Source organism: Aplidium turbinatum, chromosome 7 (assembly GCF_918807975.1).
Source record: "Aplidium turbinatum chromosome 7, kaAplTurb1.1, whole genome shotgun sequence".
In the NCBI taxonomy this organism is placed as follows: Eukaryota; Metazoa; Chordata; class Ascidiacea; order Aplousobranchia; family Polyclinidae; genus Aplidium; species Aplidium turbinatum.
This window is the reverse complement of record NC_137478.1, coordinates 21,928,799-22,048,212: the sequence shown is the minus strand read 5'-3', so window position 1 is coordinate 22,048,212 and position 119,414 is coordinate 21,928,799. Positions and strand designations below refer to the sequence as shown.

Here is a 119,414-nt window from a genome sequence, read left to right as displayed (position 1 = left end):
AGTTATTTAAAAAAATTCAACTCAAACGTTTTCGACATGTACGTGTGTCCTCATCAGGAACCTAGCAGTAAAGTGAGGACACAATAAAGTGAGTTCCTGATGAGGACACACGCCTTGTCGATGTGTTGGTATAATATTTGCTGTGAAAAACTTTCCATAATCTTCATTCTGTTTCGGAATTTTTTTTTCTTTAGCATTTACTATTTTTTACTTCACACCTTTGCTCAGTTCACACGTTTAATAATAATCTTTAACGTAGTAGTGACGAAGAATTTCCTCCGTCGGAGAAACTTTCTGGTTCTGAAGGATTGGAGTTTATCTGACTGCTTACAACAAACTACGATTTATGCATTTGCAGCCGGTCTAGCAATGATGCTTTGAATATTGGTTAGCCTACAGACATTCTACGATCCTGAAACTTGAATATCTTGCCGTCTTTTGGCGACACTGGGCGAGCCAGTTCCAAACAGTGACTCATGGAAACAGATGACCCATGTTGATGAGCAGTCTACTTCAGGCGGAGATGGCGACTGAGTTTATATGGTCCAAATAATTTTTTTGAACTATAACAACGTATTACACATCATACATTTTGCTTATTAAAGTTGTTCTTTTCAAATCTACAGTAGCCTACAATGGCTACCTATTGTCAGAAATGTTGTCTTCTAAACCCGACCAAGCTACCAGGTTTGCCGACATTGTTGCACCATCCAACGACCGTCTTGTCATCTTGCATGAAGCAAAAAACAATACTAAGCACTTAGTGGATAGAATAATTCTCTGGCAACAACACGTCACGAATCGGAAACTTTATTCTGCCAATCTCAGTAGGTAACCAGCCCTACGTCAAAAGCCTCTACAAGTATGAAAAACTACCAGAAATATCCTATAAGAGGCTTTGTCAGTCCAAGAATGAAGATTCAAAACCAACCAACCATTCACTGTTACCTAACATATCTGACTTTAGAAACTCTACCGATTTTTCTATTATAAAGCCTCTGCAATTTTTCCATAAGCAATAAAAAATGGCAAAATTAATCGCTTTAACAATGCTAGTCTTGAATCACAGAGAACGTAGCTTGATTTTCGAAGAGATGTAGGAAAGCAGTAACAACTCATGTTGTTAGGGAATTACATGAGCGCTATAAGCCATAAACTATGATTTTACGTTCAACTGGTGTGTATACGCATGACCAACAACATATTGCAGTATTTTGAGGAAAATTTCGTCCAAATATTGTGGTAAAAATAAAGATTGAGTCTTTTTTAAAGATCAATAAAATACTGTGGCAGCTTGTCCATTTTATCAGTGGATAATTGAAAATTGACAATCATTATTGTTCAAGAATTTAACATATAACCTACCCAAACATAACGTAACACCTTTGGGAATGGTGACACTTTTGGAGATTTGTCTAAACGAGCAGAGTGACTGTAGGCTACAGTATGGGAATTGGAAGCACGATAAAGTTAGCCGTTGATAGTGAAAGCAAAAAGATCAGCAACTTTTAGAACACGTGTATCTCCAGATTTTGCTGTTAAGACAATGATTGTTTTTTTTACAAATCAATAAAACACGATGGCAGTTTATCCATTTTATCAGTCAATAATTGAAAACTAACAATCAATATGGTTTAGGAATTTAATAAATAACCGACTCAGATATTACATGACACCTTTGCGGATGAAAATTTGTCAAAATGAGCAGAGGACCAGAACATTTTAAACTCATTTCGTTGTAAAAGTAGTCTATGACAAGGCTACATCAAAAGGCCATTAGAGAGCAGCCAAAGGTTGTAGCCTAAACCAAATATATTTGGGCTCTACAACTGCAGTGTATAGGCCTACTGTGGTTACAAAAAGCATGATAAAGTTATAATAAGGAAAAACAGAACACGCAGCAACCTCTTAAGCACATGTAGCTCCACACAAAGTAGCCTACAAATTATGTGACTTTAAACCTTTCTTGAAGTCCACTTTTCATCAGTGGATTACTATGGTTTATATACAACGGTTTTCAAACTATACAATAGGTCGTGTAGGCACTGTTCAAACAGTTTTTAGAAGTCTGTACAAATGAATGACTGAAACAGCTGCTGTAGAATGTGCCTCTGTTATGAAGAGTAATAATGTTGTTTCACAAAGTTTCCTAAGCAGCCATTCAGCATGGTCGGCTGTTGGAGCATTTTGGCAAGTAGGTTGTTTATACATAACGCAATCCTGCGTAGACCTGCTGGGTGTGGAAAATTTTCTATGTACATTCGTTTCCAGCATGGTTGTCCGGGAAGAACATATGTCCGTTTAAAATTTTTAGAATAGAGGTCTACAGTAGACTACTTAAGACTATGTATCTTTCAAATTGTTATTTCGAACATCAACGCGTCTTTTCATGAGTTGCTTAAGCTATGAAACTTTTTTGCCATATGGATTGTTACAAGGCTAAAATATTTTCCCTCATCAACTTTATAGACTACTATGGGCCTGTAACTTAAAGCAAAATATTTTGAATGCGCACTTAATAAATTCTGTTTTCCAAAATGTTTTTGCAGTAGAATCATATTTTATTGGTGTTTGTAATAAGACTAGTCTGTCAGATTCGAACTTTCCAAATCGAAAAGTGGTTTTAATTTTGGCAGCAATATCACCAACATCAACACTTGCACTAAATGGATAACACATAGTTCTGCTTGCATGTGATAGAAGTTGCGTAGCAGCCTGCTTGATATCAGCGCAGCATACTTTTCATCATGTTTACGGAACTCATCATGATGGCTTCACCTACCTACTCCTTTATCCTTGCCCTGTAACCATACCTTCAATACACTGAGCTCACCGGTTTATTTAATACGCGACACAACTAATTGGAAGCTAGTGTAGGAAAAAACTTCTTGATTTTTAAGTTTTCCACACTTCACGCGATCGGCGACATCGGTTCGCGATCTACCAGTCGACCGCGGTTGGCTCTCATGATCTGAACGTTTGAAAGATTTAAACAATCATAAGTATAGAAAAGTGACCACTTTCTTGCACTCATATCAGTGTTAGCTGTCCACAATAACAAAACAATTTGTGGCTATCACGAATGAAATTGTTTATTTGAAAGATCTTGTTGATTTATGAGAAATGTTTTTGCTTTCAAAACAATTTTTTGTACTCTTTTCAAATAAACACATGTTAATTAGTTTACTTTGCAAAATTAAAAAATAAAACATTTTTTCGTATAATATAGGATAACATTGATGGATAAAGGCATGCTCTTTTAATGGCAACGAATTTTCACAGGGCTAAGGTTAGGGCTATGCTTAGCGTTAAAGTTTGCCATACTAACGTTTAAAATTACTTTAGTTCTTGCATACTGTTCAAAGAGAACTGCTTTTAGATTTTCTACAGTTTTCTTATCAGTAGCCTAAGTCAAGTGCCACGCCAATGAATGAAACTGATACATTGACTGCATAGGGTCAGCAAAAGATGTAAGAAGTGCAGTATGAAGTATATACTATGATAATAGAGCATTGACTACAATAAAGTGAGCTACCTATAAAGATATCAGTTAAAGTTGTTCTCTTAATTAAAGGGAGTAGAATCGAACCAGTGAACAAATAAGTTTTTTATCATTAATAAAAAAACAGCTTATTTTCTTTCCGTTTAAACTTACATTATTAAAGATTAACCTATTAAACAAAGCCTTTCCTGATTATCACGAACACAATTAAACATGTGACACCACATAAACTGATATAAATAATGTTCGTTTCCAGCGTGGTTGTCTGAGCAAGAGCGTATGGTTTGCTCAAAAACCTTGCGCTGAAGGCCTACAGTAGCCTAGAGTCCTAGACTATGTTTATATTTCAAAGCTTATGGCGGAAATCAACACGTCTTTTCGTGGCTTGCTTGAGCTATGGAACTTTTTGTGCCATATGGATCATATAGGGCAAAAATTTTCACTCATCAAATGGAGGCTATACTTTGGCTTGTAACTCAAAGTAAAGTACTTTGAACCCGCCCATAGTGAAATATGTTTTTCGGAACATTTTTGCAATGGAATAACATTTTATTGAAAGTAAGTTAACTTTTGCAAGGTAGTGGTCATAATATTAGTGTAGTATTTTAGACTGACTTTATCTATAAGTTTGATGAGACCACGGGCGTAGCCAACACACAATTTCGGGAGACGTCAAATCAATATTATTGCACATGTCAGTGAGCGCGACAACAAATCGACGAAGGCGAAGCACCCGAACGAGGGTCTGGGCCCCAGAAAAATTTGAAAAAAATACCTCAAAATTGCGCGCTGTGAGAATGCTTTCAGCCTAAATCAATAGTAAAACTCTGTCAAAAGATGCTGTAACACAGGTTGAAACGTTTTGTTTAAAATATTTTGGGGGCAGAGGCAATTTCCCCCTTTGCCGCCCCTGACTACGTCTCTGGATGAGACTAAAACTACCGCATACATAAACAAATGACCACCTTGCATGCAATCCAGGGATATCTTGACACTACGGGATGCGAAACTCGAAATCTGCCCGTCCATTGGTGTCCAACTGAAGGGCGAACTATGCTGTTTACATCGTATTGCACAATGCCGTGTTACTGCATGAGAATGTGTTTTGCACTGGTTGTTTTCACTTGATCGTTTCATTAAAGTGGTATTTGTTATGTTTTTTACAAAAGTAGTAATATTTTATAAGTTTATTGGTTATTACATAATAAGGTTACATGGGGAACGGACAAAATAAGAAAAAAAACGACTATTGCCATATTGTGCATTACCTTGGCTAACATATGCACAAAACAAAAATAATGCACATCAATATTATTGGACAATTAGATGTTATAACTACAAACTGTAACCACAATCAAGGAATGAGATAAATTCAAATATTCGCAGTCTTGCATGAACTACTACTACTCATAAGCTTGCGAACTGTTCGAGCCATCTTCGCGTGTTCCTCGCACCTGGGAGCGTTCAAACATTTACTCTATGAAAATGTTCACCTTACCAAACCCACACTCTGCGTTTGTTCGAGCTGTTAAAAATGCTGCAGAGACATCATTTGGCTTGCAGGCTGATAAAGCTTGTCTCATAGGCCACTATAACTTTGAATTGATTGTAAAAGCTTCGTATTGTTTCGCCTAAAATGAACTAAAACGTTTGAACGCTCCCTGGCGCGAGAAACCCGCGAAGATGGCTCGAACAGTTTGCAAGCTTACGAGTGGTAGTTCACAAAAGACTGCAAATATTTGAATTTATGTCATCACTTGATTGTGGTTACAGTTTGTGGTTATATTATCTAATTGTCCAATAATATTGATGTGCATTATGTTTGTTTTGTGTACATGCTCGCCAAGTTAATGCACAATATGGCAATAGTCGTTGTTTTTTTGTCCGTTCTTCGTGTAAATTTTTTGTGTAATAGGCAATAAACTTATGAAATATTAATACTTTTGTCAAAAACACAACAAATACCACTTTAATGAAACGATCAAGTGAAAACAGCCAGTGCAAAACAAACATTTTCATGCAGTAACACGGCATTGTTCAATACAATGTAGACAGCATAGTTAGCCCTTCAGTTGGACACCAATGGACGGGCAGATTTCGAGTTTCGCATCCCGCATAGTGTCAAGATATCCCTGATGCAATCATATCAAGATTAGCTGTTCATAGTAGCCAAATCATTTGTGGCTATCAGGAATGAAATTGTTTATTTAAAAGATCTTATTGATTCAGCAGAAATGTTCTTGCTCCCAAAATACTTTTCGTACAACTTTCAAATAAACGCTGGTTAATTACAGTATATACGTCGCAAAAGTATAGATGAAAACAATTTTTCATATAATGTAGGAACAGTCAATGATAATGAATATAGACAGCAGAGATGTTCACAGGATCAGGATCCAGATCTTGTAGGATCATTGAAAATTGGTAGGATCAGGACAGGATTTTGATTTTTTCCAAAAAGCAGGATCAGAATTCAAAAGTTTTTGCAGCAGATCAAAGTTTGAAAAGAACATATAAAAATATTGACAAACTTACCAAATTTTACAATTTGGGTAGAGAGGTAACTTTTTTAAACCATAGACAGACAAAAAATAAAAACAAATCAACTTGAGCAAATAGGATAGAGTAACAGTAGTGTGTAACAGTGAACAGTGAACGCTGTGTACTTGCACTGATAATGAAGACAGTTTAATTTTCGAAGCGTTTGCTTTCATACGAGTATGATTTCTTTTTAATTTGTTCTATATTTTTGCTCAAGTTGACTAAATGTTTCAACCATTATGCTCCGAAACAACAAATCAGTTAATGAAATTTCTTTTTCAAACAAGAAACAAAAGCCCATGCGAATCATACAGCTGAAGCTATCGTATGCAGCATTGAGGCATAAAATATTAAAAAATAACATTGATACATTGAATTTTTTTGCTTAGTGGGATTTTTGAACAGTTTTTGACAAGGTGAAGTTGGTGAATAGTGTTTTCACAACCTTATCTTATAGCTTTCCTATTTTCTAACTTTAATCCCTGAAAGTTAGTGTTTAGGGCAACAAAATAGCAAAGGAAAGGTGTACCAGTGAAGGCATAAAACAGCATTGAGATGTCTTTTGTCTTTAATGCATGAGCGATTGTCAAATTGTATTGCGGGCCGCACAAAATTCTTTAAAGGGCCACAGGTTCGTTACCCCTGATCTAGATCCTGCAGGATTATTGAAACTTGGCAGGATCAGGACAGGATCTTATTTTCAAAAACCATCAGATCAGGACTTGTAGCCTACTCGTCGGATCAGGATTTTTTAGAAAAGGTAGATCCGAACATCTCTGAGGCAGGCTATGCTCTTTTAATTACAACAAATTTTCACAAAATTGAAATGAATAAAAATTGATAAAGTCATACTAAGTAATAAAGACATGCCATAATAACATTTAAAATTATTATTTTAACTTTTGCACACTGTGTTAAAAGAACTGCCTGTAAATACTCTTCAAAGCTGTTATCTAGTAATGGTATCAATAACTCCATTGCTGTACAAGTAAAAGAGGCTTATAGCCTACATTGATAGGGTCAGCATTGAAATAAAGGTGCAGAAAGGCACATCCCTGATATAATGAAATGAGCTATCTTTTGTGACTTCACTTAACTTTGTCCTTTTACTTGCAGGAAGTTGAGTCTAACCAGATGACAACTAAGTATTTACTTTATAAAAATCTTACTTTTTTCTATGGTAGCTTAAAATGTTAGTAATTAATTTATAAAGCAAAGACTTTTCTGGTTACCAAGCACACAATTATTATTTAAAACCTTTCAAACCAACTAAGTTTATTATGTATTTAAAACCACGAAAAATGACCACTTAAACTACTGTATAAAAAAACAGCTAAAGCAAAGCACATTCCTAAATAACAAAACAACCAATAAACATAATATGAAGACTAGTGATGTCAGATAATATTTACATAAGAAAGGTTGGAATGAATCAAAGGCTTTTAAAATTGCTCAAACATTGCTCTGCTAACAAAGATATGATTTAAAAACATCTAATATCACTTTGGCACAAAAATAAAGTGTTGAAATTGTTCTTGCTTAATATAATTTGATCACATGCTACAAAACGAACGCTGTGTACTGTACGACAAGTAGCCTACTACAAAGAAACACATCAGTTTTTTTTTACACAATGACGTGCAAAAACATGAAACAAATGCACAGCTTGCTCGCAAAGTTTACAACTAACTTGTGATTTGCATTCTTGCTTTTGTTGCAGCACATTCAGCTTTAACGTACAAACAGATTGGATGAATAAAAGTACATAATGTCAAACAAAATAATATAAGATTTATAACGAAAAAATTACCTTCAAAATTGTGATCAACAACATAAAACAAAGGAAACTGAAGAACAGCAATGATAGCTGCGACGCAAGCAGTTAAGCCATAGAGAACACCAAAGTGTTCACTGGGAAAACAAATAACCACAAAGGCTGAGTAACTTCCATAAAGAAAAGAGCGGAAAAAAATTTGCATGACAAATGAGAGATATTGGAACTTTAACACTGGAATTAAGACGAAACCAGAAAATAACGCAGCGAAAAATGAAGTTAAACCAAGACTGAGAGAGACAGCCTTCTGATTTGTGATTTGTTCTGGAATGGAAACCTCACGAAGTCTGTGTTTTGCAATGTCAATTATAGCTCCACTGAGTGGCGTTACCAGTATCCCACCTAACTGCATTAACCCAAATACGTTGATGTAATGACTCTGAGTTGATGATATATTTTTATGAATAAGATTTAAAAGCCAAGGATTTACTGATCCGTAAAAAAATCTGGACCTCAGTTGTAAGATTCCTACAAAGAGCAAATTCAAGAAAAACTTCAATGAAACAATTGATGACTTCAAAGAAGGCGTGTCAATCTTTCCATAGGGAGTCAACGGAAGTGTTTCCGAAAATTGATTGTTTTTATTCTTACAAGAGCTTACTTCGCTGATACCATATTTAAAATCTTCTTTGATCTGATATGGTGCTTTGTACCTTGGTACAAGAAAAAACGTTCGAATAAACATAAACATTGAACAAAATGAAAAGAAATATAAAATAGCTTTAAATGAAATACCCCCATCATAAGCCAGTTTTGCAAACACAAATATAACTGAAGAGGCTTCAGATGAACCATTAATGATAGTTGTAGCACATCCTCTACATTTTGGAAAAAAATTACCTGCAGGAATGTTAGTTAGCAGAAGCGCATATCCAGAGCATGATATCAAAGTCATTGTCAAGTAAAGTATGTATGATTCTTTAGAAGTCGTCAAAGCGGTGATGAGAAATCCCAGGCAAAACAAAATGATCCAAATTGTACGGATTATCCAGCCACCAAACCTATCAAATATCCATCCAGAAACTAATGCGCTCATGCTTCCAACAAAAGCTGCTATTGTGAAAACCAAGTTCAAATTTTGCTCTTGCGATGGGCATGCCCACGAATGATTCGCGACCGGCAAACGACAAGATGAATTGAAGTAATTTTCACGTTTCAAAATATAACTGAAAGGACTCCAACCAAATACTATCCCGCTGAAACACAATGTTTCGACGGCTGCAGTTATACCTGATAACCAAAACTGAATTCTCATTATGTGACTCTTCTAAAAGTTTGCTGCAGTTAGTATAAACTTTCTTAAAGTTTTCTTTTGGCCAAATTATTGAAGAAACAATGAAACTTAATTTTTTGTCCAGATTCTGTATGTAGATCATCAAATATCAGAATTAAAGTCTACTTTGATATTATTGGCAATACGTGGTGTCTGTTTAAAATCAACATCTGAAAAAAGCAAAATGAAATGAACATATCGATAGTATTTGAAATGATACAAAAAACGGTTTTCACACGAACGGTTATGTTGACAAATAATGTTAAATGAATAAAACTTGAACTGTTGTTTTTATTACATTTTTATGGCTAGTCATTGAACTTAGCAACACGAATTGCTGCAGAAGAATTATGTAAATCAACATTGTAAATATGTGAAGAAGGGGTGTTCTTCCCGGCCATCAGCACAAGGCTGATCACTCGCTAGTACAGCGAGCAGCAGTAACGCTTCGCTAACCAGAACGGTGTAGCTTCCACGCTAGCCATAAAGACCTCCAATAAACGGTTAAGTTTCTGCGCAATTGTAAATATGTTTAAAATAGTACTAAATGATCATTTTAAAGTAATTACACAACAAGTACGTTTTAATAACGCAATATCTGTTCACATTCGTTACAAATACATTTTAAAATATGCAGTTGTGCGTTTATTTTACACTATTTCAGTGCCATTGTAAGTTCACATCCTCTCTGAGCAATAAACTGTTATTTGAAATATATCAAGTAAAAGCAAATTGAAATGCAACCACAAAAGATACTAACTATTACGACATCATATGATTTGATAGGAAAGCGTTTGACCGTCTGAGACTCTAAATAAGACAAGGCTGAATTTTCAAACAGATTAAAGCAATAAAAAACAAATTTTCATTCAATTACAAAGATTACAAAGAAATTTAATATTTTTTAATATTGCATATACAGTAATTTGAATGTAAAATGATTAAATCCTTTTCTTCAAAACATCACTCTGTTTCACTCTGAGTATTGCTTACTAAGACAAATATGTAGACAAGATTTTGTTGAGTTTTATTGATAATAATTTTCATTACAAATTAAAAGATAAATAATGTGCGTTTGCAGCATGGTTGTCAGAGCAAAAGCTTATGGTTTGCTCAAAAACTTGCGCTAAAGGCCCACAGTGGCCTGCACCATGTTTATATTTAAAAAGTTATGGCGGAAATCAACACGTCTTTTCGCGGATTGCTTGAGCTATGGAACTTTTTTTTGACATATGGATCACAGGGAATTTTTTTTCACTCAAATGTATACTTTGGTCTGTAACTCAAAGTTAAATGCTTTGAACACAAGCATAGTGAAATATGTTTTTCGAAACATTTTTGCAATGGAATAACATTTTATTGAATGTAAGTTAACTTTTGCAAGATAGTGCTCATAACAAGCTAGTATTTCAGGCTGACTTTATCTATAAGTTTGATGAGACCAGGGGCGTAGCAAGCACAAAATTTTAGGAGAGGTCAAATCAATATTATTGCACATGTCAGTGAGCGCGACAACAAATCGACGAAGGCTAAGAACCCCAAGGAGGGTCTGGGCCCCAGAAAATTAAACAAAAAACTCAAAATTGCGCGCTCTGAAAATGCTTTCAGCCAAAATCAATAATAAAACTCTGTCAAAAGATGCTGTAACACAAGTTGAAATGTTTCATTTAAAATATTTTGGGGGCGGAGGCAATTTCCACCTTTTCTCTCCCTGACTACGTCTTTGGATGAGACTAAAACTACCGCATGCATAAACAGATGACCACATTGCATGCAATCATATCAATGTTAGCTGTCCATAGCGGCCAAATCATTTGTGGCTATCACGAATTAAATTGTTTATTTAAAAGATCTTATTGATTCAGCAGAAATGTTTTTGCTCCCAAAAACTTTTCGTACAAGTTTCAAATAAAAGCTGGTTAATTACGTTGCAAAAATATATACTGTGTATGAAAACAAATTTTTCATATAATGTAGGCTAACAGTCAATGATAATGGATATAGTCAGCAGAAATGTTCACAGGATCGGGATCTTCAGGGGTGACGATCCTTTTTGCAGTCGCGGGCCACTTTGTCAATTACACATGAGTTATCGGGCCACACAACTTTTTAATCGTGACCTACTATGAAATCTTTTAGAAGCGACTCAAGATATTATTCATGAAAAGTAACAAACGGCAGATGAAAGTAATAAAACCCACACAGTTGAAATTATCATACGCAGAATCGAAACATACAACAGTAAAAAATAAAAACAAATCAACTTGAGCAAATAGGATAGAGTAACAGTAGTGTGTAACAGTGAACAGTGAACGCTGTGTACTTGCACTGATAATGAAGACAGTTTAATTTTCGAAGCGTTTGCTTTCATACGAGTATGATTTCTTTTTAATTTGTTCTATATTTTTGCTCAAGTTGACTAAATGTTTCAACCATTATGCTCCGAAACAACAAATCAGTTAATGAAATTTCTTTTTCAAACAAGAAACAAAAGCCCATGCGAATCATACAGCTGAAGCTATCGTATGCAGCATTGAGGCATAAAATATTAAAAAATAACATTGATACATTGAATTTTTTTGCTTAGTGGGATTTTTGAACAGTTTTTGACAAGGTGAAGTTGGTGAATAGTGTTTTCACAACCTTATCTTATAGCTTTCCTATTTTCTAACTTTAATCCCTGAAAGTTAGTGTTTAGGGCAACAAAATAGCAAAGGAAAGGCGTACCAGTGAAGGCATAAAACAGCATTAAGATGTCTTTTGTCTTTAATGCATGAGCGATTGTCAAATTGTATTGCGGGCCGCACAAAATTCTTTAAAGGGCCACAGGTTCGTTACCCCTGATCTAGATCCTGCAGGATTATTGAAACTTGGCAGGATCAGGACAGGACCTTATTTTCAAAAACCATCAGATCAGGACTTGTAGCCTACTCGTCGGATCAGGATTTTTTAGAAAAGGTAGATCCGAACATCTCTGAGGCAGGCTATGCTCTTTTAATTACAACAAATTTTCACAAAATTGAAATGAATAAAAATTGATAAAGTCATACTAAGTAATAAAGACATGCCATAATAACATTTAAAATTATTATTTTAACTTTTGCACACTGTGTTAAAAGAACTGCCTGTAAATACTCTTCAAAGCTGTTATCTAGTAATGGTATCAATAACTCCATTGCTGTACAAGTAAAAGAGGCTTATAGCCTACATTGATAGGGTCAGCATTGAAATAAAGGTGCAAAAAGGCACATCCCTGATATAATGAAATGAGCTATCTTTTGTGACTTCACTTAACTTTGTCCTTTTACTTGCAGGAAGTTGAGTCTAACCAGATGACAACTAAGTATTTACTTTATAAAAATCTTACTTTTTTCTATGGTAGCTTAAAATGTTAGTAATTAATTTATAAAGCAAAGACTTTTCTGGTTACCAAGCACACAATTATTATTTAAAACCTTTCAAACCAACTAAGTTTATTATGTATTTAAAACCACGAAAAATGACCACTTAAACTACTGTATAAAAAAACAGCTAAAGCAAAGCACATTCCTAAATAACAAAACAACCAATAAACATAATATGAAGACTAGTGATGTCAGATAATATTTACATAAGAAAGGTTGGAATGAATCAAAGGCTTTTAAAATTGCTCAAACATTGCTCTGCTAACAAAGATATGATTTAAAAACATCTAATATCACTTTGGCACAAAAATAAAGTGTTGAAATTGTTCTTGCTTAATATAATTTGATCACATGCTACAAAACGAACGCTGTGTACTGTACGACAAGTAGCCTACTACAAAGAAACACATCAGTTTTTTTTTACACAATGACGTGCAAAAACATGAAACAAATGCACAGCTTGCTCGCAAAGTTTACAACTAACTTGTGATTTGCATTCTTGCTTTTGTTGCAGCACATGCAGCTTTAACGTACAAACAGATTGGATGAATAAAAGTACATAATGTCAAACAAAATAATATAAGATTTATAACGAAAAAATTACCTTCAAAATTGTGATCAACAACATAAAACAAAGGAAACTGAAGAACAGCAATGATAGCTGCGACGCAAGCAGTTAAGCCATAGAGAACACCAAAGTGTTCACTGGGAAAACAAATAACCACAAAGGCTGAGTAACTTCCATAAAGAAAAGAGCGGAAACATACTTGCATGACAAATGAGAGATATTGGAACTTTAACACTGGAATTAAGACGAAACCAGAAAATAACGCAGCGAAAAATGAAGTTAAACCAAGACTGAGAGAAACGGCTTTCTGATTTGTGATTTGTTCTGGAATGGAAACCTCACGAAGTCTGTGTTTTGCAATGTCAATTATAGCTCCACTGAGTGGCGTTACCAGTATCCCACCTAACTGCATTAACCCAAATACGTTGATGTAATGACTCTGAGTTGATGATATATTTTTATGAATAAGATTTAAAAGCCAAGGATTTACTGATCCGTAAAAAAATCTGGACCTCAGTTGTAAGATTCCTACAAAGAGCAAATTCAAGAAAAACTTCAATGAAACAATTGATGACTTCAAAGAAGGCGTGTCAATCTTTCCATAGGGAGTCAACGGAAGTGTTTCCGAAAATTGATTGTTTTTATTCTTACAAGAGCTTACTTCGCTGATACCATATTTAAAATCTTCTTTGATCTGATATGGTGCTTTGTACCTTGGTACAAGAAAAAACGTTCGAATAAACATAAACATTGAACAAAATGAAAAGAAATATAAAATAGCTTTAAATGAAATACCCCCATCATAAGCCAGTTTTGCAAACACAAATATAACTGAAGAGGCTTCAGATGAACCATTAATGATAGTTGTAGCACATCCTTTACATTTTGGAAAAAAATTACCTGCAGGAATGTTAGTTAGCAGAAGCGCATATCCAGAGCATGATATCAAAGTCATTGTCAAGTAAAGTATGTATGATTCTTTAGAAGTCGTCAAAGCGGTGATGAGAAATCCCAGGCAAAACAAAATGATCCAAATTGTACGGATTATCCAACCACCAAACCTATCAAATATCCATCCAGAAACTAATGCGCTCATGCTTCCAACAAAAGCTGCTATTGTGAAAACCAAGTTCAAATTTTGCTCTTGCGATGGGCATGCCCACGAATGATTCGCGACCGGCAAACGACAAGATGAATTGAAGTAATTTTCACGTTTCAAAATATAACTGAAAGGACTCCAACCAAATACTATCCCGCTGAAACACAATGTTTCGACGGCTGCAGTTATACCTGATAACCAAAACTGAATTCTCATTATGTGACTCTTCTAAAAGTTTGCTGCAGTTAGTATAAACTTTCTTAAAGTTTTCTTTTGGCCAAATTATTGAAGAAACAATGAAACTTAATTTTTTGTCCAGATTCTGTATGTGGATCATCAAATATCAGAATTAAAGTCTACTTTGATATTATTGGCAATACGTGGTGTCTGTTTTAAATCAACATCTGAAAAAAGCAAAATGAAGTGAACATATCGATAGTATTTGAAATGATACAAAAAACGGTTTTCACACGAACGGTTATGTTGACGAATAATGTTAAATGAATAAAACTTGAACTGTTGTTTTTATTACATTTTTATGGCTAGTCATTGAACTTAGCAACACGAATTGCTGCAGAAGAATTATGTAAATCAACATTGTAAATATGTGAAGAAGGGGTGTTCTTCCCGGCCATCAGCACAAGGCTGATCACTCGCTAGTACAGCGAGCAGCAGTAACGCTTCGCTAACCAGAACGGTGTAGCTTCCACGCTAGCCATAAAGACCTCCAATAAACGGTTAAGTTTCTGGGCAATTGTAAATATGTTTAAAATAGTACTAAATGATCATTTTAAAGTAATTACACAACAAGCACGTTTTAATAACGCATTATCTGTTCATATTCGTTACAAATACATTTCGAAATATGCAGTTGTGCATTTATTTTATACTCTTTCATTGTCAATGTAATTTCACATAGTCTCCGATCAAAAACTGTTTATTGAAATATATCAAGTAAAAACCAATTGATATACAATCACAAAAGATATTAATTGTTACGACAGCATATGATTTGATAGGAAATTGTTGGACCGTCTGAAACTCTAGGACAAGGCTGAATTTTCAGATAAATTAATTAAAGCAATAAAACACAAATTTTCATTCAATTACAGAGATTACAAAGAAATTTAATATTTCTTATTACTGCATTTAATTGTAAAATCATTAAATCCTTTTCTTCAAAACATCTTATCACTCTGAGTATTGCGTAACAAGACAAGTAGCTAACTGCTCTTGGCTGATGCTGAGCTGCGTCGGAGTCTGCCTCGCTTTCTGACCTAGTCTTACTCTGAAACGATCCCTGTTCCATATCTAGAAAGCTAAAACCTCAATTGCTAAGGTAACAGGGATCAGTTGTCAGTAGATGTTACAGAAAATATATTTCGCACTTATTCAGTGCATCGTCAGTTCTGATCAAAGTTCAGATGAGAACTGACGATGCACTGAATAAGTGCGAAATATATTTTCTGTAACATCTACTGACAACTGATCCCTGTTACCTTAGCAATTGAGGTTTTAGCTAACAAGACAAGTATGTAGACAAATTTTTGTTGAGTTTTATTGCATCACAATAACAATTTTCATTTCAAATTGAATGAATGTTGTTGACTGAATCTTTGATAAAACATGTGCACATCAACTGATATAAATAATCTTCGTTTCCAGCATGATTGTCACAGTAAGAGCGTATGGTTTGCTCAAAAACTTGCGCTAAAGGCCTATACAGTAGCCAAGACTGTGTTTACATTAAAAAAGTTATGGCGGAAATCAACACGTCTTTTCGTGGTTTGCTTGAGCTATGGAACTTTTTTTGCCATATGGATCATAGGGAAATTTTTTTTTTTACTTATCAATTATATAGTTTGGTCTGCAAGTCAAAGTATAATACTTTTAACACGCGCATAGTGAAATATGCTATTTTACAGAAGGATGCTCAGGATTTCATATACTGATCATATCACAAATGCAGAAGTTTTAAACCAGGTACATCAAGATAAGGAACTATTGAACAACATAACTCAAAGGCAACTCAAATTTCTCGGTCACATTATCAAAAAAGAAGAAATCGAAAATCTTTGTCTAAGCGGTCGCCTTCTCGGGAGACGTGCTCGTGGCAGGCAACGAACAACATTTATATCTAATTTTCAACGAAATATATCAATCAGCCAACCAAGAACACTTTGGGACACTGCACGACAAAGAGAACATTGGAAGAATTTACGAACTGAGCATCTAGTTCATCAAAGGCCGCATCGGCTATGATGCTGTAGTAGTAATACAGTAGTAGTGAAATATGTTTTTCGAAACATTTTTGCAATGGAATAACATTGCATTGAAAGAAAGTTAACTTTTGTAAAGTAGTGCTCATAACAAGAGTAGTATTTCAGGCTGACTTTATCTATACGTTTGATGAGACCAGGGGCGTAGCAAGCACACAATTTCGGGAGAGGTCAAATCAATATTATTGCACATGTCAGTGAGCGCGACAACAAATCGACAAAGGCGAAGCACCCGAAGGAAGGTCTGGGCCCCAGAAAAATTTGAAAAAAATACCTCAAAACTGCCCGCTCTGAGAATACTTTCAGCCAAAATCAATAATAAAACTCTGTCAAAAGATGCTGTAACACATATTGAACTGTTTTGTTTAAAATATTTTTGGGGCGGACGCAATTTCCACCTTTTCTCTGCCTGACTACGTCTTTGAATGAGACTAAAACTACCGCATGCATAAACAAATGACCACATTGCATGCAATCATATCAATGTTAGCTGTCCATAGCGGCCAAATCATTTGTGGCTATCAGGAATGAAATTAATTATTTAAAAGATCTTATTGATTCAGCAGAAACGTTCTTGCTCACAAAACACTTTTCGTAGGCTACAACTTTCAAATAAACGCTGGTTAATTACATTGCAAAAAAATAGATGAAAACAATTTTTCATATAATGTAGGCTAACAGGCAATGATAGTGATTATAGACAGCAAAGATGTTTACAGGATCCAGATCTTGTAGGATCATTGAAAATTGGAAGGATAAGAACAGGATCGTGATTTTTGCCAAAAAGCAGGATCAGAATTCAAAAGTTTTGCAGCAGATCGAAGTTTGAAAAAAGCGTATAAAAATATTGACAAACTTACCAAATTTTATTCTTTATATGTAGCCCACGCATGGCATGAATTGAGCTATAGTTTTGGTGTGCACTACACAGTGTTCAAAATGACATTGCTATGGATTCCAAATCACATTGACATGTCATTTAGAGTTCATTTTTTAAAAGATTAAGAACTGTGTAGTAGGTTTGCCAGGAGGCAGAAATGTTCACAAAATCATTGAAAATTGGCAGGATCAGGACAGGATCTTTTAAATTTCCATAACAATCAGATCAGGATTTGTATTCGTCCGATCAGGATCTTTTAAATTGTTCAAAATGATCACATCAAGACTTGTAGTCGAATCAGGATCTTTTGGAAAAGATAGATCCGAACATCTTTCAAACGGCAGACTATATGCTCTTTTAATGACAAGTATTCACAGGGATGAAGTTGAAATGAATAAAAATTGATGAAGTCATACTAAATAATAAAGACATGCCATAATAACATTTAAAATTATTACTTTAACTCTTGCACATTGTGTTAAGAGAACTGCTTGTAAATACTCTTCAAAGCTGTTATCTAGTAATGGTATCAATAACTCCAGTACTATACAAATGAAAGAGGCTTATAGCCTACATTGATAGGGTCAGCAGTGAAATAAAGATGAAAAAAGACAATATAATGGAATGAACTATCTTTAGTGATTTCACTCAACTTTGTCCTCTTACTTGCAGGAAGTTGAGTCTAACCAGATGACAACTAAGTTTTTACTTTATAAAATCTTACTTTTTTCTATGGCAGCTTAATATGTTGGTAATTAATTTATAAAGCAAAGCCTTTTCTGGTTAAGACGCTCACAATTATTATTTAAAGTGTTTTACACGAACTAAGCCTATTATATATTTAAAACCACATACAGTGACTAAAGCAAAACCCATTTCTAAATAACAAAACAACCAATAAACATAAATAATATAAAGACTAGTGATGTCAGATAATATTTACATAAGAAAGGTTGGAATGAACAACAGTTGTTTAAAATTACTCAAACTTTGCTCTACTACCAAATACATGGTTTAAAAAATCTAATGTTACTTTTACACTACAATAAAGTATTGGAAACGTTCCACACAACACAATTTGATCACATGCTACAAAATTAACGCTGTGTACCGTGCAACGAGTAGCCTACTAGAAAGAAACACATCAATTTTTTTACAAAATGACGTGCAAAAATATGAAACAAATGCACAGCTTGCTCGCAAAGTTCACAACTAACTTTTAATTTGCATTCTTGCTTTTGTTGCAGCACATGCAGCTTTAACGTACAAACAGATTGGATGAATGAACGTACATATTGTCAAACAAAATAATAAAAGATTTATAACGAAAAAATTACCTTTAAAATTGCGATCAACAACATAAAACAAAGGAAATTGAAGGACAGAAATGATAGCTCCAACGCAAGCAGTTAAGCCAAACAGAACACCAAAGTGTTCACTGGGAAAACAGATAACCACAAAGGCTGAATAACTCCCATAAAGAAAAGAGCGGAAACATACTTGCATGACAAATGAGAGATATTGAAACTTTAACACTGGAATTAAGATAAAACCAGAAAATAATGAAGCGAAAACTGAAGTTAAACCAAGACTAAGAGAGACGGCCTTCTCATTTGTGATTTGTTCTGGAATGGAAATCTCACGAAATCTGTGTTTTGCAATGTCAATTATAGCTCCACTGAGTGGCGTTACCAGAATCCCACCTAACTGCATTAACCCAAATACGTTGATGTAATGACTTTGAGTTGATGATATATTTTTATGAATAAGATTTAAAAGCCAAGGATTTACTGATCCGTAAAAAAATCTGGACCTCAGTTGTAAGATTCCTACAAAGAGCAAATTAAAAAAAAAGTTCAATGAAACAATTGATGACTTCAAAGAACGTGTTTTAACCTCCCCATTGGGAGTCAACGGAAGTGTTTCCGAAAATTGATTGTTTTTATTCGAACAAGAGCTTATCTCGCTGATACCATATTTAAAATCTTCGTTAATCTGATATGGTGCTTTGTACCTTGGAACAAGAAAAAACGTTCGAATAAACATAAATGTTGAACAAAATGAAAAGAAATATAAAATAGCTTTAAATGAAATACCCCCATCATAAGCCAGTTTTGCAAACACAAATATGACTGAAGAGGCTTCAGCCGAACCATTAATGATAGTTGTAGCACATCCTCTACATTTTGGAAAAAAATTTCCTGACGGAATGTTAGTTATCAAAAGTGCATATCCAGAGCATATTATTAAAGTTATTGTCAAGTAAAGTATGTATGATTCTTTAGGAGTCGTCAAAGCGGTGATGAGAAATCCAAGGCAAAATAAAATGATCCAAATTGTACGGATTATCCAGCCACCAAACCTATCAAATATCCATCCAGAAACTAATGCGCTCATGCTTCCAACAAAAGCTGCTATTGTGAAAACCAAGTTCAAATTTTGCTCTTGCGATGGGCATGCCCACAAATGATTCGCGACCGGCAGATGACAAGATGAATTAAAGTAATTTTCACGTTTCAAAATATAACTGAAAGGACTCCAACCAAATACTATCCCGCTGAAACATAATGTTTCGACGGTTGCAGTTATACCGGATAACCAAAACTGAATTCTCATTATGTGACTTTATGAATAGTTTGCTGCAGCATGGCCACCTAAAGATACGGCCTGATTTGTCACATTTTGTAGAAATTTCCAGGTTTTTCTAACTTTGGGCGAACGTTTAAATAAATTTTTCTAAAAATTAGATTTTTACGCTTTCTTTATTCTTTTCCCCAGATGACACAATAGGTTTTAACATCCTCACATGTTGAAAAACTAAGAAAATTTGATTTTGTAAATTTTAGTCAGACTGTTAATTTTCAATAACAGTCTGATTTTGCGTTTTTCAACTTACATTTTCTCATTTGCTACTGCTTCCCCAAGGCAACAAAAAAGTTTTTTGTCATTAGGAAACCGCAAAAAGTAAAAACATCTCAAAAAATGTCAGTCAAGCCCTAGCAGTAGCTGCAATCAAAATCTGCAAAATGTGACAAATCAGGCCACATCTCCAGGTGGCCATGGCTGCAGTTAGTATAAACTTTCTTAAAATTTTCTTTGAGCCAAATTATTGAAGAAAACAATGAAACTTTTTGTCCAGGTTCTCGATGTAGATCATCAAATATCAGAATTAAAGTCTACTTTGATATTATTGGCAATACGTGGTGTCTGTTTTAAATCAACATCTGAAAAACGAAACATGAAGTGAACATAATTATTGTTTTTAAAATAATACAAAAAACTGCTTGCACACGAATGGTTATGTTGATGAATAATTTTGAATGAATAAAACTTGAACTATTGCTTTTGTTACATTTTATGGCTAGTCATTGAACTTAGCAACATAAATTACTACAGAAACTTAAATCAACATTGTAGATATTTCTTAAAAGAATACTAAATATTTATTTTAAAGTAATTACACAACAAGTACGCTCATAATAGCGCAATATCTGTTCACATTCGTTACACATACATTTTAAACTATGCAGTTGTGCATTTATTTTACACTATTTCAGTGTCAGTGTAATTTCACATATTTTCCGAACAATAAACTGTTCTCTGAAATACATCAATTAAAAACCAATTGAAATACAATCACAAAAGATACTAATTATTACGACAACATATGATTTGACAAAAAATGATTAGACGGTCTGAGACTTTCATAGGACAAGGCTGAATTTAAAAAAAAGGTACAAATAGGATAGCTAAATACTAAATGCTTCTAGTCTGTTAGCTATTCACAAATCTTGTTAATTCTCCACGTCAAGCTAAACATGCTGACGTTTCAATACACATCAATTAGCTTTGTTTTTATTGATAAATGCTGCTCGGACGTACAAACAATTTGGGTGAAATAACCTACACAACGTCGAAAACAACAACTTTATTTTGGTTACAAAAAATCACCATAAGAATAACGATCAGTATGGCATAATGAAGTTTGCACAGCACAGTAATAGATGCAATACAGATTATTGTTAAACGATAAAGAACGCTTAGTTTTTCCCTTGTGCAAAAATGACAATAAAATTGCAAAGCAAATGAAAAAATATTGTAAATCTAACACTGGAGACGCATGCAGAAAATAACTTGGCAAATAAAGACCAAGAGAAACGGTGTTCTGCCTTTAGGTATATTTTTGTGATTTTTGCAGGTGCATATATACACTTGGCACCGTGAATTGAATCTCTAGTCAGATTGTGAGTATCATTTTCATGTGATGCCGCTATAGAAATGTTCATTTGAAGCACGTTTAAGACCTTGTTTATACAACGAAAAACATTAAAGCAATTCTACTCATATTAAACGCAATACTAAATTCTTTGATAAAAAAATAATATTTGGGTGTTAGGAAAGTATTTACAATTACCTCAGATGTTTACTACCCCAACGTGCACTTCCTTTTCAGACGTGTAACCACGGGAGAATTGGAGAGCAATCGCCCCCCACCCTTCTTTAAATTTTATCTTGCTCCCCGAAAAAAGGTTTTTAATGCTATGAAGTACTAAGTATCGGTTCCGATTTACATTTAAAACAAAATACCTTCTACGAGTATAGAAATAATTTTAAAGTACTCATGCCCACCTAAGGCTAATTGCAGTAAGATAAAATATCATCAGTCAAGTGTTATAGAATAAAAATCAGTTTTTATTCAATGGTGTCTAGAGTAAGAAAAAAAAACAATTGCAAAACAAATCGTTGGTTTTAGTTATGGTCTCCAATTAATGTTTAATTTTCATTCTTTTATTTTTTGTAGCGCATACAGCTTTAACGTACAAATAGGCAGGATGAACAAACGTACATAATGTCAAACAAAATAGTACAACATTTACGACAAAAAAGTCTCCCTTGAAATCGCGATCAACAACATTATAAAAAAGGAACTGCATAGCAGCAATGATGGCTGCAACGCTGGAAGTTATGCCATAGAGAACACCAAAGTGTTCACTGGGAAAACAAATGACCACAAAGGCTGAATAACTCCCATAAAGAAAAGAGCGGAAACATACTTGCATAGCAAATGAGAGATATTGAAGTTTTAACACTGGAATTAAGATAAAACCAGAAAACAATGAAGCAAACAAGGAAGTTAAACCAAGACTAAGAGAAACGGCTTTCTGATTTGTGATTTGTTCTGGAATGGAAATCTCACGAAATCTGTGTTTTGCAATGTCAATTATAGCTCCACTGAGTGGCGTTACCAGTATGCCACCCAACTGCATTAACCCAAATACGTTGATGTAATGACTTTGAGTTAATAATACGTTGTTGGGAATAAGATTTAAAAGCCAAGAATTTACTGATCCATAAAAGAATCTGGTCCTTAGTTGTAAGATGCCTACAAAGAGCAAATTCAGACAAAACTTTAATGAAAGGATTGACGACTTCAAAGAAGGCGTTTTAACTTTTTCTTTGGGAGTCAGTAGCACTGTTTCCGAAGACTGGCTGTTGCTATTCTTACAAGAGCTTACTTCGCTGATACCATATTTAAAATCTTCTTTGATTGGATACGGTACATTGTATCTTGGTACAAGAAAAAACGTTCGAATAAACATAAAAATCGAACAAAATGAAAAGAAATATAAAATAGCTTTAAATGGAATGCCCCTATCATAAGCCAGTTTGGCAAACACAAATATAACCGAAGAGGCTTCAAATGAACCATTAATGAGGGTGAGAGCACATCCTCTACATTTTGGAAAAAAATTTCCTGCAGGTATGTTAGTCAACAAAAGTGCATATCCAGAACATGCTATTAACGTCATTGTCAAGTAAAGTAGATATGATTCTATATAAGTTGTGATAGCGGTGATGATAAATCCAAGACCAAAGAAAATGATCCCAATTGTACGGATTATCCAACTACCAAAGTTGTCAAGTATGTACCCTGACATCAATGTACTGATGCTCCCAACAAAAGCTGCTATTGTGAAAACAAGATTCAAGTTTTCCTGCTGGGAAGGACACGGCCATGAGTGATTTGCAACTTTCTCGTTACAGGATGAATTGAAGTAATTTTCTCGTTCTAAGATGTAACTGAAAGAGCTCCAACCAAATATCAATCCACTGAAACATAATGTTTCGACGGCCGCAGTTATACCTGATAACCAAAACTGAATTCTCATTATGTGACTTTTCTAAGAGTTTCCTGGAGTTAGCATAAACTTTCTTATTCTACTTTGATCCAAATTATTGAAGAAACCTTTGAAACTTAATCTTTGTCCAGATTTCCGATGTAGATCATCAAATTTCAGGATTAATGTCTCTTTTATATTATTGGCAATACTCACTTTCTGTTTTAAATCAACATCTAAATAAAAACAAAAAAATATTAAGTCCATTGTTTATGTTCATGATACAGATTGATACATTGTTCTTTCCCAAAATTGTGTTTATCCATAATTTTAAATAATTAAAACTTAAATGACTAGTTTTATCACATTTTTATGGCGGATTATAACTTAAATACACAATCTACAGTGCTCTTTTTTGAAAGAGGCTGAATAAGTTTTATAAATTGACACAGAGAAATACATTTATAGTATAATGACGCAATGCGCATTTACAGTGGTTACAAATGCATACAGATCACCATTAACCACAAATGTACGAATAACGTAATTGAAGTTTTAGCAATGAAAACGACGTATTACTCAATTACAAAGAAATTTTAGCTTTTATGCTATGGTGTATAACTTGATTGTAAAATTTTGGCCACATTATAAGGCAAAAGATTTTTCAAACATGCACATATAGTTGCTTTTCTCCAAAAATTCTTATCACTCTGCTTCACTCCGAGCATTGTGTAACAAGACAATTATGTAGACAAACATAAGCAAATCATGAATAAGAGTATGGTTCTTTTTGAGTTTTATTGTTCCACCATGCCAACTGTCTTTTCAAATTAAATGAATGCTGTTGACTAAATCTTTGATAAAACATGTGACAAAAAAACTGATACAAACAAACGTAAAATAAAGACGATGGATCTATAATACTTTGCCATTTCTCATTATCTAAGGCGATGACTTTTCAAAGCTTATTTTCTATTATATCCTACAACTGTTCAATTCTTAGAATTACTAAAAGCTTTTCATCTGTTAGCTATTCACTAATTTAAAAGTTAACCCCGTAAAGCTAAGAGTCTTGAAGTTTCGAACCACTTCTGTTAGTTTTGTTTTTAGTAATGTGCACAGCTTGGACGTACAGATAAATTGGATGAATAAACGTACACAAAGTGGTGACGAACAATATTGTGTTAATAACAAAAAAATTACCATTGAAATAGGAATCAACCGCATAAAACAGGGGAATCTGAAGAGCAGCAATAATAGCTGCAATGCAAGTAGTTAAGCCATATAGAACACCAAAGTGTTCACTTGGGAAGCAGATGACGATAAAAGCAGAGTAACTTCCGTAAAGGAAGGAGCGGAAGCAGATTTGCAAAAAAAATGAAAGATATTGCAACTCTAATACCGGAATCAAGATACATGCAGAAAATAATGATGCAAACAGACTTGCTAAACCGAGACTAAGAGAGACGGCTTTTTGGTTTGTACTTTGCTCTGTGATTGCTTCATGTCGCAATCTGCGCTTGGCGAAGTCAATTAAAGCTCCACTCAATGGTGCAACCACAACTCCGCCTAATTGCATTAACCCAAACACGTTAATGTAGTGACTTTGAGTTGCCAATACGTTATTATGAATGAGATTGGTAAGCCAGGGATTGACTGATCCGTAAAAGAACCTGGTCCGTAACTGCAAAATCCCAACAAAAAGAAAATTCAAGAAAAACTTCAATGAAAGAATTGAGGTCTTCAGTGAAGGCGCTTCAGTCTTTTCGTGACGAACTAATGGAACTATTTCAGAAATTTCGCTGTTTTTGTTTAAACAAGAGCGAACTTCGTTGATACCATATTTGAAATCTTCGTTGATCTGATAAGGAACTTTGTACCTCGGTACAAGAAAAAACGTTCGAATAAGCATAAATATAGAACAAAATGAAAAAAAATATAAAATGGCTTTGAAGGAAACTTCATGGTCATAAGCTATCTTTGCTAAGGTAAAAATGAACGAAGAGGATTCGAACGCGCCATTAATGAGGGTGAGAGCACATCCCCTAAATTTTGGAAAAAAATTTCCTGATGGAATGTTAGTTAGCAGAAGTGCATATCCAGAGCATGCTATTAAAGTTACTGTCAAGTAAAGTATGTAAGATTCTTTAGGAGTCGTCATAGCGGTGATGATAAATGCAAGACAAAACAATATGGTCGCAATTGTACGAATTATCCAATTCCCACACTTGTCAAGTAGGCAGCCTGATATCAATGTACTGATACTTCCAACAAAAGCTGCAATCGTAAAAACAAGATTCAAGTTTTCTTGCTGGGAAGGACATGTCCATGAGTGGTTTGCTATTTGCTCGTGGCAGGATGAATTGAAATAATCTTCTCGTTCTAAAATGTAACTGAAAGAGCTCCAACCAAATATTATTCCGCCAAAACACAACGTTTCAACAAAGGCAGTAATACTTGACAACCAAAATTGTACTCTCATCGTTGAAGTGATTTGCTAAAAAAGTATTAAAACATCCAAAGTTATTCTTCACCAAATTTTCCTTCAACTGAGATAGTTCAAGAACATGCAAACAGCTCGAGTTCAACACATCGTTAGTGCACCAAAATATACAAACAAACAAAAAAACCTAAACAAAATCCTGCAATAATATAAAGCACTGAAGATGAATGCAATTTTGTTTACGAAATGTTTACTGAACATTAATTTGGCATCTACGTTTTGAAATCTTTATTGTTTGATGAGATTGATCAGACGTTCCATCCGTTTTACTCTTCATTATCTAACTTTGCATGCTGATGTAATAATTTTGTTTAAACCAGTAAAAAAGACGTTATAGAATAATAGCTTATAAATGGTTAAACATTTGCTAATAAATTAGAATTAAATGCTCTGTTGGAAGTGTTCCACTGCCATTGAACCCAAGAAGGGCTGGTTGGCATATATTTTCCATATCAGTGACTTTGAAACATTTTTTTGATATCATTTGAAAGTTTTGTACAGTGTTCGCGTGCTATTTACAATATATTAAGAAAGTCTCAACAAAGCAAATTATACAATAAAAGGCAAGGAATTTTAAGCAAGCACCAGGTTGAAAGACAAATTATGAATTACCAAATGAAAAAAACAAACAAAAACGTATCAAATGGTTTTAATGGCATTAATTGTAGCCTAATAGCTTTTTTTCTCCCACCAATTACTCAATGGGAAATTAACTTCGGTAATAACGTATCTAAAATCATGCTCCAGCTCCAGGGTCAAGACGGTTCTTGCATTTCGATTTGATAGTCATCAAAGCCGAGAAACCCCCTTGCATCATAAAGGCTTGAAATCTCCATCCAGAAACAAAGTAAATATGGCACAAAAATGCATCTTACCTAATCTGAAAGTTCTCCAAAATTTCATGATTTTTATATGAACTCTTGTTAACTTCAGTGAGTTACTAACGCAATACTATAGGAATACTTTCGTGGTGCGCTTACCACAGCTTGGGAACCACTATTCTATATGAATGCTATTGCAAAATAAAATTAAGAGCACTAAAATGGCTTAATGCTTCAGCAGATTGCTGTGTATGATTGTATTGACTACAATTGAATTTGGCATTGCACAATGTGCATGATAAAAAACATTCTGTTGATTTTTTTTAATACAGTACACAAAATAAATGCCAAGTAAATCATTTGTGATTATTTTAGTTTTCTAGTTTTTTTTTTTTTTTGAACGACTCATTGCTTCCGTTTTATCGTATTTTTGTTTCCTTGTCGTATCCAGGCTTACACCCGGTGGTTGAAGATTTAGATTAAGTGGACGGGAAGGCAAGGAAGCCAATCTTCGTGTCCACCTTCAGGCATGCCTTTTAGTGTCCTGCCACAGACACAGCCGCATGCTCTAGAGCGGTGTCGAACCGGCGCCCTTTCGATTGCCGTTCCAGTGTTCTCACCACTAGGCTATGCAGCCGACGTATTTTGATATGGCAACAAGCATTGCCAGTAAACCCAAGCTTTTTTGTCACTTTTGTCTGATATTTACTTGCCAACCTCGCAAATGTATATCACTGTCAACATGCAATTACTGTATAAGTAAACAATTTCTGGGCTGAGAGGATTTTAGTACCGGTAACTGTAACCAATTATTCCCAGCTCTATAAGGTGGACTGGATTTCGACAGCGGTCGGTCAGGAGAGAACAGCTCTGGCGTAAAACTATTGCCAGACGCACGGCAACCTGTTTATTTTGAACTTGACTCTGATTCGTAAATTTCACATCCATAGCACAGTTGATCCAAGCATTCAACGCAATAAAGTGATGTTACGTTTGCTTTGAATTTAGCTTCATTATCTATTAAACAAATCCCCAAAAAAAAAAAAAAAATCACATTAAAGTCATCCAAGCATGTCTGCAATATGTGATACTTTACTGAAGTTTTGAAATACTTGTACTGTGTGAGCTTAATCCCTACAAAGCAATACATAACATGATCGCTTTACAAACATAAAAAGTCCGTTTTAAGATGAAACACATCATCCTCGAAGCCGAGGGATATCCATCGTCATCACATCAAATCTACTGTAGCCTATGTACTGTACAGCTTTGTAAGCAAAAGAATACAAAGTTTAATAATTTACACTTAGCTGTTTCCTTTGTTATTTTTTGGTTGTTTTTTGTTGCTTCAGGAATATAGCAATAATAATATTTTCCACTCTTTATTGACAAGTAGACTATCGTACAACGGTAAATATTGAAATGAAGTCAATCAAGTGTGATGCTTAAGAATCAACAATACTTAATAAGAATCTACAATTCTAAATAATAACTACAATTCACAATAATAAATAAGAATCTACAATACTTAATGTTTGGCAATTGTGGTGCAGAAGTTTCAAAAAAGAAAAAAGCTATAATAAAAAATGCTCAGTAATAAAGCAATTAAAGCAACTATACACAAAAATCGAAATAACTAAAAATTTGTTAGCTCAGGCCAGTGCTTTCCACTCAGGAGTTGCGACCGACTGGTGGGTCGCGATGATTTTTCAGATGGGCCGCAAAGTATTTTTTATTGTTACAGATTACTATTTGATCAGAGAATGGTTGCATTATTATTACACACCATTTACGCAAAAATGTAACATTTTTGCGACAATTAAAGTTATGCGTTGTGTTGTGTCAATAATTTCAGTACCCTTCTACATGTTGCTAGGCTATTGGACAGAATAAAAACTTATTAACTTCGGTTGAACAGTATAAAAGACGCCATTTTGTAGAATTGTTAATCCTATGTTCAAGGAGTTGTATTTTCAGTACTGGTTTTGCCTCTACCGCAGAACTTGGAAATGTAGGCTACTTATCGAACTTTCATCATCATCACGTTTTATTATTTCTAACCTTCAAAGCAAAAGAATAATATCACTTGCTATAAGATAGTAGGGGTCATAACTGGGGTTAGTTCGCATATCAATAAATTTTACTATCTGTATAACAGATATTTATATTTTAACTATTTAGTTAACCGGATAATACACAGTAATCGTCGAGACAAACACTCTTCCAAAATTTGCACAAATAGTGGCTTATAAATCATTTAACCGTTACACAATTTATTTTGATTGTTTACATATGCCTTCTAAACGAAAAAGTCGCGCATTTTCATCATTTATGGTATCTACAACGTATTTCTTGTGAGGTACAACGCAACGATTGTTAAATCATGTAGACAGGATAAGAGGTTTGTTTCTGTGCATCCAACTTTGTAAAAAAATTGTAAAAGTTTAGATTTTTCTTGATACTTTCTCTGTGCAAAGTCCATTATGATTCCACATAGCGGTGTAATAGCATTCCTGCAAATTGCATAATTTCAAAAGCAATTATAAATTGACTTTGGACTGATAAGGCATTTATATGGATGAAGTTCATTAACCATGCATTGAATGCTCCATAAAAAATCAAGTGCGCAGTTGCAAGACAAGTACAGTAGTTTTGTTTTTATTGTCTTTAACTTAGAGTGTAGTTTCATATGTCTGAGCCAATTTCACTAATACCAAAATCAAAGTCCTTTTCAACATCATTGGGGACGGTGTATTTCGGTATCGAAAAGAAAGTGTGAAAAAGCATAAGAATCGAACAGAAAGAAAAGAATAACTATATTGCTTTGAAAGAAATACTCCCGGTCAAAAAGCAAATTTAGCAAGCACAAAATGTCTGGGGAAGCCTAAAAAAATCCACCCTCTATGGACATTTGTGACAGATCTGTTACGTTTCAAATTATCGCAATTTATTTTACTGTGAAAGCATTCATAAGTTTTAATTTTGAAGAATTTGATTCTGTATCATCTGACTATAGTGCTATTTCATTTTGGAAACACTGTGGTCTCGCTTCACTGATTTTTTCAAACACAAAGTTCTTTGAGTCAGGTTCGTAGAAGCAGCAGCTTAGCCTAGATGTTCTCTCGTAAAGTTTTGGATTTTCAGAACACCCAGGTGCGTTGGATTTTTTGTTTTATTTGAAAATAAGACTGTTGGAGTAGTTGATAACAAAATATTTCATAAATGATGTTTATATATGCTACAGTCACCCTCAGGCTGGGGAGCCGGAGTCGATACCCTGCGCATTGCCACCATCGCGCTAGTTCACGCTCCAGCAGAATACTGTGCACCTGTCTGGAGTCGCAGTGCCCACTGCCATCAAATTGACACTGCCATAAATGACGCCTTGCGTATCGTGACAGGATGCCTGCGACCTACATCATCGGAAAATCTCCCTGTCCTTGCAGGCATCCAACCAGCTGAGCTTCGTCGCGAAGAAGCTATCCTGTCTCTTTCTCGTCGCGCTACGAACCCCAACCACTTGCTCTACTCAAGTCTCTATGAGTCTGTGAACGAGAAACCTCAGCGACTGAAATCGAGACACCCATTTGTACGTGCCGCACAACTCCTGATGAAAACTGCTGAAGACCAATCCATCAGTGCGGCTACCTGGGCGGACCACCAATGGAGCTCGGAGTGGAAGAAGAACTCCTCAAGACTCCAAAGTTTCATCTCCGACACCGGCAACCACCCAACCGGAATGCATTTGCCAAGGAAGGCCTGGGTGCGGCTCAACCGCCTGCGTACTGGCGTCGGACTATTCCGCTCGAACATGCACAAATGGGGGATGGCTCCATCCGCGATTTGTGAGTGTGGCAAGGAGGAACAAACCGCAGACCACACCATTTGTAATTGCGCCATCTACCATGCGCCAAATGGTGTGCGTGGTCTGCGTGAACTGGATGACAAATCAATTGAATGGCTGCTCGACACCTGCCCAAACATCTAGACCGCGTCGCCGCCACTGCCCAAGGGTGGTAAAAGGCAGAGCCCCTCGACCCTTGGAGTGGCGAAGAAGGTTCAAACGAAGAAGACCCTAAGTTCAAACGTAACAAATCTGTTGACTTCGTCCATCATGCAACTGTTTTTTTGACCTCAAAACTTTTGTTTTGTTAGATTTGTAATCAATAAAGTTTTATTTTCATAGGTGCAAAATGAATGCATGATCTTTTTATGAAAAAAAAATCGGTATACAAGACCAGTTGGTGGAAAAAGAGAAGATGAATGTTTTGATATTTTGAAGTCTGACACTAAGAATGTTCCAGTAGTGGACCCTTCTACCTTTGTTGATGTGCCAGATGACAGCTTTAGTGATTCAGGTAAGTTTGATACAAATAAACACGTATGATGGCTGGCCTTCCATATAACCAAGCATTAACTCAGCTTTAGTGGACTTTGTCACAAAAGAAACTTACATGTACTGCAAAAAAATCCATTACATGTTATAATGATAACCAGAGGCCCACACGGCGACGACGACTAAAAATATAAATCATACCTCTCTACTATCAAACTGATGTGTTCGATATATAATCTGATGGTAAAAAGGACTCTCCACCATGCTCTCTTGAGCCACATTAAGTTTTGTATTTGTTTGAGAATGTCTCACTTATTTCTCAGTCCCACAATAGGTAATGTTTGTACAATGCATAATTGCATATGTATGTCAAATTCATAAATGGAAAATAGTAGTGATTCTTGTCATTTACTTTTGTACTGCAGCTTTGTAGTATTTTTCCTTACTCTTTTACAACTTGATATTTTTAGATGAAGGCATAATGGAATCCATCAATCCACCAACAAGGACAACCAAACCACCCTGTTCAATTTGGAGCTGTGTAAGAAAAAGTCCTTCCATGAGAAACACCCCTTCGATGACCACTGTGCGTGAACAAGCTGACCCACATTTCATCACCAGCCAATTACTTCAAACTGTTATATGATGAAGCTATTGTGGAGCAGTCCTATTTGTATCTGGTCCAGTTAGACCCTTCCAAACGTCTCGGAAAAACAGCTAAGAAGTTTGCATATATATTTACAAAGAAAGGGGATTATGCAAAATGTCTGGCTGGACATTGGACAAGCTGCCTATACTTTTGTTGGAAGTGTGAAGAACACCTTTACATAGACAAAACGAAACACTGTTTTGAAATTCCAAAAAAAAATGAACAATTTTGTGCTGTTTGAGTGAAAATAAACTAGTTGCTTGTTACTTTTTGTTGTGTGCTTTTGTTGCTAGAGCGCCTGACGTTACAGATCTGCTACGTTTCAAAATTCTATAGGTAGTGCGAATGTGCCTGACGTAACAGATTTGCTACGTTTGAAAAAAAATTAAAGTAGGCTTCTCGAAAAAAAAAATTTTTTACAACATGTTTTGACTAGACTAAAATGTTTTCAAAAAATAGAAAAAAAATTTCTTTTTCAACTAAACGATAAATTTGTCCATAATAGGGTTTAGCTGTGACGAGTAAGGTCCTGGATGTTGGAAAGAAATGTGCAACAGGCATGTTAGAGATGAGCAAAATATATCCGGCACACAACATCAGTGTCATTGTAAAAAGATTAGGTTTGACTCTTTGCTTGTACACATTGCAGAAATGGGAATCCAAGGCCAAACAAAATTATACTAATTGTTCGAACCATCCAATCTCCAAACCTGTCAAATAGGTATCCGTAGAACAATGCGCTAATGCTGCCTGCTGAAACCGCTGTGGTAAAAATTGAGTTGAATTGTTGTTGTTGTTGCGAAGAACATTCCCATGTGTGATTTCCAAATCATGTTGGTTTGCGGCAAAATGAGTCAAAGTAATGTTCTTGTTACAAAATGTAGCTGAAAGGACTCCATCCGAAGATTAAACCGCTGAAGCAGAATGTTCTGATAGCAGCTATTCTTCCTGATAGCAAATAATTTAGATTCATTTTCAATAGCTTTCTGATGCATCACAGAATTCAAACAATAATGGTCTTCAGCAATTTTCCAAATTCATATTTTTCCAGTCGCATTAATAAATGAAGTCTTCAAGTTGAATATTCAACATTGCTTCTTGCTAATAATGCTCAGGCAAAACTTTGCTAACAATGTTCTACTGTATTTAACATAGGCTACACTATACAGTTTACACAAAATCTAAACATATCACAAAATTGAATGCAGATTATATCATTACCGTATCAAATAATGCTTCAAAAAACTAATTCAAAAGTATTCAGCATTGCATAGCAACCGCAGTGGTCAATCAGCACTTATAACTTTAGAATATTTTACAACGATATAGAAAGTAGCCATAAACGCTATTAAATCTCTATTTTTATAAAAACACAATTGCAAAAAAACTTCATACAAGTGAAGTTAATAGAATGACTCCCAATGTTTTTGTAGTTACGGATCTCTATCCAGGAATAATCAAACTTGCAATACTTAAAATTTTTACTGTCACACTGAACACAGATTGTATAAACTAGGCCTACTCTTAAAGATATCCTATGAATTTTAATCAGTGCATTTTCAAACTTATTAAAACTTTTCAAAGGATCCTGAAAGACCCCAGGTTAAGAATTACTGGGTTAATAAAACAACTTCAGTTTGTTTGTTTTTTTTCTAAACATCACAACGAAAAACAATACATGCCGAACATAGCAAAGGCCTAAAAAAGTAGAAGCGACAAAACGCGAATGTTATGACGTGCTTGAGACTGAAACAGGATAACCAGTTTCAAATACAGAACGATTGCAAAACCTTTGCCGTAAAACAGTCGCAATATAAAAACGTAGCTATTTCAACTTTCAAGTAGCAAATTTGATCTATGAGTGACCTATAGTTTGCTTGGTGGAAACAAAAGTAGAGTTAAATTCAAAAAACTAAAAAATTCGCAATTTTTCTAACTGATGCTTGTCAAACTAAATAACTTTTCAATGGATTTGTTCCAAATTCACAACAAAAACCAAATTGATTTTCTTTCAACACTAAACGAAAAGAAAAAAAAACAAAAAATTCTCTTTTGTAAAGAACATTTCAAAACACTCTTGATTTAAATAGTCTTAATATAACAAGCAATGTAGTAAACTTGTAAGCCAGTTAAACAGCTTCCATAAGATAGTAAGTGAGAAATAGGGACGATTTTTGGACGATTTTTGGCAGTGTGACATCATCTTAGCATAGTCTTCATAACCAAACTGAGGTCATGATTTTGAAGTTTGATAGTACCTTAATAAATGACAAACAAGGCCTCTGGATCTCAATACCCTTTTGTTCCAAAAATTTAAAGGTTTGCAAGTAATTCAGTTAGATTTCTAGCAACGACGTTTACAACAATCGTCAAATGCACAAGAAAAATATGAAAGTAGAAAAAGGTGGTCACGTTCTCGGTAAGAAAATAAAAAGTTCACTTGGTATATCAAAGGTCAAAAACCAGTGGTGCCAGACGCAAGCGGTTCCTTTGTTATTAAAGTTTCACAGAAAACCCGAGTTTCGGTCATGATAATGAATCATGCGTTTGTGTAAAACAAATTACGAAGTAATTATAAAATTGAAAATGTTTCTGATTAATATAGGTAGTAACGATTGGCTTTGGTCTTCAACGACCAAAATGTTTTTAAATTAATTTTGAAATAATGTTCAATGGGCATGACTTGGGCTACAACTATTGTAAAATAATACCCTTTTTTGAAAAGTTTGAACAACATCTGGCAACATTTAAGACATTCTCTTCTTGACATTTTGTACTTCTAGAAACTCCTGGTTTTGAGGTGTGCCATGCTGCTCTAAACCAAGTAGTTTTATTCCATTGTTAGACAATCGTCGCTATCTTACAAAACGAAGAAAATAAATCTGCTAGGCATTTTGTGGTAGCCCAGCTGATACCATCACCAAAACAACGAAAAAATTTGTCAGACAAAGCAAGTTGAGTATAGTTTTCTGTCACACAAATAAAGCAATACAGTAATATTAACATGATATAATATTTATAATCATCACATGTTGCGGTCATTGTGAAAACATACAGTAGGTTACATTACATATTTAATATGCAACTTGATAGACAGTTTTGACATACCAAAAAAACTTCATGTCAACAGTTATCATTTATTTGTGATGTCAAAACAGACAGTGGCTTTTCGAAAGCACTTATCCATTATTTTTGTCACAAAGCTTCCAAGCTTGTCAAATATATTACAACACTCGAAAGGACCATGAAGAAAGCCTAGAGAAATCATATTATCTTTAAACGTTTCAAATCGATTTGAACCGGTTTTGTACAAAAAATGAGAATTCATAGATAATATATAGGCTTTGTCAAGTTTAGCCTATTTGACTTTGTCAAATTTAGCCTATATAACAATTTACAAGATGATTTGTTTTACAAGGGCGTTCCTTTTATACATTCAAAGATACAAAAATATATAACGCAACACACAATGCAAAATAACGAGTAAGTATGAAGAAGACCTGCAGCAAATTTTGCAAATTTGGCTGCAAGTTTGAACTAAAGTTACACAAATTATATATCAATACAGACAAAATCTCTGGTGAACTTTAATTCACACTCTAAAATAGTCATAAAAAATAATGTATGCTCCCAAACCTTAGCCTATTTTGTGTTGAAAAAAAGTTGAGCGTAATCATTAATTATATACAAAGTAAGATTTAACTAATTTGACGCGTTGTTTTTGTTTTCTTTTTTTACAAAGGCTACCGGCCGCCCCTCTCTGGCATCTCTGCCTAATGAGATGTCAGACTGTAGTGACCCTTTTCCACACGACGGTGCCCTTTTTCAAACGGACATCAAGAACACACATAGAAACAAACTCAAATTACTTTAACATCAACTCGCTACCAACACGCGCTAGTTATCCAGCTTGACCCGCCACCTACTAGTCTGCTCCAACATCAGCGAGAGGAAAGCTGAGACAGGGAGATAAGCTTGAGACAGCCAATAACCTTTATTCTATATACCCACAGATTACCATCCACCGCGGGGGGTCCCTTTGGTCAGAGTAAGTTCCTCGCCCCCATGATAGGTACTTTTCATGTAAGTATGGTGTGCCTGCTGAGTGTCTGAGTGGGTTGACGGCTCCCAGAGCGGACGCATTAATGATGAGTCATGTAATAATTCCATTTTATATGGAAAATTTTAAACCTGAAAGGTGTAGCGGTATCCATCTTGAACTTTGAGCTTTGCTCGAAAAAAAACAAACAAAGAAACAAAAAAAAGAAATATTTAATATGTGTTTGTACGAAGACGAACTGTTAGCAAGTTTGTGCGCTGCAGCAGTACTCGTGAAAACCATGGCAACACTTTTTATTGTAAATACGCACATTTTTGTGATTGTTTAAATGACTTTTTTAAATTAGTTTGCTTGCTCCTTTTAAATTCTTATGAATTTGTTCTTTACGATTGATTAACTTCAAGTGTTCTCTTCAAGAATTTAGAGTAAATTTTTTTTCTTTCTTTTAACTCTTGATCTTTTCCTATTTGTTTGGCTATTATAATAGGTGGCTGTAAACCTATGGGGATAACAAATAAACAAAAAAAACTTCAAAATAGAAGAAGAAAGCAGCGCATCCATCACGTCTTCATGTATTTATCTCGTGATTACAAAGAAAAAGTTTGAAAAAGTATTCAGCTGCTGGTAACCTAAACATGGAAATGTGCTATTGTTTCTTTTAAAATGGTAAGCAATCAGTCAAAGCTGAAATGCCTTTGTGATGTTAAGGTTGGATTTCCGTAAGCTTTTTAGTTTTATTTTGTTGTGTAAAAATGGTTACATTTTGTAGTAGCTAATGCAAAGTTGTTTGAGCTTCAGCAATAAGTTAGACTTAGTGTTATTGGCACGCTGAAGTAAGTTATAGCTAGCACCTGATCAAATTAGTCTTACTAATTTGGTGGACTTTATAAGTAGGAATCAATGCAAAGTAAATGTATATGTTTGAATCCCGCTGAAAGCGTTGAACACTCAGCCAAAGCAGTCACGGTACGCCACTGCACTGCAGTTAGTCCAATGACGACATTGAGTGATGTCGATGATTTGAACTTAAAGGGGTATTAAAGGAAAAACCTGACTTGGCGATTTTCCACGTTCTTTGTGTTTAACATGCTACCATAAAACGATTTTCAATAAAATTTTGCCCCATTGCGGTCTGACCACCATTGTGGGCGTGCTTTTGTCAGAGCTTTCAAAACGAGATTGGCCTGAGCAACGAAGCGTGCGACTGTAAAGAACGTCATAAAGTCTACGTCATAAAGTCTAGCAATCAACCGATCACGCAATAATTGTTACTACGGGCGATTTGACTGTAGGCTATGTATGTATTTACATCAAAACAGCACATTTTAACATCAAAACAGCAGACAGTTTGCTCAAAACATCAGATTGGTAACGTGGCTTTTGTTATTGCTGGACTTTATGACGTATTCTTGAGCTGTGTTTGCACGTTTTGGTCATTTTGAAAAAAATGAAAATAAATGAAACACTGGACTTTGGGCCTTGCCAGCGCCATTGAAAACAAATTTTTTTGGGTAATTGTTTTTGAAATGTATTCTTGAATGTTCAGTTTACTCATTTTAATGCTTAATTCCGGTTTGAAATTTTCCTTTAGTATGCCTTTAACACTTAAACCCTAAACATCAGTGACTAGTAAAGTTCACCAAAGTGCGTAAAATAGTGTCGTTACAAACTGGAAAATCGACAATAACAATTTCTTTGAAAAACAAGTAACGAACTTGTGTGCATTTTATGTTACGTTTTTTACTGTTAAAATCTAACGTATGAAGCTATATGACTTTGCTACTAACTATAAACAGTACGTAAATTCATCAAAATCTTTATACAGTTCTAAATACAACATCCGTGAATCAAAGATACAGTTTTGTAGTTGCTCCATACTTAACAGGCAGTGTCAAAGATGAATGGTTGTAAAAGTACAAAAACATACCAACATAAACGGAGCAAACACATATAGTTTGCAATTTTTTTTTCAATTGCATAAAGGACTAGTGCTGTGATGTTTGCACACGTTTGTGATAATTCTTTGCAGTAAAGTACATTGTAATCGGGTGTACGATACTAATTAATGAGGTACATAACAATACAATATTTATGACAAAAAAATCTCCATCCAAGTAATGAACAACGATGTAAAACAATGGGAATTGAATAAGAGAGATTACACTTGTAAGTAATAAAGTGAGACCAAACATCATTCCTAAATGCTCACTTGGGAAACACAGTACAAGAAATGAGGAATAACTTCCATATAAGAATGAACGAAAACACATTTGCATAACAAATGAGACATATTGAAGCTCGAGAACTGGAATTAAAACAAAAAAAGAAAAAATAACAGCCAAAGAAGTTGTAATACCAAGACTTATCGATGATGCTTTTTGGTTTGTAATGTGTTCTGGAACAGAATCATCACGAAATTTTTGCTTAGCCAAATCGATTACAAATCCACTTAAAGGTGTGATAAAGATCCCCCCAAACAGAATAACTCCATAAACGTTAATATAGTGGCTTTGAACTGATAGTTCACTATTGGGAATTAAAGTTAATAGCCATGGATCCATGGTTCCAGCGAAAAATCTATTTCGTAATTGCAACAATCCAATAAATAAGACATTGAAACAAAATTTCAATGAAATTACGGATGATTTTAAAGAATGCTTTTTGACCGCTTTGTCGTCAACTAACTGAACAGTTTCGGAGTTTACATTTTTGTCCTTAATTTCACAAGAACCACATTCGCTTATACCATATTTAAAGTCCTCAGTGACATGATAAGGAACTTTATATTTTGGCACAAGAAAAAATGTTCTGAGGAGAATAAAAGTGGAACAAAATGCAAAAAAGTACAAAATCTTTTTGAAAGCAATACCGTTGTCGTAAGCCAGTTTAGCTAAAGCAAAAACAACTGCGGATGCTGCAAAACAACCATCCAAGAGAGTGATGAAAAGTCCCTTATATTTTGGAAAAAAGTGTGCGGCAGTTACATTAGTGAAAAAAACAATAACGCCAGTACTTGATATCATTGTTATTGTTAGGAATAACACATAAGATTCTTTTTGGTCTGTCAAAGCCGTAATAATGAATCCAAGGAAAATTGAAACACCTCCAATAGTACGAACAACCCATCCTCCAAACTTATCAAATATGAAACCTGTCACCAATCCAGTTGTGTTCCCCACAAATGTTGCGATAGTAAAAATTAATTCCAGCTTTTGTTGTTGTGAATGGCAATATGATGTTTGATTTGTTGATTGTTCATGGCAAGAAGAATTGAAATAATTTTCGCGTGTCAGTATAAAGCTGAAAGGAGCCCAGCCAAAAACAATTCCTCCAAAGCAAAACGTTTCAATGGCACCGGTTATGAATGAAAGTAAAAATTGAATTCGCATTTCGGAAAGAGTTCTGAATGATGAGGTTTTACAAACTTTTCAGATCTACACAGTCCTTCGATGATTTTTTCAATCCTCTGAATTCTTGATTTTGTTCAATTGTTAATAGCAAAGATCTTGGAATTTAGCAGATCAATCTTCTTCAAACTGAGTGAGAGAAAAAGCGTCATTTTTTCGTTACTGGAAACTTAATAACGTCGTATTTTAGCACCAAGTATTTTTTTCTTATTCCCGACCCCCTAAAACAGCCGATTGTGTCACTTTACTAAACATTTAAGAAGACAAAAAACATACTGTATTTAACTACTTTTGAACCTTGTCGATTCATTTTGTCACTTAAAGTGTGTTGGTAAAAGTTTAGCAAGATAAATTTTGTGCTGCGAGTACGTTGACTTGACGTAAAAACGGCAATATTGCAGTATGTTATTATCAAATAAACAATCTGCCAAAGCCGGGTTTTTGTCTGCAGGCCATAGTTTGCACCCTTTTGTTCTATAACAAGATGGTTCACACTTTACTAGTAAAGGGTCATATCCAACCTACAGTAGCCTATAGAGATACAACTTAGCAAACAGTAGAATTCAAACTTTAACAAGTTACAATCTATCTATATGATTCAAAAGCAGCCACTTTGGCATCATTAGTCTTAGTAACCAAATCAAGGTGATGACTTTGAAGTCTGATAGTGCCATAATAACTGATAAATAAGATCTCTAAGGATGTCCATAGTTTTCTTCTCCGAAGTATTAAAGGTTTACAAGTAATTCAGTTTGGCTGCTAGCAACGGCTTTACAACAATCGTCAAATGCACATGAAAAATATGAAAGCAGAGAAAGGTGGCCACACTCTCGGTAAGAAAACAAAAGGTTCCCGTAGTGTATCAGAGGTCGGAAACCAGTGTTGCCAGACGCAAACGGTTCTTTTATTATTTTACTTAGGTACGATTGAGAACCCAAGTTCACGTCATGACTATAAATCATGCGTTTGTGTAACACTTACTACGAAATAATAGTGTGTATTTGGCAGGTACTAGTTAGAATGAAAAACATAACTTAAAAATGTATTGTATTTTATGAAAAGAACAACAATCTACTTTGATTTTTAACAAAAATAACATGGCAATATTGTAATTTGTAGGCTATTGAGATTTTCTAGCTACAAAGAGATGTTAAATCTATTAAAAAAAAACTGATATCGCCCCTTTGTGACAAAGTTTCAGACCTTTGCACTTAGTTCATCCAGTTCATGTAACGGTAACGGATGATTCAAAGATTGTAATGATACTGTAAGTCGAGTTGGTGGTTACACGTGTGTTTGATAACTCAACCATATGTCATATCAGACACCATCAAAACGTTTAAGGATGCGCAATTCATTATTTGCATACGACAATATTATTCCCTTCAAACCGCATACGGTATCAATAGTCTAATAATCCGCAGTGCTTGTGTTTATGATAAATTCATGTTGAGAATTCTGTAGTAGGTGCTGTGTACCCAACAGAGTGAAGCAAAAAGCAGTAGCAATACACAAAGTATATTGACACTTTTACATGATTGAAATAAACCGTAGGATTTCTTTTCCTCCTTCGGAAACATATTGGCCTATTATTTAGACATTTGCTAAAAATTTCAGTGATGTTGCTTAGCTGAATAACATAATATAAGTGGATGTACGATAGTACTTAATGAGGTGCATAACAACACAACGTTTATGACAAAAAAAATCTCCATTCAAGTACTGATCGACAATATAAAACAGTGGGAATTGAAGAAGTGAGATGAGACTTGCGAGGAATCCGCTCAGACCCAAAATCGTACCTAAATGCTCACTTGGGAAACACATTACAATAAATGTGGAATAACTTCCATATAAGAATGAACGAAAACATATTTGCATAACAAATGAGACATTTATTGAAGTTTTAAGCTTGAAATTAAAACAAAAAAGAACAGTTATAAAATTTGTTATACCAAGACTTATGGACGCTGCTTTTTGGTTTATAATGTATTCTAGAACAGAATTCTCACGAAATTTGTGCTAAGCAAAATCGATTAAAAATCCGCTTAAAAGTGTGATTAAGCATCCTGCAAATTGGATAAACCCAAAAACATTTATGTAGTGATTTTGAATAGATAGATCATTATTGGGAATTAAAGTTGATACAGTAGCCATGGTCCATCGTTCCAACGAAAAATCTATTTCGTAATTGTATAAATCCAACAAAAAAGACGTTGAAACAAAACTTCGATGAAGTTAAGAATGATTTTAAAAAACGCTTCCAAACTGCTTTGTTTTGACCTAATGGAACGATTTCAGAATCTAGATCTTGTTTGTTGTTTTCACAAGAACTACATTCGCTTATACCATATTACTGTATTTAAAGTCCTCAGTCACGTGATAAGGGACTTTATATTTTGGCACAAGAAAAAACGATCGAATTAAAATAAAAATAGAACCAAACGCAAAAAAGTACAAAATTTTTTGAAAGAAGTACCGTTGTCGTATGCCAGTTTAGTTAAAACAAAGACAAATGCAGATCCTTCAAAAGAGCCATTAATTATAGCAACGGAAACTCCTCTAAAATTTATATCATAAATATCCTCATAAATATGAAACCTGTCACCAATCCACCAGTATTCCCTAGAAACGTTGTGATGGTAAAAACTAATTCCAACTTTTGTTGCTGTGAATGGCAATATGATGTTTGATTTGTTGATTCTTCAATGTTCATGGCAAGAAGAATTGAAATAATTTTCGCGTGTCAATAAGTAGCTGAAAGGACTCCAGCCAAAAATGCTGCCTCCAAAGCAAAGTGTTTCAATGACAGCAGATAAATATGAAAGCAAAAATTGTATTCGCATTTCTGAAAGAGTTCTGAATAATCGAATTTAGAAAATATTGTAGAACAAGATTCTGTTGGCCAATCAATCCTCCAAATCTTGATTTGATAAATCGTTAGCGAAGATTTAAAACTTATCAGGCAGACCGTCTTTACAAACTATGTTGACTAAGAAATTTTTGTTCAAAAAATCTCACTGAACTTTGGAGAAATTATTGACCTAAACCTTGAAACGGATATATCACTTGATAATGGCTTATTTGATCTCGCATGGGATTAAATGCTTAAATGTCCAAATTAAAGTAATTTTTAGTGATAAATACATAGTCACGAATAATACGAGCAATCAAAGCATCAATGGGAATGTTCTACTGTAGTTAACCTAAATTAACAACAGAAAAAACAATAATCTTGCAATTGCATTGGAAGCACATGGAGAGCAAAGATGATGCTTTGGAGCAGGGGTCACTAAACTTTTTTCTCTGAAGGCTGGATTGCTGCGAGATTAAAAGCTGCGGGCCGGATGCAAATTGCGAAAAGATATACAACTATTTAGAATCTCCATTAACTTGAATTGAGCACAATAAATAACAAATTCAGCGATGGAAGAGCAAAGTTGTGATGAAAATCGAAAGGTTGCTGGAAAAGTTATCTCCTGCTGGGATCTAGGCTACTACAGGGCATCGTGCTCGTGAAAAAACATAACATCTTTCCAAATTTGGCCTAGGCTGTCCCCATTTGTGGTGGCCTAATGATAAAAACAGAACACCAACATGTAGGCTGCCTGGTGGAAAAATGTAGCCTACAAATTCAACATAAAACAACAAACTCTAAGAACGAACAATTTTAACAAAAAAGTCTCTATTACACAAAAAGTAAAGTCAAAGACGGTTGCTACTGCCAAGGGAAGCACGTTTCTTTTTCATAACTTTTTTCCTTAACAGTTGTAGTGCAGCTGTTATTTCCGCAGCACGTGGCGGCCCGATGAAATCAGTTCGTGGGCCGGTTCCGGCCCGCGGGCGGTAGTTTGGTGACCCCTTACATCAGTCTTGACTTACCAGCTTACATCAGTCTTGACTTGAGAACAAAAGACACTACAAAAATTTAATTACAATTATACGCCACCTAAGTCTCATCAAAGATGCTTCAAAGAAATTTGGAGTTGAAAGGTTTACTGACAAAAAATTTCAAATGTGCAATTATTGCAAAATGCGTAATGCGGTATTGCAAATGGCGAAATGTGCAAGCAAATCTGCAATCGCGTTAAAGTCGATTTCGCTTGGTTAATATACGAATGTGTTGCTTATGTTGGCAACTAGATATTTTGTAAACATGTTTCTGCCAATGATTCAGAAAAACGGGATTTCCAACTAGGCTACGTTAACTACCAAAAAGACGTGGATTGAAAAAAAGTGTTGCCAGAAGTTTTTCAAATTTGAAACAGATATACTAAAGTGGTCGGTCGTCCGAATCTTGCTCATTCAAAACTAGTCTAAAATTTGAGGTTAAACAAAAATCGGTCCAAAAAAATTTGTAATAAACTCATTTTGATATTATCTTAGTAAACCTGACTAACCTAAAGATAAACTACAAGTGTGAAAAATATTTGATTAAGCTTTTGAAATTTAAAAACAATCCAGAAAAGGAAAGCTATACACCTAAGGGAAATAAAATATCATGTTTTAATCTTGTAATTTCGTTCTGGCTATATGTTCTACATGAAATTAAACTTGTAAAAATTATCATGCTTTGATAATCGTTTCTAGCACTAGTTGCTACGTTCATCTGATGAAATTGAAAGTAAAATTAACAACAAACAAGATGGTTTATTGCTTGTTTGTTGTTAATTTTTGCTTTCAATTTCAACAGATGAACGTAGCAACTAGTGCTAGAAACCATAATTGATGTCCTGATGAACACCCAAACTTTTCAGTATTCATGCTTTAATAAGTTAGATTAGATGACAAAACATGGCTTTAACTTAATTTTGGAATAACTTTCAATGGGCAAGACTTGAGCTACCGGTACTGTAAAACAACACTTTACCTAAAAAGTTTGAACAACATCTGGCAAACTTTAACACACCATCTTCTTGGCAGGAAGTTCGACATCCTGTCCTTTTAGATGTCCCTGGTGTCTGTATTTTGCCATGCTGCTGTTAATCAAATAGTCTACAGTAGTTTTATTCTGTTGATAAAGACAATCGTTGCTAACTTATAAAACCTAGGAAATAAAACTGTTAATTAATTATTCTTTGCATTTTGTGGTAGCCTAGCTGGTAGATGCAAAAAATGATGGTTGTACAAATGGGTTGAATATGGTGTTCTGTCACAAAAATAAGATAATAATACATAGAATGAGGTAATACAGTAGTATCAATATTGCATAATTATTATAATCATCTTACTATGCGATCATTAGGCCTACATTGCAAATTAAAGAGGCAATGTTATAGACAGTTTTGAACAAGAAAGGAACACAAGCCATCTCGGCAGCAACTCCAATTTATTTAAGATGCCAAAACAGAGTGTAGCTTTTCAAAAGCAGTCATTGTTTTATGCCACAAAGCTTCCAAGTTCATCAGAAATATTAAAACATTTAGAAGGACCATGGAAAAAAACTTGGACAAATTATTATTATCAATAAACGCTTTACAACGATCGATCTTCGTTTTATACAAAAATAGCTTAATACATTCAAAAATGTTTGATTTTGTCACATTCATGCAGCGATTTTCAAAATGATTTTTTTTCACGGGTGTTCCATTCATGGGCTCAAAAATACAGATGTAGCCTATATAACTTAACACACTATGCGGAATAACGAGTAAATAAGTAGGCCTGCAAAAAAACTGACAAAATTTCGAGGCAATTTAAGACTACATTTGGATGCAATTTTGGACTGCATTTGGCTGCAATTTTGGACCGCGTTTGGCTGCAATTTTGGACTGCATTTGGCTGTAATTTTGGACTGCATTTGGCTACAATTTTAAACTACATTTGGCTACAATTTTAAACTGCATTTGGCTGCAATTTTGAACTACATTTGGCCACAATTTCGGATTATATTTGACTAAAATTGTGAACTGCACTTGACTATAATTTTAAACTACATTTGGCTACAATTTTGAACTGCGTCTGGCTACAATTTTGAAATAATTTGAAATTGAAAAGGAGATATTAGACTTGCGAGGAATAAAGTGAGATCAAAATTGTACCTAAATGCTCGCTTGGGAAACACATTACAGTAAATGCCGAAAAACTTCTTTACAAGAATGAACGCAAACATTATTTGCAACACATTGAAGTTTTAGAACGGGAATTAAAATAAAACAACATACAAAACAGATATTAGCGTTGTTGTACCAAGACGTATGAACGCTGCTTTTTGGTTTGTAATGTGTTCTGGAACAGATTCATCACAAAATGTTTGCTAAGCCAAATCGATTAAAAATCCTCTTAAAGGTGTGATAAAGATCCCCTCAAATGGATGAGTCTATAAATGTTGAAAAAATGACAGTTTAATAAAAAAAAAATAAAACTTTATAAAAATAAAATCTAAACAACCTCTCAACGGAACAACTCAAACACAATTAAATAACTCTAGAACAGTGGTTTTCAACCAGGGTTCCGCGGAACCCTAAGGTTCCGTTAGTAAGTCTAGGGGTTCCGCAAGTATACATTTAAATCGGAGAGTCTATTTTATTATTATATGCATATTGTTTAAATATAATCAAATATTGATTAGGTTTGCCACTATTAATAAATTTGCTACACTTTAACACGTTCGCTGCGATCCGAATTTTCGTTGTTTTCTGGTGGTGCGATTACCTTTAACTTTCTGCTTTCCCGCCAAATTTCTTCAACATGTTTTCTTCGCTTCAAGGAGTTCTTATTGATTTAAACGATGTTTTTTGCATAAGGCAATTAAATTATTGAACAGGGGTTCCTCGAATTTTTGGAATGTTTCATTGGGTTCCGTTCCACCAAAAAGGTTGAAAACCACTGCTCTAGAACAACCTGATTGCTAAGTTACTTGAGCACTATGCCTCTCTTCTTTTAGCTGCTTTGGTTATCCTTTATCAATAGCCTATAGCAGTACACAGCAGTGGCTCCTAACCGGAGATCCACTGACCTTATGGGTTTAAATGCGTCTGCCAGTGCATTGGTCCAGGAAAAATATCTGCTATAATTAATGCACAGCATTCAAGAGTAACTTTTAAATTTTCCCTTGAGGTTACTACTTGTAGAATTGAAGAGGTGTGTGACTAAATTAATAAGGTAACAATTCTTTGAAAGAGGTTCATATAACTTGTAAAAAGTTGGGAGCTACTGCTTCATACCTTCAACCGATGCAGTTATAACAGCAAAACTGTCGCCTTAGCTAACAAATCTTTTAATAGGAAAGTCTCACAAAAGTAAATGTTGCAAGTTACCAAAACATTTACCCTTTGAATGTCCTAGAGAAAATAACCGCTTCAAAATATCGCTGTTTTGTTAACATCAACAAAATTTTCCGGCAGGAATTCATGCTTTCCGTTGTTTTTGCCGTATGTTGCCACGTAAGCGCGTGCTGTAGTTACCATCATGCAACTATCAAAAAATCCTTCACACACACGAAACATATGCAGAAAATCCCATACAAAACCAGCGTTTTTACAGTGGAATTGGATAATCTTTATTTCAGCTTCGTATTTTCATGCAAGAAAGCACTATCGTTATAGCATGAACTTTTACCTGTTCCTAACAGTTTCAGTGACATGGTTGATTATGTTTACTGTAAAATTTCGGTGATAATGAAAAAATGTTTTCTAGTAAGCGTAAAAAAATCGTTGTAGGCTACTAAAATCAATTTACTTTGAATAAATCCAGTGGCCGTTTTCAACAATTTTTGTTTTTGTTTGTTTGTTTTATTATCTTTATCCTTCAGTGCGGGAAAGCGGACTTGAGCGCTATGCATCGTACGCCTTCCGACGTACACCTGACCCACGCTGCAGCCGACTGCAATGTCTGTTTCCGGTTGTCTACTCTACGTAGCCTATGACTTAAATTTGGTACTACCCATTACTCGAAATCGATCACTGGGTAGAGGCAATTATCGTAAAGTTTCTTGCCCAGAGAAACAACAGCATGTGCGGGTGGCTGGAGTCCAACATGCAGGCTCTTGACTGCGAGCCCAACGCGCTAACCACTCGGCCACTGCTGCCGACTGATCAACAATCCCGAAACTCAGCAGGTTTGAGTCGACATTTATGTAGTTGTGACCACTCAGACACTGAGCATGCGATAATTCCAACATGTCCAAGATTTGAAATTTACTAGAAATCCAGCCCACAAATCTGTGTAGGCTATTTTTACATTGATTGAACGTCTGCATACATTGAGTCGGTGTAAAATAAACTGGCTGGCTAGCTGGGATATAAGTAAATTATTTTTGTGGCGATCTGTGCAAACACACAGCACCATTCAAGGTAAAAACCTGGCTTTGTAAGAAGCAGAGGTGGGCAGTAGCGCGGTAGCGCCACTACCTTTTTAGTAGCAGCAGCAAAAACGTCACTACATTTTTGTTGGAGTAGCTGCTTCAATAGTGGCGCTACTATGTTTTTCAATGTAGCAATAGCAGAGAAGCGCTACATTTCTTTCAGTCGCACTCCCGCTACCCGTTACTTTCGAATTTAAAGTGAAAAATATGACTCGTTTTTGAAGATTTTTGATGGAAATAATGCGTGAAAAAATCAAAGCAGAAATCTTTTGACTTTTGCGAGAAACATCAAGCCACGTTGATGCCGACTAGAGTGACACCATCAGTCACGACTGCAAAGATAAATGCTTAAGTGTGTTGGTGCCATCGCATGAAATGTCGGTACGGTAGGAAAAGTCAACCGTGGAGTTTTTTTTTTCAAACAGGATCAAGTCCTTAAGCTTCTAGTGCCGATTTATAACGTCTCTTTAATAAATAGGCTACAATAACCTCATTTCTTCCAGTGATGCGGTAGAGAGATTTTTTTCCGTAGGTAAAGTCTAAAACGTGATGAGAAAGCCGGCAGGACTCAGCGACCCGCATTTTGAAAATCTGGTGTTTTTAAAAGATGCCTAACAATAAATTGCACCTAGAACGTGTTCTTTGTACGGTAAAGACGTTGAAATGGCAGTGTAACGAATAACATCATTAGTTTTCAAGGTCATTTTGACGTTTCAAAGTGCTTCATGTGTCAGTTTAAGTTGACAAAAGTAGCGGTAGCGCGCGCCAGGGCCCACAAGAGGGGGGGGACAACCGGTGCATTGCACCGGGGCCCGCGGTGAGTTCAAGGGGGCCCAACAAAATGTCTAAATTCACGCGATAAAAAGATTGATTTCAACGATTTTGCATAAAATATTGTTTTTATATTAGTTCCGTATGTCGAATGGGGCCCCCTTATGGTTAGCCTAGGCTATGCCCTTTTTTAAAATTACAAAATTTTTAATTTTTTGAGTTTAGAGGGGCTCGACAAAATCTTTAAGTTTGTGTGCTCAGGTCGATTTTGCATAAAATATTGTTTTTTATATGAATATTAGTTCTGTATTTTGAATGGGCCCCCTCATGAGTATGCCCTTTTTTAGAACAACAATATTTTTATTTTTTGCGTTCAGGGGGCCAATATAATGTTTAAATTTGTTTGATAAGGTCAATTTTGCGTAAAACTTTTTTAATATTTTGAAGTTGGTATTTCTTATATTGAAGTTGGTATTTCTTAATGTCATGAACAATATCAATGCATTCATCCTAAGTTTGCTGCCCTAGTCTCTGCAGATTTCAAGGTCAGAAATGGTATTGTATGTTAATGTAAAGCTGTAAGCACACATATGCAATGCTATGTCAGCCATGTCGGATAGTATTGCAATTTTTATCTTCGAAATGGCTGATTTTACCCACTTGTTGCCATGGTTACACTCAGGTGTTGCCAGAGTTAGGAAGGGTTAAAGTTAGGAAAGGTTAGGGTTTTGATCTTTGCCCAGGACTAAAAAAAATATCCAAAATACAAGTTTTTGTTTTCAACAGCTATAAACTTTTCCTCAAATTATGGCAGAATTCCATATCTGACAACGCTATTGAGGCTATATTTACACTATGTAGTGTTTTAGCATTTTACAGCATTTTATCTTTGTGTATAACTAGTGTTTATCTGTGAATTTAAAGATATATTTACAATAGTGCATTGTTTGTGAAATAATGGAGTGTTAATACTTTAACCTAATTTATCCTTTGCAAGAACGCGCACCGCAAATTTTGCTTTTGATTGGTGAGATATCACGCGACATGTCGCGCTGGGGGGCCCGGCAGCAACATCTGCACCGGGGCCCGACAGGGCTCTTGGAGGCCCTGGCGCGCGCTACTTTAGCCTGATTAGCTGTAGAGGGTAGCGCGCTACTTTTATGTAGTAGCATAAGTAGCTATCTCAATTTATTAAAGCTGATGCAATGCTCCAGTAAAGTACAATTATTGTTTATTGTTCATTTAAAAGCTCGAAAATCACTGACGAATTGTTCAGTCAACTCATGAGCTTATGTCTTATCAATACGTTAAGATACATATTCACCTCTATTACAACTTTACAGCATGCAAGGAGAGGTGTACCTTTAGGCTTATACAGAAAAAAGGAAAACATGTAGTTGAAAAGCGGTCAAACATTTAGTAAAAACACGGCACATTTTAGTTAGAACATAAACAAATGAGGTAGGCCTACCAGTTTGTTACATTTTGCTGTAGGTGCGGTTTACTCCGTACTTTGAGATCAGAGCCATTGAGTGCAGTCCAATAAATAGAATATGATAAACATTTTGTGTTTTTTGATTACAAGATAAGAGCATTCAGAGGGGCTAAGCATTCTATGAATAACCTACAACCATAAATTGAGAAGAACGGTACCCGGTGCAATCAGCAACATTTCTTTATTTGTGCATCGCCAGTAAGTCACGCTTTTTCATGTGTCACATGGCGAAAATATGACAGTAAAATGAGGACTTATTTTAATTTAATACATCAAAATGCAATCTTTAATTGCAAGCTGTGTATTCTAAAGCTGGTGAAACGTGAAGAGAACGATCAATTGCCCAAAACTGTGCAAGGTTAACTTCAAATATACTGACGAGTGACACTGACGAGTGACACTGACGAGTGACACTGACGAGTGACACTGACGAGTGACACTGACGAGTGACACTGACGAGTGACACTGACGAGTGACACGAGTGTACTGACGAGTGACAATAACATGAAATTACTTTAAATTGTTTTTACGACCATACTGTGCAGCTTACAATCGAAACGTGATTGAAGATGATTTGTAAAATCAGATTTTTCACTCAGACAGGGAATCTGTTTCAACATATGCATTTTTAAAATGCTCTTTTGATCTAAATCTGATTTCCGCTGCAATCACACCGAGAAGTGCCAATGCCAAGCCTCCCAGCTGAATGTATGTTTTCACATAACTGCAAAGACTTGTTGACCAGCTTGTACTTGCAACAATTCCAAGGTTAGTCACCAGGTTTTGGGAGCTAAAAGCAATTCCAAGGTTTTTCTCAAAGTAAAGCGCTATCAAGCCTGAAAAAGTTAAAAATTATATTTAAACATGAAACATGAAATATTATATCTTTAAACTGATATTACGTGTTAAAGACTTAAACAGTGCTGTGTTCGTAAAAAAAGCACAGGATAAACTGTCAGATTTTCCAAAATGATAAATAATACACAACTTTCAAAATATTAATCTTTATTCTACCATACCATGAATTATCAACATCAAAATTGAACGAGAGTTAGCCTATAAAATTGTTTTTGTGCCTCGGTAAGGAATTAAGTTCATGGTAGTGTACCATTGGTCCTCAAATGGTTAAGTAGTTAGTTCGTAGTTGTCAAGAATCAGTAAGGATAGCATACTGGCATAGGCACTCTCTTTGGAAAACCAGAGGGTATACTATGGTTGCCCGAAAAAAGCAGAGATTATACTGCGTATACCGCCGTATACTCTCGAATACAGCACTGGAGTTAAAGAAACAACGTTAAAACTACTATTTAAACAGTGGGAAATGAACGTTGCTGGCGTTGATGGGATGATATTGGAATCCATGCATCATATCAAGACAGCCTGACAAGTTAGAATGTCAGACTTCTAATTTTTCCACATGCTGGTAAATGCTCAACGATAAACAGCAGTTTTTCAGCTTTGAATTTTTATAGTCTTGCCTATGGTTTAAGCGTAAGGAAAAGGGAAGACTGTGACATTGTCTTTCGCTGCTTCCGTTCTGTTGGGAAGTTTAATTTTTGCGGTGCGATGTTCATTTCATCTTGAATCTACTTGTAACCTACCATTTATACAATACTGTAGATCGAATAAAGGTTTTCTTTTTCTCATTAGCTTATTTTACAGAGTTTATAGACTTTGTGAACAAATGAAGCTTCTAGGTATTGTTAAAAGGTGCGATTAGATTTGGGGGGTATTTTAATCCAATCAAGTGCAAAATAATAGAACTACTTTGAGAAATAATCATTGACAGGGAGCATGAAAATGTATCTGACATTGCAGTTACTACCTCAAACACTTGAAATAATTTAATGATTTTATTGCTCTACTGGTTGAAGTATAAGTTAAATAAGTGTCATTGCACTTACCGTTTTGGCAGACTTATTAATAAAGGCCATTTCAATTTGTAATTATACCTTAATACTTGCCTTGATAAAGACATACGATTGATCCTTCGCATATTCCCAAAAGGATTCCAATTAAGTAATTTATCCAAAGATTGTGTTGATTCGGCAACCAGAACAAGCAAATCAGATACACACTTCCATGAACAGCCCCCATCAAACAGATAAACGTCGCTCGTCCGAATTTCAAAATGATCACAGGAGTCACCAGAGAGGTTAAAATTGCGCTTAAGGCTGAAAGAGCCAATGCAAATCCAACCTGCAAACAACGATAATTATTCTAACGGTCTGTGTTATTTGGTCACCTTTACCTGATTTCGCAGCCTGCTTCGGGAAGTTACTCCACTGGTTGAGAAATTCACTGGCCAAAGGCATAGGCTACTGTAGCAGGATGGTTTGGCCGCTTCCACACAGCTGTAATTTTCGCCGAAAAACAGCTAGTCGTTCAACAAATAAATATGGCTGATGGTTAACCCTGAAATTGAACCATAGTCGATAGACCTAAAAGGCAAGCCTTGAGCACTGCACCATCTCTTTTGCTAATGATGCTGCGTCATCTTAACAGCTTTTGATGGCACAAGGGCAGACAAATTAGCGCGCCATGGGTTTGATTCTATGCTGTGCTCTTTTTAAAGACTCTTCTATGCTTCCTGCTGTAGATGTATTAAATGGCAATCTGTCACTTATCAGGCACATGGAAAAATTCCATTGTGATGAAGCATTCTTTGGCGAAGTTATGTGATAGTGCTAAATGATAAACATTGCAGTTCAAGTTCTTCCAACTTACCAATCAACCGATATAGCCGAGTTTTTTAATATTCAAATCAAGTGAAGTTATTAGATTTTCAGAATTTAATTAGCCTTTGTACATTTCGTGAATCGAATGAAGATTAAAACCGTCAAAGATGAAATGTTTGAGCTCTAAAAGATTTAATACAGCACTTTTTATTCAAAACCTTTTTGTTTTATTGTATCGCCTATCTCTGTTACCAATATTTACAGAAGCCTATTCACCAAACCTTCACTTTGCTGAAATATAGCCAATTGTATTCTAGAAACCTTCAAGGAAAGCCAAAACTATAATACAATAATACAATATACATAGCAAACCTTCGTCTTGCCAATTGCAAGTTACAGAATATCAGGTGAAGATCACAAAAAGGTTAAAAAACATACGGCATATAATGTTGCACCAATTCAAGATATTAGAAACTGTTCTTTCTTTTTGATAACCGCTATGTATGAGCTGCTATCCAACCTGTCTTCTTCCTAACTTTCGACTCAAGTTCCACATGTGTTGAGTGAAGATTGATGGTATATTGTTAACAAGAGACGGGTTCAATTGTGATGTGGAATAGTCACTTCACACTCTTATTACGTCCGTCCGTTAGATTCACACATCGTAAAAGGAAGACGAAACACGTTTGTAAAACACAAGTTAGAAAAAATAGAGAAAGAATGACGAGAGATTGTCGCTCAAGCGTGACAGTGCATCGCAATGATGACGTCACGATTGCGCGACAATCTATGTCACAATACGGAGACAGATAACTTGGCCATAATTTCGTGAACATAGCAGCCTCCAAGATGAATATTACAATATCCATCTTCCAGAAGATTATTTTCGCCTAAACGAAATTACTCAACATTGGCCATACCTAACACACATTAAACATAATTGCAATACCGCATAAAATTGTCGTATAAAATAACATACATACGACATAGTCATGTAGATGAACCTGTAGTGCCGCACTGCTATCTGAAGGTATTTAAACCGGACCATGCTCACACGACATTACAGTACTAACACACCATACACCTAAAGTTATACAAAAACAAAGTTGTTATATGAAGATACTAAATTAAATGTAAAGAATGAATAAGATGCTCAGCTTAAGTCAAAGGTATCCCAAGCAAATTTGCTGTAAGCGATATTGGCGTAACTCAAAGTGACAATATGTACTTGATAAATACATACGGTTCCAGCCAGACTGTATCTATTTAATTTGTAAACAGCGAGCATAAGCATCATACATCACACAAGTCATAAACAATTAAACATTAATAATAAAGTGAACACATTTTCTATGAGTGACGTCCCTTAACGTCCATCTGGGGGGCCCGAACCAACTGGAGCGAGCACAGCAGTGCGTGCCCGCGCGCCCTCCACCGGAGCAACGCAAGAAATATCACGAAGCACGGTTTCAACGTGCGACTTCTTTGTGTTAGTGTCCCATGCTACCACAGCCACCCTTCTCACAAACTCTTTTCCCTTTCGATGCTGCGGTAAAATTTCAACCACTCTGCCGATTCAGTAGTCCCCTCGTTTAGGCCGATCATTCATATCCCATACCAGGACCAAGTCTCCAGGTTCTAAATTGTGACCGATGTCTCTCCATTTTCTTCGACCCCGCAACTTAGGTAGGTAGAAATCTGTCCAGTGACCCCAAAACTTATCAGCGAGTGACATGCTACGCCGCGAATCTGCCAGCGTGGCCTCTTTTAACTCCTGCCTTAATTCATCCGCAATGCAGTCGCGCGTCAAATTTTCACGTTTTAACCAGTTCACGTTCTCAAGATCATCGCGAACCTACACTTTCCTGACTGTGACACGACTGTCCGAACAGAGAGGAGACCGCCCCCCTCCGGCTAGCCATCCCAACGGTGTGTATATAGCGTGCGGCTCATACAACGTTTTACCAACACGCTCTTCAAGCACAGTTAACAAGAATGGACAGTCATCGCCTATCAAAATGTCCACAGCCTGACGATTTTCTAATTCAAACACACTAATGTCATCAAAATGTCTGGCAAGGTTTCAATGTCATCGCTCCATGGCGTTGAACACACAACATTATCTATGTTAAAACTCTCACCGGTCGACAACGATTTTACCACAAATTTGACCAAACCAGTATCAACTTTCGCGTCACCGTTCAAGGTTTTCATGGTAAAGGAAATGTTTTCATAGGGCTGTAACCCCAACTCTGCACACAACGATTTTGATACCAGCGTTATCTGGGATCCATAATCAAGCTGACAGTACACCAACTTTTCTAAGCCAGTTGCCGGGTTTATGACCTTCTCAGCAACTGTTCGGTTTAAAACTTTACAAGGTGTCACTTTCACATTTCTCAAAGAGACTGATTTTTCTCTACCTTGAACTCCAGTTTTATTAACCGCAGACTTGTCAACTTTGTCCACAGCGGACTCGCGTACCTTCTTTGGAACTGGTTTGTTTGCTGGCCTATCATTAACGACCCATTCATGCAACATAGCGAAATGCTTCGGCGTTTTATAGTTAGCATCCTGACACTGATCACAGTTCATGGCACAGCGACAATCTTTAGCCCGATGCTTTCCTCCACAATTATAACAGAGCCAATGTTTGTAGAAAAACTCTTCACGCTTTGCCACAGTCATACCCTGCAAACGATGACATACCTCCAAACCATGATCCACATTCACACCAAACGAAAGGCAACACTCACACAACGAGGCACTCGTTTTTGACGTTGCGGAATTTATATTACCATAGCCGTCAACCTTGGCCGCCGTATGTTTCACTTGAAATGCACCCGCGTCCCTTTTACTCTTCGACTTACCAAAAGAATGGTTATTGCTCGACTTATGGTCCTCACTCATTAACCAAACGCCAAAGTCGGTTGATTTCGCATTTTCTTCCGCAATAACAAACTGCAACAAACTATCAAAGGAAGGGTCCGCCGTACAACCAAATTTATCACCTAAGAAATCAATGAAGCGTTGACGCGCATAAACGGGCAAACGTTTAGCTAGATAACAGACAAATTTCCCTTCAAGGTAGTCCAACCGCTTGTATGCTGCCGCATATATTTGGCAATCTAGTAATTCTGCCCGAAACTTGCGCCAACCAGTAATGTCAGCCCCCGACACACGCGGTCCAAATCGAATACTCTTAACACAAGCCTCAGAATTAAAACCGCCGCGAACAGAAAATCTTAAAGACAAACGCTCCAATGCCATATTAGCACGCATTGCTTCGTTGTAACCTGGGGTGCTACTTATCACCAAGCTTATGTCTTGTGCAGTGGCGCCGCCAGACCTTCAACATTGGAGGGGCAAAATATTGACAGTGCAAGACAGTAGCATAGTCAAAAATTTTGAAAGGGGGGGTGTTGACAGCCGGCGGGCGAAGCCCAATGGCGTGTTCGCCGAAGGCGACACTTAGCGGCGGGGAGTCTGGGGGGCCTCCCCCAGAAAATTTTGAAAAATTACTTTCAGTTTGGTGCATTCTGAGAGCATTTTCAACAAAATTGTGGGTATAAATATTTCTGTAAAATGGTGCTGTCCGGTGGCATAGCAAAAGGATAAGATCATGTTTTCTTCGGCATTTTTCGGAAATAAAGCTAAGTCTCTATGATTTCTTGTTGCTAATTTCAGACTGAGATATTTGAATGTTTGGTATTGGCAAAACTCGCTCTTTTAATGCAGTTTCGTTTAAAATTAGGCAAACTTTGTTTTAGAGACATAGGTTGATTGCTTTTTTTGCGAGATTATTACAGTTTTATTATTTATCAATTTTCTCCTTGGTTGATTCAAGAAAGATCTTATTCAGGTAAGTCACTAACTTTTATGCTCTGAAGTCAACCCAAAGTTTAGAAAATGTAACGTCATAGAGGTCATACATCTTGATGAGTGTCAAACAAAAAGCTTTGAGACAATGAAGTTACTTTAGGCTATTTCTGATATATTCAAGTTTTGTATAACGAATAGCTGTTTAGATGTTAATCTAGATCGAACAAGCGATCTCAGCAGTTGCAGATGGCTTGCATCCTTGCACAGTTTGACGAGAAATTACATCATAGGCTAAAACTTTTCTTGTAAACAATGTATTAACATACGTAAATTCAATTTGAAACCCCCGAACCCTCCTCCCTTGGCTACGCCACTGGTGCAAGACATGCAAGACAGGGTATATTATTTAATTTTTCTTGTTTTCTACCAGGGCTGGAAAAAATGTTTAGCTTCCCGGGAATCTGTTTTTTAGAGAAAACAGTTCCCGCGGCTTACAATCACGACAATGAGAACCTTATATTTTACTGATCTCCTGAGCTGACGTAAACCTTAAAAGTCATGTCGACATATTCTTGATGCCCCCTTATCGAAAATTGTGCTTTGTATTACCGCTTTGAAGGAGGATTACGACTATGAACAAAAGAATAAATTTTAAACTTCATTTTGAATTGAAAAGACATGACGTAATGTCTTCCAACCTTAGTTATATATTTTTTCATTACGTAACGTCTTGTAGGAATAAATTGAAAATCAGTATGATCACTCAAAATGAAAGCAATGGGAGTACGAATCCTCACTAAACCAATCAATCAATGGTCTTGTTGCACTGAAGATGACAACCTTATATTTTACTGATCTCCGGAGCTGACGTAAACCTTAAGGTATAGATCTGTTGACTCAATGCAAATCCTTTGAAGGTTGGGGGGGGGGCTGCCAATTCAACTTTTTTGTATCAACAGTTGTATCTCTAAAACCACTGAGGCTGCGACTACGAGATTTCTTGACTTTTCCTAACTTTTATTCACCTCTATTGAGCTGAAATTTTGAGCAAATAAAGGTTATAAATTGAAAGATATAAGGCATTTCTCAGCACATCCTCTGAAATATTTCATATTCTATTGTAAAACATTTTCCCATCAGCTGGATAAAAGTAATTAATTTGGCCCATGTCTCGTTAATCCTAACTGTTTCACAGCGTAAAGGGCATTGGCTGTATGTAAAATAATGTAAAAAAAATTAATCACAACATTACAATGCACGTTCTTCATTACTCTACCAAAAAATAATGTGTAAACTCACGCTACAAATTACACTCATAAGTGACCTCAACATTTCAACGTATATGAGCAGTTCTAAAATTCACATAATAGTTTTAATTTTCGGATATGCTCAGCGTGAATAATTTTACAAAGTGAATCCCAAATTTTGAAACCGTGCTAAAATAACAGAGATATCACTCCTAAAGTATAAGAAGAATTGACAGCCCTCCCCCCAAACTGAGCAAGACTCCAGGAGCCCAACCTTCTAAGGCATAAAAGTCATGTCGACTTATTCTTGATGCCCCCCTTATCGAAAATTGTTCTTTGTAGTACCGCTTTGAAGGTGGATTACGACTATGAACAAAAGAATAAATTTTAAACTTCAATTTGTATTGAAAATACATGACGTAATGTCTTCCAACTTTATCACATTTTTTTTATTACGTAATATTTACCACCACCAAACCACTTTTGACGATCGAATTTGTTAATTTATTATTCGGTAAAATGTTTAGATGATGTCACGTCATTACGCCGATTTGAGATATAATTTCATTCATGACGTCGTATGGATGAAAAACTTTTACAAGTTTTATACTCTGCTGAGATTAAAGAAGAAACATAAATGATAAATATTGGAGAAATTGAGTCTCCTTTACAACTAAAGAATCGAACAACTCAAAACTGCTGAAACAAAACGTTTTGTTTAAGTGAAAGGATCACTGCAAGCAACCAATGCCAAAATGCGCGCGGAAGAAGTCATGGGAGTGTGAGGTATCAAAAATTTAACAGGTTGTTATTTTTCTACATCAATGTGATGTTAGTTAAAACTTTAAAAAGTCTATATCTTTGCTTCTGTAGAAAATATTTTTATCTACTGTACAATTTAGTCATCAAGGTTTTCCATACTTTTTTAAAGAGAGAGCTTACCTCCCCCCCCTCTTGCAACTTGAGTTGACTTACTTGAAGTTGGGATCCAAATATTAAAATAAATATATCAATATGTATTAATAAAAAATAAAAAAAGATGATGCCCAAAACATTGGGGGGGCAGCTGCCCCGCCTGCCCCTCCCCCCCTGCCGGCGCCACTGGTCTTGTGCAGCAGTTTTAATACACGCTGCTCTAATCAAGCTCAGTCTCATATCCTCATACGGGCATTTTTCTAACAAAGCATTTATCTCGTTTCTAAAAACAATAAAGGGCATAGAAAACCCGTCATATTTTATGAGCGAGGCCATGTCAAGATAGTCCTTCCTTGACGCCGTTTCGCACGCTCCGTCGTAGGCTAGGGGCGGTTGCTGTTCTCTCCTTGCCATCACGTCACTTTCATGCAGGGGTAAGCCATGATATCATGGACTGCACTACCCTTAGGGATATACCTAGTAGTATCAGTAAATCCTGGCGGAGGTCTAATAGGTCTCTCATAGACAGGTACATTTAAGCTAGGGGCCATTAACTTGTCTGCTTCGTTAGCAGCCTCCATATGAGCACAGAATTTAGACAACACTGAGTGAGGGGCTTTTTTTGTTTTTTCGCTTTCTTTGAGATGGGGACCATCTTTCACCTGGGCGCTCGTCTTGGAATCCTGCGTGCAATAACTCCTCAAGCTATGTGTCTTCTCTGTATAGCATTCCGACATGGCCATCTGCTTCTGCAAGCTTGCACGTACTCGTAACTCCCTAAGCTCTCTGGCCAGCTTACGCTCTTCTCGGGCTTCCTGTTCCCGGGCCTCCTTAAGCTCTCTGGCCAACTTACGCTCTTCTCGGGCTTCCTGTTCCCGGGCCTCCTTAAGCTCTCTGGCCAGCTTACGCTCTTCTCGGGCTTTCTGTTCTCGGGCCTCCTTCAATTTCCTTGTCTCACGCGCCTCATCTAAGCGGTTGTCAATTTGAATCTGTTCTAACTGGGTTTCCAGATCAATCTGAGCTAGAATATGCGCAGACCTTCTGCTTTTCCTTGCAGATGAGGGAGGGACCCCAATTGTTATGTTTGGCAGGGAAGCTGAATTAACTGGGAGCGAGTCTGTTAGCTCCTTCCATCGTTCCTTACATCTCCTCACCAACATCTCAAACTCGGGGGCGACTCGAGGTTCGGCGTCCTCCTTCTGCGTAATGGCACAAAAGTCTCTAACCCTGCAATCTAGAGCCTTGACGTGCTGTGATTCAAACTCTATGACTTGGTCTCTGGTTCTTAGTTCCCCCAGCTGTCTCGTAGCCGCACTGATGTCACTAAGTAACTGACGCCTTCGTTGACGGGCTTTCCTGTCATTCTGTAGCCCTAACACTTCCTGTTGAACCTCCTCTCTACCGACCTCTGAGGGCAGTTGTGATTGTACTACTGGTCCACTCACCGGAGGCCGCGCTACGGTGGCCCCACTCTCCGCGACAGATCCACCTCGCCCCACCAAAGAGCGGCGGACCGCCCCTGTACACTCCCCAGCCCGCCCGAGACTCACAGACAGTCCTCAAGGAAAGCGGCACTCATAGTTATTTCAATAACTTATTAAATGGAATATGTACGATAATCAACAAATTAATCTTTTACTACTAAATTTCAGTAGGCTACACAAATTTGCTATAAAAGCTCGATAACATACACAATAAAATAAGTAGCACACTGACCAGAGGCAGGAAATTGTCCTCGCACCACTGCCCTTACGAGAAGCGTCGCACCCTTTGTCCACGTGGTCCAGTTTCAAAATGGCGTCGCGCACTTCGTCTTGTGGTCGGTGGAATAACACAGTTTCTTGCTCTCCTCGGACAGTTCGATCGTCGACGGATTGTTGGTCTGGTGACCGTTCCCCAGCCGCTTCAGGCAGTATAAAGTAACCGTGCTAATACTGCCCCACAGTAGAATTAGTGACTTCTCTACCTGGAGATTTGGTTTCGCTTTTTCGATTGCTGTTCTTTGGCCGCTTCGGTTGGCCAGCAATATGCGTTTTACAACACCAGCAAAAAACAATTCTTGTAGCTTCACGATTGAAGTGACCAGTGAAACTCAATTGAAGATCGGTAACTGCAGCCTCACGATTGAAGTGACCAGAGCCACACAATTGAAGATGTTCTTTCTTTTTGATAACCGCTATGTATGAGCTGCTATCCAACCTGTCTTCTTCCTAACTTTCGACTCAAGTTCCACATGTGTTGAGTGAAGATTGATGGTATATTGTTAACAAGAGACGGGTTCAATTGTGATGTGGAATAGTCACTTCACACTCTTATTACGTCCGTCCGTTAGATTCACACATCGTAAAAGGAAGACGAAACACGTTTGTAAAACACAAGTTAGAAAAAAATAGAGAAAGAATGACGAGAGATTGTCGCTCAAGCGTGACAGTGCATCGCAATGATGACGTCACGATTGTGCGACAATCTATGTCACAATACGGAGACAGATAACTTGGCCATAATTTCGTGAACAGAAACTAACCTTTTCGACACCAACAGTGCATGACACAAATGCTCTCGTGTATTCAGTAATGGTATAACTATACTGCAACCCGTAATAAAAAAGAAGTGGAACGACCAGAAGATGTTGTGGCGAAGAAAGGTGACGAATTACGTCACGGACTTCCTTTATCATCTTGCTGGTTTTACTTGGCATCGCAAACTCTGCAAAAATATAAGTTGGCCATAAACACAATAAATATACAGTAAGAAAACTAGTTAAACAAACAAAAAAGTGTAATTATGTTTGCTCACCATGGCAGTGTTGTAATTCTGAAAAGCTTTATTTAAAATTAACAAACTAAAAGAACTGAGAAATACTTCATAACAATAGAGAATCACCATTACACCGCCTCAGTAACCGACTGATAAAACGAAACAAAGTGCAAAGACAAAAGTCGCTTCGAGTACGAAACACAAAACAGAGCCGCTTGGAGCAAGCAAAGAAACACGCAAAATACAATATTACTGCGATGTTTTATATTATAATAACAGAAAGAACACATGGTCTCACTCAATTATATATACCCGCTTTACAAACCTCTTCATCTTTTTTTTTATTACAAATTTACATTTTCTTGAATGTTTAAAAATGGTTTAGCACAATATAACAATGTGTTTGCTGGTAAAATCCTTTTTTGTTGTGTTTGTCAGAATGTGTTTAGCAACTTGAAGTGTTGGCCGTGAACGTCCACGTGAAGCCCTACAAGCAATTCGCCTGTCCAGCGCTTTAACATAGCTGAAGTGATGAATGCTACAAATGAACCTGTACTAACAGCAATAGGCCATGTACTAAAAACTACTGCAAATACCGACACCAATCAGAAGGACAAGGCTAGGTCTTTCGAAAGACACTCAGTAACGTTTTTGAAGTTGATCACAGAAAATAGATCTCTGCATTCTTGCTCAGTTATATAATTGTTCAAACACAAGGGTACAGCCTGGATATTACAAAAATTCTCTTTGTAAAGGCAAGTGTTTGTTACTTTGTACAAATACGTGTTAACTCCATGCACATGGTCAGGGTATCCTAAACAGTTACGAAGCAACTATAACACTTCAGTTTGTTGTATCTTTCAAAAGTTAAACAAACATTTCGTACTATGTGAAATAATTTGCTTCATTAACGATGTTTCATCTATAGAATGCTGAAGACGAACGTGTCTACTTTACCTTTGCCTGCTAGAGGTAAACTATCTTCGTCAGATGCAGGCTCATCAAACTTAGCTGGTGCCGGCGCCAAAAATATAGCTTGCAAGATTACACCGATCGCAGCTGAGGACACAAACAATCCCAGCAGTACATATGTTCCTGTTGGATCTGGGTTGAAATTTTCCAGTTCTTCTTCTGTACTGTTGTATATGTATTCATTCTTTGATAGAAATAAAAAGCAGTGTTTTCAGTATAAAAAGTACTAAAAATGAGTTTTATCACATGGTGGCCCATCAAAAATCTCTTCTGATAAGCAAATGTTCGGATATAAGCTGCAAAAATAACGTTAAATTGGACACTGAATAGTCTCTTAGGCCTATTGGTCGATGTTTTGGAACTAACATCAGTCATCTTTCATAGAAAGTATTTGAGTGCTAACGTTAAAAAGATATGTTTTGAATTAGTGACAATGGAAAAATAGTACGGTATTACCTTTTTCGCAATAAAGGGTCAGGAGAGTCTTTAACATTGGTTTTGCATAAATTGCAGAAACATTTTCCCTTGAGTTTGTTGTGTTTTGTGATTTATAATAGTGTGATTATAAGTACACTATTAGCATAACAATAGTGATTGGGTATAAGCAATCGCTTCTTTTTCCTACTAACCTGACAATCTTTGGAACCACATTTTTGCAACTTGTAATTTATTTTCATAGTTTCATTTATTTGCAAAACGTCATCGTCACGGTTGAAAGAATCTATAGTAGTACCTTCATAACCATTATACGTAGCGTTACTGTGTATTGATTTTGTTCCAGTATTTTTATTGAAAGCCATTAGCACTAACGTTGTGAGTCCAAAACCAAGCACCTACATATATGAAAGATAATGAGTAAAATAAAAAACGTGTTTAGTCGTTTGATTGCCTGACATTGTATCAACAGAATGCAAAGCGTAGGCTACTTGTATTAATAGGCTACTGGTATATGTATGCCAATAAATTTGTACCAAGTATTTATACTAGCGCAATCAACTATAGCTACTAAGCGACAAGGAGTAAGAAGAATCGTCTTAATATAATATCAGACTTCTTAGGAAAATACTCCACATTAGATGAATGCAATCTCTATGGTGCAAATAAAAAAGATAAAGCAAGATGTAAATAAACAAAAAATCTCTTAGTCTCCAATCTAAGAAATCTCAGACATTTGTCTTCGGGAATCAAACTTGCGCACTACGAGAAACGGTCAACCAGCAAATATATTTCTCCATGAACTAAAACAGGACACCACTGAGGCAAAAACAAAAACTGCCTAATTTTATGAGGAACAAAAAAGTTTGAAAAAACTATGTCAATGGTGTCCTGGTGCGCCCAAATTGGATGATGGCTAACGAGCTATTGATATTTTACAATGTTTAGCAAAGTACAGGGTGACCCAAAAAGATGCGTACCCATGCTTTATTCGATTTTTTCACATTTGGAACACATCTTGGGAGAGCCATAAATTGACTAAAAATTGACAAAAAAAGTTAAAACTCTGGTCAATGGTCTTGCATAAACTGAATAATGTGTGGTTGTAATTTGAAAGAAATAGATTTTCAATTAAAGTCACAATTGAAATTTTCATGGGTACGAATCTTTTTGGGTCACCCTGTATATAGCCACTTCTTTGATATACAATATACTACTGTATTTTAGCCTACTGTAGTTAGTTGAAATTTCACCAAATCTAGTTAAATTACATCGCTTTGCAACATAAACTCTTGAAACTGGTCTGGTCTGGTTTGAATCTTTATCCTCGGACTGACAAAGCCTTGATTGGTTATTCCTGGTAGTTTCACATGCTTGTAGAGGCTCTTGAAGCAGGGCCAGTTACCGAGATTGACAGAGTGAAGTTTTCCGATTGTTGAAGTGTTGTTGCCGCGGAATTATTCCATTCACTAAGTGCCGCTGAATGAAGAGCAGTCCTGAAATGCGTTGCTCAAGTGCATACCCCGAGAGTCGAACCAGCGCCGCGTGATCTTAAGCCGGGCGCGTAACCACTGAGCTAACGTGGCGGATGAAACAACTCAAAAGGGAAAAAGTCTATCGATGTATCAACTTCTGGGTGCTTGGACAAAGCAGGCTACATAAGGGGGTAGGCACTTTAACGTATTCCACTTGTCGAAAAGGTACGCAATCACGCGTGACATGTTCATCTCGTCGCGAGAATCACGTGATTTTTTGGATACAGACAAATTTAACTGAATGCCTCGCCACAACCAGCGTTGCCTAATGGTTAGGGCAGAGGAGTAGTAATTTCGATTTCGTGGTTTCGATTCCCACCCTCTGCTAATACTATTTTTTCTTCTGCAACTGAACTGAGTGCAAGAAGGATCTTAATGACTTCAATCAATGGAGTTTATATGGAAAAGCACTCTTCGACAAGTGATATATGTTAAAGTGCCTACCACATAAGGGGGCTTAAAAACAAAAAGAATAAAAAGAACAATGCAAAATAAGATCAATTTCATAACCAACTTTTCAAAGAAGCTCTAAAGAAGATAAAAAAAGTAATTGAAAGAAGCTTTAACTGATGAATGTTCTTTGATCATGATGTTGAATAAACCAAGTTCGCATGCAATTTAATACTCACATCTCCTAGATACGTCATCACATAAAATTTACCAAAAAAGCGAACAACGTAAGAATCTTTTGTTTTCAAATTTTCGTTTAATTCTTTGCTCTTCTGCTTTGTCCAACGTTGCTGGCCCAGAAGTGAGACATATACTGATGACCCACACCATGGGGCACTTTCTGTCAAACCATGAAAAATGGAAGCAAATATAATGGTGTACCAATCTGCAAAACACAAAGTCTACATTCATTGAACGTTTAGATATATAAAAAAGAAAGATATTATACAATGCTTTGAACTGCACCTTAGGGCCAGTTGAGTTACCGTACACAGTACATGGTTTGCAGTTACAATTTGATTTACTGACTCAAATGTATAATGTGTGACTTGCAAACGCAACACATTTTTTATGCAGTTTTGACAGCAAACATACCGGATATTAAGAGCTAATGGGGTATATGTACTGTATATTGCTATACAGACAACATACAGTTAAGAATTATTAACAGCGGTACGACATCATTTACAATGGTGTCCGACGTTTTCTCCGTAAACAATTCTTCGTAAAAACAATTCTTCGTAAAACAATTCTTCGTAAGCAGTTCTTCGTAAACAATTCTTCGTAAAACAATTCTTCGTAAACAATTCTTCGTAAAACAATTCTTTCCAAAGCATTTTTTCGCGCATGCTTTGCAGAACTGTTTACGAACAATTGTTTTACGAACAACTGTTTACGAAGAATTGTTTTACGAACAACTGTTTACGAAGAATTGTTTTACGAACAACTGTTTACGAAGAATTTGCCTATAACCATTTACAATAGAGCAGTAGTTGATACCAATTTTCAGTCCCGTCGGGCTAAGTGTTCGACAGGCGTTGACGAGAATGGTAGTACGCTAGACGTGACTTTGGATGGGCATTTGGACATCTATTAAGACCAAGTCGTCGTGGTTTCACAAGACACTTACTGGCATGAAGGTGGACATCGAGCTTATCTGCCTTGCCTTACTGTTGCAGCTGTCATTATATACTAACTTACTAAAAGTGTTACCAAAGCTATGACTTTGATAACCATTGTTACAAACGATGTAGCTCTCGAATGAAATTTGAGCAAAGGATTATTTCAACAAGTTAGTTGTTGAATGATCACTGTTATTGACAGTCACAAAAAACATTGCAGCATCTAGGCTACTTTAATTTTCAAAGAGTGTGGAATAGTGCTAAGCGTATCACAAAAAAAAATGTTCTTACTTGGGTAGAAATTTGCCACCACATAAACAATCATTCCTATTTCCCCTATTATGATTGCTGTTTTTGATCCAAAGAAATCAATCATAAATGGAACAAATGTAACACAAGATACAGCCGAAGTAATGAATATCACCATCACGCTTATTGTGCCTAATCCTTCTTCCACGTTCATGCTGCTTTCTAATCCAAGTACACCTGTACATGAAATTAAAGAAGGTTCGAATATGTTTGTGAAAGTACATAATACATTCAGCCGAGCGGAAAATTACATGATGTGACTGTATGTTTTAAATGCATTAGAGTTCAGATTAAAATTATCTTAGAAGTGTTTTTGTATACATAGCTAAGCGAGATAAAAAACTAAAATCGCATGCTTGGTAACTACAGGCTACTTGTTTACCTTGATACGCGGATATGTTCATCATGAAGGTTATAGAAATGAAATGCAAATTCCGACGTGACTTCACACTTTGCCAACTTCGTTTTTCAACCTTGGTTAAATCTGAAAGCAACAAAATATCGATATCTTGTGCTTAACATAATTATTTTCGTACTTTAATGAAAATGCACGCAACATTAACATCTTAACGATAACATTCTTAAAATATTTGATAAAGGAAATAGAGGTGGTATCAAATATTAATATTTCAAACTTTACTAAACTTGTAATCGGCGGTCTTCCTGTCGTAGATACAGTTTATGAAGAAAACTATGAAACGGATTATTTTGGGGGGACAAAATTCGCAAAGACAAGTTTGAGAATGAAAACATTTTAGAATCTTTTCCTAAAAAGTAAAAAAGGATTCTCCAATGAAAATATAGCGTGCCAATTGAGTTTGGAGTTTCAGAATAACTAAGTTTTAGGTTTTAAAATTATAGGGATAAGAATCATAAGACAAAATCAAATTTTGCAGTTGCACCTTTGATTTTTTTAAACGAGACTGCAGTGATGCAAAAACGACATATAATATATAGTTTCTTAATTTGAATTGCAGTTGTTGCAATGAATAGTATTTATAGGAGGATGTCAGGTTAGAAACAAAATTTCCAATTGACAACATAAGGCTGCGAAGCATGGAAAATGAAAAAAGAACAGAAACAATCGACGCGTTTGAATTCAGTGTTCAAGAAGAATGATGCGTGTTCAGCAGCAAAAAAACGGTACTACGACAGTTTATCGAACGACAGTTTATCGAGACGACAGTTTATAGAACGACAATTAATCGAACGACAGTTTATCGAAACGACAGTTTATCGAAACGACAGTTAATCGAACGATAGTTTATCGAACGACAATTTATCGAAAGACAGTTAATCGAAAACCTAACCCCTAACCAAAAACCTAACCCTAACCCTAACCACTAACCCCTAACCACTAACACCTAACCCCTAAACCCTAAACCCTAACAGTAGTTAATCATGTTGACTTATTGCCTCGTGTATTGACGGAAGTGGTATTGTCAGGTAGTGTCAGGTATTGACGGAAGTGGTATTGACAAGTCCTATCACCTTACGGGTATTGACATCTTGTGGGTATTGACATTTTGTGGGTATTGACATATTATATAGGTATATTCGGCGCGTGACGTCACTCTATGAAAGTTTATTTTATTAAATACGATAAACGATGATAGTTTTTGAAATATGTTTTCTGCAGCAAGGACATGTACTAATTTTTTGTTCACAAGTTCGGCAACAACATAAATGCCCGCACGGTAAAAGTATAATTTTGGTTCGTTTAGTGTTTGATCAATTGTTGTTACTGTAGCATCAATTATATTTTGCACAAGTAGGTTACTACATGAGAGTAGAATATATATTTGGTAACAAGGTTCTTCAAATATAAATTTCATTTTGTCAAAAGTAATGAAGTCGTTTGGCTTTACACAGCTGGTGTAATGAATGTTGGTTGTTCGATACGAACGTTAAATTAATGCAAAAGGATGTTGATTCACTAAACAGAGGCTTTGCCTATAGTAAGCAGTAGCCTATATGTGTCAGGATATGAGTAGCTTGGTTTGCATCCTGTAGCAGAATTGTTTAAACTAGCCTAGTAAGCAGAATGCAGGCATAATGAATTCATAGCCAGTTAACATTTTCCAGTTTTTCTTTGTGTTGTTCATTGCCAGAGTGTGTCAGAGGTTAAATGTAATAAGTTGTACCGAAACATGTCAGTAAAGTTTAAGATTGAGTCGGTTATGGACTAATTAAAGCTGAAACATACCCCCAAGTTGATTTTAGTTAGATGTTGAATCTGATTGTAACGTTTTACAAAGCTTAATTACATTTTTTTAAACGCTTTAGCAAGGAAACAACCTATGTTTGCGGTTATTTAATGTTACAGGATACCTTTGTGTCATCGCTTCTGTTTCATGATACTGCGCATTGAATGTTTTAATCGCGTAATCGTTTTAATCTTGTAGGCGTTCATAATTGTCTACAATACAAGTCCTAAGCACCCCTAAAGCATAATATGCTTGAAGATCATAAAGGTTTATTAACGTTATTTATATTTCTTGCTCAACCAACATAAAATATCAACCGCACAAATATTAGCTAATGTAGTGTTGCTGATTTAAACTGCAGATCTTTTGGTTCTAGGCATATAGAGCATCACGATTTAAATACCATATGCCAACGAATGTTTGTTTTTCTTCTCGTACAATACGTAGTGAGAACTGATCGCGTGTAAGTTAGCAAACTGTCTGTATGTATATGTTTTGTATATGTTCTGTATGTGTCTGTATGTTTTGTTAATTTTTTATCGGTTTGGTTGCAGCCATGTTTTTCGTGAAGCTGTTTGCTTGCAGGAATAGAGTTTTCATTATTGATTCTGGTAAGTAGGTCTACTGGTTCGATTCCAGGTCTTTCCGAATACTGTGTTTCATTCTTATGGACAGTAGATCTTTCGAGTTTCATAACTTGTCATTGATTGGTGGGATCTTTTGGTAATTTTATTGGTATATGAGGTTTCACTGTTGTTTCGAATGTTTAGGTTGATTGAAGATTTCGTTGTACTTTGATGAGTTTTTTGATCTGTGGATCGGTTTTAGTTCATTGTACGGCAAATGATCAAAGGGTTGGTTAAAATTATTATAATCTATGACTTGTCCAAAAAAACCTTAATAAATACTGCATTTAATCATCTTGAACAATAATAAATACTGCATTTTTTCATCTTTTTGGTTAATCTTCGTTTCGGTTAATGTTAGTTTCGGTAAACTTTTATTTCTTTAGGTCTACGTTTTGCTAAAACAGTGGTTTCAGTTAAACCTTTATAGTAACGTTTGATACATGTTACTAACCTGGAGTAATAGCTTGGTCAAAACAACGTAACTTTAGGCTTATCATGCAGGAATAAATTTTACATTTTTATTTTAGATGATGCTAATACCAGCTAAACAATCAACATTTCTTTTAAACAACGAGAACACCCAAATGAACAGCTATGCATATAGAACAAATTGTTGCAACGTATACTTCTACAATCTGAGGACTGGAAAAAAATCAACAAACCTAGCGCAATCTACATCACAAATTGTTACCTTAAGACAAGCATAAAAAAATACAAACTCCAGCAGAATGAGAGCACAAATTTTGCAACACGTAATGACACCTGCTGATAAAAACACACAAACAAATCTCCAAACACAGATTTTAACGTTACAAATTTTGCAACACGTAATGACACCTGCTGATAAAAACATACAAACAAATCTCCAAACACAGATTTTAACGTTACAAATTATGCAACAGAAACTTGTGATATTTTGTTATAGTTTTTTAAGCTTATAAAAATAAAATTGCAATTTGTTGAAAATATTTTTTTAGTTTGTAAAACAAAACTTAACTATTTTTTTTTTATTTAAAATAATTTTTCGTGTGTATGTTGTTAGAATAAAACTTTTTAGTTTACGATTTGTCAAAACTAATTTTTAGTTTGTAAAACAAAACTTAACTATTTTTTTTTTATTTAAAATAATTTTTCGTGTGTATGTTGTTAGAATAAAACTTTTTAGTTTATGATTTGTCAAAACTACTTTCTAGTTTGTAAAACAAAACTTAACTATTTTTTTATTTAAAATAATTTTTCGTGTATATCTTATTAGAATAAAACTTTATGATTTATTAAAATTATTTTATTTTTTTTAGTTTTGTAAGTTGCAGAACTAACATTTTTAATTTCTTATTTTTTTTTCGTGCTAATGTTTTAAAAAAGTTTTAGTTTACAGTTTGTTGAAATAATTTTGTTTTCAGTTTTAAATTATGGAACTTAAAAGTTTGTAGTTTGTTAAAAGTATTTTTTAGTTGTTGGTTTTTGCAATGAAAAGTTTATGATTTATTAAAATTATTTTTTTTTTTTCAGTTTTGTAAGTTACAGAACTAACATTTTTAATTTCTCAAAATAATGTTGTTGTTTTTTTTCGTGTTAATGTTTTAAAAAGTTTTAGTCTACAGTTTGTTGAAATAATTTTTTTTTTATTTCTCTCAAGAATAATACATCCGCTTATTTATTCTTTTCTTTTTAAGATGAAGTATTTCCAGCAACCATAAGCTTACTCCCAGCAACCTTAAGCGTATTTCCAGCAACTTAAAGCACACTTATGATTTGCATACTCTTAAATTGTTTTTATAATCTTAATCTAAAAATCATAAAACACTTTGGATGTGTTTCATGAGACTTTTAAATGACAACACTGTTTACTTAGGGTTTCACCTCCATTCGGTTCTGAAGGTTTTATTGTTGAGCTGTTAGATCCGTGATCGATCCCACGCTTACATTGGTAAAACGGATTAGTGTCTTGTTTATACTATGGTCACAAGTATTTTTTTTTTCACATTTTCAACCCCTGTTATTTTTGTTAAACACACGCATGGTTTACTTTGTAGATGATAAAACTTTATACTAGTAGCCTAGTTTTATGAAGCATATTACTTTAAGTGATTTATATTTTCTACCTCCTACAACTAGGCTACAATTTAATTTCACATTCATTCTTAGAGATTTAGAGATTACTTATGTATATTCTTCCTATTCCATAAGTACAATTCATCTGTAAAGATAATAATTACCTATAACTAACTGTTTTGAAATAACAACACATTATTTTTGAATCGTGGTAAGTTGTATTGCATAAATCAGTCTTAATGCTGTTTTATTAAAAACGTCTTTGGTAGGCTTCATATGCGTTGCATTTTACAAACTCCAGAACCACTCCACAAGATTGTTTAAGAAACAGAAGAAGTCACGGAGTTGCATTGTTTTGATGAAATGCTTTGACGGGTAAAAATTTTGTAGTATTGACGTAAATTTACCATTCAAGGGTTGGTAGTTTATAAGTTTATAACACAAGATTCACTTTAGTTATAACTTAAGATTCACTTTAGCTTCCTTGTTGACTTGCATAAGTAACTAATCAATGTTGTTTTATGAACTTTCATAACAGGTTGCTGTTTCGTTAGGGTTCTTCAGTTTTATAACGCTCAGTGCTTAAACTGTTTTGTAATTATATCTTACCTAATATGTAACCTCTAACAAATATACCAAACTATTTTATCACATTGAAAGATGTTTTTCTAGTAACCCATTGTTTTATACGTTCTATATGCCTCTAACTTTATGTAATGATTTTTCCACATCTACTTATAACCTAATTTCAGTGAGGTAAGGTATATTTAAGCCAACAACTTTCTATGAGTATCAATCCACAACTAAATTTTTTCACTTCAATTCATTGCTGGGTGAAAGCACGCAAGCAGATCTCGGAAACAAAAGCTTATTTTATACCAGTCCTAATACATTGTCTTGTATTACATCCAAACTTCAAAATTTATCTGTTACACTGATTGATTTGTATAAAAACGAACCCATAGTTCCTTAATTCCTATCAAATTCGTCTAACGAAGTGGATCTTACAACTTCATCGCTTCCCTTAATTGGATGACACCCTTTAATAAACTGCTAGCATCTCCTGTTTGAAAAGCTTAGGCACCTGCTATAGCACATAATTTCATGATCACGAGTTTTCACAGTTGAATTATGACTTTAAACGTCTTTGTTTAATCATAGTCAAAACATTTTTTAAATGAAATTGCAATAAACTGTTTTATGTTGTTTAAAACAGACGTAATATAACAATTTTTAGTTTGGTCATGCGTACTGAACACTAAGTTAAGGTGTTGATCTTAAGAACCAATGAACTAAAGTCCGCGTGAGATCGAAATCCCACATCTAGTATTTCGATTTTTGGGTTAATGTTTAGCACTTAATTCTGTTTGTTTTGTTTCTTAACCTCACGTCAGTTGCTTGTACACACGGTTGTGGTTTTTCTTAATCACAACAAGATTCACTTTTTCACATAAAAAACATAGAAATCTAAAAATTTGCCAATAAGTCCCTTTTGTTTGCTCAGATTCCAACATAAATAGATGAAAAATCGCTTTACCTTTGATCTATTTTACTATTTTCTGACAAACAATCAGGTTTTAGCAACACTTGTGCAACAACTTATTAGGTTTTTACGTGTTTTCTAGCTACAATCTACTTATCACGAGTTTACTTATAATAAAAACGGTGGATAAAAATAAAGAAACTCAAGTTACAATGATGTAACCTTCGTGATTTGCGATAATTTTGTGCCTAAAAAATGTCAATTTTGAAACTGAATCAAAGTTAAACACATATAACGAATAACATTTTACTTGTTTGCATACAGAAATACCAAAAGTATTAATTATTTCCAACCATGTAACACCATCCATTCGTTTAGAATCGACATAACCCTTTTTTTTTAAAAACAAGTCTGAACACGATTTATATGAAATTAGCGGTTTATTTTAAATCGATTACAATATCGTTTCAAATTGAGTTTGTGGCAAAAATGTTTATTTATTTACATCATGTAAAAGTACGATTTTTTTTTTCATTGTGTTATTGTTTGGTAAATTTTTGTTAATATCTCCGCCTCTTGTGTAACTTTAAGTGTTTTACAAGATCTAAACAAAAATCAAGCAGTCTGATGCATTTCATGGTAACTTTTGAACAGGTCTAAACCGGTTTTGATGAAAATATGCTTGAAAACACATGATGATGCTTTATTAAATGATCCACGTTTATCACCACGAGCCAAACCAGTTGCAATAATTTTGTTTCACAACATCAAAAAACTTTGTGTTCGTAGATTTTAACAATTGTTTGGTCTGTAATCGACTTTACCGGTTTGTTTACCATCAACTTACGTTTAAACATAAGAAAATTACTTGAACGTTCGACTTGGATACATAGTACCATAGCATTTACGCGTGATGATTACTTTTAACAACTGCAAACCAATGACGCCAATTTATTCAACAGATCCATTAAGCAAACATTTGTTTATCATTATCCGCAACTATTTCTATTGTCTTTTCACCATTGAATCAGTTCCTCAGACTTTCTTTTGTCGTATGTTGTGTAATGTTTAATTCTTAAAAATATGTTATTTGAACAATTTTCCGCTTTTATGCTTATCCTCATCTCAAACAGATTGCTTGTGAAGACCGTATATTTTAATAGTTTCCATATTTTAGTAAAGATTTTCATGTTTCATTTAACTCTTTTATCTTACCCCTACATCTAAACTTATTGTTTGGTTCCTCTTGAACTGTCTTTTGGTCACATGTTCCTGGTGCTTCATCTTTATTACCTTATCTCACTTAGAATACACTGGTTTGTGGTTAGTCTATGTAATACTGACATATACACCTGGTACTTACTTCCAGACAGTAGATTCATCCTCTTTATCTTCACTTAATCTTACAGTACAACGGCTTTAATCTCTTCCAAACTCCTCTTCTTTAGTCTTTCTCTGATCTTATTGGCTCAAAACGTAATAAGTTTACCAACTAGTCTTTCTGTCTTTACATATCCATGGTATTCTACTGCCACTGGTGTGTTTTTCAGATATAAATCCAAAGGTAAAGCTTTAATTTTGTGTAACATTTTCAAAATAACGTCAATTTTAAGACATGTACAAAATATCATCAAATTGTGTTTGAACCTAGAAACAAATAGAAAAAAATGTATATCTACGTAATACTTTTCACTAAACACAGATGCAAAATTGTTAAATCACTCAGTTTTGATGATCACTGTCTGCTACACAACAACAATCTATCTTTTGCTTGAGTAAACGTTTTTTTTTTTTCTTTTAGATAAGTCACAATATCTGTACACACCTTTCCACAGTGATTGTCTACCAAAGTGGTGCTCCTTCCACAACACTTGTTCGAAATATTTGTGGTGACGTACTTGTATTTAATATGATTATGATATGCTAACTGTAAGCTATCAAACAAAATCTAAGACACTGTAAAATATATACCAAAGAGTATTTGCAGAAAAACATATTATAACTAGATTATCCTATAAAATTATACCTCTCTATTATATTTTTTATTATATATATATATATATATATATATCATATTATACCTATTAAAAATTATATAGAATATGTTAAAGTAGTTTTTTATTATAGTATATTCTAGTTTTCTTGACAAATGCTCTTTGGTATATATTTTACAGTGTCTTAGATTTTGTTTGATAGCTTACAGTTAGCATATCATAATCATATTAAATACAAGTACGTCACCACAAATATTTCGAACAAGTGTTGTGGAAGGAGCACCACTTTGGTAGACAATCACTGTGGAAAGGTGTGTACAGATATTGTGACTTATCTAAAAGAAAAAAAAAAAACGTTTACTCAAGCAAAAGATAGATTGTTGTTGTGTAGCAGACAGTGATCATCAAAACTGAGTGATTTAACAATTTTGCATCTGTGTTTAGTGAAAAGTATTACGTAGATATACATTTTTTTCTATTTGTTTCTAGGTTCAAACACAATTTGATGATATTTTGTACATGTCTTAAAATTGACGTTATTTTGAAAATGTTACACAAAATTAAAGCTTTACCTTTGGATTTATATCTGAAAAACACACCAGTGGCAGTAGAATACCATGGATATGTAAAGACAGAAAGACTAGTTGGTAAACTTATTACGTTTTGAGCCAATAAGATCAGAGAAAGACTAAAGAAGAGGAGTTTGGAAGAGATTAAAGCCGTTGTACTGTAAGATTAAGTGAAGATAAAGAGGATGAATCTACTGTCTGGAAGTAAGTACCAGGTGTATATGTCAGTATTACATAGACTAACCACAAACCAGTGTATTCTAAGTGAGATAAGGTAATAAAGATGAAGCACCAGGAACATGTGACCAAAAGACAGTTCAAGAGGAACCAAACAATAAGTTTAGATGTAGGGGTAAGATAAAAGAGTTAAATGAAACATGAAAATCTTTACTAAAATATGGAAACTATTAAAATATACGGTCTTCACAAGCAATCTGTTTGAGATGAGGATAAGCATAAAAGCGGAAAATTGTTCAAATAACATATTTTTAAGAATTAAACATTACACAACATACGACAAAAGAAAGTCTGAGGAACTGATTCAATGGTGAAAAGACAATAGAAATAGTTGCGGATAATGATAAACAAATGTTTGCTTAATGGATCTGTTGAATAAATTGGCGTCATTGGTTTGCAGTTGTTAAAAGTAATCATCACGCGTAAATGCTATGGTACTATGTATCCAAGTCGAACGTTCAAGTAATTTTCTTATGTTTAAACGTAAGTTGATGGTAAACAAACCGGTAAAGTCGATTACAGACCAAACAATTGTTAAAATCTACGAACACAAAGTTTTTTGATGTTGTGAAACAAAATTATTGCAACTGGTTTGGCTCGTGGTGATAAACGTGGATCATTTAATAAAGCATCATCATGTGTTTTCAAGCATATTTTCATCAAAACCGGTTTAGACCTGTTCAAAAGTTACCATGAAATGCATCAGACTGCTTGATTTTTGTTTAGATCTTGTAAAACACTTAAAGTTACACAAGAGGCGGAGATATTAACAAAAATTTACCAAACAATAACACAATGAAAAAAAAAATCGTACTTTTACATGATGTAAATAAATAAACATTTTTGCCACAAACTCAATTTGAAACGATATTGTAATCGATTTAAAATAAACCGCTAATTTCATATAAATCGTGTTCAGACTTGTTTTTAAAAAAAAAGGGTTATGTCGATTCTAAACGAATGGATGGTGTTACATGGTTGGAAATAATTAATACTTTTGGTATTTCTGTATGCAAACAAGTAAAATGTTATTCGTTATATGTGTTTAACTTTGATTCAGTTTCAAAATTGACATTTTTTAGGCACAAAATTATCGCAAATCACGAAGGTTACATCATTGTAACTTGAGTTTCTTTATTTTTATCCACCGTTTTTATTATAAGTAAACTCGTGATAAGTAGATTGTAGCTAGAAAACACGTAAAAACCTAATAAGTTGTTGCACAAGTGTTGCTAAAACCTGATTGTTTGTCAGAAAATAGTAAAATAGATCAAAGGTAAAGCGATTTTTCATCTATTTATGTTGGAATCTGAGCAAACAAAAGGGACTTATTGGCAAATTTTTAGATTTCTATGTTTTTTATGTGAAAAAGTGAATCTTGTTGTGATTAAGAAAAACCACAACCGTGTGTACAAGCAACTGACGTGAGGTTAAGAAACAAAACAAACAGAATTAAGTGCTAAACATTAACCCAAAAATCGAAATACTAGATGTGGGATTTCGATCTCACGCGGACTTTAGTTCATTGGTTCTTAAGATCAACACCTTAACTTAGTGTTCAGTACGCATGACCAAACTAAAAATTGTTATATTACGTCTGTTTTAAACAACATAAAACAGTTTATTGCAATTTCATTTAAAAAATGTTTTGACTATGATTAAACAAAGACGTTTAAAGTCATAATTCAACTGTGAAAACTCGTGATCATGAAATTATGTGCTATAGCAGGTGCCTAAGCTTTTCAAACAGGAGATGCTAGCAGTTTATTAAAGGGTGTCATCCAATTAAGGGAAGCGATGAAGTTGTAAGATCCACTTCGTTAGACGAATTTGATAGGAATTAAGGAACTATGGGTTCGTTTTTATACAAATCAATCAGTGTAACAGATAAATTTTGAAGTTTGGATGTAATACAAGACAATGTATTAGGACTGGTATAAAATAAGCTTTTGTTTCCGAGATCTGCTTGCGTGCTTTCACCCAGCAATGAATTGAAGTGAAAAAATTTAGTTGTGGATTGATACTCATAGAAAGTTGTTGGCTTAAATATACCTTACCTCACTGAAATTAGGTTATAAGTAGATGTGGAAAAATCATTACATAAAGTTAGAGGCATATAGAACGTATAAAACAATGGGTTACTAGAAAAACATCTTTCAATGTGATAAAATAGTTTGGTATATTTGTTAGAGGTTACATATTAGGTAAGATATAATTACAAAACAGTTTAAGCACTGAGCGTTATAAAACTGAAGAACCCTAACGAAACAGCAACCTGTTATGAAAGTTCATAAAACAACATTGATTAGTTACTTATGCAAGTCAACAAGGAAGCTAAAGTGAATCTTAAGTTATAACTAAAGTGAATCTTGTGTTATAAACTTATAAACTACCAACCCTTGAATGGTAAATTTACGTCAATACTACAAAATTTTTACCCGTCAAAGCATTTCATCAAAACAATGCAACTCCGTGACTTCTTCTGTTTCTTAAACAATCTTGTGGAGTGGTTCTGGAGTTTGTAAAATGCAACGCATATGAAGCCTACCAAAGACGTTTTTAATAAAACAGCATTAAGACTGATTTATGCAATACAACTTACCACGATTCAAAAATAATGTGTTGTTATTTCAAAACAGTTAGTTATAGGTAATTATTATCTTTACAGATGAATTGTACTTATGGAATAGGAAGAATATACATAAGTAATCTCTAAATCTCTAAGAATGAATGTGAAATTAAATTGTAGCCTAGTTGTAGGAGGTAGAAAATATAAATCACTTAAAGTAATATGCTTCATAAAACTAGGCTACTAGTATAAAGTTTTATCATCTACAAAGTAAACCATGCGTGTGTTTAACAAAAATAACAGGGGTTGAAAATGTGAAAAAAAAAATACTTGTGACCATAGTATAAACAAGACACTAATCCGTTTTACCAATGTAAGCGTGGGATCGATCACGGATCTAACAGCTCAACAATAAAACCTTCAGAACCGAATGGAGGTGAAACCCTAAGTAAACAGTGTTGTCATTTAAAAGTCTCATGAAACACATCCAAAGTGTTTTATGATTTTTAGATTAAGATTATAAAAACAATTTAAGAGTATGCAAATCATAAGTGTGCTTTAAGTTGCTGGAAATACGCTTAAGGTTGCTGGGAGTAAGCTTATGGTTGCTGGAAATACTTCATCTTAAAAAGAAAAGAATAAATAAGCGGATGTATTATTCTTGAGAGAAATAAAAAAAAAATTATTTCAACAAACTGTAGACTAAAACTTTTTAAAACATTAACACGAAAAAAAACAACAACATTATTTTGAGAAATTAAAAATGTTAGTTCTGTAACTTACAAAACTGAAAAAAAAAAAATAATTTTAATAAATCATAAACTTTTCATTGCAAAAACCAACAACTAAAAAATACTTTTAACAAACTACAAACTTTTAAGTTCCATAATTTAAAACTGAAAACAAAATTATTTCAACAAACTGTAAACTAAAACTTTTTTAAAACATTAGCACGAAAAAAAAATAAGAAATTAAAAATGTTAGTTCTGCAACTTACAAAACTAAAAAAAATAAAATAATTTTAATAAATCATAAAGTTTTATTCTAATAAGATATACACGAAAAATTATTTTAAATAAAAAAATAGTTAAGTTTTGTTTTACAAACTAGAAAGTAGTTTTGACAAATCATAAACTAAAAAGTTTTATTCTAACAACATACACACGAAAAATTATTTTAAATAAAAAAAAAATAGTTAAGTTTTGTTTTACAAACTAGAAAGTAGTTTTGACAAATCATAAACTAAAAAGTTTTATTCTAACAACATACACACGAAAAATTATTTTAAATAAAAAAAAAATAGTTAAGTTTTGTTTTACAAACTAAAAATTAGTTTTGACAAATCGTAAACTAAAAAGTTTTATTCTAACAACATACACACGAAAAATTATTTTAAATAAAAAAAAAATAGTTAAGTTTTGTTTTACAAACTAAAAAAATATTTTCAACAAATTGCAATTTTATTTTTATAAGCTTAAAAAACTATAACAAAATATCACAAGTTTCTGTTGCATAATTTGTAACGTTAAAATCTGTGTTTGGAGATTTGTTTGTATGTTTTTATCAGCAGGTGTCATTACGTGTTGCAAAATTTGTAACGTTAAAATCTGTGTTTGGAGATTTGTTTGTGTGTTTTTATCAGCAGGTGTCATTACGTGTTGCAAAATTTGTGCTCTCATTCTGCTGGAGTTTGTATTTTTTTATGCTTGTCTTAAGGTAACAATTTGTGATGTAGATTGCGCTAGGTTTGTTGATTTTTTTCCAGTCCTCAGATTGTAGAAGTATACGTTGCAACAATTTGTTCTATATGCATAGCTGTTCATTTGGGTGTTCTCGTTGTTTAAAAGAAATGTTGATTGTTTAGCTGGTATTAGCATCATCTAAAATAAAAATGTAAAATTTATTCCTGCATGATAAGCCTAAAGTTACGTTGTTTTGACCAAGCTATTACTCCAGGTTAGTAACATGTATCAAACGTTACTATAAAGGTTTAACTGAAACCACTGTTTTAGCAAAACGTAGACCTAAAGAAATAAAAGTTTACCGAAACTAACATTAACCGAAACGAAGATTAACCAAAAAGATGAAAAAATGCAGTATTTATTATTGTTCAAGATGATTAAATGCAGTATTTATTAAGGTTTTTTTGGACAAGTCATAGATTATAATAATTTTAACCAACCCTTTGATCATTTGCCGTACAATGAACTAAAACCGATCCACAGATCAAAAAACTCATCAAAGTACAACGAAATCTTCAATCAACCTAAACATTCGAAACAACAGTGAAACCTCATATACCAATAAAATTACCAAAAGATCCCACCAATCAATGACAAGTTATGAAACTCGAAAGATCTACTGTCCATAAGAATGAAACACAGTATTCGGAAAGACCTGGAATCGAACCAGTAGACCTACTTACCAGAATCAATAATGAAAACTCTATTCCTGCAAGCAAACAGCTTCACGAAAAACATGGCTGCAACCAAACCGATAAAAAATTAACAAAACATACAGACACATACAGAACATATACAAAACATATACATACAGACAGTTTGCTAACTTACACGCGATCAGTTCTCACTACGTATTGTACGAGAAGAAAAACAAACATTCGTTGGCATATGGTATTTAAATCGTGATGCTCTATATGCCTAGAACCAAAAGATCTGCAGTTTAAATCAGCAACACTACATTAGCTAATATTTGTGCGGTTGATATTTTATGTTGGTTGAGCAAGAAATATAAATAACGTTAATAAACCTTTATGATCTTCAAGCATATTATGCTTTAGGGGTGCTTAGGACTTGTATTGTAGACAATTATGAACGCCTACAAGATTAAAACGATTACGCGATTAAAACATTCAATGCGCAGTATCATGAAACAGAAGCGATGACACAAAGGTATCCTGTAACATTAAATAACCGCAAACATAGGTTGTTTCCTTGCTAAAGCGTTTAAAAAAATGTAATTAAGCTTTGTAAAACGTTACAATCAGATTCAACATCTAACTAAAATCAACTTGGGGGTATGTTTCAGCTTTAATTAGTCCATAACCGACTCAATCTTAAACTTTACTGACATGTTTCGGTACAACTTATTACATTTAACCTCTGACACACTCTGGCAATGAACAACACAAAGAAAAACTGGAAAATGTTAACTGGCTATGAATTCATTATGCCTGCATTCTGCTTACTAGGCTAGTTTAAACAATTCTGCTACAGGATGCAAACCAAGCTACTCATATCCTGACACATATAGGCTACTGCTTACTATAGGCAAAGCCTCTGTTTAGTGAATCAACATCCTTTTGCATTAATTTAACGTTCGTATCGAACAACCAACATTCATTACACCAGCTGTGTAAAGCCAAACGACTTCATTACTTTTGACAAAATGAAATTTATATTTGAAGAACCTTGTTACCAAATATATATTCTACTCTCATGTAGTAACCTACTTGTGCAAAATATAATTGATGCTACAGTAACAACAATTGATCAAACACTAAACGAACCAAAATTATACTTTTACCGTGCGGGCATTTATGTTGTTGCCGAACTTGTGAACAAAAAATTAGTACATGTCCTTGCTGCAGAAAACATATTTCAAAAACTATCATCGTTTATCGTATTTAATAAAATAAACTTTCATAGAGTGACGTCACGCGCCGAATATACCTATATAATATGTCAATACCCACAAAATGTCAATACCCACAAGATGTCAATACCCGTAAGGTGATAGGACTTGTCAATACCACTTCCGTCAATACCTGACACTACCTGACAATACCACTTCCGTCAATACACGAGGCAATAAGTCAACATGATTAACTACTCCTAACCACTAACCCTAAACCCTAACCACTAACCCCTAACCCCTAACCACTAACTCCTAACCCCTAACCCTAACCCCTATAGCCCCTAACCCCTAACTATTATCCCTTAGCCCCTAGCCCCTAACCCTTAACCCTTAACCCTTGAGTATTCCATTGCATATGTGCTTCGTCGTTCGATAAACTGTCGTTTCGATAAACAGTCGTTCGATGAACTGTCGTTTCGATAAACAGTCGTTTCGATGAACTGTCGTTTCGATGAATTGTCTTTCGATAAATTGTCGCGTCACGAAAAAAACAAATAGAAATTTTGGACCCAACTGAATCAGAAACTTCCATGTTTTGACCACACGTAGGAAGCAAATTACTGGAAAAGGATTACTTGGTAGTCAGCGGAAGAAGAGGAAAAGGCCATCTGAAAACGAGATGGCTAGACACAGTAGTGAATAACAGTGGGATCGGCATAGATGAGTTGAAGGATGTTACGTGTAATGGAGAGCTGCGAAAAAGGATCATTTCTGGAGTGACCGAAAGCCAAAACTGACCTAATAAATGAAATAAAAAAAAACATATTGAAACAGAATAGTTTATTTTCAGTGTAAAGCACCTGATTCACCTTCTTTTTCCATTCTGAAAAACCTTGTTTGGGTTTAGTTACGGCAAAAAAATGTACATTAGAAATCAGGCAGTGTTTTTGACAGTAGCTTTAAGCGTTAAAACTTTGTAAATATGTTCACTTGTAGTATTCTTTAAAACAAAGACGTTATTTGTTGATTGTTAAAATAATATAGCCTACTTTTTATACACGTGTTTGATTTTACAACTGCGTGTGTGCAAAAAGTAGCACTTATAGAGAAGGCTGCTTGAAAAAAGTCTAGCTTGCATATTTTGTAAACACTATAGGCTACTAAAACCTGAAAATGAACATCTAAAACTGGCTTATCGGTGACGTTGTCATTGCCATGATGAACAATGCCAGTGCGGCTAGAAGGGCATCTAAAATGCTTCCTGTTTCGTTTAGAATCCTGGAAAGACATTTTTATCAGATGTAGGGTTTTTACTAGGTCTGTTCAAATTGGATACCGGTTTGACTAAGATCTGTACTATATAAAGTGGTTGTCTGAAATGAAATCAAGATGGCCATTCAGCTGATAACGTCACTCCTACAATCCGAAGGAACTAAGTTTGCCTGCTATAGTGAGACTCCATTATTTATTACGACACAATTTTGATAGAGAGGTAACTTTGTTAAATTATAAGCAGATAAACCATGCAAAGCCATGGCATTAACATAATATCCAGAAATAAACTAGGAATGTATAGCAAACGAAGTGTTCAGATGCTTGACAAGGGCTAACATGCTGTATAGCCGAAAACGTTCGCAATTTCTAGTTCATTTTTGTATTTCACGTTAAATGTCGTATCGTTGGGTAGTTTTAACTGCTTATCATTGTGAAGCCACTAACGTATGCTTAAAAATTATCCAAATTGGCTAACTGTGATACACTGCTGCAAATTAGTAGTTTCTTTGTAATCGCTAAACTCAAACCTTATCTTTCGTTTTTTTGCTGCGCTACATTAGCTAAAATAATCTAATAAAAACATTGATTTGTTGAAAAACTGAAGTAGAATCCAATTGGGACTTGATTGTGCTTCGGAAGTCTATTGTTGCTTTGCATGGATCCATCATTCTTAACCAAATGAAAACTTGCTGATTGTTCGGTGGTAAGAAGCCTTAATTATTGATTTTCAAAATGCTCTTTTTGCCCGACAACTATTAGAAGCAACATCATCTGCCATTTCCAACTTTGCTTGCTCAGCAATTGGAATGACTGCTGCAGCAGTTCTGTTCTGTTTACGTCGATTGTATTGCGTGCAAAGTCTCGCCTTTTGCATTGCTGACAATGCTGAACTAACGAAAAAACGAAATGTTTGTACAATGATTCGAAAGCTGAAATTGCACATGCAAAAAAGATGTCAAAGTAACTAGCCCTTGTCTGTTTTATAATTCCGCAATTCCAAGCTTGCATGTTAAAATTTAACCATTGAGTGGCCACGTTAAACAAACTGTGTCGTATTTAATCCGCTGTTTTTCACTGATAAGCTAGTAGCAATTATACTGCACACCATTAGGCTACTTTGCGCCACAGCATGATACAGAATATGAAGGTGTTGCGACCGTGCCAAATTTCTCAACTCAATAACTTACTTCGGTCACAAGCACGTTTTAACGTTCGCGTTTTGTCGCTTCTACCTTTTTTTCGACCTTTGCTATGTTGACGTGTATTGTTTTTGATATGATGGTCAGAAATCAAAAAAACAACTGAGCTGAACTGAAATATAATTCAAACACAACCAGCGGTTCGTTTCTTAATCGGAAAGTTAAAAATGGGGTTGTTAAAAAACAATTGTTTTGTTTAGGCGTTTTACTTTAATAAAGGTGGTTCTGTATAAAGCGAAGCGAATTTCTGCTTAAAAAAGATTCATTCAAAAATTTTGAACCATTTCGGTGTCCTAAAACACAAACAATTAAAAATAGTGTTTTAAGAAACCAAAAGAATACATTTTGCAATCAAATAAATACTACAAAAGCTAACAAGATTAATCTCAGCTGAAAATAGGTGAACTACTAATTCATGCTGAAAATTAATATATTTGGCAGCACGCTTGGGCTGCGTGAAAGATTATAATCACGTCGTTTGTACTAGATATGACAATAATTAATCGAGCGAAGTTTGCATTAGATAACGCGCTGCAAAACATAGTTGCACAAGCTTTGAGACGTTAACGGTTGCATCTTGAAATGACCTGTGACGTGGAAGTTTAGTTTGACTGATAATCATATTTTTATTTACCTTCTAACCGCCCACCGATGGAGAGTGGCATCTTCAATCCAGAACCAAACTACCTGCGATATGCTTTGTCGACGATTGGTGCAACTGTATCGTGAGGTCCACCGCCTCTTATGCCGCCTGACCTTCCCATATAAAAGAAAGCAATTGAAGTGTTGGGGCTAATGACATCATGTTAAGGTTAGGATTTGACCACATGCTTATTTGTAATATTTAAATAATGAAAGGTGGATAATGCAGCGGAATACCTCACAGCTACCATTCGGCAATCCTCACGTTACAGTGGCACCAACATTTTTACCATCACCCGCATACCAAAATTGAGAAGTTCTGTGTGGGTTGGATGGTGAGACCAAATAATGGGCTTGTGCAATAGCCTTTTGCCTTTTGCTGTAGTTCTATAAACATCACAATCCATTGGTTGGAAACGGTAGACTCTAAACTAGGCCGTTCATACGAAGACGACGAGACCTGCACAGGTTTTTTTTCTTTGAAACCAAAACATTATGATAAGACTCTTAAAACGAAAAAGTGTAGATATGATTTAGTTTACATCAGTTAAATCGTAACTGTGCAGCGTCAGTTGGATATACTTTGGAAAACAATTAGCACTGGTTTCTGGTTAGCTTACTGCAGTGCTTTTTAAACTGTTTTAAGCCACAGAACACTTTATGCATTAAGATAAACTTGCGGAACACCAAACGAAATTTTATTATGATACAATAAAAATAAACAACTTGTTGCAAAAAATCTTGTTTCCAAGGCAAGTATGAGGATTGAGGAGGTCTTCTTTTTCGTCGTGACAGCCTCTGGGGCCGAAGGTCTATCCTTTTACCACCCAAGATTTACGATGTTTCGGACTGCACTGGGAGGGTACTGGAGTGTTACTAGTCTTTTTGCAACTACCCAATTTTCATCATCATACGCAGACCGTTTAAGTGGCTTGAAGATGGTAAATCGTTGATGATGTGGTTTGCGGTCTGTTCCTTAGCGCCACATTCACAAGAAGAGGCCATTTCCCATTGGTGCATGGTTGAGCGGAAAAGCTCGACGCCCGCACGAAAACAGTTTAGGCGCACCTACGCCTGTCTCTGTAGCGTCAGGCTGATGGGGCGTGTGTCAGCGTCGAAGATGAACGAATGGAGTCTGGTCACTCTGGTGGTAGGCTACTTGTCTTCCATTCAGATTTTCATTTACTGTATGCAGTAGCCGTTATAGCCAAGAACTTTGAAAGGGTTTTTTTTTTTGATGACCGGTACGCAAAGCCCGACGGCGTGTTGACAAAGGCGACACCCAGTGGCGGGGGGTCTGGGGGGCTTCCCCCAGAACATTTTAAAAATTACTTTGAATTTAGTGCATTCTGAGAGCATTTTCAACAAAAATGTGGGTATAAATATTTTTGTAAAATGGTGCTGTCCAGTGGCGTAGCAAAAGGGTAAGATCATGTTTTCTTGGGCATTTTTTGGTAAAAGAGCTAAGTCTTTATGTTTTCCTGTTGCTAATTCCTGGCTGAGATATTTGAATGTTTGGTATAGACAAAACTCGCTCTTTTAATGCAGTTTCGTTTAAAATTAGGCAAACTTTGTTTTAGAGACATAAAGACTGAAAGCATCATTCTCAATATCGTGACGTCATACACGTGCCAAAGGAAGGGGGGTTGTAACCCCCAACCCCCCCCCTCCTGGCTACGCCACTGACTGTATGGTCCGCCCAATTAACCTCATGGATGTTTTGTCTGTCAGTTTCGTTGAGCGGAGGGCACGGATGGTTGTTGATTTTAATCGACAAGATGCTCGATTGATGGAGCAGAGATCTTGGAGTCCAACGTTGGAATATAAATTGATTCTTCTGTAGTATTGTTTTGCTGACAAAATTGAAATGTTATTTCAGTGAATGTGTCTTTGATTGAAGTGTTGCAACGATATAATGTTAAATCAAACAAAACTTGGGTGGCTTTGTGAAGTAAACTGGAAAATTCGTCTCGACAACTCTGGCGCTGGGCTTTGAGTACACTTTTTCTGAGACAAGCATAGTGGCTGCAGATAAGTTCAGATTGGTCTTTTATAACCTTCTAAGTGATAAACAAAGTGTAGGCATCGATAGCTGCTGCATAATCAGTGTGATGACTAATCCAACGTTTTGTGTGGACGATATCAAACTTGTAGCTTGAGAAGCGCTTTCCGTTTCGTTTCAGTGCGAAATGTTTCCTAGGATTTTAATCGGCAACTGGTCGAGAAATTATGCCAATGACTCATTTCATTCAATCCGCCTGAATTCACACATTTTAAGCTTTATCTATATTTCTAGGTGTCCATTAGGGTGATGACTAAAAAAAATTTTTTTTGCCTGCTATGGGAAACGATGAACTTTTTTATGTGTACCAAGAATGTGAAATTTTTTTTTGAAAATTTTTCAAAAACCTCCCCCACCAATTGATATTTCTGACGTCACCTAAGTACATTTTTCTCCTTTTTTACTCCTCATACATTGTTTAAACTTGTTACAGACTCCTTACCATACTAAAAAGGTGGCCCACAGTATGGTGCAGATTTTCAAAAAAAAATTGTCGAAAAAAATCAAGGGGGTTCTGAGATTTTACCCTTTTTGTCATTATTTTTCGCAACAGCGCCTCTAGCGGAAAATTTTAAATAGTGCAACTTCAAGAATTCTTAAGCGATTTCGGTAAATTTTTTTGTCAATAAGCTTATTTTGAATGTTGAGGAGGTTTATTGTTACTTTATTTAGATATATTTTTGTCACTAGAGGGCACTAGTGCTTTATATCTGAACTGATAGCCTATAAAGCTAGACCAGACAAGAGTTTTTAATAGCATTGGAAGTTGCTAATAATTTAAAAGAATAATTGAAATCATTTGATCTATTAATTATTAGCAGCTTGTTGTACTGTACATAAAATCTTGAAAGTGTAGCCTAGTCTATTTAATGGGCCTATATCATGCAATTGAATTCAAGTTAGCCTAGTTATCGGGTTAGTTTTTTAGTTACCGGTATTGGGTTTTGGAGTTGGGGGTGCTTAACTTGTTGTTTTGGATTGCATATCATGAGTCCAGCAAAGATGGCGATTCTGAAAGTGACAGGGCCTCCAGTTATTCCGAGAGCACAATATCAGAAGAAGATGGGTTTGAAAAGAAGATGAGATCGTCAACATTGTCAGCAACAAAAATGGTGGTTCGCCATTCTTTGTCCACGTACAAAGCATCGGGTGTGTGCTCCACTCTGAATGAAGAAGGGGTTACTCTCCCTACTCCATCACAGTCTGGCGTGTGGCGTAGTGTTATAAGAGCTGGAAACAACGAAAAGCATACAATAAAGTTGCTGTTGAAAGAAGGAAAATATTACTGTTTCCATTTTGATGGAAAAAGGTTGTCAGGGGAGGAGTTTCAGGTGGTTTGCCTCCAAAGAGAAACAAATGAGGTTAAACTTGGAATACTAAAGTGCAAAAGTGGATCTGCTCAAGATATTCATAATGAATTGGAACGAATTTTGAATGAATATGAAGCCTGGTCCAGTATCAAAATGATTATTTGTGACACAACCGCTGTGAATACTGGTCGACTAAATGGTATAGTGGTGAAATTACAAACAAAAATGGTTGAGGTGGGACTGGATCGACCACAATGTATTGGTTGTCAACACCATATACTGGACAGAATTCTGAAGCATGTCTTGGATTTCTTTGTCAGCAAACATTCCACCAAACCAACTCTGAGTTACAAGTTTATTGATGATATCTCCGAAAGATATGAAGAATTGCAGAGATATTACAGTGGAGAAGTTTGTGTCAACATCAATGAAAATCCTGGTTGGAGAGATGACTTCAAATTCTTATATGAGCTGTGTCGTTCTTTTCAATTTTATAAGGTGAGCTAAAATTTGAACATGCTGTGCTGTAAGGTTACTAAAGGTACATCTTTTAATAAATCAATTTAAAATTCATAATTTTACAGTTGCATCATGTTTTTCTTCAAATAAAATGGAGAAAACTACCTTCTTTGCACAATGCTAGATGGAATTCACGAGCAATTTATACTTTAATCGCATACTTCTTAATCCCGCAATGGAAAGGAAAATTAGAAATCCCATGTCACTTTATTGCTAATGGATGGCAAGAGCAATGGTTTTCTGACCAAAGATACTTAGAGGAGGCATACCCAAAATTGTGATTGGCTGTTGAAGGAATCAAAGTAAGTAAAACTAGTGTTTAACCATAGTGAACCGTGATATTTTGAAGTAACTTTATGGTACCGGTGCTATTTATATCATGAAAGCATCATCCTCATCAAATTTGTACTCTTGAATAGCCAAAACAATGTTTATGAAATAGTTCAAGGTTATACCGGACTACCAATACCAACAGTAAATTAGGCTTTAACAAATATGTTTTATGTTAAGTGTGACGGTGCACTGAAATGCTTGAAACACATTGGAACCAGGATTGCTCTGTTCTCGACATCCCTCGCTCGAATATGCTTGCTGAAAGAGCTGTTAAGCTGATGGAAGAACTCCATAAGAAGTGCACCAAAGAAAAATATTTGAGTGTGAAATTTGTTGCATGCAACAAATTGTGAAGCTGTCAAGGACAAAGTATTGTGTGTATTAATACTTTGTGCACCTGTACTACATCTAAATGATTTTGTCACAATAATACAATTTGCCATTCATATTACTAAGTAACTGATTGTGACTCATGTGTAGTAGTTTAGTACATTAGGAAAATAAGTAGAGTAATTTTTACTGATTATATTGAAACATTGCAAAAGAACATGGAAATATACGATAAATTTGGAAATCATGCAGTCGATTTGAGGATTTTGCAAGTTTTACACTAAAAAAAACAAATTACTACCATCTAGTGGTAAAAATGTAACAACTAACAAACTACCAAGTCACCCAGTATCAAAAATAAACCATCTGACAAAAAAATTGGTCGAAATCGCTTAAGAATTCTTGAAGTTACACTAATTAAAAATTTTCCGCTAGAGGCGCTGTTGCAAAAAATAATGACAAAAAGAGTAAAATCTCAGAACCCCCTTGATTTTTTTCGACAATTTTTTTTTTGAAAATCTGCACCATACTGTGGGCCACCTTTTTAGTATGGTAAGGAGTCTGTAACAAGTTTAAACAATGTATGAGGAGTAAAAAAGGAGAAAAATGTACCTAGGTGACGTCAGAAATATCAATTGGTGGGGGAGGTTTTTGAAAAATTTTCAAAAAAAAATTTCACATTCTTGGTACACATAAAAAAGTTCATCGTTTCCTATAGCAGGCGTTTTCGATTTCCTCAAAAAAAAATTTAGTCATCACCCTAGTGTCCATGCTTCAACCACGCACTTAATTTGTCTATATTCAAAACGTTATCAGTTTCGAATGTTCGAAATGGAATTACAACAATTGAACACGTTGTTTCTTTTTTCAATGGGAAATCGTATTGACTATCGTCGCCAACAATTTCATAGATAAGAAAAACTTTTTTGCTTTTTAGACACCTTTTAGTGTTCTGTTCTAATAAACAAAGTGTCTTTTGACCACTGACCAGTTTACAATAGCCACACAACAGATCCATGATAAAAGTTTACAAAAGCAAAACACAAAGCCAGTTTTAGGAAACGACACTTTTTTTCGTGATTTCCGCTTTAAAGCCAGGCTAAGGCCTCTCCCTCTCGACGTTCCAAAGTCGTAGAAGTGTTGCAATGCAAATGCTTTAACAGACATAGTAGAGTTTAACCTATGCATAAACGTAATTTAACTGGCATAAAACAATGGACATTACCACAAATATATTTTTCTACTGGAGATGAGAGAGCATTTTGATGCTGCAGACAGAATGAGGCTATTCAGAAAGAATATGGACAGATTTACTGCTTGCCGAACAGTAGGCTAACGTATTTTACTCTTCATCTGCTTTGTCAATCAAATTGGGTAGAAATTTTGTGCTATTTCAAACTTTAGATCGTAAAAAACTCTTTATTTTATCATTATGTTTCTGTGACGTGCCATTTTTCTGCTATGCAGATTGCTCCACCTTTGCTAGCCCCGTGATAAAATCAGTTGTAGGACTATTGACTAGCGAAACCTTGGAAATATCTTTAATATCATGTAGTAGCCTAGCCTACAATCACCAGAAGAACGCAAGATATAATGTTTTATAAAATAGTATCTTTAAATTATGTTTATATCACGAAGCTCAAGGTTTTGTACACAGAATGCAAGGTAAGGCGTTGATTTAGATTTGCAAAACTAGCGATTTTGTTTCAGAGACTCAGAAAGGAGATTTGTTGACAGTTCTCGGTCTAATTTTATTTAATTTACCTTTGTATACAATTTGGGTACAGAGGTAACTTTTGTTTAAATAGGCCACTAAACAACTTGTTTTGTTTTTTACTTCATGTTTTTGATGAACTTTTATTCAAAATCAAATTGGAGTTCACAAAGTACAGCTAGTCCATAAGTTCAAGGTATTCCTTTCCACTGTTGAGAATTCGAGTTTGATGAGTTTTTTTGAATTTTAACTTCAGATTCAGTACAATATGAACTTTTAAAAGATGAAAGATGAAATGTGAAAGCAGCCAAGACTTTATATATACATATATTTCATTTTCGTTTTAACTCTCATTTTCACTATTGTGATAGTAACCTATTTTTGGTGGCCGGTCGATTGGTCGAAAGACATTTGGTCGACAGTCATGTGGTCGACAGACATTTGGTCGACAGACGTTTGGTCGACAGACAATTGGTCGACAGACATTTGGTCGACAGGACATTTGGTCGACAGGACATTTGGTCGACAAGACATTTGGTCGACAAGACATTTGGTCGACAAGACATTTGGTCGACAGACATTTGGTCGACAGACATTTGGTCGACAGGACATTTGGGTTAGGGTTAAGGTAGGGTTAGGATTAGGGTTAGGTTAGGTTAGGGTTAGGGCTAGGGCTAGGGCTAGGGTTAGGGTTAGGGTTAGGGTTAGGGCTAGGGTTAGGGTTAGGGTTAGGGTAAGGGTAAGGGTTAGGGTTAGGTTAGGGTTAGTTAACCCTAACCCTAAAATGAATCGTTCTGTCGACCAAATGTCCTGTCGACGAAATATCTTGTCGACCAAATGTCTGTCGACCAATTGTCTGTCGACCAAACGTCCTGTCGACCAAATGTCTGTCGACCAAACGTCCTGTCGACCAAATGTCCTGTCGACCAAATGTCTTGTCGACCAAATGTATGTCGACCAAACGTCCTGTCGACCAAATGTCTGTCGACCAAATGACTGTCGACCAATTGTCTTTCGACCAATTGACCGGGTACCCTATTTTTGATGCAGCATATCTAAAATACTTTTATTTTACTTTTCAAGATTACGTCCGAGTCCATTAGTTCAGTGAACTCAATTTTTTCAATATAGATTTTGACAAAGAAATTCGAGTTCTCTTGAGTTTGCATTTGTCTTTTTATATTATATGCTGCGCTTTTTTGATTGTTTTTTTTGTTTTGTTTATTTTCTTATGCCACTCGAAGGTGCGATAGCCTTGGCTGTTGTGAGGACAAGTTGGCCAAGAATATGAAGTTGATTGTTTTTATTCACCATCAGTATTTGTTTATAATTTACAACTTAAAATTCCTTTGTATTACAATGCCAATTAATATTTGTCCTGAAAGACATACCGCATTGTTACGTCATGGTGTTCATTATCTAAGTATTGCATCACTTCGTTACGACATCATAACAATGTAGTTCAGACATCTAGAATAGTACTACAGCCATACAAAACAAAGTAATTTCAATGGGTATAATCAAGGCCGGATTTAGCTGATAAGGGGCCCGGGGCACTTTTAGATCGGGGGGCCCCCCGTGCAAAAAAAATTTTCGCGCCTGCGGCGCGAAAAACCACCTTTACGTCTACAGTAGCATTAATCCAGCACTGCACAGCATTTTGCAGAAACGTCAAAGGCTGAAAGAAAAAAAATTAACACAAAATCACATTTTTTCCACGTAGGGGGCCCGGGGCACCTGCAGCCTTTTCCCTCCCCCCTAAATCCGGGCCTGGGTATAATATATTTTATTTTCATCTCACAAACAAAATACAACGTCATTAAAATAAACTTAATTGTGTTGTATTTTATTTGTGTAATAAAAATAATGTTAAACCCATTGGAGTTACTTGGTTTTGTATGTCTGCGGTACAGCAGAGCGAATATTCTACAAAAGCTTTGACATCTAAAATTGTATTACAATTAATGATCAAACATTTCCTTGGAGCAAGTTTTGTAGTTAATGTTTTGTTAATGCTTTTGCTTGAGTTTTGAAACAAAAATAAGGTATCATCTGAGCAAAAAGTTAGAACAATAACGCAGGTTATATATACCGATATTGATGTTTTATTGGTTTAAAACTTGGCATTAAACTTGGTGACCAAGTCAAAGACTTAGCCCAACAGGTTACATGCACATCGTGTGCATCAAAGCTGCGTATGACATACCCAGAAAAATGAATCTTTGTGATATTCCATAGTAGTAGTAGTAGTGCCCCCTTTTCCGCTTCCCTTGACTACGTCTTTGGCAGGGGCATTGGAAACGAGTTAGAGTAACTTATTTTTAGGAAGAAAAATTTTCTGCTTAGAATTTTTTGTGTTTTATGGTTTAAATTGTATCATATTGCCTCTATCAACCTACGATTTACAAATCCTCTGACCACTCACCGAGATTGACAGAGTGGAGCTTCCACTAATTTAAAAAAAGTTGTTGTCTGTGAAATATTCTATCTAAAGTGTGGCTAAACGTAAAACTATCCTTGAATTTCATTTCTCAAATACACCACATACCCCGGGAGTTGAATTAGCATTGTTTGATGTTTCCATTTCGTCGTTTACAAACTCTGCCACTTGATAATGTTCAACTGAGCTGTCGGAAGAACTTTTGAAGTTTGAACAGTCCAGATGTGCTCCAAAAATACGTAAAACATGAAAGGTAATAATGTAAAAATTGCTCTGTTGAAACACTGCGTTAACATTCATTTTCTTGATCTGGGCTTATCCACTATCACTTTAAAACAATAGGCTAACATGATAATGCAGTCTAGCTACTTTAATTAAATTACACAGAACATTTCTCCAAGTCTACCAGTAGCTTACCTGGTCAACATTTTGAATCACAGCTTGGTTTCAATAAGTTTCTATATCACACTGAAGCAATAAATTACTTTTGCAAAGCTCATACGGCACAATGCGAGCAAAGTTTTTGCTCACATTTGCGTTGGCCATAATTGAAAATTTGCTGCTTGGGGACATTGTTTTTGGTTGGAGCTCGTTCAACTACATTTTGACTAAAGAAGGTTATTTCAACTTAACTTGTTCTGAAGAAACAACCGGAAACAACACACTGCCGTGTCGTGGACAACAACAGAAGTTGAATTTAGTGTTCACCATTGCCTCTTTTATCGGTTGTACAAGCTCATTGTTATCAGGTTACATATTCGACAGATTTGGAGGTTGGGTCATTCGAACGATTGGGTCTATTTTGGGATTCTTTGGATTCTTCGTCACTGCAGCAACAACCCAAGCAGAATCAGATGTTCTTTTCTTGACAATGACAGCAATAACTGTATTTGGGATGGTTTTGATGATCACTGACTTACCAGTTGGAAATCTTTTTCCAAAATATCGAAGCTTTGCGATTTCAATCATTGGTGGTGCTTTTGCTAGCTCTTCAGCTACTTTCGTATTGGCAAAAGTGGCTTATGACAATGGAGTTTCGTTTAAAGCGATTTTTTATTTCTTTTCATTTTGTGTGATTTTGTGTTGTTTTGGAACATTTTTCTTGATGCCAAAATACTTTGTACCTTATGTCGTCAAGGAGGATTATGATTATGGTATCAGTGACATACGCTCCAGTGCAAAACCAAATGAGGAAATGTTTGAAGCCGATCCTTTCATTAAATACGAAAGAAAGGAAGTACCTTCTTTGAAGTCGACTTTGCTTTCTTTCAAGCTTATTTTAACATTGATTTGTCTAGCTATTTTGCAATTACGCCGTCAAATGTTTTTTGGGACTGTTAATGCGTGGTTGTTGAGTTTTCCTGACGGTGCAGCAAAACAGAGTCAGTATGTAAATGCATTAGGATTTACTCAATTTCTTGGTTTGATTACAACACCAGTTGGTGGAGCAATAATTGATTTTGCAAAAACAAAATGGCACAATGAGTCCATTCCAGAGAAAATTACGTATCAAAAGGCATCATCCTTAGGACTTGCTTTGAGCAGTATGATGGGCATATTATTTTCGGTTTTCGTTTTAATTCCCGAACTGAAAGTTCAATACGTTTCATTTGTCTCGCTTGTTATTTTTCGTGGGTTTTTCTATGGAGCAATCAATACTTTTGTTATCACATGTTTTCCCATAGAGTATTTTGGAGTAATTTATGGTTTAATTACAGTGACAGGGTCTTTGATGAGTACATTACAGTATCCTTTGTTCTATATCGTTAACGAATATTTCGATGGGAATTTTTTAGTTATAAATGTCGTATTGCTGACTTGTACAGTGGGCACTCTTGTCCTTCCAGTATATTTGTATTTTCAAGCTATTTGCGAAATAAAGGCAATGGAACATGAAAAGTAGTGTTGGATGATATGAAATAAAAACGTACAATTAAGTAATTTATGCCTTACAGTATTTCAAATAACATTTGAACTGCATTTGTAGTAATTTCAAAATTAACATTCCCTTTAAGTTGAAAACAAATACATTGATGTTTTTCTCTATTCGAAGCAAAAACCTCCAATCCTAAAGTTAAATCTTCACTCCTTTTACACTGGATATTTGTGTAATTAATGTTTTCCTCCCATTCCGCTTCAAGTTGGAATCTATATTGATGCATAAATGCTTAAACATTTTGAGTTTTAATATAAAGATGTTTTTATGATGTTCTGTACTTTAGTCTTAGTCTCGTGGGCAGGGAGACTATACTTTTGTACATGGCCTACTACTGTGTATAGTCTGACATTTAACCTAAAATGGTCTGAGTTATAACAACAAAACATTATCAGGTGCAATATATGAAAAATTCCATATTTTAAAATGGTTTTCTTCGATAACGTAGTGAAATCTACTGTCACTGACATTTGCAATATTTTTCTCTTCGCCTATAGGCTACTTCATATTATTTTGAGTGAATATATGTTCTATACACCAGTGTTTTCATGAGAGTATCTTTAACGTAGAAAGTGAAAGGTATTTTATACTGAATTACCGTTCGTTTACAACAATTTTCGTAATTTGCTAATCATCAGAAGTTGGATTAACTTTGACTGCTGCGCCTCTTGGCCCACCTACTTTTAAAGTGGTTCCGCCATGCCTGGATCCAGATGGTTTTTGTATTCCAGCTGGTTGTTGCACTGCCATAGGGTAAACCTAAACTAAAGTTACATTAAATTTCAAAGACCCTTCTTTAATCAGCAATATTAGCCTACTACTTTGGACAGAATAATTGGCGGACACTCACATGCAACAAAGCAAATGTTCATTACTGTGGATTTTTTTCGTCATCATCTTATACGCTTGTTTTGTACCAAAAGTTTATACTTTTTATCTCTCAAGTTGGCGGTAATATTTTCTCTGATTAGGCTACACCGAGAGGCAACTTAATCTTTTTGTCCAAGACACGCAGGCTTTCTGTTCCGTTTGAAAGACGGTACTGCAGTCATTGATGACATGGTCTACGATCTGTTCCGGCGCTACTTTCGCAATATGAAGAAAACGCCACCGTTGTTGCACTGTTGAAAGGAACAGTCTCACACTAGCCCAAAGATGGTTGAGGCATATCAGTAAATGTTTCAGTGCTTCTTCACGTGAACCTTCTTCGCCACTCCACGGGGCTCTCCCTTTTACCACCCTTGAGCAGTGGCGGCGACTCGGTTTAGGCTACATGTTTGGGCAAACATCGAGCAGCCACTGAATTGATTTGTCAACCCAGACCACTCACACCATTTGGCGCATGGTAAGAGACGCAGTTGCAGATGGTGTGGTCTGCGGTTTGTTCTTCTTTGCCACACTCACAGTTTCGGTTGGGACAGGCCGACAGAGCGGGTGTTGCCATGGAAAATGAAGTGACAGAACCTGCTTGTATTTGGCATTTATTTCACTTAGCCGCAGTAATGTTCTATTTGCCGGCTGTGTTGGCCAGAAGTTGGACGGCTAGTACCGATGGAACAGCGTTTTAAAGGGCGATGGCAATGGCACGCTCTTTTAAACGTTTTAAATCTCCTAGGATTCAGTTACATAACATAGCCTATATCACGTCACTTGTTATAACACTCATCAAGCTTTCTTGGACGCTTGAACACGTTTTGTTTATCTTATATTTGCATTAAAAATATTAAACTGATTTTATTATCATTCTCTTATCAGATCGATTCTCATGCATTGAAAACATTGATAAAGTTATCATCAATGATGCTTATTTTAGCGATTTCAGTACTGTACTGTAGTTTTGCTCATCAGTGTAATGCAAGATGCTTGTTTAGTTTTTCTTGCAGATAAAATTGAAGATCAAACAGCAACAAAAATGATTTATTAGTTACAGGTGTGATTTTGTTATGAAGCAGACATTTATTAAGATTTGTGTGCAAAAATAGTTCAACTGATTCAACAAAGTTTCACAGCAATAACGGCTAACAACACAGAAACTCAACAGGCAGCAGCCTCAAGCCAAACAAAAGAACCGCACTTGATGAATGGTGTTGAAGTCAGGATGACTCACTGACTTCAACACCATTCATCAAAGCACATAACTAATTAACTATCCAACTGAATCAAATATAGCTATTAGTCTCTAAACCCTTGACAGCCTGTTTCAGCCTAAAGAAGGTCAGAAGGTCCTCAAAAACATGCAAAAGCAATCAATTGGTAATACCTGAAAATATATTAAATATTATCAATCTTACCTAACATCATCTTCAACTACTAATCTTTACTTGGAATTGCAATGTTTTTCAATGAAAAACCAAAGTTTATCTTTTCTAGATCCATAATAACCAGATCGCAGTATCAAAAGAGAGTGCTCAACTAGTTCAGTACTAAGAGCAATTCCGAAAGGTAGTGCAATTCGCCATTACCATAACAAACTCGCAGCATCAGGCTAAAACAGGTCGTTAAAATCTACATTGTGAAGTATACCTCATATTACATTGACGTCAATTTTTGTTTCTGGCATTTAAAGTTCAAATATTGTTTGCTACTGCACTAGAACACGTCTAAATATGTTTCAAGACTGCCGTAAACATTTTTCTGGTCTTGGTTTCATCGTAAAACATGGGAAAGTGGTCATTTCGATTTGTACACATGATTACGCGCATGCGCAAAAGCGCACTCTAAGTATAGATATTATATTTTGTATTGAAGAAATAGAGAGTAGGCTGCAACAGTAAATTGACCCAAGGGTATAGTACATTTTTTCCACACAAGTATGGCTTCGTCAGTAGCCTACACATGGTTCTTGTATCTATCTATGCTCATTGTTCCCTCACAAAATGTTCATCAGCTTTATTTCAATGATGAATCTGCTTTCGTAATCAGTCAGCCTCAAAGTAACTTTGATCAGTAGTTAATTTTTTTTTAATTAATGGGCCGTACAAAATCAAAATGTATGAACACACTGCCCAATTGAAATTAAAAATATTATTATCCTGTTGAGTGTTGACGGATTTAGATGCAACAAATGTATAATATTGAAGGCCTTTATGTCTAAATCAATTTTAGAAAGATTGGAAAATCACTATAGGCCTATCAAGTAAATCACAAAAGCCAACTCGACAACTCAATAAGCTTTTATGACAACCTAAAGCGATGGGTAACATGTTTTGGATGATTATAGCCTACAAACAATCTCCCTTTAGTAGTCGCAGAAAGATGAAAGAAAAAAGTTCTTTTCCCAATGTTTTTCATTCAGTTAGGTTTGGTATAAGACGTATCATGCAGATGCTTTCATTCTGTTCACACAATGAAATCTGAATTCGGCTGCAATCACACCTGAAAGAGCCATCATCAAACATCTAAACTGAATGTAAATTTTTACATACAAGCAAAGACTTGTTCCCCAACTTGTGGTTACCACAATTCCAAGATTAGTCACGAGATTCTGCGCGCTAAAAGCGATTCCAAGCCTTTGTTCAAAATACCTAGCAATCAAGCCTGCAAAACAAAGCAAGAAAAGTCAAAACTGACACGTTAAAAACATAATTATGAATTCATGGCGCTTACGATAATCTTACTTTGTTGTTTGCACTATATGCTTGAAACATTTTTTCCAGCAACCTTTATTTAAAGCAAAACCAAAACAGATCATTGCGGAGCAATTAAAAATGCGATAAGTCGACTAATTTCTATTTTGTGTTCTCATGAAGTTTTATGAATTTTATCGAGGATTTACAAATTACTTCATTTTTGCAACATACTTGTGCACTGAAAATCCAATTTTCTGAAGTAGGCGATAAACTAGAAGAACACAAGAAAATGGTTCAGTGTTGGGAGGGTTCGATGCAACAGAAACGTGTAATGGGGCCTGTCATTGTCAAAAAATCAAAAAAATTCTTATTGAATCTTTTTAGAAAATTGAGTAACTACAAATTGTTCGTTTAAAAACTGCTTTGTGCTTAACCACAACCGTGGATTTTTGACTATGTTCTATCTGTGTTTCTCAACTGTTTTTTTTTTTCTTTTCAATTTGCCTTTTGAGAAACTTACTTGCTATTAAACACAATCTAAAGATGCAGAGTAGGTACAGCCTTATTTTTGTTGCAATATATTTATTGCAGCTTTCGTATTCACGCCAAATGTTTTAATGCTTAGTTTTGCTAATGCTGATTAACAATTAGGCCTTACATAAACTTACATTCGCAAAGAGAGGCATAAAGTAAAACAGCAACTTACAACACATTTCACGTTGATGCAGTTACAATATTAGTGTGAAATAAACGCATTGTATAGACGTTTAATCACCAGCAATGCATTTGTAGAAAATGAAATCAGTGTTTGATAAGATCAAATCGGTGTAAAACATTTTTTGGTCTAAATAGCGTTGTCATAGCAAGTAAATTAAATCTTACCTTGATAAAGGCAAAGCATCGTATCATCACACATTCCGAATAGTATTCCGATCACATAAGCTACCCAAAGATTGTGCTGATTTGGCAACCAGAACAAGCAAATGAGGTATGTGCCTCCATGAATACAAGCAAATAATCCAATAAACCGCCACCTTCCGACGCGCACAATGATCATTGGACATCCGCTAGATGTCAACAAGCCACTAATGGCATATAGAATCATGGCAAGCCCAAGCTGATCAAAAGGGTAGAATGAGGCAAAAATGCACTGCGATAAAAACTCCTAGCGTTCTTAGAAAACTTTCGGGACATAATCGCATCATAGTAACTCTCCCCCGCTTCTCGTTAGATGTAGGTAGTCTAAATGCGGATCTAATACCATGAATCGAAAGATAAATTTGGCTGCTATCAGTTGATTAATTACCTATGACTATTAAGCAGTTGGCTATTTGATAAGCTATTGTTTGTCTTTAAGGGAGTTTGATGAATGGCATTTATTTGACGCAAATGACTGGAGTGGATTCAGTCGTTTGTAGAGTTTCAGTGATTGCAAAATGTATTTTTCAGTCAAACTTTGGTAGGCCGAAAGGCGATAACTGTTGTTTTGGTGGCCAAGTAGATTGCAAGCAATTTTTAAACAATTTAAATGTTAGGAAGATCGGACAGGGTTGGTCCATGGCCACCTAAAGAAATGGCCTGATTTGTCACATTTTGCAGAAATTTCAAGGTTTTTCTAACTTTGGGCGAACGTTTAAATAAATTTTTCTAAAAATTATATTTTTATGCTTTCTTTATTCTTTTCCCCAGATGACACAATAGGTTTTAACATCCTCACATGTTGAAAAACAAAGAAAATTTGATTTTGTAAATTTTAATCAGACTGTTAATTTTCAATAACAATCTGATTTTGCGTTTTTCAACTTACTTTTTCTCATTTGCTACTGCTTCCCCAAGGCAACGAAAAAGTTTTATGTCGTTAGGAAACCGCAAAAAGTAAAAACATCTCAAAAAATATCAGACAAGCACTAGCAGTAGCTGTAATCAAAATCTGCAAAATGTGACAAATCAGGCCGCATTTCCAGGTGGCCATGGTTGGTACAAGCTTCATTAAATCTAAGCTGTTTTATTTGCTATTTGCACAAAGTGCAGGGTATCTAGGCTACTGCATGAGAATTCCCAGAAATGATATACGAAGGAAAATGTTTGCAGACATATTAGATGAACATCAAGGGTTTATTAGTCAGCCACAATACATTGCATCGAACTATGCTATTTTTGTCATGAAAATGCGCCAAACCTTTTCAACTCCAACAGTGCAAGATACAAATGCTCTCGTATATTCGGTCATTGCAAAACCATACAAAAATCCATAATAGAAAAGAAGAGGTGCTATGAGAAGATGCTGAGTTGAAACAAAGTGAGAAATATGTGACGAAACTCTTGCAATATTTTTCCCGACTTTTTCTTTTCTGCATTTTCTGTAACCAACACACCACAGTCAAAACGTAAAATAATAAACAACAAATAAATTTTAAAATGAAAAATTGATCTAGTCATCAGTTTAAAGTCAATTAATTAGTAATAAGAGTTTTGCAAATAAAAAAGCTTACACGTGTCAACAGCTAATAATTGTAAAAGATTTTTTGTCTCTGTGTGTATTTTTAAGCAAAACGTGACTGATTTACCTTTGCCTGCCAGTGGTAGACCCTCTTCATCAGTTGCAGGCACATCAAACTTAGCTGGTGGTGGCGCCAAAAATATACTTTGCAAGATTACACCGATCGCAGCTGAGGACACAAACAACCCCAGCAGAACATATGTTCCTGTTGGATCTGGGTTGTAATTTTCCAGCTGCTCTTCAGTGTTATTATATAATATTATGTATTCATTCTTTAAAAAAATAAAAGATAAATGATGGAAAAATTTGAGGAAAAGACTGTAAATTTGAAGTTAAGATTCATGCAAGACTCAATAGTTCGACTTGATTCAGAAAAAAAATCTTTATGTTTTACTTCACTGTTTTACACACTCACTTGACAGTCTTTGGCTCCACATTTGGCAAGTTTTTGGTCTAGCTCAAAAGATTGATTTGTTTTAGAAACCTCGTCGTGGTGTTTCAAAGTTTGGTTGAGATTACTGTCGGTTAGTTTCGCATTATTTTTGTTTTTAAATGCCATTAAAATCAATGTTGAAAGTCCATGTCCAAGTACCTGTCAAGACATGGAAATTTATGAACGAACTCTCTCATTTCTGAAAGTACGAAATATTTCTTCAATGAGTATTTTCGGTTGCAGTTTAGCAGTCAAATTCCGGACATTCTTCAATGTCTTTTGTCTACATTTTTGGTGACCTTTTCTACTTTTGTTTCCTAGATAATTTTTTTCTAGAAGCAGTCGTTGCAGAAAATTAATTGTGACCAAAATATCTCTTCATTATTGTTTTGTGTATTGCCAACATTTCTTCACCATTATGACCTAAGGGTTTCATCAATACCTAGCTAAGGAAGCATTAATACGAAAAACAGATGCAATAGAATTCAAAACTTATTGACAACTAAAGTTGAGAGTCTTTTAAATTAAATTAAGATTACACTTACATTGCCTAAATAGTACCACGACAAAAATCTACCAAAGAAGTGGAGAACGTAATGGTCTTTTGTTTTTAACTTTTTATCTGAACCATTCTTTTTCCGTTTTAACCAACGTTGCTCTCCTAAAAGTGATACATAGGTGGATGTTCCACACCATGGGGTACTTTCTGTCAGTCCATGGAATATGGAGGCGAATATAATTGTGTACCAATCTGAAACACATTAAGTTTCTATTGCGCATAACATGCATTCAAACAAGAAACCTATTACTAGAAAGATTTGAGAGGAAACTCAACAAAGTAGAAGTTTCAAAATAAATACATAGACCTACAAATAAATACAAAAACAACAAAATACAAAAACAGCAAAATTTACAAAAACAACAAAATATAAAAACAACAAAATTTACAAAAACAACAAAATACAAAAACAGCAAAATTTACAAAAACAACAAAATACAAAAACAACAAAATTTTTAAATTTGTTTTACCCTACAAAAACTTACTTATCCGATTGCAAACAACATCGATCTGTGATGATCATTATCATTATTAGTCAAGTATCTACAAAAGATTTGCTGCATTAAACCAAACTAAATACAAAATTCAATCATTCCGTTTGCACTAGCCTACTGAAGATCAAATTAGTTTTCTTTGGGTCAGGCTACGTTTGCTAACGTGAGTGTAGTTTCTATTTTTTGGGATTGCAATTGTTAATCATATTTGCTTAATTGTTTTCCTTTGCAAAAGCAACAATATAAAGGCTAACAATTAAATGTATTTTTGATCTTACTTGGATAAAGATTGGCCACTACGTAGGTGATCATTCCTATCTCTCCTATCATGATTGCTGTTTTTGCTCCCAAGAAATCAATCAAAAATGGAGCAAATGTAACACAAGATACAGCCGAGGTAATAAATATCACCATAACACTTATTGTTCCTAATCCTTCTTCCACGTTCATGCTGCTTTCTAATGCAAGTACATCTGTAAATAAAATACTTATTATTTCAAATCAGATTAAAGACATGTTTTACGACGAAACAATGCAAAGTCTTCCTGCAGTAGGATACATTTCTGCCAGGAAGACACACAGTGGATGCAGTATTCGCTTTACGACGGATAATATTTTTCAAATTCTTATCTTCAGATAATTACCAAATCGCCAAGCTAATCAACAACTCGCATTTGTTTGTCTGGAAAATGACGTTTGAGCACGAGACAAGATACCGAGAAAAGAGCTGAGGAAAGCATTTTATGAAAAATTGAATGAGGAAAGCAAAACGAGAATGGAAATACAGCAAATAAAGTAAGTGTTAATTGTTCTCACCTTGATATGCAGCGTTGACCATCATGAACGTTACACCAAGGAGGTGAAAATTTTTTCGTGACTTCACGACTTGCCAATTGTCGTTTCGTGATTTAGCCATCTCAAAATTAGGTAGAGTGACTGATTCTAACCAAATTTCAACTTAGTTTTCATAAAATAAATAATACAAAATAGAGTATATTAATCAACGAATCGGTAAAACAGATAACAAGGAAAGTTTAATGTAATATGTTATAGAACTTGTGAGGCGAGAGTTAGACGCTAAACACTGAATGAATGGAAGAAGGGCAAAGCTAAAATTATTCTGTTTACTAAATGATATGAGATGTTCTACTGGTGCAAATTAAGCTAAACTATCACAAGATGTATACAGTGACAATCTGCTTTTATTCCGACGTTTCGTCAATCAGACACGACTGACTTCTTCAGGGGGCTAGACCAGGTAGTGACTACCTGTCTAGCATGGCAAAACGTCGGAAGGAATAAAAGCAGATTGTCACTGTATACATCTTGTGATAGTTTAGCTTAATTTGCAGCAGTAGAACATCTCATATCATTTAATTTAATGCCTGGTGAACAGCCTCATTCAATTTTCAGTATTCTGTTTACTGTTACTTAACGGACTGAACTTTGTTAATGAGAGTTATAGGTGCAAATACAAACTACCCAAGCTTTCTTAAACCTTTTCCAACCATGAGCAAAATCATATTACGCATTGCACTTATAGATGCTATTAGGATAACTTACTGCAGTTCCGTAAATTTTTTATTTCAAAGGTTGAACCAGCTCTGGTTAAACTGTGAGCTCCAAAAATCAAAACATATATTGACCGATGAAACTATTGCAAACAAGTTACCATGTGCTATAAAAAAAAACCTGCAATTGGAACAGAAAAATTGGTTAAGTGAATGCCCATTCCAAAAGCTTGCGCCGAAGTTGCAAACAAAAAAAAAATGAAAATTTGCTCATTTAAATTCTTTTTGTTTTATAGTTTACGTTTTTAATTGAGGTGATGAAATGACGACTCTTTAGTATGAATAGTAGGTTTTGCCATGGACTTCTAAATAGTAGCATCTGGACTGGAAACTCAGTGGGCAACAGTAGGCCAAACAGTTGGTACAACAGTTGGCCAACAGTGGGCCAACAGGGTTAGTTACTTGGCTGTTGGCCCACTGTTGGCCAACTGTTGTACCAACTGTTTGGCCTACTGTTGCCCACTGAGTTTCCAGTCCAGATGCTACTATTTAGAAGTCCATGGTTTTGCCTAGTTTCTCATTTGGGTCGGAAGTAGTTAGGTTGTTGGTTGGTTTTGAATCTTTATCCTCGGAGTGGCAAAGCCTTGATAACTTATTCCTGGTAGTTTCACATACTTGTAGAGACTTTTGACGCAGGGCCGGTTACCGAGATTGACAGAGTAAAACTTCCGATTGTTGAAATGTTGTTGCAGAGGAATTATTCTATCCCTAGGTGCCGCTCAATGGAGAGCAGTCATGCGTTGCTCAAGCGCACACCCTGAGAGTCGAACCAGCGCTGCTTGATATAGAAGCTTTCTTCGTCCACAAAGTTACACGCTAACCAACTGAGCTATCGGGACGGATGCCATGTCTACAGGCCTGACACCAACCGGCGTGATGTCAGTTGGTGCCACGCCTATACTGTACAAAGTTTCAGATAATGACATCATACAGATGTGACAGTTTCAGATCACAGCAAATTAAAAAATGAACTTGTGAAACGACAAAAAAGCAAAACAAGCTTTCCACAGTAGGCTAACCCATGTTCCTAAAATAAAACGTCTATTATTAACGATACATCAAAAAGTAATTGGTTTTCTCGAAGCAAATGTAACTTTTGTAAGGGTACTCTAAAATAATTGTGCGAACAATAACTGATGTCATTTATAGCATTGTTGTGTGCCTGCATTTGCATGGTACGCTATTTTGAGAACCAAATATAAATTCGCCTATGTTCTCTCTGAAAAGTGTTTAGCTGACCCAGTATTGTAGAAGGACGTTTTGAGTTGTAGGCTACTGGTAAGCGAATAGTGGTATATTTTTATGGCCTGAAACCAAGTTCTTTATGCTGAAAAAATTGTACTCTTTGTTGGATACATTTTGCTTTTAGTAGGAGCGAAGCTCACAACCATAGATGCTCCTTTCAACTCTGATCCTGCACTTTCACTTCTACAGACAATTCATGGCCATTGACTTTTTACTATGATTGATGTGATTGACCACTTTGATGTTAACGCTAATGTGACATACCTTGTCACTTGTGTGAGGATATATTGGTCGTAGTATCGCTCCTTGCATAAATTCGTTTATAGTGCTTGCAAAGCATTAGGCCTATAAGTAAAAAAATGTTGGTGTATACAGAGCCTCTCTAACTCGATTTCATGCAAAAGAAAGACAAACAGAGCACCAATTTATTGCATTCAGCTTCTAGTTTGAGACTCTTTTTTAAATCCTTTGCTTTCAAAAATACATTGGCATCATAACTGATTTTAGTTATTTCCCTTGGTGCAACCTACAACACGTTACCGTGCTTGATACTCTACAGTCTACTATATTGCCATAAACACGAAAAACATTTTCACATCAATAAAGTGTTGCCATACTGAAAAGTTTGGGTGTTCATCAGGACAATTATCGTTTCTAGCACTAGTTGCAACGTTCATCTGATGAAATTGAAAGTAAAAGCAACAACAAACAGGATGGTTTATTGCTTCACTGACGTTTCGCGCACCATGACAATGCGCATCCTCAGAGCGAATAACGTTATTCATATATAGCACCCTATGAATGTAGCACCCTAAAATTATCCTAAATCAGTTTTTCAGATGTAGGCTATGCAAAAAAATCATTTTGATTACCGTAGTGTAATCAAACACTGTTAATTTGCATTCAAGGGGGTTTTACAAATCTGTGCCAACTGTTTATTTTATTCTCAATGGCAAATAGTCGCTGTGGCTCGGGCCTGCATTGATATCCAAACACCAAGACACAAGTGCATCTTGCACGACTTCAACAATTCCAAAGTCAGAACTAAAAACAAGCCATTCCTATATTCAGTTGATTACGCCGTTACCTATGAATAATACGCACTCATCGTGTCATAAGCAGCAAATCAAGCTGCACTAAATCTGATCTGCTTGACAATATTTCAACTGCTGCATTCCAACCATCCATTTGTTTTGTTTATAAGCTGCTGGTTTTGTTAAAACCAACGATTTCTTGGTTGGCTAAGTTGAACAAATTACCAATGTCACTGCACAATACAGTGGAATGAACATAAACGTAAGGTAGGCTACTGATCTTTATTGCTTCATAAAACTTATTGATTGCTCAGGAGAATGCAAAAGCAACCACTGTATTTCCAAAGGACACTTTGAAGAAGACAAATTGAATGCAACTTGCACTCAGCATAGATGGAGACAGATTGTGCTTTATCTCCTTCAGTCATTTCACCCCAGACAACAAAATTCGTCATTGTTACATTAGTTCAACACCGTTGAATCAACTTAAAAATTATGGAAATTGCTGTTTGCTATAATAATCTAGCCCAAGTTTCTGAAAGTATTGACTACACAATCCTACTTGTTGATGAGCTTTTCGAATAGCTTCTGTGATGTTCCAATAAAAGCAGTACCGTACTGTGCGAGTAAAGAATATTCGGTATTAAAAAAGTTTCTACCAATTAGAATGCCGTTGAAATTTCGTTTTTTACGTAGTCTACTGTAGCCTACATAGAATGCATTGCCTTACATTTAACTTAAATACGAAGTAATCTGGGTGAATGTGTGTCTGATATACACTACTGAAGAAAAAAAAGATGATCAAGTGCAGAGCTGGGAATTTATTATGTGTATTAAAAGGTTTTGTTATCTGAATGGAATATAATAATCGTTTTGTTGCAATTATAGTTTATAATATAAGCTACTGGACATGACAGTGCTTTGTTAAAAGTGTTTGTGAAACAACACATGAAAGCTATCACTGCACACGCATTTTTCGTTTGCTATTTGCTAATAACTTAGGTTGAAAGTTCAAGAATTGGATTAAACTTCTGGGACCGTTTTCTATTTTGCGATATTCACTGAGCAGAGAAACTGATAGACAACAATATGCAAAAATCTTTATACTGTCAATTTCAGTGACAGGGTCTGAATCAAGATCAATCTTTTTTTGGAAGACCCTTTCAATCGTTTCGAACCGTCCCAGTTCTTGTAAAAGCTTCTGTGTCAAATTAATGCTTGTGTGAAGCTCATTCATGTAGACATAGTATCTTCATCTTTGAGATCCGCTGCATGTTGCACAATCGAACGCGAGAGTGACCAACCTATTGGGATGCAAGTTTGGGCAATGTGTAAATTTTTTTTAGGTAAGGTATCGTACAAAATCGAAAAAATTAACCTGCTGTCCAATGGTAAATAAAAAATAAACTCATTCTATTGCCATGGATTAAGATGCAACCATATCCGGGACCAAAACATTTTAGACGAGCAAAACAGAAATTGCGCCTATGTGCGCAGTGTGTATATTAGAACCGCAAATAGGGCTACTGGAAATCTGACTGCCGTGCCCTGGCCAGTCGAAACTTTACACTTTACGGTGACCCATGGCCACCTGGAGATGCGGCCTGATTTGTCACATTTTGCAGATTTTGATTACAGCTACTGCTAGTGTTTGACTGACATTTTTTTAGATGTTTTTACTTTTTACGGTTTCATAATGACATAAAACTTTTTTGTTGCCTTGGAGAAGCAATAGCAAATGAGAAAAAGTAAGTTGAAAAACGCAAAATCAGACTGTTATTGAAAATTAACAGTCTGATTAAAATCTTCGAAATCAAATTTTCTTTGTTTTTTAACATGTGAGGATGTTAAAACCTATTGTGTCATCTGGGGAAAAGAATAAAGAAAGTCTAAAAATCTAATTTTTAGAAAAATTTATTTAAACGTTCGCCTAAAGTTAGAAAAACCTGAAAATTTCTGCAAAATGTGACAAATCAGGCCGTATCTTTAGGTGGCTATGGGTGACCCAAATTTTATGCAGTATAGTCTAGACCAGTGGTTCTTAACCTTTTTTTCCCCAGCGCCCCTTTTCAGAGATTTCCATAGTCTGGCGCCCACCATAATATAAGGGCTGTAGCCTACTAATGACATTTTCTTCCAAGACTATAAGGCTAGCCTACAGCCAGTAGTAATTAGTTAGTAAGAAAAAACTAGTTTAAGCCGATGTTAGTTTTAATACTAAAAAATCAGCACAGATGTGCCTTAAGGCTCTTAACTTAAAAGTCTTAAGGCACATCTCTGCTGATTTTTTAGTAGTTAGTAAGAGTTACACTAATAACCATTATTGACTGACTATTATTATGACCAGTCCTTATGGTTTGCTTGCACTGCCTGCCCGCTGTCCCTGCCAAAAGCTGACCACAAAATGCCATTTACTTACTACAAGGAAAGGGAAACAATGCCCATTATCAACAACAAAGGCCATGCACAACACCATCCGACGTCCACGCTTGTCGGATGGTGTTGTGCATTGTGCTGTATAGGCCAACATAGAATGCTCTGAGAGAGAATCACTACTTCCCTTGTTAAACACAATCTCTATACTGTATATAGCTCCTCATCCTCGGTGGATTCTCGTACCCCCAGCAGAACTACTAAAGCAAATTTGCAGTGAGGAAAATATCGTTACACCTTCTGAATGTAGCGCCCCCTATAACGCCCCCTGAATATTTCCGCCCCTCTAAAAGTTAACAGCGCCCACTAGGGGGCGGTAGCGCCCAGGTTAAGAACCACTGGTCTAGACCTAGACTACTCAGATTGCTAAATTTTATTGAGAGTTCACGAATAAACTTTTTCTTTTGCAACAAGCTTGGGCACCTGTTTTTGATCAGACCAAACTGGTGTCAAACAAATTATGTCGGAGCAGCGTTACCGTCTATAATAAACTAAATCGAACCTTACCGTAATAAAGACAACCTATTGTTCCTTCCCAAATTCCGAATAGTAGTCCGATCACATAAGCTAACCAAAGATTGTGCTGATTTGGCAACCAGAACAAGCAAATGAGGTATGTACCTCCATGAACACAAGCCATTCGTGCAATAAACCACCACCTTCCGACGCGCACAATGATCATAGGACGTCCGCTAGATGTCAACATGCCACTAATTGCAAACAGGATCATGGCAAGCCCGAGCTGAAAAAAAGTCAAAGTTGAAAGAACGATCAAATGAACATGAAATAAACTTAAAAAATCTTCTAGACGAATTTAACTTAGTTCTTAGACGAATTTGAATTTAACATCATTGGTAAGCAGAAGGTTTTGTGATATGCAATTGTGTTGCTGTAATGGCATTTAAATACGTATTCATTCTTTAAAAATAAAACATCGATACTTAGGAAAGGACTGCAAATTTGACTCATGAAAAACACAATATTTTGACTACTTTGAGAAAAGTACTTTAAGTATTTCTTGCTTAGCGTTTTTCCACAGTTTAACAACAATAATGTGTATTTATATATAGAGCTGTGACTCAGATAATGATGTACTCAGTTGCCCCTCTATGGGCCTACGGCAACACTGATATTGTCTGCTTGGAGCAACGCATATCCATCGCAGGTATTCATTTCATTTTTGTATGAAGCTGGGCGCGAAAGAGTTAAAGTTTTACTTCTCTGTTTTTTTCGTACTGACTTAACAGTCTTTGACTCTACAATTTGGTAAAAGGTAAATTCGGCAACGCTTTTATATCATCTAATACTGTTCAGTGCTAAATTTAGGTCAAGACACATGAGCTGGTCGCCTTAGACTTCCGGATACCCACCGGCTGTGCGCTTATGTTCTTTTCTATTTCATGTCATCATGTCGTCATCAATGATGTATCACCGCTGGGGTTCCACCTGCATAGTTATCCTAACACAAAGACACACCTGCATCTTGCACGACTACGGACGCTCCTTAAGTCATATGGGCCACCTCATTACTTCGGGATAATAGACACGCAACGTATTGTAAGCAGCAAATTAAGCTGCAGTAAATCTGACCTGTTTGTATTTCAATTGTATATATATTTCAATTGCTGCATTCAAATCTTTCATTTGTTTTGTCTGAGCTGCTGGTTTTGTTAAAACCAACGATTTCTCGGTTGGCTAAGTTAAACGAATTATCAATATCACTGCACATAGAATGAACATGAACAAACGGAACTGATCAATTTTGCTTTATAAAACTTATTGGTTGCTCAGCAGAATGCAAAAGCAATCACTGTATTTTCATAGGACATTTTTAAAAAGACGCATTTGAATACAATTTGACTAAGATTTTTTGAAGACAGATTGTCACGTGGAAGCGGTAATCTCCACCAACCATTTTACCTTTTTTTAATTTGAACATTGGTTTAATTTTCAAATCTCTTTTAGTGATAAGTGCCAGCTTTTTTATTCAAATGTGCAGTGGTTATTTGCTTTTTACGTTGATGCAATATTGCAAAACAAGAAAAAAAACTTTTCAAAACTACATCACATCAGCATTAATTTAAAGTTACTACAGAACAAAAGTTCGAACTGCTGTAGTTAGCTTCAATTCAACACAAAAAATCATTGTTGAGTTTTTAAACTGTTGGTGATAGCACAGCGCTTTAAATTGCTTTGGTACCTCCTCCCCATATGTGCTTGATTATGCAATAATTATTTTATAAACTTGTTAGATTAGATTTTTAATTGCTTGCAATGAACGTTTTGCCTTTCTACGCACTGCCAGCTGAAAAATAGAGTTAACTTAAAACGGAAAATAGCCTGCTGCATTTGTCATCGTGATCTACCCCATTTTAATGACATAGCCACTGTGAGACAAGAAAACTGCTGAGACGTTGTTGAGGACCTTGTTCACGCCTAGTCAGTAGTCACAGCAAAGACAATTGAATAGGGATTTTAGATTATGAAGATGCGAAACTACATTCGTTTGTAGCTTATCCGCCTCACTAGACTGGGTAGCCTACGCATTTTTTTGATTTACAAAATATTGTACTTTGTGTGGGTTATATAAGAGTAGTGAAGTTGGGTAATTTAAGGTTTTTTGTTAAAAGCAAGCTTGTAGAGAGGCGTTAAAAACTTGTAAAATTGGCAATAAACCCTTCTAATGTGGCCGGATAAGCGGAACTGCGCTTCCCGTAATGTAATGACCCTACAATTGAACCATCGTCACTACTTTTTTTCGGCAGCAAACCAGGCGTATATGCCTCTGCAGGCGAGATTTGCACTCACGACTCCACAAGTGAGGTCTACACTGAACAGGGCGGGGATCATGGACAAATTATAATCACTGCTTGAACACTCTTTCGTCTGCTGAAAATTTATTCATGTCATTTCTTATAGGAATCTGCCTGAAAAACCTCACAAGTTGCTGAGAATTAGCAGGTTCGCTTTTATCTACGTTAAGGAATTAGTGACTGATTTTGTATTGATATCCAAGCGACAATACACAAGCAGGCCTTTTGCTGAGCAACAGGTCTGGCAAGCTATCACAGCAAAACGCTTAATCCGTTTCGACGGACTAAAAGTACACCGCGGCAAGATAGCTTCGGTCAGACGCTGCCATTGTTTCGACGTGCAAATTATATGCACTTAAACATTTGATCACTCAAATCTGATCGCCTTTATTTTGTCACTTAGTTTCTCACAACTATTTCGCTCATTGGCATTTGCGTTTTTTTTGTTTTTTTTTGCATTAGGTTTGCGTAATGACACAAAAGCAGGCAATTTTGGATTTTTTGTCAAGCCTTGTCACATCTGAGAATTAGGCTACTGTATTATAAGATGAATAAAAGTGTTGTTGTCTTTCAAACAATAAAACTTCCGTTCCGACAGATTTGGCTACGATTGGTTGCTTTTAAAATTGCAGTTGAATAGCCTGTTGTTTTTAGTTACTCTGTGTGTTAAATTATTGAAACTTAAACTATTTCTTTGAAACGTTTGGAGACTCTGTCTTTTGTAAGCTAAAACTGTTTTCTGAAATTTTTCTTCTTAAAAAAAAAAACATAATGAAGACTACAACTCACTCCAAAGACTGGTAATTTTGACCTAAAGCCTCATGCAGTTTGGGTTGATACATTTTTTCAAGTACTCCCCGTACAGTGGTTTATTAAACATACAACTTTTGCGTTGTGCATACAAAAATGGTGACACTTTGTTGTTTATAGGCTACGATCATTGTTGTATCTCGCAACCATTTAAACCTCCAACAAAGACATAAATAAGCTAAACAAGTAAATAAACAAGTACGTGCAAATAAATAACTACACATTACGAGCACACCTAATCCTACAATACTACAGGTGAGCCCACGTATTATCGAAAATTTCCGTTAGGCCATTTTGTTTTTTCTGCTGCCAAAGTTAAACGCCAACAGGGGAAAACAGATAATTGGTAATCTACAAAAATGGAATGTTACAAGTACTGCCTACACACAATAAAATAAATAAAGTATAAATAAAAGTTGGTCATTCGATGGTTAAAAAAAAAAACTGAAATAAAATCGTGAAGACATTGGCAGTTAACTAGCGAAGAACCACTTTCACATTGTTTAAAAGTGTCATTATTTTGGACAAATTTCACTCAGTTCTATCTTCAGTGCGAATAGATCGTTGAGTACTTTGTTCTGTGAATACCTTGGGGATCTGGCATCACATTGCTCCAAGCCGATGTACTGAACATTCAAAATGTTCATCTGTAAAAGTAAACATTTTGTCGTTATAAACAGCAATCTACTCACTAAAATTTAGCATAAAAGATTTAGCCTATTTAACCTTTTGTTTAAATTATTAAGACCTTTGTATCGTTTATCGCTTCTTTTATAAGATGTGACTGAAATATGTATGGCTAGGCAGGTTCTCGAAAAGGAAAGTGTGTTTTTAGAGTTTACGCCATTACATTTTAATTATAAAAAAGGGTCATGTTAACTGCATATGTACAGCATGTACATACAATATCGTAGAATGCCCTTACCTCATCTTGCAAAAGGAAAATCATAGATCGAAGTGAGGCCGTGACCTGCTGAGTAGAAACACCAAACATTCGTGGAACTCTATCAACTGAGCAGTACAATCGTTTGAGTTCCTCGTGGGTGTATTTGCATTTTTTTTCCCATGAGCGATTGGCCATTGTCCTGTAGGTGTTTCTTTTCCTTTTGCGTTGCTTGCGTGCTTTATTCTGAAAAACAAGCATGGGCTTATTATTGTTGGTCCTTTAATTTTCATTACAAGATAGAGATAGAAACATCACCGTTACCAAAAACAACAACTTTTCTAAAAAAATATCACTTATATAAACAGAATTACTAATTCAATATTTAACTTACTGCGACGCTATATGCATGATCTGCCAGGCTTGAAAGAAATTGAATCGGCGAGATACACTTTGATGATGTTGATCTTGATTTTCGTAGCAGCACTTTCTCCAGGAAAACTTTGGCTGTTTGTACGTTGAACGATTCTTCATTAATCTTCTCTGAATCAATCGCGTTTCCAATTGCATTCCTTCCTTTGCTTTCTAGTAAACTTTTGGATTGAAGAGATGCTTGGGAAGCTACCAGAGGAAGGTTTCTCAAGAGCAGAGGTGAAGAAGATGCAGGAACGGTGTGACACAACAGTACGAGAAGAGCTGTAAATCAAATATAGATTTAATAAAACATTATCAACTACATTGTTCTTCGCTTTGACAAGAAACAAATTTCCACACTTTTAAACAATTAATCAACTTTAGCTATTTATCAAAAAACGTGGCTGTTTCAGATCAGGCGATAAAATATTCATTGGTACAATAGTATCTTATCAACCGTTTGATGGTACTATTGAGCAAAAACAATGTGTCTTCTGCTTTTGCACACGTTCAAAATAGCATCATTGAAAAGAAATGCCTTGAGCATAATGCTAGATCAATACGATTCAATAGCTATATTTTATGTTGCCGCTTCTGCTTGTAAATGCCACAAGAGTGTAACTCGCCTGGAAATTGTTAGTTCAAATTACTCTGAGTTCAGGAAAAACCACGGTTTGACTTTAAAAAGTTGCTTGCTGCTTATTACCATGGAATTTGTCAGATTATATAAGATCGGAAGCATTGAGATAAGTTCAACGTTTCTACGAAGCTTCACAAAGGTGTGGTTGCTAGTTCTCACAGTGATTTTATAACAATAAGTTATATTTTTTTACGGATGGTCACGAAAAACGGAAGATTGCATCCAACAAGACCCCCATTTTTCTGCAACCCGTTCACTAGACGTAATAGGTAGTTTCAGGTTGCTTAATAACAACTCCCAGCCGTTCATTAGCAAATTCAGTCAGTAATTTGTAGATAACTAGACGTTTGATTTAACCCCAGTTAAAAGTCAGTTTTTGCATATTGCTAGTACGCCTCAATGATTACCAGTTTGAGAGGATTCTCTTTTACGTGCATCACGAATTTAGTTTCTAAAGCAGAAATCTCGTTCTCATGCAGCACTTAATTTGCACATGTGACTGTAGGTTAACCTATGCACGAATATTAAACTGCCTTGCTACCAGCCTATATAATAGACGTGTTTCATTCATTTAATAAGATATGAAAGCAAGTCAAGCGTAAGACTGTAATTGCTAGTACGGTAGCTTACGAGGAATTTATTGTTCATTGAAACCTTACAATCGCGTGCCTGATTATTTCAAGTTTTTATTTCAGTATACTAAAATATCGAAACTTTTTTGTATGAGAGACAAGCGTTTCGCTTTTGATCAACAGAAACTCAAAGCAATGGAAGTAATTTTTCAGGGAGTTACGTAATTACGTAAAATAAAAACACGTATGGCTCCCATACATTCTTTTTGAGTGCCAATTGTTTTTAAGCTTAGACAAAATTCTTATACTTGTCACTAAATATTTTATTCTTATTGAAAAGTATCATAGGCTAATTCTATTCATCAATAACGATTTCAACTCCACTAATTGCATTTTCGATGCTTGTTATATGGTATAGTTAGCATTTCAAAGTAAAGCCTCTTACCGATTTTGAAGAATGAGGGCAGTTGCAGCACAGTTTTTCGATCTTTCGCGCAGACTTTGTTTGACAAAGACTGAGTTGAAGAGCTGACTGGTAGCTTGCGAATACTTGTTTGGCATTTGCTTCCTTGAGAAACACAGTGGCAATTAGACGAATAATTCTTCATGGTTCTTGGTGAAAGTGAACAGATGATTTGTTTCATCGAATCCCTGTTTGGCACATGAGCCTTTGAAGATGATCGGAAATCCATTTCACTTGATTGTTCTGATGGAGAGGGGATCCTTTTCCTTTGATTTACGATTGATAAAATATTTCTCATTCCTTGATCTCTACTATCATGTATTTTAACGGGCTTAATCAACTTTTACAAGTACAATTCTGAAAGTAGATGTAAGTGGTACGTTTAAAACAAGTCTTTTCAATATTTTTCGACTTTGAAATTATGACACTGTTTTTATTAATAGTCTTCTAGTTTAGTGCACAGAGCAACCTTTCTTGATGCTCTGTGCCACACTTGCAATCTCTTTTTCAAGTGATTGTTAAAATGGTTGATCGAGAATGTCTGTGATGAAGTGAAAACTTTCGATTATATTGGCGATTTTTTTTTAATTTTCACGCTTACATAACCGCCGCCGGGAGCAATGCGAGTTATAATAAAGTATTTGATAAGTATTAGCCTACCGTGACCGCGGTTTTAAAAATTCCACTGACTTTATGTAAAAAAAAACGTAATGAAAATTTTACTAGCATAATAGAATACAATTGTATAGATTTACAATTTTTTTATATTAATGACTTTTGTGCACTTTTTTGAAGAAATACGCTGCAAGTAGTTTGGCAGAAAATCAATTTTTTTTTTTCGGTTATGCTACTGCTACATCATTAGTTTAATAAAAATGTGGGAAAAAATTATTGTGCTACGCATAAATCACCTAATAAGAAAGCGAAAAAATTTAGAAATCTTCAAGACAAATCGGATTCATAAATCAAGGTACGCTATTAAAATCACAAAACAAAAACATGAATACTTGCATGACTTTTTAAGCTTTCTCTAACTCTGTTTTTTAAAAACGACTTTGAAATAACTTAAAAATTAGCTTTTGTTTAAAATTTATGCAAGACTATTTAAACTTTTTAAAATAGTAGTAAAAAGAAGCAATTATATCACTTATAAAATTGTACAAAGATCGCGCTTCATAGTATTGCTAAATTTCACTGTTACTTTAGTGCAAAATATATATAATACAATCAATTCAACTTGTCTTGACAAATATTTGAAGCAACAATAAAATCCTGAATTGAAAACTTCTACGTAAATGTATGGTAAAGAAGTTACCAGGGGCACAAACAGGTCTCTTGCAGACACCGACAAGAGCACATTGGCTTTGTCTTGGCAAGACTTATAAAGACATGAATGCAAAGTTGAAGGAAGAATCAGATTATCATCTGCTTCTTGTCATTGTCCCACCTACTGAACTTAACTAGAATTATTATCAATCACAAGTTAGGATGAACTAAAAATAAATTGAAAACATGAAAACTAATCGCTTGTATGTTAATGTCGGATCTTGAGATTTTAGCGTCGTTATTTTTCATTTACATATCATAAAATCAAAAAAAAAAAAAACTAAAATGCTAAACGGAGATCAGAATTTTGATTGGCTGTCAGAACGCACAATTGCACGTGTTCATTTGTCAGTGTACCAGCAGTGCATGCAGTACACACCAATTTCAAAACGTAATGTTTAAAGTCATCGTTTTATAAATAGCTTTTATGAATAGTCAAATATTTTATCCTATTTCTTGTAAGCTCATGTCATACACAATACATATACTGTAACTGACAATAACTAATATGACGTCATTCCTAATTAACAGTTAAAAAATAGATCGAATTACTGCGCGTCAAAAATGAAGAGACGACGCTATACTTCATTTCACTTACTGTCCAATCCTTTTTTTCATTTGAAACCTTTTTTCTTTAAGTTTCTTATGTAACTTTCACACAGAGCAAGGCAAAACGATGATCTCAGATGATGTGCACTTCTAACAACGATACGCATCAGTTTACTTGTCACGCCTATCTGGGGCATAGCACCTTGTTGGGGTTTGTCAAAGTTCAATAACTTTCAACAGTCTGTGTTGTGCGAGATGTCGCAGGATTTCTCTTACAAACATTGTATAACACCGATTCGTTACTCTGTTTAAATTATTAGAATTTTTACCATATTTGCACTCTCTACGTGGTCACTCTTGCTGAGGATATCAAAATTAAAATTGCATTTTTTCAAACTTATCTGAAAAAATGTGGTAAATATTTATTTATTTTGAAGCTTATTGGTGATTTTCTGTAGGTTACCCTTCAAGAGGATCGTGGGTCACAACCCAATGCAACCTTTCTTAGTCACAATGGAGGGGAATAAAAAATAGATAAAATCTCACGGTTAGGTTACTGTGTAATGAGAATACAGTATGTTTTGAAAATATTTTTTTAACTGTCACTACAAAAAACTATAAGAACACAGTGCACTTAAACATAGGCTACTCTACAATGCCGAGAAACCGTAATACTAAAACCTGCACGAAAGATGGCGTAGAATAAGCAAAAACATCATCAAATGTTCAACATTAACAATATAACGTAGGTACAATTGTTGTTCACAATGGCGTTATTTGCTTTTAAAATCAATGGTAATTGTCCAATTGGGTTTCGATACAAAAACTTACTTGGTCTAATGTACAAAAAACCGCAGCACTAGTTTCAAAAACCAGTTTGCTGTAATGTATACTGAACGAGTTTATTTGTTGTATATGTTGTAAGATGATTGCATGCGTTTATTATTTCAAAACTTTGATAGGAACAGCGGCTATGGTCGTTGTTTTGTTGTAGAAGAAAGCAAAAGTTGTGGCACTTTTCTTTCCAAATATATATTAAACTTTTTTTTTAGTTTTGTTTTCCTATTATAAATGTCTTGCAGCATCGGTTTTGCCTAAGTTAGTCTTGATCAAAGATGATACTGCTGCCTCTGCAGCGATGAATCCCAACTAACAATTTCCACGTATTTGAAAATTTTTTATTGTTTACTTTATCAGTCTCATCGCTGATTTTGGTGAGCTCCCACTTTCTTGCAATCCAATTCAGCAAATCTACTTTTCTTTACATTGATTCAACGTCTGCAGGCATTAGATTAATGCAAAAAGGCAAGATGTGTTGGGTGGGATGGAAAAAGCTGTGACAGCTAGCGTGTGAGTTGCTGCAGCCTATTGTTCAGCATGGCAACGCATGAATTTAAACAAAATTTTTTTTTCGAGAAACACATTTTTTGATTAGAAGCAAGCGTTCCAACCATTTTGCTCAGCTCTTTCAACTGTTCTTGTTGATTGCTGCGATGTTTTAAATGTCCGGTATTTTGTTATTACTCTCAACGAAGGCCCAATGGTATGCCTAAGTCAAAAATACTTTAACTTTTCCTTTTTTTTTACAGTTTCGTTGCACTCCGACCAATGTTATTTAACTAAAAGCGTTGAATTTCTATAAAAAATTAGTATTAATTTACCAAAACGTCACACCTGAAAAACAGAGATGCAAATAAAAATGTACTCTTAGTAAAAATATGTGTACAAAACCAGCAATCATGCAGCTCTGTAGCTTACATTTACCCGCAAACAGCAAGAATAATGAAGAGATGAAAGCCAAGATGTTTATTACAAGCAAAATAAACCGTACATGACAAATAAAACCTTGATCTGATGTTCTTCAAAGTTGTTACAAAGCAAAATTTACCTCTTTTCCAATGCTGGTTCAACCTGCGTTA

The 119,414-nt window shown here is 35.3% G+C and overlaps 6 protein-coding genes across 6 annotated transcripts; all 6 read right to left on the bottom strand.

The window, feature by feature from the left end:
- Positions 1-22,146: 22,146 nt before the first annotated feature.
- LOC145773845 (equilibrative nucleobase transporter 1-like) lies at positions 22,147-23,550 on the bottom strand. The gene has a single exon (XM_082584968.1). It carries the CDS (start codon positions 23,548-23,550, stop codon positions 22,147-22,149), a length of 1,404 nt encoding a protein of 467 aa, XP_082441094.1.
- Positions 23,551-24,562: 1,012 nt separating this feature from the next.
- Positions 24,563-25,660, bottom strand: LOC145773842 (equilibrative nucleobase transporter 1-like). Its single transcript, XM_082584967.1, has one exon. The coding sequence runs from the start codon at positions 25,658-25,660 to the stop codon at positions 24,563-24,565; it is 1,098 nt and encodes a 365-aa protein (XP_082441093.1).
- A 3,607-nt stretch (positions 25,661-29,267) lies between these two features.
- LOC145773841 (uncharacterized) lies at positions 29,268-38,891 on the bottom strand. The gene is made up of 3 exons (XM_082584966.1): positions 38,738-38,891; positions 38,031-38,173; positions 29,268-29,336 (listed from the first exon to the last, which is right to left on the bottom strand). The coding sequence occupies exons 1-3, from the start codon at positions 38,889-38,891 to the stop codon at positions 29,268-29,270; spliced, it is 366 nt and encodes a 121-aa protein (XP_082441092.1).
- A 10,755-nt stretch (positions 38,892-49,646) lies between these two features.
- Positions 49,647-82,409, bottom strand: LOC145774604 (protein unc-93 homolog A-like). The gene is made up of 9 exons (XM_082585877.1): positions 82,288-82,409; positions 66,470-66,571; positions 66,070-66,264; positions 64,837-65,042; positions 62,867-63,070; positions 62,223-62,421; positions 61,033-61,214; positions 51,811-52,045; positions 49,647-50,682 (listed from the first exon to the last, which is right to left on the bottom strand). The coding sequence occupies exons 1-9, from the start codon at positions 82,307-82,309 to the stop codon at positions 50,438-50,440; spliced, it is 1,590 nt and encodes a 529-aa protein (XP_082442003.1). The 5' UTR covers positions 82,310-82,409; the 3' UTR covers positions 49,647-50,437.
- Positions 82,410-94,001: 11,592 nt separating this feature from the next.
- Positions 94,002-103,658, bottom strand: LOC145773840 (protein unc-93 homolog A-like). The gene is made up of 9 exons (XM_082584965.1): positions 103,559-103,658; positions 103,021-103,215; positions 102,235-102,440; positions 101,672-101,848; positions 101,374-101,528; positions 100,936-101,116; positions 99,639-99,873; positions 98,563-98,724; positions 94,002-94,270 (listed from the first exon to the last, which is right to left on the bottom strand). Exons 1-9 carry the CDS (start codon positions 103,656-103,658, stop codon positions 94,002-94,004), a joined length of 1,680 nt encoding a protein of 559 aa, XP_082441091.1.
- A 9,170-nt stretch (positions 103,659-112,828) lies between these two features.
- LOC145773839 (uncharacterized) lies at positions 112,829-115,849 on the bottom strand. Its single transcript, XM_082584964.1, has 4 exons — positions 115,603-115,849; positions 113,926-114,227; positions 113,574-113,777; positions 112,829-113,295 (listed from the first exon to the last, which is right to left on the bottom strand). Exons 1-4 carry the CDS (start codon positions 115,847-115,849, stop codon positions 113,164-113,166), a joined length of 885 nt encoding a protein of 294 aa, XP_082441090.1. The 3' UTR covers positions 112,829-113,163.
- Between the last annotated feature and the right edge of the window lie 3,565 nt (positions 115,850-119,414).

What these genes read in the sequence shown, in the direction of transcription:
- LOC145773845 (XM_082584968.1), bottom strand. Translation starts at nt 23,550, where the DNA reads ATGAGAATTCAGTTTTGGTTATCAGGTATAACTGCGGCCGTCGAAACA.
- LOC145773842 (XM_082584967.1), bottom strand. Translation starts at nt 25,660, where the DNA reads ATGACGACTCCTAAAGAATCTTACATACTTTACTTGACAGTAACTTTA.
- LOC145773841 (XM_082584966.1), bottom strand. Translation starts at nt 38,891, where the DNA reads ATGATATCAAGTACTGGCGTTATTGTTTTTTTCACTAATGTAACTGCC. An exon ending in TAAACTGGCTTACGACAACG is followed by an intron (nt 38,174 to 38,737) that starts GTATTGCTTTCA and finishes TTTTAATTCCAG; the next exon opens with TTCTCGAGCTTCAATATGTC. An exon ending in TCACTTTATTACTTACAAGT is followed by an intron (nt 29,337 to 38,030) that starts GTAATCTCTCTT and finishes TGCAATTTGCAG; the next exon opens with GAATGCTATTACACCGCTAT.
- LOC145774604 (XM_082585877.1), bottom strand. Translation starts at nt 82,309, where the DNA reads ATGGAAAAAGAAGGTGAATCAG. An exon ending in GAACATATCCGCGTATCAAG is followed by an intron (nt 66,265 to 66,469) that starts GTAAACAAGTAG and finishes TTTCATGTACAG; the next exon opens with GTGTACTTGGATTAGAAAGC. An exon ending in GTGGTTCCAAAGATTGTCAG is followed by an intron (nt 62,422 to 62,866) that starts GTTAGTAGGAAA and finishes TTTCTATCAAAG; the next exon opens with AATGAATACATATACAACAG.
- LOC145773840 (XM_082584965.1), bottom strand. Translation starts at nt 103,658, where the DNA reads ATGGCTAAATCACGAAACGACAATTGGCAAGTCGTGAAGTCACGAAAA. An exon ending in AGTGGCCAATCTTTATCCAA is followed by an intron (nt 102,441 to 103,020) that starts GTAAGATCAAAA and finishes AATGTGTTTCAG; the next exon opens with ATTGGTACACAATTATATTC. An exon ending in GATGCTTTGCCTTTATCAAG is followed by an intron (nt 98,725 to 99,638) that starts GTAAGATTTAAT and finishes TTTGTTTTGCAG; the next exon opens with GCTTGATTGCTAGGTATTTT.
- LOC145773839 (XM_082584964.1), bottom strand. Translation starts at nt 115,849, where the DNA reads ATGGATTTCCGATCATCTTCAAAGGCTCATGTGCCAAACAGGGATTCG. An exon ending in GCCCTCATTCTTCAAAATCG is followed by an intron (nt 114,228 to 115,602) that starts GTAAGAGGCTTT and finishes TTTGATTTACAG; the next exon opens with CTCTTCTCGTACTGTTGTGT. An exon ending in ATCATGCATATAGCGTCGCA is followed by an intron (nt 113,778 to 113,925) that starts GTAAGTTAAATA and finishes CTTGTTTTTCAG; the next exon opens with AATAAAGCACGCAAGCAACG.